This window comes from Poecilia reticulata, chromosome 13 (genome assembly GCF_904066995.2).
Source record: "Poecilia reticulata chromosome 13, P_reticulata-male-v2, whole genome shotgun sequence".
In the NCBI taxonomy this organism is placed as follows: Eukaryota; Metazoa; Chordata; class Actinopteri; order Cyprinodontiformes; family Poeciliidae; genus Poecilia; species Poecilia reticulata.
Genome location: NC_088842.1, coordinates 8,639,303 through 8,754,425, shown reverse-complemented (window position 1 = coordinate 8,754,425; position 115,123 = coordinate 8,639,303). Strand labels below are relative to the sequence as shown.

General features: G+C 38.4%; 1 protein-coding gene and 1 long non-coding RNA gene across 4 annotated transcripts; both read right to left on the bottom strand.

Annotated features, from left to right (window-relative positions):
- Positions 1 to 316: 316 nt before the first annotated feature.
- LOC103474221 (CD166 antigen homolog A) lies at positions 317 to 70,080 on the bottom strand. Of its 3 annotated transcripts, none has more exons than XM_008425043.3 (16): positions 69,775 to 70,080; positions 24,133 to 24,242; positions 23,662 to 23,875; positions 22,299 to 22,363; positions 20,732 to 20,819; positions 20,460 to 20,621; positions 16,276 to 16,400; positions 14,872 to 15,004; positions 14,392 to 14,504; positions 14,153 to 14,279; positions 12,109 to 12,230; positions 8,016 to 8,148; positions 5,478 to 5,507; positions 4,936 to 5,047; positions 2,852 to 2,998; positions 317 to 2,770 (listed from the first exon to the last, which is right to left on the bottom strand). In XM_008425043.3, exons 1-15 carry the CDS (start codon positions 69,815 to 69,817, stop codon positions 2,896 to 2,898), a joined length of 1,680 nt encoding a protein of 559 aa, XP_008423265.1. In that variant the 5' UTR covers positions 69,818 to 70,080; the 3' UTR covers positions 317 to 2,770; positions 2,852 to 2,895. The 3 variants fall into 3 exon arrangements, with proteins under 3 accessions (XP_008423265.1, XP_008423264.1, XP_008423266.1); XM_008425042.3 differs by having other exon boundaries at positions 2,864 to 2,998; XM_008425044.3 differs by lacking the exon at positions 5,478 to 5,507 and having other exon boundaries at positions 2,864 to 2,998; positions 69,775 to 70,079.
- Positions 70,081 to 89,982: 19,902 nt separating this feature from the next.
- LOC103474220 (uncharacterized) lies at positions 89,983 to 114,516 on the bottom strand. The gene is made up of 3 exons (XR_014090715.1): positions 114,127 to 114,516; positions 113,931 to 114,046; positions 89,983 to 90,547 (listed from the first exon to the last, which is right to left on the bottom strand). It is a non-coding gene; the product is annotated as an uncharacterized LOC103474220 (long non-coding RNA).
- Between the last annotated feature and the right edge of the window lie 607 nt (positions 114,517 to 115,123).

Here is a 115,123-nt window from a genome sequence, read left to right as displayed (position 1 = left end):
CAAAACGGTTTTTTTTTCACATTATGGAAGAAAACTGTTTTCAGTTGAACAAACACACATTTCTGCTTAATTTTCACTCGCATCATGGTCAAATAACTACTTTTAAGTTAGACAAATTTAAATTTCTGATTAAACTTGCATGAACAATATATCTGGTCATTTATCTTATTAAATGAAAAAAAGTTTTTTTAAATGCAACAGAAAACATTTTGATTTCAGACTTTTTGTCACTCCCAACTTGCAGTAGGCCATAAGTCAGCAATGCCTTTCTCTTGACACCCCAGATTGTGTGTGTATACAAGAAATAAATCTAAGCTCTGATGTGTGTTTTTCTTTATTTCAAAAAATGATCAGATGAGAGAGAGAAAAAAAAATAGAAAACAAAGCAAAGCAAAACACAAAACTGTGACAAATTCAGTGACCATAACTTTTCAAAATGTACATTTTATTTTAAACAAAAGTACAAAAAGAACAAACATCAGATATTTACAATACTTGCATGGCAATGTTCACTTTCTTTGGTCATTCTTCCAATTTGATAGTTGTTGTTGTTTTTTTTTTTCACAAGGTAGGCAACAAACAGCAGCTTGGAGATCTGAGATTTATAACATGCTTGATATATAATTCAACCAGACTCTACGCAAACTACTGATGAGTTAATCTCTTTTGTCTTTTGTTTTTTTTTTGTAAGGTCTGCAAGCAAGTTAGCGACAGTTTAAATCATAGATATGTGACGGTAATCAATATGCCTACCAGGATCCATAATTTTGAATGATATAAATAGCATAAAGAAAATAAAATTCACACACTTCACAATTACATCCCCAATGTTAAAACAAATGTTTTTTTTCCCTTTCAGTTTTTACTAATGCTTTTAAAATGGACCAAAAATCGTGACATGTACAGCTGCGCGTATCCCAATCTATTCTACACACACTTGAAACATGAAACATGAACCCCTAGTGCACATCACAAACTTAAGTAGTTACAGGTAGATTTTTTTTAATTTTTTTTTTTTAAAGAAGGCAAACTTATCATAAAGGCTACTTTGAGACGTGCATCCTATTCATCCCCCAGTTCCACAGAGTGACGCCATGGCTGCTTAAGAAACAATCATTCCTCAAACACCGATGGAGCGCAAAACTCGTGGCATCGGGCTCAAAGTTCCCACAAACTAACGCGTCCTCTCGTAACTGCAGGCTGACGGGATCGTTTTTGCGAGAAATGCGTGAAGCGGAAACCAAAGCCAGGCAAGTCGAGCGGGTGCTGTACATTCTCCCAGTAATCTACCTTCTTTGTGTTGTGCTGTGGTCACGCCGAACGCACAGTTCACGGACAGTAAGAAAACAAACAAAACGAGGAAAAAGAAACGCAAAAATAATCTCATCTCCTGGTAAGACAAAAAGAAAGCCAAAGACATGTTTCTTAACACCACACAGCTTTGTGACAAATTACCTAGCTCCTAATTTACATGGAAAATCATATTGCCATTTTTACCTAATGCTGCGTATAAGAACATACAGTGCCTTGTACAAGTATCCAGAGAACTCCATTTTGTCCTCACATCTGTCATATTACAGCCACAAGCTTGAATCTGTTTTATTGGGGGGATTTAATGTCATGGACTAATTAAAAAAAAAAAATGCTTGAAAATAAAGAAAATTTTGTCAAGTATCTTTGGTTTAGTTTTGAGTGCAAATATCTTGGTACAGTTGAAATAAGACAAAACTATCTTGCAAGTAACTTTTCAACAAGAAATATGAGCTTGTTTCAAGTCAATTCCTGAGAGTTGATGAACAAGGACTAGTTATAGCTGAAATAATCTGCCAGTCCAACAAGATTTTGTTTTATTATTATTATTTATTTTATTATTACTCAAGCCTTGGAATGAATTTTTGTTCAATATGTACAATTTAAATGTGCAGTTGAATCACAGTAGAATCTCTGTATGTCTAAAGACATTTTCCCATTCGAGTTAAAATGTCTTGTTTCAAGACTAAAAACTAGACCAAAAATCCTTGACGTTTTCAGACCCCTTTAATCTGACACCCTATAATTAAATCAAAGGGTATCGTATTGTTGAAATATCACAAAAGTCCCATAAAACACATTTAAGTTTGTGATTGCAACATGACGACAAAATATGGAAAGGTTCAAAGGGGAAACGAATGCTTTCTCGAGGCACTGTACCCCTAGCCCTGATCTCATCATCAGCTTTTCCATCCGATAAATTTACAAAGTGAAATAAATGCACAAACAGATTTTACTACTACTACCTACTGACACTGAAGGCAGAGGTGGCTGGCCTGAGATGGCATGAAACTAAGAAGCAATGGAAACGTCTCTTGGCTCCCGCAACGTCCTCGAGAGCCAAGAGTCAAACACAGACCAACACAGGCCTCTGCATCCTTACGGCGAAGGCAATGCGTCTAGGAGTAACTTCACTTCCATCAAACTAAAAGAAACCCAAAAGGAGAGGTCTGCATGTTCTCCCTTTGCAAAAATGTCATTCTAACAAACATGAATCCTAATGGTAGACGAGTTTTACACATGTATCAGTAGTGCAGACAACTTATGTATCACATACAGTATCCATTCTTTTTGTTTAATTAGTGAAGGGGGTGAGAGATGTCTGGATTATGCTTTTTTTCTTCTTTTTTTTTTGTAAAAGTGTCCCTGAAACCAAATCCAAGCTGTCGTCATCCCAAATGAACGGTAATGTTTCCCAGAACTGAGGTGAAGAGAAATGTGCAAAAGTTCTGCGCCATCACTGAAAAGAAATGTCAAATAAAGGTTTCCGTAAATTTGGCCAGTCGTCATATCAGGACGTTAGAAAGACAAATAAAAATACCTTGCTCTCTACCTTTCACTTCACTCTTTCAGAAATGGTTTTGTCTACACGTCTGCTTTCTGGCTGTTCTCCTCCATCTTCTCCTCCAACTTCTTCTCCTCCTCAGAAGACCCATTCTCCTTCTCACCAGTTTTCCAGCTTCCTTGCCTGTAATGATTCAAATTTCATTATGTAACATCAGGGTTTCTACATGTTTTATCTATTCAAAGCTAAAACCTTTTGAAGGCCATTATAAAACACTTAAAATCTGTATCACAACAGAAATGTACAAGGGAAAATTGCATATTTTAAACAGTAGTACTGCCGAATTGTTTTGCTCAGAATGCCAACTGGGTCATTTACTATATTATAAACGCAAAAAAGCTGGTTAGTTAGCTAGCAACCAAAGGCATACTAGCAGCTAGCTTACACTTACCCATAATAGATGCAAAAAAGCTAGTTAAGTAGCTAGCAAGAGTTTATCAGCAGTTAGTTAGCCAACTGGGGATAATTTACACCATGACAGACACAAAAACGCTGGTTTGCTAGCTAGCAACTAAAGATTTACTAGCAGCTTGTTAGCCAAATGGGGATAATTTACATTTACACATACGCATGACAGATGGAAAAAGCTCCCTGAGTAGTTAGCAAGGGGTTTATTTGCAGCTAGTTAGCGGTAGCCTCAACCCTCTCGAGTCACAGGACACAAGGAAAATGTTTGCATGCAACTCAAATTTTTGCCTGATAGGAAAGTCTCATGAGAAAAATAAAGAACATAAAATATGTGATTAAGTAGTCTTGGCACAACAAAATTTAAAACCTGTTATTTATATATTTAAGCCCAACTTATATTTTTTTAAAGACATTTAAAGGCCTTCGTTTTAGATACATGAATTTAAGGGTTTTTAAGGACACGCTGAATGTTTTAGTAATCCATCCTGTCAGAGCTAAAAGTTGACAAAAACCAAACAAACTCGTGGTAGTGCATAAAGTCGAGGAGCGGACTGAAGATGTGATTTGGCCAAGACAATTCAAGCGGGAGTAGGTGGTTGTTTTTGTTGCCTCGGGCAGGATCAGGAGGTCAAATCACAAACCGCAGGTCTCAGAGTAATGCTAGTTCAGCTTCTCAACTACTTATAGCCACAATAATGAAGAAGACACATGGGAATAAATGAAGAAGACACATGGGAATAAGACGATCGTTTGTAGATTGTTGGAATAAATAAGTGCCAATGGGAGCCAGTAAACCAGTACAATTCATTGCATTTATTTATTTACAAGTAAATCTTAAGTCAACAAACTTACGTTGCTCATAATTTTATATTGCCACTTTGAGAATAGTGATTGCAATTCCTTGGATCTGGAATCATTTAATGCATTTCCTTCAGAAATGTCCACAATGTTTGGTACATCAAGCTCAAACTTGACAGTCTTAATTATTTGTTGCTGTTTTTTAACTACGTTGATTTGAGTCAGAGGTGATTTTGCCCCATAACCTAAGAGGAACTCAGCCGAATATCAGATATCATCTTCCAGCTTAATCAGGACCAAAGTACTACCATGTTAATCCGCCATGTTTGGATGTTTTTATGTCAGATCAAATGAGACACACTTCCAAGTTCCAGTCTCATCAGTCCACTGCAAGTCTTTAATGGAAAAAAAGATTTTCTTACAGGTGAATTAGCAACACTTGCCACAGCCCTTGAGATTTCATACTGGTTGTAAAGTTATTCAAGTCTATTCAAAGTTTCAGAAATCCCTCTTGTGACTCAACTCTCAGGTCAGGACTGATTTCTGTTTCTATAAAGTTATTTAGAAAGATACCATGCAGGGTAAGGTAATGGAGAAGTTTTTCTGTCATGAATTTATTTTAAGCCTTTGGGAGTAATGCCATTTTACACAATTTGCCTTTGAAAGTAATTTTATCTGCATCATAAAGGGAAGTCAGTTTGACGTAAAGTCAGTTTGATGTGCTAATCATCGAAAGTGTGGGAGCAATTCAGGAAATTTGCTTCATTATTGTAATGGGCTTCTGGCAAAAGCAACTTTATAAATTAGGAAACTTTACAAGGGTTGGGACAAAAAGATTTAAGAGGTCTTCTTACTTGGATTTCTTCATGTACATCCAGTAGGCCACGCCTATAACCAACGCTGCGACCAGGAGCCCGATTACAACTCCGACAACCAGTTTGGTTTTGTCATCGTCATCTGAAGAATCTGGAAGACAAACCACAGCAATCGGTGACCAGACACCCGTTTTTGGTGGGGAAAATTAAATCCAGGGTGCGCATAAAGAATCAAAAACTAACAATGTGCTTTAAATGCATTGATGAATGGCCACGTCTGCGCTGAGCATGACTGTGATTTATCAACTGGACTGTTAATGGTTGCTTTCCAGTTTTATGTAATAATTCAATGGGATTATGATCAGCGTTGACATCTTGCCAGGATGCTGGTAGCTCTATTCCTCTTACGGTTTTTTTTTAAAAGAAAAAAAAACAACAACACACACACAGCCTAATACTTCTTCACTAGTTGCAAAACCCAAAGCGATGCAGGGATACACATTCGACCCGAGAGCCTTCTTTCGATCGGCACTACATAATTCCAACTCAGACGTTAGACGTAGAAGACTGCTACGACTTACCTCGTTTATCCACTTTCACATCCTCAAATACTGAAATCAGATATGAAATAATATTAACGTCCAACCAAAAAGGGGAGGGAAGTGGGTACAAAAACAAACCAAAGAAGAAAAAAAACAAAACAAAACATAAAACCAAGTTCGTCGTCCAGAGAACGTACTACTCTACTTCTACTCTAGTTCAGCATGCAAAGAGGGAACAGATTAAATCCAGCATCCCAACATGGTGGAAAGAGGATGTGAAAAGCCGTTCCGAACAGGGATGAATGATTAAGAAGGAGCACAACATGGTGTAAACACTGCACACTTTTTTTAAAAAAATCAGTGCAAAGTGCATGCATCATTTAGATTGTGTCAGAGAAGGTGTGACATAAAAAAAGACAACAGTGTACCAACAAACTGCAGGATATACAACCAAACTTTACATATCCTGCGATTAATATTATGCAGCTGATTAATTTTTTGTGAATGTTAGATCTTTAGCTAAGTAACTTCTCAGTTTCTGAACCACAGAAAATAGCATTTGCAGATTTTTCTCTACGCTACTTGCAGAAAATTGGTCATTTCATGTTTCGTTTTCTCTGCAGAGCACATCTAAAATATTCAAAACACAACGCAATTTTCGAAAGTGAAAACACTTGGGCGCAATGCTACTCGACACGTTACTGGTTAGCATGTGAGAATCAGCCAGTCCAGCAGCAGTTCATTTCCTTTCCGCTGATTGGCTGTCAGCCAAGAGCGGAGGTGAGACCGAAGATGTATCAGATTTGCACATTAGGTATATTTGGTGTTTTAATTTTTAAAATAAGATGTTAGGGGTGTTTTAGAAAAGCAATTGTGGTCCCTAATCCCTGCGAATATGTCTTCTGTAAAGGTTATGACTAATTATGAACCAAGACGTCGCTGGCTGACAGGGAACATTCCACGTGACCGACTCCGATCGTTGACAACTCCCAAACAATAATCACTTACTGAACATTAAAACTGGCCATTTTCAGTATCACCTTTAAAAAATGTCGAAGGAAGCATATAGATATCAGAAGTTGCTAACATTATATATGTGTAGTAAATGTAAAGGAATGTTAGTTAGAATGAGGGAGAGCAAGACTTGTAGCAGATTACAGGAAGGCTAGATGGTCTCCCATACTTCACCCAAAGCTGAACAGTTGACGCGTAATCACGTGTTTGTGGGACGTTCGTATTCGCACAAACTTTGACAATATTTTAGGGCCGCAACTAACGATTATTTTAGTAGTCGACTGTTCTGTCGACTATTTCAACAATTAAATACAAAAACTTAAAAATATACAAAACAGGGATCATTCACTTCCTTTTTTGAGCACGTTGTTCTTTCAGTAAATTGCCTTTTCTGAGTGTACACTCCAATTAATGATTAATCGGCAACTGAATTAGTTGACAATTACTTCAATAATCGATTAATCACAATTAACACAATTAATAATTTCAGCTGTGTAATATTCATGAGTATTTCTTGAAGAATGTTACAAATGTACATAATTTCTTACTGCGTCTGATAAACGTTCCTCAAAAGTACTTTGCCTGCAGATGAAAAGAAAAAGGATAGTGGAAGCGGACCAGTTGAAATGAACAACATTGCTGTCGGACCGCATGGTCACATGAAATACGGCAACAAACTTCTGACCAGTCACACAGAACTCTGTGCAAAATGGTTCAAATTCGGCCAGTCTTTCCATAATGGGAGGAGGACGCTTCCCTCTGAACTAGACGACGCAATTTTCGTCACGCGTTGACATCAGCGGGAGCTGATTTTGACGCTTCGGATGAGGCATGGGAGCGCCTTCAATGAGGTACAGAAAAAAAGTAGCTCAGCTTTATCCTTCTGAGCTTTCAGCCTCTGTTTAGCTGGATTTGGAAATGTTTGCAGTCTTTTGGAAATCTCAGGCTTAAGATCAAGATCTCCATTTTCAAGGGAATTACACTTGGAGAGTCTTAGTAGTTCTAGCTGCACTAATCATTATATTAAGAAGCAAAGACAGTTTTACATGTCGATGCTGTTGTCTCTGCTTCCTATTTAAACAATTGACAGCTGGTCCTGACAGAAAGACAAAAAGAAAAAAAAAATTCTGAATGCCAATCATATCTTTTATGTCATTAAATTGAAGATAAACAACAAAAAAAAAAAAGATATTTCGAATTTGAGATTAGTGCATCTCTAATTATGACAGTATATGGCACCATTTTTAGATTCAATTTGAAGTCTGAAATTGATTTCAATGTCACGTTCTGCGTTTCATGACCAAAAGCGGAGTTCAGCTTTGACTACAGTTGAAAATACCGAATATGTCAATATCCAATTTTAAGAATCAGCCAGTTAAAAGACAAATTTGATTATATCTTGATTAAATATTCCACGTGTATTTGTTATATGAGCATGCAGACACAAAGAGTTAGTGTATGAAATAAGAAAGAAAAAAACATTTAGAAAGACAGCACTCCCAGCAATTTGGAGTAGAGAGAGAGAGTTAAGAGAGGATCATGCAGTCACTCTTTTTTACTTACGAGAAGACACAGTTATGACTCTGGTGTCAATGCCAAACGGATTGGACACTGTACAAGCTACACTCAGGTTTGCAGAGGGCATCACTGAGATCTTATGTTTTATTGTGCCATTGTCGAAGGATTTCTCATCAATCTGAAAAAGTGAGAAAGAAAACAAACTCGTTAGTGCTCGTAATACCTGTCCGGGCCACTAGGTGGCAATGTTTTACAGTTAAGCAAAATGGGAGCCTTTTCATGACAAAAAGGAGCAGCCTCTGCCTGTGGGACACAGACTTCTAAGTCTCGGAGGAAAACCCCAGACACAAAGACAAACTGCCAACACCTCGTTCACAAAAAAAAGAAAAAAAAAGAGGATGCAACGTTTACAATGAATGCACTAACGAGCCAAACTGATTCCTACATTGGTTTAGGCGTGAAATGTTAAATCGAGGAAAAAAGAAGCTGCATTACTTTAACTGTAGGATAAGAGAACACCTTTACAGCTGATAAATTATTGCACACAGCTTCAGGATGTTTAGGATTTTTGTGGTGAGAGAGCCGAAAAGAATCCCGCACACAGCCTGAGGTTCATCTGTATTTCACAGTGCCTCTCTGAGAGGCTCGCCCATCAGCGCGCACGCAGGTGGACCACAGGAACAAAGGAAGGGGGGTGGGGTGGGGGCATGCAGGGTGGAGATATATTTATAGTGCTCTGCTGCAAAATACTGAGTTTAAGCCTCGGGGAAAGTAAAATGAAAAAAGAAAAAAAAAAAATCCACTCTTTCAAAACACCTGGAATAACTGCCTAAGAATGCTCAGACCAGATCAGTTCAGTCCAGACGTGTTGCAGCTCGGGAGAAACAATGTGATTTAACTTTAAAGAGGCGATCCTTCGCTCAGTCGAAAAGCAAAGCAGAATCACATGCGTAGGGAAAAAAAGAAAAAGCTTGATTTTGGTCGATTCTTTGAATCCTTCGAGGCATTTAATTATTGAAGGTTCTTTAGTGGAGCAGCTGTAGCCTCCATATTTACTGCAATATAGACATGTTGCCTTCTCGCATCAAAGACCAGTATCGGAATGAATTGCTATGACAACCGCTATTGATTCGCCAAGAAAATATCAGAGCTTTAAAGGCGAAAAGGGAAACGCGGAACGCTAAAAGGATTCTTCGAATTAAATGGCTTGAAAAGTTTGTCTGAAGCTGAAGGTCGAAGCATGGGAAAGTTGAAGAAGGCACGGGATGGTATTTTGTTAAAGGAGGAAGGGTGGTCAGAAACATTTAGACTTGGTCTGCCTAAACTAGGGAGTCTTTTCCAGATTAAATTGGATGTCAAAAGTGAAAAAACTATCACGTCAAGTTTATTTGTGTAGCACATTTCAGCAACAAGGCAGTTCAAGGTGCTTTGCTCCATAAAAGCAGCATAAAGTCATCAATTATGAAACAAGCCATAAACATCACATTTCATCAAAATCCTCGATGCACATCAAATATGTCAACCATTTCCGTTAAAAACGTGTGACAAATTTTGCTGATATTCTGCTAATGTAAAAAAAAAAAAAAAAAAAAGTAATTTCACAATTGCTGTGTTAAAAAATGAGCCTAAACAAGCTAAAAAGTAGAAATGTAATATGAATTTGAGATGGATTATGGTATCAAGATATACTGAGGTTTCAACAGAAGTTAAAGAAGCTGCACATATTTTCGGACACACTCCTCTACAGTTTTAAGCTATTTTTAATGAGAACCTAGAAAAAGTGCTGGAGCTACAGGAGATATTTCCAACTGTATGAAGAATAGAGTAGCAGCTCTCTCCATCTCTCCCCCGCTTCCCTTCCCTCACCACTCGCTGTACTACATTTCTCCTCACTAACAGGATGTATTCACAATTCATCTTCACTCTATATAAGTTCTCTGATATACAACAAATTAGTCGTGCCTATAAGTCGTGTGCAGGTGATAAGTGTGAACCTGTGTTGGATGTGGAGTTATTAGCCAGAGTTGTCAGCCATTTCTTTAATAATTAGTCTGTTTAAATGTGGCTAAGATGAAGAAAGCTTCTCTTTGGTTTCCCAAATGCGGCCTAACTCTGTGTCTAACGAATACCGTAAGGGATATCATGACATCGATTGAACTGAAGCCTCCTGCTTCAGTCTCGCTAGCCAACCATAAAGAAGAAATGATAGTTGGCAGTAAAAAAAAAAAAACAAAAAAAAAACACAACAAGCCTCTCTCTTTGTCTCCTGTGGACAACATAGGAGACATGAAAGAGCTCAATTCTCATTGTGTAGCACTGCACATCTGAAGGGTCAAATTAAATGCCATACACTGTCTGGCTAACAATTTGCTTAAAAAAAAAAATCTATTTTGTTATTAAAAAAAAAAAAAAAAAAAGCTGCTCATTGAGCTTCCAACAGCTTTGAATCCTGATCTGCTGTCACAGTAATCACATCTATAGTCTTTCATATTTCTGCGTTGCAACTACAGACTTTGCAGTGACAGTTCACACCAAGCACTCTAGCTGAAAAAAAAAAGAGGAAAACTTCCACTGGCACTTTGAATTCAGCTAAATTGAATAAATTGAATTTAGCTAATGGCATCTGTCCATTTAGAAAATCATAAAGTCGAGTGTTTTGGAGATACCATAAAGTGAAGCCAAGATGATAATACGACTCTGTAAGCTTTCTGCTTTATAGCAAAGATAAATCAGTAGAGGTTCAGCGCTCATGATGCACATTGGATTCTTAAAGGGGCAGTGTTATGTAAAATTAACTTTTTTGAGCTTTATATCATGTTATGATGTTATTCCTTCATCAAAAACATACCTGGAGTTCTGCGTTGATTCCTTCATGCATGTTTGAGAAATCCCTGAATCTCCCATGGCAACCACTCCAGGATGTCTGAATGCTTACGCTCACAAAAGCCAATGCCTATTTACCCAAACCTCCTCCTTCAAGCTGCTGCCTCCAGCCGAGCTGCCGCCTCACAGAGCATCCCACACTCGGCTCCTCTAAGACTAGCGACAGCAGCAACTAGCAAACACCTAATGGAGCTCATCTGCTGACCTCATCATTACAACTATTTCTCAGTGCAACACTCCTAAGAACGTTTGACTTCAATGCAGAGTTCTGGAAAGAGCAGGGGCTTCTTAAAGAGACAGAGGCCCACTTTCAAGGCACCAAACTGCTTTTAAGTCATTTTTGATATATTCAGCATTTTTATAACAATTTAAGGTAAGATAGTTTCTTAATTGTGCTATAAAATGGCACAATGTGTCTGGAAAATACATAACGCCGCCCCTTTAATGCAGTAAACCACACCTTCCACGCTATCTGGAGCCTCTGGTAAAGTTGTGTTGTCCTCTCGGTCCTCACTGTAACACTTAAAGTTTTAAAATAAAAAAAATCTTCTATCGCAGTAGCATAAACTAAGAGTGAAAAGATTAAAAAAATTCAGTCTGCTGCATTTATTCATTTGGGGAAAATATTACGTAAAGAAAGAATTGTTTTCTATAAAATCACTGGCGCCAAAATTGAGAAAATGATTGCATAAATTCCTTTATAGAACAATATATCCAGAGTCCTTCTTCATGCTCTTCTCTTACTGCAGTTCTATATCAGTAAGTGCTAATCACTACTTTAATCTCTCTAAAACATCCCTGCTGTGTGTGGTAAGCTCGTTTTTCACAGTTCCAGTTTTTTACCTCAGTGAAACAGAAGGTTTATAAAAGTTTAAATTGACTTATTTTAAAGTATTTTTAGGGGACTGATAATTTTGGCACCAGTGATTTTGTTAATTAATAATGTAACAACATTGTATTTATTGTTGGACTCTTGTAAAAATTTAATTTAAATAAAATTAAGCAACACATTTATTTCAAGGCGTCTAAACACCTTTATCAAGGGTGCCAACACCTGCTAGCAGCACAGAGGTCCAGGCTGCAAAAAATCTGAACCCACTATGAATAAATGTATGTGCACTTATATAAAATATTATACACTTGCCCTACAAAAATTGCAAAAATTATGCAGGAGTGAATTTCATTTAATCCCGGAGAGGGGGATGAGCTTTCCACGGGAGTGTGTGTTTCTGTGTGTGTGTGTGTGTGTGCATACCAAAGTGCCGTTGATGTTCCAGGAAACAGCTGGCTTTGGGGAACCTTCGGCCTCACAAATTAAGACTTTACGGTGGCCATCTTTGTCGTTCTGATCGTCCAGTTTTCTGATAACCGGAGCACCTGCAACGGCACGGAACGTTTCAGATACACCTGAGGCAGAAAGTGATTCATCATTTCATTCGTGGGCGAAATGTAAAATGATACGAGGACAATCTCAACTTGAAGGAATAGCATTTTTGGGAAGAACCCACGTTTGCTACCACACAAAGGGATTCTTTTTTTTAGGAATATAAACAAAGAACCTGGATGCAGGGAACAAAAACAAATATTGCTCTTTCTTCCTGTTTTATAGCGTTTTATCCCAGCAGCAAAGGCAAACACTACAACGGGTTAGGTTGCCTTACAGTGTCTGGTCAGATAAAACAGATAAAGTGGGAAAATCTTGCTTTTATATAATTCTCTTGATTTATTTAATAGCACAACAAACCATACTCCAGTCAATCAGCAGACTGGACAAGTCATAGGAGTCTACCAAGATGATAGATGCAAAAGACAACAAAAAAGTGTATATTAGCAGCTAGAAGCAGTAGGCGGCTAGCTCCTACCCAGCTAGCTAGCTGGCAAGCAAAGATTCATTATCAGCTAGCTAGCCAAATGCTGATAATTTACACTTACCCTTGATGGTCAGAAAAATCCTAGCTAGTTAACAAGGGTTTTCTAGCATCTAGTTAGCGGTAGCTTCAACCAGCTCAAAACAAAGAATATAATGCAGATGTATGTGCACCACTCAAACTTTTGGCTGACAGAAAAATCCCGCCAGAAAGATCCCTGCCACTGTAAAATGTAATACCTGCGGATTAACATACTTAAGGCCAACCTGCATTAAGGAAAATAAATAATAATTTAAGATATTTTAAGGCCTTAATTTTCCCCTTTCTTCTATAAATGTCAATTTGATTATTCATGACTAGGGTGGCACAATACATCACAGTATTGGAAAATATTGCGATGACGATATTAATCACAACACATATTTTCTTGTTTCCACTCTTTTCTATCTGTGCTTCCGTCACTCTGTGAACTTTGGACAGGACCATTCGTCTCTGCCGCCGTGAACATCTGCTGCCCCAAGACTAAATATTACATTAGCATGAAAAATGCATGTTTGTATGAATATTGAGCGATACTGCGATGACGAACATTTGCAATACGTTATGCAGCCTTACTCATGACTAACTGTACTCATGTCAGCAACACGTCTTGTCTGACTCGTGATTCTAGTTACTGTGCGTCTCTTAGCTGCTGGTCTGATTGCCCGGCTTGTCAGATTGGACAGACGTCCATGTCTTGGTAGTTGTTCTATGCTCTCTCTGAGATGTTCACCTTAGGATATTGTTTTATAACCTAACTCTGCTTTGACTTTTCTCCACATTTTCATTCCTGACTTGTCTTCTGTGTTCCATGGTGTTCATGCTTTGCTGTTTTAATATCAGTTTTACATTACAATATCAACTTGGACTATATTTAATTTGTGTATGATCTACTGAACTGGTTGCACTTGATTTTTCTTTATCATTTTCCTTCTACTTCCCCATTATGTCACACTCAGTTTTGTGTATATCACATAAAATCATCACAAAGTATGAAAAATCTCCAAAGAAATTAAAAATTGTAATTTTGAAGATGGTTTAAGGTTTGTTGCGTGCATCCATAGAAACATTGAGTGTTTCAAGTAAAAAATAGAAATCCTATTCATGCTTCTTTTGCAAATTAACATTATGTTAAGAATGTTTTACTTCTACAGAAAATAAGTTATGTTTGTAAAGGGCTCTCTTCACCGTTTAATTTGTATCATTTCAACCACGCTTTAATTAGTTGTCGAGCTTCAGAGATGTTTACCATTCTTTCGCTTCATGTCTTTGGCGCTGAACTGCTCAAACAGGCTGGAGATTTTATTTTATTTTTTTCCCCATCCGCACACAGGGGAATTAGAAATCTTCCCAGCAAACTTTGAGCAACAAAGCGTTTCCTTTAACCCGTACCTTCGACAGTCAGACGAAAAGAAGCCTTTCTGCTGAGGGGGCCCATCATCACCTCCAACTCATACAAACCGGCATCTGAGTAGGCAAGCTTGGTGAACTTGGGCTCTTTGTTCATCTTAACACCTCCCTGCGTCAAATGAATAGAAAAATCGGCACTTTCAATAACGAGCACAAACATGTCATAATCGATTCAAGAGCCGCTCTAAGGAAGATTGCTTTTTTTTAAATTTTTTTTTTACCTTTGTCCATGAGACCGTTGGTGTTGTGGAGGAATCAATGCTGACACTTAGATTCAAAGAGTTGCCTGCGCGTCTGATGACCGTCTTATCCAGGTTTAATTTGACGTCTAGGACTGAAGGGAGACAGGATGTGGAAAAGAAAGTTCAGAGGTCTGATAGGGGCGGAAGCGTTTTCCGTTGTCAAACCGCGCAGCTCCGCGCTCGGCTCACTGACGGAGCCTATTAGAAGTCGTGCAGCCGACGCACAACGGCCGCCTCTGCAAATCACAAGAGGACTGTCTGGCAAAAGAGAGATATTAAGACTTCCTTTTCTCTAACAAGACAAAAAAAAAAACCTTCCCATCTCATTGTAGCAAAGAGAGTCTGCAGGCAGAGAAGGAAATTACAGAGATAATGATGCAGGCGTGCAGACACATTACCAAAACTCCAGTTGCTTTTCTTTTTAAAAAAAAGGAAGTAAAACAACAAAACAGTACTTACACTGGACTACGATGTTCTTGGTTGCTTCTATCGAGGGGTGGTCAATTAGAGAACATTTGTATTCTCCGCTGTCGTTGCGTGAGATGTTTGTTATTGTGTAATTGTCTGAATTTTCCACTTTCGTCACATTTCCCTGCAAAAAGTTCAACAAAGCAGGAGCAGGTCGGCTCGGTTACACTGCGGCGTCGTTCTTTTTACAACATTTAAATGTCTCACATCATCAAAAGGACAAGAGTTTCCCAGATAAATATAAAATGCAGCTTTCAGCTGAAAATTTCATAAAAAAGAACATCATTTAATTAAAGGCCTAATTAAAGTCTGGACTTAAATTAAACTCACAGGCTATTCACACTTAAAAACCCCTTAAAGTGGTAGAATTAAAACCTAACATCTACATTTTTCATATCAGAAATCTTAATCCATTTTTTTCATGTTTTCTTTTCTGAAAGAGAAACTACAAATGAATGAAAATATTTTCAAAATGTGGCTTTTATTTCAATGGTGCTTCCTGTGCTTTGTACGATTGAGTTTTTGTTTAATTTCGAGAACGTAATATTAGCAGAACAAGGACTCAATTTTACCAGAAAAATTTCTTGAAATTACCAGAATAAAAACGTTTACTGGGAAAAAGCTTCAGTAGTTATCAGATTCTGACGTTATCGGTTAGTTTAATTTGCTCTTTCTTTGAAATAGTCACAGTTGTTTGCACCATCGTTTCAAAGTCCTGCTATTGATGATGTTTTGATGGTGTGTTAAAAGACTTTGTACTTTTGTTAAGTATTAAGTATCATCTGCAAAACTTAGAAAATATGCTCAAAATTTTCTCATTGTAATCTTTTGTTATTTTTTCATTTTAGAGTTAAAACTACTACTTTATTCTTCTATTAATATAGCTTTAGTCTGTTAATATTATTTATTCTCAACCCTGTTGCCATACAATTGCATTGCAATATTATGACTATTGTAATAATTGAAAAAGAACAATCTTAGCGTGTCTCTAATATTACATCACAGAGTTGACCTGAATCCAAAGTAAGAATAAACAGAAGCTGTAAAACACGTTTGTCAAACAAGATGGCTGCCTTGGATGTGATGACATCACTCTGAACTGTGGATTGGCGGAAAAAGGAATCCAGATTTTTTAAAAATTTAATCATCAAAAACCAATAATTTGATTAATCCCAGCTCCATTTTGTCATTACCAATTATCGCAAACATTTCAAAAAGAGAGCCAAAACAATTAATTATTTAGCTTAGGGACCAATTTCTTTTCCAAATATAAACAAGATAGCTTGAGTAGCGTCTGAAAACCATGTTTCAGTTAATTTCGGTCAGATATTTAAGCTTTCTTGATGCGAGCTACATAGGAGTTTTCTTCACAAGTTTGGATTTTACGTACGGTACCTTGATGTGAAAGTTAAAGCTGGTGGGACGAGGATTTCCGTCCGCCACACACTTCAGAGTCACGTCGTTTCCCTCCACGGGTGAAGAATTCGAGCTGACCTCCAGGACGAGCTTCTCCGTGGAGTCTGCGCAGAAAAAAACAAAATAATAATAATAATAATAAAAAAAGCGGACACGTGTCAGATTGGTCCCATCCTCGACTGAATGGAAGGCCAAGCTCAAACTCTGCACCTTGGTATTGGTTATGACCGAGAATAAAGCGGAGCGCAGAGGAAGATGGCTGAATTACTGTCATAATCGGAGGCACTCGAGCAAACAATCCTTTCAAAGCTTCGGCGTTTCCACTCCGTCTGAAGCGAACTCTTTCAAGAATTTCATTTCTTTTAAGAAATGAAATTCCACTTTGGACTGAAGTCGGCAGGTAACTTCAATACGTATTGCCTCAAACAAACAAACAAACAAAAAAATATCCCAAACAACCTTTCAGAACCCAGAGTGTGCGAGTTTTTTTTATTTTTATTTGCCTGTTTTGGCTTGAAGCAAAATAAAAAAAAATAAAAAAATGAAAAAAAGAAGAAAAAAACATGTTTTAACCAGCAACAGCTGCAACAGTGTTTGTTGATTCTCTGACGGGTCAGAGGCTGTTTTTTTCTGCAGCTCATTATCTACTGGATAGACGGATGAGTGTTTTACAAATGATGCAGCACATCAGCTAATAACTTAACCTGCCCAGGCAACAACCAGACAGCAGACATCTGTGCTCAGATACACACTATAAATAATAATAATTAAAAAAAAAATCAGTATTTTCATACCCTCTGTTGTTAACATGAATTAATTGTCTAGATTTCTGCAGGCCGGAGCCGATTGTCGGTTTTAAATTACACTGCACATGCGTTAGATTTAACCTTTCAGCCACAAGAGCTTAATTTTTCCACGCTCTTTTCTTTTTGAGAGACAATTTTGTTTTTAAAGTAATGGATGTTTTCATGACCTTGCTTATTCGTTTTCAGTTAATGTGAAAAGCTGCCAACAAGTTCTTTCAAAGATGTAGGAAATTAAAGACATAACTACATTCACAAGAGGCCAACTAGAACAAAACATTTTTTTCTCGGTTTGTTTTCCAGGCTATTTTATGTCCAGGTCCAGTCCTAGAGAGCCACTGTCCTGCGACTTGTTGATGCATCCTTCCTCCAACACACCGGAATCAGACGACTGATTTCAGGCTGATTACTCCTCAGTGCGTCATTCAGCTCTGCAGACGGCCTGGTAACAAGCTATTCAGTGGATTCAGGCTTGGGCACCCATGATCTGTTCTGTGTGAGTTCCTGAAAGACTGTTTTATTTTCCTCCAGCCAATCTGTTGAAACTCTTCCTGTGCGGTTTATCTAGGGAAGCTTTTCTTTTATTCACTCAAAAAGCACAGAAGCAACTTTACACACATGGCAGAAGAAACAGCTACCATCCTACGTGGGATCAGCCCACCTGGTCAAAAAATTTCACTCAATTCTCGTCTTTGTTCAATGGCTTTTCTCCCATTGAAGTGGATTTCTCCTGCAGAATTTCAACTGGGCCAATCAGCGAACAGAGGGAGAAGTTGTCAATTGATTCATATACAAAGAAATGTATCAAATAAGCATAATTTGATCCCAAGTCTTCAACATGAAATGATTAAAAAGTTTCGACATGAAATGATTCGAAGTTCTCAACATGAAATATTCATAACCATACAATATGTTTTAAATAAGATGAAGTTAGAAAACCAAAGCAGAATCTAAATGCTTACAGCCGATGTACATGTTTTGTTTATATAAATCAAACAGACTTTTTCTTCTAGTGTACGCTTTTCCATCGCCTACAAGAAGAACTGTTCTGAAATATTTCCTTGTCAAACAAACAAAACAAAACAAGAAAACAAAACAAAACAAAAAAACTGGTGAGAAAACTAAAGAAGCACCACATTTAATTTTTGCTAAAGTAACGGCATTTAAATCTACAGGTTAAATACCAGAGCAGACAGCCCAGCTAATTAACTCGTGGATGCCAACTTGGTATAATTTTGTAGAGCAGAATGACAATAAGATCTAATACTTTGCAAAATTAACATTTGAAAAGCACAACTTAAAGTGTTTATTCTACACTTTCCTAAGCTTATCCAACTCCAACTAAAATAGCAGTAAAGTTATTCATCGGAAAACTTGATTATAAATGTAAATATGAGTAATGCAGAATAGTTTATTAGGAGTTGCTCTTATATTTTAAAGAAAGAACAGTTAGACCATACAGCACTGGTTTTTATTTTTATATATGTACATAAATACTCAAATTTATCATGCTGGAGTGTGAACAAAAGTTTTACGGCAACTTTAAAACTGCAATTACAAAGAAAACGTCATCAACAAAATTAACATTCGTTTTCTGGTATTTGCTTACAGGGATTAATGATTTCCATGAACTTTATAATTAATATTCTGCCCAATCCAAATCAAACTTGACATTTTCAGCTGGCGCAACACGGAGGTGTTGATGTTTCCCCAAAGAGAAGCAGACTTTGGAAATGGTAACAAGCAGAAGGTGAAAGCGAGACGGGGGCTAGAAGCTTGAAGTGGTTGACATCTGGCGAGTCGGGATGACCCGGAGGGCAAGCTGCACTTAGAGGAGCTGCACAGCAGCAAATTAACCCTGCAAAGTCTCCTGGACTTTTTTTTCTTCTTTTTTCTTTTTTGACCAAAGCGACTTGCATGACCTTCGATCTTAGCCTGCTCTGTGTTTTTTCTGCTTTGTTTTACAAATTGAAAGCTTTCAGGCAGCATGTGGTTTCTTTCAAGTCTGTTCAGAACAAATCTAAACCTCAATACCGACAGAACGAGAGATTAGGTGCAAAATAAGTAACATTTTCACAAAGGATCAATCTTTTCATGCAGTGATATGGAAACATGAAAGTAACAAAAAAAAAGAAAAAAAAAGCAAACACTACTCGCAGTGATTTGCAAGCACGTTTGTTCCCACAGAATTTTTCAAGCAGAAACTTCTTTGAAAAGTTCTTAAACGATTGTGCAGAAGAAAGAGAAGCACGCAGTGGTGTCACATTCTTTTTAAAATAAAAATCTAGAGAACATCAGTGATCAAAGAGGATCACAAGAATCAAAAAACAGGTAGAGACACGTTGAGAAAAAAGTGGTGGAAAAGCTTAAGGCATAAAATTGCTGAAAAGATGAACGCAGCTAAACATACGAGAACCCTGAAGGAAACCTGTTAGAGGCTGCAGAACAGATGTTCGTCCTCTAACAAAGCAATGACCGTAAACATACAGCCAGAGTTAAGATATTTCTGTTAAAGTGGCCTAGTCAAAGCAGATTCAGAGATCTGCTGCAATCTGAAAGTCCAGAGTGACTCTCAAAAATCGAGCAAAACTCAGAAGAGTTTTCTAAATGTAAAGACATAAAAAATAGATCTGTCACAATAACTTTTACTGGACGATAAATTGTTCCAGTAATTATTGTGATAAACGATACTATCATTGTTTTGAGGCCGTTTTCAAGTAATACATTGATAATGGAATATTACTGCAAGTTTGCCCTCTTAATAAACTTTAATATTTGTAAATAATACTTTACACTGGAACTATAAATTTTAAATATCCCAGATAAAACAACCAGGAATAATGAAAAGAACCGAAATAAAAACCACACGCAACCGAAACCACAAGTAAAACAGATTTTTATGTTTCTCTAAACGAAATTGTTCATCAAAAATACTAATCACTGGAATGGAAATCATTAATAACTTACAAACTTGCTTAAAAAGTCTGGTTTAACAAACATTCAAGGTTTTCTTGCAAAATCTGCACAGATTTCTGCAGCAGAATGAGACGTATTGGAAAAGGAAAATTGAAATATAGCAGATATTTCCAAAAATGAAGCTATCTTCTAAAAACAGTTATGCATGTTTTCCTATTTAGACAAAGTTCACTTCTGAAGGAGCGAGTGCCAAAGCAGCCTTTTGGATTCCTAAAGCTTACAAACCTTTGACTCTGTCACCACTGCCCAGCTTCACACTGACTATGCAGTCTTTCTCAAGGTATCCTGCAGATAAATAAAATCTATCATCCTCTGTGTGGCTTATTGACTTCCTGTCTTTCCTTTTATGTCCAAGTGACATCGGCTGTGTTCACCGTTACTCACAGTTGATGACGAAGGTCTCAGGGGGGGAAACGAGGCCACTGGCCAGCGAGTGCTCCGCCCTGCAGCTGAACTGGGCGCCTGTGTCTTCTTTCCGCGCAGAATACAGCAGCGTGGATTCGGCGTCTAACGAACTAGGAGGATTTCCCACAATAATCACAGTCCCTAGAGAAAACAAAACAAAAAAAAGTAGAAAAACATCTGTGCATGAAGTATTGATAAAGATCATGTTTAGCTATCGTCTCATATTGTGAAGAAGGATGAAAGATGCATACGGTTTTCTTCAGTCATAAGTGCTTTGTTGTTCTTCAGCCATACGATCTTTGCAGGTGGATTAGCATTTTTTGCGACGCATTTTCCAAGCTGTGGAATAAATGAGAGAAAAAAGTATTCCTACCGTTTAAACATTTAACTCTTTGTGACATCACCAGCAGGGTTTCCCCCAGTGTATTATAAGCCTGGCGGGCCACGAGGCTTTACTTATGCCCCCACCAGGCTGAGCATTGCTTTTTCTTTTTTTTTTAAAGTATTTTTAAAATGTTTTTTAAGACTTTATAGTTGGTGTTCAGGTATTAATCTTCCAATCTTTTAATAACACGTAATTATCAAGTTTTCAAACTTCTTGTCAACTTTAAACATTTAACTCAAAAACACAACGGGTCACTGGATGAATGACTTCCCTAGCGCAAAACCATCGAGCTTAGCAAGTTTTCTGGGGGAAACCCTTGCACCAGACTACAAATTGTTTAACTGAGATTTAATGTGACTGAACAACGAAATAGTACACGATTGTGAAGTGAAATGAAAGACAAACAAAACTGAATGAGATATTTTCAGTCTCATTTGTGAACAAATCTGGGTGAACCTTCAGAGATACATAAAGACAATTACAAAGTTGGTCTTCTACCATCTGAAGAACATTACCCAGATAAAAGTATTAAGGTCTCAGAAAATCTTCATCTATAGTTGCATTGATTACTGTAACAATGTCTTCACGGGTCTCTCTAAAAATGTCAGACAACTCCTATTCTTTGTTCTACTCTCCGTAGAAGAGTAGAATTAAATGTTTCAGCTTCACATTTAATCTGAAAGAAAGTCCCAGAAAACTGCAAAAATGCTGAAACACTGAGCTCCTTTTAAATCAAGGCTGAAAACTAATATGCTTAGAGTTGGCTTAGATTAATAATAACTGGAATATCACCAGTTCTAGTCTGGTTTGCAACTTTTTATTACTTCTCTTTAATTGCCACTGCAATGTAATGCTTTTTTTTGTTCCATGTTTTTATGACGTAAAGCACTTTGAATCGACTTCCCACTAAAGTGCGCTATACAAATAAACTTGATGAAGCTCGCATCCTATCACGTTAGACTTCAATAAAATGCATTAAAGTTTACGGTTATGTGTCAAAATACGAGAGAAATTCAAGGGGTATGAATCCTTTGCAAGCCACTGTAGTCGTATGACTTCACTGAAAAGCCAGCATTTCATTTATGTTTTAAATTACCAAACATATTAGCTTTTTTTTTCGCCTCTTTTTTTAAAAACGCCTTCACAGCATTTGAGGAGTAAAAGACTTTTCCACGCAACAGACCATGAAATGCCCGAAGCGTTTCTAAAGCCCGTCCAATCCTCTGAGTATTCTAATTGCTGTAGGGAAGGAGGGGTTCTGCTCTTCACTAATTTATGAGAATCACTTCAAAGAACTCATTACTGTAGTAACATTCATGCTCTCTCCTATAGGTCCCGAGATAGCGCTGCGCGAATCGGGAGGGTTTCTCTTGATGAATAACTGCTTAAAATACTGTAGGTATAAGCAACAATTATCACAAAATAAACTCCACCTTTCTGAGTTTGCCAATCTCCAGTTCTGCTGCCTTCTCGGTTATAAAAGGAGCTTCGGGCGCCTCTGTAACAAACAAACAAACAAAAAATGGTGTCATTGTTATTGTCATTGGGAGACACAGCTGTTCCTGGTGTCAGTCATTATGTGTTCCTTCAGAGTGTTAAAGAGCTGTTTGTGCATGTAAAGTCTGCAGGGTTACAGAGCCTTAAATCCAAAACAAATTAACTTATCCCGTCCCAAAGGAGACGGCGCTTCTTAACCGTCGGCAATGCCTCGTTCCCGGCATGTTGTTTCCTCAAACGGCCGCACCATGTTGTAAGGTATTTGTGCTGCGACGACCTCACGGTCAATTAGACTAGATAATGAATACAGGTGCATCTCGACAAATTTGATTATCATCTACAAGAGCCTGGATGCTCACAAAGTACTGCATGCTAGTGGAAAATTCAGTGGAAGAAAAGGTGTGGTCGGAAAAAGTGTCCAATACAAACGTTTCATTGCATATACTATAAAGTACATGGACATTTAGCAAGCAATTCTGAATTTGAATTTTTGTTATTGGCTTTATGTAATAAGAATTTGAGCTCACTGTAAAGCCTAATATGTAATATTGGACATTATACACTGTAGTTATGATAAACTATACTCTAGTTTGAAATTTTGAACTGAATTAGTGAACTAAATTATTTTTCAATGGTGAGAAGATTTTAGTTGAAGGTAAAGGACAATAAACTATGCTTTTTTTCCTCAATATTCCAGCTGTTTTATTAATTTTTTTTGGTTGTAGTGTTCTGTAATTATTGTTCTTCCTTACATCTTAGTTTATATTGTGATATGTATGTTATATTGTAATATGTGGGTAGATATCATTTACATATTTGAAGTAAATTATACAAAAAATAGAAAAGAATCATAAAAAGTGCACTGCAAAAGCAACATTTTACCAAGTATTTCTAGAATCAAGTGCAAATGTTGTAGAGCAAGTGGCTTTTCAGCAAGACATACAAGCTTGTTTTAGGTCAATAATTATTTAATATTTATTTTTAAAATTACAAGTTCCACTGGCAGATTATTTCACTTATAACGTGAAAAAAATTACTTGTTATAAATGAAAAAAAGTCTGCGAGTGGAACTACTACTTTTTCACCAATATTAAGGAATTCATTATTAAAACAAGCTTCTATATATTGCAGAAAAATTGCTTTTAAGTTAGTTTAGTCTTATTTCAATTGTCCTAAGATATTTGCACTTAGGAAATATCTAAGTGCAAATGCAGACGCAGCTCAAACATAAGTGTTTTCGAACACTTTAAAAATTGCTTGAGAGGACCTTTAAAGTAGAAACACGACACCTGTACTCACTGTGGACAATTAGCGCATGTGAAAAGTCTTTAATATCTGGGCCAATGTTTGTGGTAATCAACGCCTGGCAGGTGAAGGTGTGCTGGTCGGTCAGCTTGGCTCCGGTAAGCAGGAGGCTGAGATTTGCCGCCAGGCTGATGCGATCCTTGTACTCATCGGTGGCTAAGATTACAGTTTCCTTGCCCTTAGATTTGACCAAAAGGTCTACATTTTCCTAAAAACAAGAGAAGAGTGCATTTGTTATTCGTCTGTCAAACATGTCTTCCAATTCAAATAAAAGCATGCACAATGTTTAGCTCCGCCCTCCCAGCCTCCCCCCAGCCTAGTTTATAATGCGCCGTCATATGGAGGTGACAGATGCATGCTCTAATGCACACCTCCTGCTCCCAGACGGGGCGTGGCTCAGACATGACAAATGGGTGTCAGACTAATGTCACTGTAGCGAATCCATTGACCTCCACTGTGACTTACATATTTCCATTTCGTCAACGTGACGTTTTCGATTTTGTTGGCTCCCACGGTGCAAGGAATCTCCACCGTTCCCCCATACAGGCCGATGACGCTTTTTTCCGCCGACGACGCTGGGGAAAGGATAACAAAAGAGTTTGTTAATCATCGTTTAAGGTGAAAACCAGTCTAAAATGCACTTTTGGTACATTATTTTTCAGAGATTCCTGCTCAGGAATTTGACGTCTGAAACTCAGATTCTAATTACTAAACACAATACATGTAAGTGGTTCACACCCTGCGTGAAGACCACTTGTGATGAACTGTTTTCAGTGTCAGCAGGATGTTAAAAAATTAAGTCAAAGGAAGAACAAAAGGTGTAGGAAGCTATTAATAATGAAACTAAAAGAAATGACCTTATAAATTGAATTTAAGGGCAGCCTCTCCAAACAGTTAGGTTTTCTCTACAGATAAGTGCTTTCACACCACTATCCACTGTTATTGGCAACCCTGAAAAATGTACATAACGGAGTCCCAGATGGAACAGTGCTTGGACCAATACCATTTAGTTCAAATTCACTATTATTTGGAGAAATGATTTTATGGCACAAGGTCGATCTTCACTGGTATTCACACAATGCTCCTGTATTACTCGCAACCTTAGTAATAATGTGTAGAAAAGCCTTAAAATAAACTTTTGCTATGGATTGCTATGCACTGTGTGCAGCTTCTGTGATATTTTTTCTTCCATATGGATCACAAAATGTAAGTTTCTAGATATACTTCATCTTGTAGGAATAGTCAAAGAGAGTCAATAACTTTGATTATTTTGTTAATATCATTTCAGAAGGTAGTGTTTTCTCAACTAAATGTAGTGAATGTTGGATTATATTTATCCAAATATTTCAGTGCAGATCATGTTTCTGAAATATTTTTTCTGCTTTTTACATAATTTCACCAGGAGTGAGAATATCTGTGGAGCATCCTATAGATTTAAAAAAAAATTTAAATTATTTTCTTTTGCAATTTGTACGCATTGCTGCAAATTATTCAGGCAGGTAGAGGGACTGCACAAAGATAGGCATAATTAAAATTTGCAAGTCTCATTTAGTATTTACAACTCTTTGCTGACGCACCTATTTAGAATCATTCCGATAGTAATATTACATTTAACTTTTAAAGAAAAACACAAAATTCCTAAGAAGGGCAAACCATCTTACAATTCCTTTTCCTGCTTTAACTTTGATCCAAATCATGGAGGCGACATGCCTGAGAAGAAGGGTGGAGGGTGGGCAGGATGTTGCCAGCAGTTTGTGAAGAGGGGTTAGAGTCAGAGGGCCGCGGGGAAGAGGAGGCTGCTGCGGCCCGACTGAAAATGAGGCGCCGCACACGTCCCTGGCGCTCAAGATTTGCATTTCAGACTCTTCAGAGTTCAGGCTTAGGTAAATGTGCAAGTGGGCGTGCGGGAGCACAAATCTGACAGCTAAAATCCCAAACAGCTCAACGGCAGTTCAGCACACGAGAACAAACCAGAGGCCGGCCGGCCCTTCTCCTCTATCTGCTGAATCTGCGACAAGTCATGCTTGTGTATTTTCAGGAAAGGAATGAAGCTAATTGAATATTTGGTTGTGCTTGTTCAGCTTTGAAATTGTCCGACTTATGTTTTTTCAGTAAAGAAAAAAAATAAATAAATAAAGCGGCACACTTTGAGAATTTTGCTCTCAGTTTCCCTTTAAACTCATTGGAGCTTTAAAGGTTTCCTCTCCTCTGGGGCAGAGTTGGAATGAATTCATTTGCCATGTGCAAAAGCCTCATTTGAATCCCGTTTGAAATACTTTAACTATGGTTACCACTGTCCATGTTAGGACAGAGTAACAACTGCGACCCTGAGGGACGGTTTGCACAGTTGATTTGACCTGAGGCCGAGGTGACACATTTAGAAATGTTTGATTTTTACGCCGCATCAAGTCCAAATTATCACACAAGTTCATAAAATAGCCAAGTGCTGAATTGATTTATTACTAAACAGAGAAAGAACCAAAAAAATAAAAATAAAAAATCAAACAGCCTGCCTGGAGTCAGCAAATTCTGCTCATGTTGCCATGTTCTTGGCATTCGGCCCAACAAGTTCCCGCGCCAACACTTGTCGCTCATTATTATGAGCTGCCAAACAACGATCAGTCTGGTTCCGGACCAAACAGGAAAACCTGTTTTTTTACGGCACAAAAACAAGGAGGATGTCAAAATGCAGATTTAATTACATCTGTTTGAAACAGAGTCACATGGACTCACATCCTTTTTAGGGTGTTACAGCCATCAAGACTCCACTGCCCTGTTGCATCATATTGGCTTTAAGCGATCAATGAGACATTTGGGAAACGAAGCTACTGCCTTTGTAGATAATGACAAAGTATAAGCGTTGCAGGGTGTTTTCACACATGATAGTCCGGTAGACTCAGTTTTATTTAGGACCAAATTTCAACATTTGCGATTTGGTTTCACACTGTGCCAAATGAACCAAACTAACTGGAAAACCTGTTCCTCTCCCACCAGTGGTGGCGCTGCACGAAGAACTGCTGAAGGAAACAACATGTAAACCTCAAATGAAGACAGGAGCACAACTTTCTTCTTCACAAAATGTAAACAAAAATGGAGTGGCATCAAATGTTAGCGGTTGTAGGATTTCTCTTTTGTCATTGGTAAAAGATCGATGCAAGAAGTATTTGTTTTGCTTGTATTTACCCAGAATACCCTGCGCTACAGTTCACTTCCTGCGTTTGGAGTGGTGTTCACATTGTGCATTCGAACCCCGCCAGAGTTCACTTCAACCAAACCAAGAAACAGGTGTGTAGGTGGAGCAGTTTGATTACGCATTCACCCCCCCCCCCAAATAAACTGGACTTTCAAGGCAAACGAACTGGAGTTCGATTAAAAAGGACCAAACCGGGCTGATGTGATTCACCCTAACTAAAGATCAGAAGAAAACATGGTAAAATATTAAATTGCAACAGTCGTTCTTTATTATCTTCTTCACATTTGCTTAGATAAACAAAAACTACCTTGTAAAGTTGAGAAAACTTTGAGGCCTGTGTGAAAGTAGACCTTGACAATATTTAGGAGTGGGTTGTATTGAGGCATCAAGATATATCACAGATTTGAAACATCATGCTTTAAGAGATGCTACTGTCATTGTTCTTAAGTTTTAATGTCCTTATAATGACATGCAAGAGAAAGTAATGGAACAACCCAAGTTATGTGAAGCAGACTACAGCCATGCTGCCCCTCCCCAACATGTTTCAGTTGTTCTTAAACTTCTCAGTTACTTACAAAAAGGACTAGTAACATTTGGGAAAGTCATGTTGTGGAAACTAATAAAGCGCCACCCAAGGTTACGTTGTGAAATTACTTTTCAATTAAACAGGCTAGTTCATCTGAAAAGCCTTCTTTCTTAGTTAAAGATAATGATCTGGGGCACGTTAGCAGCTTTATGACTCAGTCAGTCAAGGTTAGCTGGCATGTAAGATGTGATAACCCGTTCAAAAGCTTTTTAACAGCTTTTCACACCCTATTAAAAGTGCACTGAAACCTTTACGTCATTGGTCCAAATTTACAACTCTGTAAATGTGTCAAATGTTCCTTTTGATTTCATTTGAGTTAAGTCAATATCCAGAGCAAGTTTCTTTTTTAGAAACTTTCCATAGCCGTCTTTTAATTCAATTAAAATCAATGTTTTATCAGAGTTGATGTCTATTACTAATACCTGTTTATCTATTCTTGTCCCTTCTGTTACCTAAGCAATTTAAAGGCTTTGCAAACATTTTCTGTAACAAGTAGGAATACTGGAAATATTCATTTTAATTGTAAAATGAAACTTCAAAATTGAGAGTATGCTGAATAATAACTTAACTTTCTGCACCTTTATTGCGAGATACATCCTGCAATAATTTAAGCAGAAAATCAAGCTAATCTCTTAGGGAGATATATATATATATATATATATATATATATATATATATATATATATATAGGTTTTAAAAGCTACAACATCCTGAATGCATAACTGTCCAAAACCTGGTGATTTAACAGCAGTTTTCTATGTGATTGAAAGCCCCTCTATGTTAAAAAATAAACTTAAGTTGTAACTTTTTCTAATTCACTACTTGTTTCCTTTTTTCTAATTTAACTGTCAGATTTTTACAGTTCTATAAAACGTAAGAACGTGGGGACTTTAAAGACGTTTTATCCCACTCTACTATCTTTGCGTTGTATGTTGGTGTGTCAAACACTTTTTACGCGAGTTCAAATATAAAGAAAGGAAGCCAATCTCATGAAACATCAGCTCTGTTACATGTATTAACACAGTTAAAAGAACAAGTTAGTTTTTTTTTCCGTTCAGTGCACTATACACGGTTTATGAATGCCTCAAAGTGGTGAAATAATTATCAGCTTTGTTAAGAATTAAAGAGCTCAGGACTGTTTGCCTTTGCGTTATAAATTGTTTAGATTTGTGCTTAGTTGCAACACTTTACAATATCACATATTCAAAAGTGATAATAGATCATTTTTTAAAATAGTTCAGATCAAGTCATACAAGCTGTTAATGTTTATATTATTTTTCTCTGGTGCAGACAAAGAAATTCTTGAAGTTGAGTCCCACAAACTATGCACTTTATGTTATTTACCTCATTGATGTTTTTATTTTTGTTACAGCAGCTTTGAATAACAAATATGCCTTTTTCCTGTCCTCTTTTATTTGCATTCATATACATTTTGATGTTTAATGCTTAATTTCGTGTTTTTTTTATGCAATGCATAATTACCCCCGAAAGCAACTGTTTATCACAGTTCCTGCTTTTCCCAGCGGAAAAAACTGGGTAAGCATGACTGCTAAAAAAAAAAAACATAAGACATTATGAATACAAATGTTCAATAAAATATGCATTATATACATTCAGATAGATCTAAAATGTGTGGATAATGGTGTGAGGTGGAGTAAATCTGTGAAAGTGACGATAATCGGTGCCGACAGCTGTGTCCACGAAGCAGGAACAAGTTATGAGAGCATCAAAGCGGAATACTTCCACCCCGGTGGAAACTATGAGAGACACATAGCCCTACCTTAGGGCTTCACCCAAAGAGCTACAATCCCTGCATTCACAATGAGACTTGGCGACATTTACTCGTGACAGCATGGGACAGGACAAAACATCACCACAGTTCCACTGCTGACACCTTCACCGGGACTTTTTCCTAGCAAACACGGAGATAAGCCCAGTCGCCTGTCAGCCTGGTTGCATGAATTTCTTGCTCTGGATTCCTTTCATTGTTTATAACACCTTGAAATATCACCTACCCCCCCTAATACTGAGAAGTTTATTTAAAGGATTTAACTTTTTAAGGAAAATGTGTTAATTTAAGGAATTTTTTTTTTTTACACATTTATTTCCCTCTGCATCTAAGCTTGTTGCAGTAAACAATTAATTGCAGGATATATTAAAACAAGCTAAATAATTTCCATTTTGCATGATTTATTATTTTTCTCTTCTCTCTTTCTACCAAAAACTGGATGACAAAAATTTTCAGCTCGGTCCGTTGGTCTCAACTAGGCCCTTTTTATAGAAGGCAATTTTGTTTACAGAGAATTCATAATTTATTATATTTGTTGTTTCTGTTGGTTTGTTTATTTATTTTTGGATATTTAAAATGTCTTTTAGCTCCAGTGTTAAATGTTCATTAGAAGTTAAAACTTCATTGATCTTTGAGAATGTGTTCTTGCATTATTTTGCCATTACTGCATGATCTCAAAAACAACAATATTATTGTTTATCTCAATGTCTTGGACAATTTATCGTCCAGCAAAATTTGTTACCACGACAAGCCTATCTGCATCTATTAAAACCCTCTTTTTTAAAATACTGCATTGCATGTGCATATGTGTACTTTTCTGGACGTTACATATGCATCTGCACTGTGCTCGCCTCTAAGTCTTTTCAATGGGATCCACCTGAAACAGTACCGCAGATGGCTGGTTTGGACGCAGCATGCTGATGGAGCTATCCTGCACTCTGCTATTTTGCCTGTCTGATGGAAATCTAATGAAACGTGCAGGTTTCTGATCCAGGCAGAAATGATTGCACAAGCCGGGTGGAAGAGGAAGGGAGGGGGGGGGAAAGGCTAATGGAGACATTGTGAATATATTGAGAGGGGGCCGTTAATGAGCTCTCTTTGGAAGACACGGGGACATGTTTTGCATACGTGTCAAGTTTGATGACATCCTGCTACATTTCATTTTTGCAGGTATTTAGGGTGCCAGAACTAATCTGTCACTATCTTGATTGTGTGCTCCACCAGTGCATGTCCGTGCATTGGGTAATGTAAGAAAAAAAAAAATTATAATCTGAATGCCCTACACAACCTGCTGAAGGTGGTGATTCTTTTTTATTATTATTATTATTATTATTATTTGGGTATGTGTGGTGTGCACGTTTATGCAACCAGCAGTGGTGTATATCATATAGTGAGTGATGAGAGGCAAACCTCTCAGGACTAAAATGCAGCACAACCTGCAAGGATGAGTCGAACAACTGCTCGTAAAAACAAGAGAAAGTTAGAATGAGATTACACCATGAGCCCAGCAGAGATGGAAAAGGTTATCGCTCTTCCTGGTTAATAGAATCCTTTCCATTTAAAATTCAAATAGACTCTTTTTGTTTTGTTTTTTTTGGAATATTCTAATAAACCTGCATCTCTGAGAACTTTAAAAGAGTGTGCATTAAGTAAAGCCATTATCTGTGGAGATTACGCCATAATAGAATGAGAACTAATCGCACATGTTGAGGTGCAGACAGCAGAGCTCCTGCTGCTTGCTGAGATAAGGTAATCCTTCACAACAGAAGTAGGAGAACAGTGTCTTCAGTGTGAAACATTTGCACACACGTTTGTGCAAAAAGCAAAACAAAAAACAAGTCGCCACCTCCGACGGCTGTCTATGCAACAAGGGGATGATGGCGAATGTTGAGATAAGGCATAGAAAACAGTAATGTTTAAGCAAAACTCGAGAGGCACAAAGAAGTGTTCCTAGATCACCCAGTAGCTGACCGGTTGGAAACTCAAAAATCCTGTCTATTCCCGATCAGTGAATAGACAGCTCACAGCAGCAGCAACACTCTTCAGTGTGGACGCCTTCATAGAGCGAAGAAGACTCGTGAAAAATCTAATTTTTGGGCTTTATCAGTTTAGCTATGTTCTATGTCGTCCCAGAAGGGGGAAATTTAAGGTGTTTTCACACCTGGCAGTCTTGGTAGACTCGGTTAGATTGAGAACCAAAATTGGAACATTGGTTACATTTTCAGCTGGTGCAGTTCGTTTTCAGACTGCTCTGTGCCAAACAACTCAAAACCTTTGAAAAACCTTTTTTCCACCCTTGACTGAGGTGGCGCTGCACTAAGAACTACTCAAGGAATCGACACAAAAATCTCTGATGAACACAGGAACACAATTTCTTTTCTTTACGAAAAGTAAACAAAAATGGAGTCGTGTCAGATTTTAGAGGTTGTAGAATTTCTCTTTTGTCAGCAGCAAAAGACCGGGAGCCATTTCTCCTGCTAGCGCTATTTTCTCATGTTTGTTTTGCTTCTAATGACCCAGAATGCCTGCTTTTGGAGTGGTCTCCAGTCCGTTTGGTGTTCACATTATGCATTCAATCCACGTCACAGAGTTCACGTCAACCAAACAGAAATCTAGGTTTTTAGGGGAACCAGAGTTAGCTTCATTTGGTCCACATCAGAGTTTTCACACCTCCCTAAAGTGAACTGGACTTTCTAGAAGAATGAGTTTGATTAAAGCAGACTAAACAGGGCTGGTGTGAGTGCACCCTTAGTAAAGATGGTCAAGGCATAATCCACATATTAATAGATTCTACAATGTTCCAGAATGTGTCATGCTTCTTCACAATTGGCTGGCGTATTGGATAAAGGAATATTTGTACCAATTGAACCTCATGGACAGCAACAGGTGCCTTTGACCTGAAGGCAGGACTGCAATTTCCTCAAAAAGAGGATGGTCTCCACTGGGTAAGATGTTTTTGTCTCTGTCTGGTTCAGATTTCTCACAGAGGGCGCTGATGAGCATCCTCTCCTCTGCACTCTACCACATCAGTGCCGATAGAAAGACAAAGGACATTCCCCTAGACTAGAGGCAGCAACAATTTGCAAACACCTGGTGGAACTATGACACACTGGCCAATTTCAAGGCATTAGATATGGATATAATGTGAAGTCAAATTTCTTTTCAGCTACCTTTGATATGTACAGGATTTTCATAATAACTGAAGGGAACATAGTTGATTGATAAATATGGCTTTAAAATGGCACTATATGCCTAGAAAATTTATAATACCTGTTTTAACTAGTTTTAGATCTCAAAGCGTATTTGAGAACTCTTTGGGGGTTGAAAACCTCTATACAAGTCTGATGTCATTTCATGTCATTTTCACTCTCAGCGAGCTGTTAAAAATAAAGTCAGAGGAAGCACCAATGATATAAGAAGCCATTTAAGGCCAGCAGGCGAGAGCAAGACTTTCAGCAGATACAAGGTGGTTATAACAACAACCTGCCGTTTTGTCCCAGTGAGCTTTCAGGCTCTGTCCATCATAAAGCAAGATGAATGTAGAAATCTTATAGTTAAGATGAGTGTCTGTTTTATAGAATATACACAGAGAGACCGGCAGAGAGACTAGAAAAATATTCTGAATACTGAATAGATCTTATATCAGATATGAGAGTTGGTTAAAACCAGTAAAGTTTCACAAAAAAAAAAAACAGATCAGAAATCAAACATCAACTTCTGATCTGTGCATATTTAGAAAAAAAACAAACAGAAAATTACTAGGTTTGACTTAACTAAAACATACTAGTTTCAATTGAACAATCTGGCATTCAAAATATTAGTAAATGAATAATTGAATCTGTTCATCTGTATCTATTGTAGATTAAATTCAATTAGATGTTGGTAATTATATCTTGTATGAATGGTATCCCTTTAAATGCGCTGGGAAATTAAAACTAGCTGTTCTTGACCTCAAAAAATGACTTTGCAGATAAGCTGCATCTGTACAGTTTTGTTTGAATGATGAGGCTGAAGTGCTTCATGGCTCAAATTGCAACTCACCTCTGTTAGGAACAATGTGCAAGTAACCTCTGCATTCAGGCTTTGTCTACAACAGGCAAGGCTTCTTTTGTAAACCTTGCAACCTTCTACGACCATGGAAGTTAGAGACATAAAATACTCTTCTTTTAAACACAAAACTGTACCTACTAGTTAATTCTGATTTCTGTTTTGCTGTAAAATTAGAAAACATGCAAACTGATTTTTAGAAAACTTTGTGTAATTAAATGGGAAAAGCATCGTCAATAAAATTAACAAGAAATGTTGCCGTAGGTTTCTTGAAAGGAGTAGGAGTCGTGGAAAACGGGGTTACAAGATTGTCCTCATTTATGCAATGCTCTCCATGCTTTATTTGAGTTTTACTAAACTGAAAACAGTGCATCAAACAACATCATGTTAACTGAAAACGGAGGGAGTTTTCATTAAGGTTATTTAACAGAGAAAAGAAATTGCAGAGTTTATGACAGCTCAGAGCTGACCAAAGGAAAGTCGCCCAATTTTGATCACTGACCAGTTGATAGATGCATTTCAAGCCAAAATATAAAATATGTTAACATTATACTAATTGTTTTGTCAGGTGTAAAACCACCTGACAATTTGTCAAAAAGCAGGAGTTTCTTAGAGACGGATGCCCAATTTCAAGGTGTTACAAAGTCAAATTTCAGTTATTTGTTGGAAAATGCCTACATGATTTTAAAGTCTAGCAGTAATCAAAGTAATCGCTGTAATTTTGTAATTTAATGGATTACTTTTTCACATGAGGCCAGGCTAGTTTGGAAAGCCTTTTCCCCTTCATACCAAAAATGTCATTCCAATGTCTTTCTGCATTAAGTCATGTTGTCTTTATTAAAGTTTTGACAGATATTATTTTCATAAATTTGGATGAATATTCCTTTGCAGCTCACTAAAGGCACAAACTCAACGCTCAAAAGGATTTTCTCGAGACCGATCTAGGAAAAAAAAAAAAAATCTCTTGACAATCCACCTGCCTCTCAAGACAAAGGTACCAGTTCAATACATCTGCGAATTTACAAATCACAGAGGAGCGTTTTAGTCCTCTGAACCACAAATAATATGGCTCCTAGGGTTTTATCTGAAATCCTCTTCAGTCATAGAAAACGTGCTCTCATACTGGCCAAGAAAAGAAGAAGAAGAAGTTAGCTAATACTCCTGCAAAAAGTAAATCAACCAATAGACAGGTGAGTGATTGAGACAGAAGGCAGCACCACAGGAGATACTTTCATGTTCCTGATTAAGGCGCCTCTATCCGTGAGAGGAGACAGCTGACGACAGCTCGGATAGAAGCTCGCCTGGGAAATCAGCTTCCACCCTGCAAAAGTCTCCATATCCTTGTTGTGCTACCTTACACCCATACCTCCCATTTACACCGGAGTTTGTGTGAGTGCGCGTGAGCGCTGACGTGTCCGTGCCTTTCACCTACAACATCCCAAAGAAAGCCGAGGCCCAAACTTATTAAGTGCCGAAAATGAGGCTTGCTCAGTGAATGGGGGATCCCATGGCGCATGTCCACAAAGACTTGATGGCAAATAGCCTCGCTTCAGAGGCGGCTCAGTGTAGAGGGGGCAAACAGACCCACTCCGGCTAGATCAATACGACTCGAAGAAAGGCCAGATTCTTCAAGTGAACTGCACTTGCCTAAGGAGAGAGAAATCAAAGAAAGCCTAACCTTCCGTGACATTCCGCTTCTCGTCCTTGTCTTTCCTTTAATAATTCAACAAGTGCTGAATTTTGATTAGCCGCACCAAGTACCTCGAATGAGAGAGATCAGTGATTTAATAAGCTCAATCTCTAAGTGCTTGCTGTCAGGAAAAATTGCTGTCACACTGGGAAGTGAAAGGGGTTTCTTTTTTTTTTTTTTTTCTTTTTAAGGAAACCAGAACAGTCCATCACCAGAGTCCCCAAAGCATCCTTGTAGCTATCTTTTACCATCTGAGCTCGGCTTCTTTGTCACACCTTTCACCCTTCACACACTCAGCCGGCTCATCCGTTACCGACTATGACAGACACATGACTATATTGTAATTCTGCTCCAGTATCACGCTCAGGAAGTGTATAACATCAGCACGCTGAAGAGAGACATTAAAAAACACACACACACACACAGCTACATTTTCACTGTTTCTCTCTCTCTTTCCCTCTCTGTCTCTCGGGAAGAGGTGTAATCATGTTGCTGATGGATAACTGACAGCAGGGCTCGCACAACATCCCTCTCACACAGCTCCTCTCTTCCTTTTTTTTTCTAGCGAGCTGAACTGACGAGGCACCATTCCAACCGTCAACACTGTATGCTCTGTAATTTAGCTCTTTCCTTCCCACTGTAATTGCCTGTCACTGTCTTTGGAGCATAAAACTAAAGCCATCAGCTTGTATTTTTTAACTGTCAAGAGCTGGTGGGCACAGAAAAAAAAAAGAAGAAAAAAAAAGTATCTCGGTCTTTACAGCTGACTGATTTTTAAACATGTAATGAGAAAGAACGCACAACTTTTACGGGTAGGATAAAAACTTTCTAACCGTGCAGGGTGGAAATCAAGCGTGTCTGTGAGTCTGCAATGGGAGTTGACCTGAGGAATCGGCTGGTGGCCAGATTTTACCACCATCTGGCACTTAACCATGAAACTAAGAAAAAAGAACACTAAAAAGTAGAATTTTTCATTTTTTTGCAGTCTATATCTCTAAAACAGAAATTGGTAAGAGCACTTCACGCTGCGCTCCAGTTGGAACTGGAAAATCAACTGAAAGACCATAGGAAGCCACTTTCCACTGGGAAACTGGGAGCTCCTTTGTGTTTCAAGATGGCTGCTAGTTGCATCAACAGTAGTAAAATGTGGTGGAAACTTATGTTTACAAGACATCGATGCAAAAGAGCGTCTAAAATCAAGAGCATCTAACTATAAACTGAAAAAATTAAAAGTGTTTGCTTAGAGGAAGTAAAGCTTAAAAAAATGTTTGTAAGATATTGCAAATGTTGAAATTCCAACTTTTTAGCTAAAACGGCGTTAAACTGGGTCTGATGTCAAACTCAGTCCCAACTTCCCACTTTCACAGCTTCACATAATTGGTCATTAGAAATTTGCCTTCAAAATCTCTAATCTACACATCTCCACTATCAATAAGATTAAGTTGCTCCTTCAGCTTCAAATGGATCAATTTTCAAAATAAATACCAACACAAACAATTTAATCTAAAAAAAAACAACAACTCATGATTAAGATTTTAAAATGTTTGTTGAAAAGCATAAATGCTTGTGTTTTGCTGTCAAAACTATTTCTAAACGTATCCATTTCACAATTTTACCAGCAGATTTTGATTTTTGTCTTGTACTTCACGGTTGACAAAAGCCCCAATTATGGAACATAAGCATCACTGTGTTTGTGTCATAATGCATTCGCAACAATTTCCCTACTTTACGCCACGCCACCTGCTTCTGGGCACAGAATGAAACAAAAAACAAAAAACATGATTTTAAACATGACTTCATGGCTTCCTGACCTTCCATCTGGAAAGAAGGTCAACTTATGGACAGAAAGAGTTGAGACAAAGCTTTCATTTTCTGACAAAGTCCTCCCCCCCCCCAAACACACACACATGCACACATACACGCACGCACGCACACACACACACACACACACACACACACACACACACACACACACACACACACACACACACACACACACACACGCACGCACACGCACACACACACGCACACACACACACAGCCGAGGGCTCCATCTGCAGCTTGACTGGCTCATCTAGGCTTGTCTGCTCTTTCTTTGGTTTTTTAATAAGTGATCCGCTCTCAGAGGATTCTTATCTACAACTTCCTCAAGAAACACAGTCTGAAGCCTCACATATTTATTAGTTTTATGAGGGAAAGAGAGTGTGTGATACTGTCTGACACTAATATTACACTGCATTCATGCATGGCCATGCAATGAAACTACAATGAAATGTGAAATTGGTCTCCAGAAAAGCGGAGCAATTTACTTTCACACATTAAATGCTACAGTATGTGAGCAATTTCACACCGAGATAACACCGGAGGAATAAATCTACTTCCAAGATTCGTATAACTGTAGCCATAAGCCCGGCTTTTAACAATTGGCCGGTTATCGATTCGAAACAAATTCAGCAAAAATAAATCAGCGTTTCAAAGTCAAAGCAGTGACATTGGAAATAAGACTCATTTGTTGAAACAGTTCCGGTCCAGAACTTCAGAAATGACCTGAGGTAATTGATCAGTTCATGTTACCGGCTTGTTGCCAGATTGGAGGGAAAGGGCTTTTAAAAAACTAACCTCACTAAAAAGTTAAAGATGGTATTTTAATTCTGAAATCCAGGATGGAAACAACTTAATCCCACACTTGAGAATCTACTGAGCCCCCCACGAAGTGATGGATGATGTCACATTTGGGTTAATATTTTATATGCAGTCTACAGACACAATTTAACACTTTCAAGCAGTTTTGCTGACATTTTATGCAGTTTTATGCAGCGATCAGCATAAAACTGAATATGTTAAGCTACCAATTGCTTAAAAAATTATTGCATTTACCACCATGGAAAACTTTTAGCATTTTTCTTTGCCTATATGAGGCATAGCTAAGATTCTGGCATTGAAGTAGGCTGAGGTTTTGAAAGGTTGCCATTTCGAAGCGGCAAAAAGCTTCCTGTTAAACCAGTGCTGCCATTTAAAACTTATGAAAAACCAGAGAAACTGCTAAGAGAAAATGGTTTTCTGTAGTAAAGCTTGTAGCAGCACTGTCCCTTATTTCACATTATTTCAGCCAGCTGGAGAAATGCTGCTCTACTTCACCTATATTAGCGTGTGAATAACCTCAAGTAATAGAAGCTGGTATTTGCTAGGTCACTGGAGGGTGGGACACAGTTGGTCCAAAGTATAAGCAAACAATGCAGATTTAATTATTTCTGCTGCTTGTGACTGAGCTGGGGTCATATTTCATGCACGTCGAGACTATTTGCCAGTAGATCAACAGGGAATAGCCTTTCTTCCACTAGTTCGTTGTGACCAAAACATTTAGCTTAGCTGCAATTATCCCGACTCTCCAGGGTTTTGATAACTGCGATGGCATCAGATGAAAGTAGATCTAAAAAACATTGTGTCGGTAAGTTTAAGGCCTTCTTTAGATCCTTGTAATTTCAATTTAAGGCCGACTTAAATTATAAAAACTAACTTAACTTAATAAATGGTGAATTGCATAAGAGTACATTAATTCTTATAAACTAACTTTCTGTCAAAAAATAGACAGTTGGTAGCCTAGAGTCGCTTTCATTTAGTAGATTTCACTGTCAAAATGTTTCACACAAAGAGACAAGGATGCAAACCAGACTTTTATTGCATAATCTTTGATGAGAAAATTAGACAGCAATAGATAGCAGCCATAAATCAAAAGAATTAGTAATCGTCAGTGTGTTTGCGGATTGGAGCGAACACTTTTTACAGGGAACAAAGATTAACTTTCATAAGTAAGTTTAAGTAGAAGTAATCAAATACTGCATTATGACAACGTTTATGCTTCTAAGTTTGCTCCAGTGCAAGAGGAAGACGATCTCCCATTCTTCTTTTCTGACGTCCGTCATGGCGCCTCAACGTGATTGGGTGACTTAGTTGCAAAGGGTCAATTGTAAACTTCAAAGCACTTCATTTTCAACAGAATCATCGCTTTGCTTCCAGTTGTGTCTCAGCACATTAACATATGAGCATGTTTAAGACTTTCCAACGCCTAAAATTTGATTTATTGCATTTAAGGCTTCTTCAGACTTTGGGGAAATCCTGAAAAATTATTTTCAGCTTAGGACATCATACAACCTTGAGCCTTGGAATCACGAGTTGTTTGCTGAAAACCCCAAATGCGAGCATACAGCTGAGATGAAGGTTAGAAACTCAAGGCGAATTTACTTAAGAAAACATCTGACAAAGACAACAGAAAACCCCGGCTTAAACACACTGAGGCAAGTTAAGACAATAAGCCGCAGGTGGGTTGACTGCAAACAGAAACCTGCTCTGACACACGAAGCAAACTGAACTGAAATTACAAATGGAGAACTACTGTTAAAGTAAAACAGGGAACAATGTCCAACCGTGTCCAGCCATCGCTTTAGAAAGACAAAGTTACTGTATTCAATGCAAAAAGCAAATTTACTTCAAAAGGTCCAAACAGAACAGCAGAACATTTTCTATTGATTCCCTACTGTCTTGGATCTTCAGCAGAGTTTTAAAAATGGATCTTATGATCCAGACTACTAGAAAAATAAGTAGAATCTCTTCACATTTTTTTCCCCACTCTATTAGGCACACAGTGTTTGGACTAAACAATTTTGTTCCTTTTGAAAGATGTGTGGACACAGCAAACACAGAACCTGTTTGGAGCATGCAACACACGGCGTTATTAGTCTGAGCCTATTAAACTTAATAGCTTCCCTCTTTCAACCCAGCAGCACGGCCACATTTTCAGTCCGCTGTTCTCCGAAAGATGACAAAACCAGTCATGCCTGGGAAGCATGTCACCCAATTTATGATGATTCAGAATATATTACAGGAGCATTCGACTCAAACGTGCATGCGAGAGAGTTCGCCGAGCACGTCGGCGCAAACGGCACGCAGACTAACGATCAAGAGATTCTTAAAGCAATTTAAGTCCTGAGCAATGAAGATCTCTCTAGACAGATACAAAGTTCAACCCCTGCGGTGGAGAAAAAACATTTTTCAAAAGCGAAACATCGATAGACCCATCTCTCCCCCTCGGGCAAAGAAAACAATGTTCATTAGCCGCTTCATGTGTGGTCAACAGACACGTACAGACCGCAGCAGGCGGGAATGGGGCTAATGCACTGCCTGCAGTCTCACCTGTCGAGATCCCATTGTTGCCCTGTGACTAAAAACGATGCCTCCGTGTTCTCTGGTTTCAACTTTGTACTAAGGAGGCCCTAAAACCTGCACAGACCTGCTGAAGAGGGATCGGATTCTGCCTTTTTTTCTCATCAGGGAATGAGAAGAGAGGACAAAGACAAGAGAGGCGGGCTTGGAAAGGAGGAGGAGATTTATTCTGCCTCCAGGCTTATAGGTCACTTGTGTAATTATTGGCCATGGCTGCTGAGAAACATGTCGTTTGAAGAAACCCTTTCATATTATTAATCACCAACTCTTTCAAGGCCACCAAAAAGTGCATTTTCTAATCATACCTCTACAAGGAATAGCAGACTTATAATTCTTTTCAAATCTCTTCACTTTGTTAAAGTTTCCATCAGTCATAGATTGTGAAAACATTAATCACACAGGAATATTAGATGTTATTCACCTTTTGTCACAAACTGTCTTGTTTTGCTGCTGCGTAGACTGGGACGCTCTTGTAAATGAGATTTCTAATCTAAACGAGTTTCCCTCCCTAGTTGAATAAAGGTTACAAACTAACATTACAACCATTAACTTTAGTGTATTTTATTCGGATATGATGAAGACAAAACTGACAATGTGAAGAGAAGCTTCCAAAACCTTTATCAATCAATTAATAAAAATACCAATCTTTTTCACTCTTATAACCTTAAGAAAAACTCAATACAACCAACTCCCATAAAGATACAAACTACCAAGAGGTTCATGACTAGGGCAAAGGTTAACTTTGTAGCAGGACAATAACCCTGCTGCAAGGTGACTCTGCTGTCCGCAGACGGTTGAGATTTCATAGTCAAGCGTGCCAACTTCCTACGTTTCTTGTGACAAACTACTTCATTTTGCACAATCCAAATGGATACTAGCAAGTTGGGAACCTAGCCCTGTTTCTTCTCCACCAGGACAGCCACCAAGCACACAGTGGTAGTCTGGCTGATGCCCATCCTGACTGGTTCCGCCGGCTCTCAGCCTCATCAGCTCAGCATCGCATACAAAACATTTTGTTGTGTGGCAGAGTGCGTGTCTGGCGGATGTCCACTTTGAGCTCACATTGAGTATGCGAGGACCTCTGCGGAGTGACGTATGCCCGAGTATGTTGTGGGCCTTTAGACTGATCCAGTCAAAGGTCAATTTTAAACAGGGTTGAAATTTTAATCGGGGTTAAAATTTGAAAATGCATCATATGGTCTTCATCAAGTCTGACCAAGTGTGAGTTACTTTGCTCAAACATATTGGTAACGGATTCACAGAGTTGGTAGAAACATACACCAAAAGAGTAGCAGCAGTAACTGTAATTTCAGTAACGTGGATTAAATGTTGAATCAGGTTGGTAGAATACAAGCTTTTAATAAGTTGTACAAAAAATGACCATTTACCCTACCCCTACCAAATCAAATAACATCCCAATAAAATAATTTTACAGTTGTAGTCCTCAGGCAACAAAATGTGGAAAAGTACAACGGGCATCTGAACCTTTGCAAAGCATTGTAGCAAAAGTACAGAAAATGCCCTTTGGTCTGCTTATTCAAGCAGTAATGGAGAAAGAAAAGTTCTTGAATTCAAATTGTAATCTTATTGGTACAGACTCAGCTCACAGCCTCTGAAACTGAAATATATTTCCCCTTATTTATTTATTTATTTATTTATTTTTTTTCCGATATCTGAGGGAACATTTCAATCTTCTCAGTATGAGAATATGAGTGACATATTCTGCAGAAGATGACTCACTTCATGGGTTGTTTGCTTCTGCATCCTTTGATTGCCTACAATTCCCAGAATACCTGTTGACAAGCCCTCAAGAACAGGTAGAAACTGTTTGCACCTGCTGAGTGTTATCTGAGTGGGTGGAGAGAACAACAGTGCGAGCTCGGGAAGAATAAGCCCAGAGGAAGATGAAGAGCCACGTTTCAGCTGCAAACACAATACGCCTCCTGGTTCTCCTGCATCCTGGTGCAGTAAGGAAAATCACATTCGCTCTGTTTAAGTCATAAAAGTTTATGCCGAAGGACTTACGCTGCCGTTTCCGACTGATGTTGTAGCAACATTTTCCATTTGATTTGAGGTTTTTGGAGACTGTTCTGGTACGTTGGCAAGTCTTGGGTTGATTTACCCTCTTTCCAAACTGATATATGACAGGCATTTTTTTCTCTTCTTGAGATCTTTTGGCCTACTTCGTGTTGACAGGGATGTTCTTTTCAACTTGATCCTCAATTCTACAGACCTTGGGATGGCTAACAAAAATTAAACTTAGCTTATGAGTTACGTAGTTAATCAGAGCTGATTCATAGATAAACAACAGTGGCAATTAGCTTTCCATATATGACCAGGTTAGCTTAAAATGATCAATTTTAAATTTGTTGATGTGAAACCATTTAATGGTGATAATTGATAATGGAAGATATAGGTACTTTTCCAAGCCACTGTAAGATTAACATAACTAAAGCCTTGAAGACAATATAAAGCATATAAATTACATAACATATAGAGAAAACTCCTATTCAACTGTCTCTTGCATTTCTTTTCTTTGATTAGTGAGACAGTTCAATATGAAATCTTAAAGAGAGCCATTAATAAGAACATTAATGAATGACAATCAAGACTCTTTAAAATAACACTCTGTTACTATAGATGCTGACAGCACAATCAAGCCAGCGAGTTCACCCCTGATTTGCTTCAAATTGCTCATTTGAGCCTCAGAAACTATATCTAACTATCTAAAGAAACTATAAACAACTTGGACAATCAAGTTTTATTCTATTTATTATTGGTTGAAGTTTGTCTAAAGCTAAGGTTTTAGACAAACTTCAGTTGTCTAAAAAGACATAGGTGGAAAAAGTACCAGCAGCTTCACATTTGGCTCATACTACACCTAATGTCAGTCATTTTTCCACAGTTGAAGAGGAGACAGGAAAGACAAGAGTGCTTTAGAAGACGGGTGATCATCCTGCTAAATGACTTGCCACGCGGTTCCCTAGAAATTGATCTTGTTGCATGATCGTTAGTCTTTAAAACTGTTCTTATCCGCACACTCGACCACACGCGTGTCAGTGAAAACCTCTTAAAAAATGTAATAAATTACACCAGCAGATGAGCTGTAGCTGGTCGCATGGACTGCTCTTAGGATCACAGCTGGCTGGAGCGATCGGGCGGTAAGTGCACTCAGAAATCAAGACCATTATGTCGTGAATTATGTATTCGAGGGGCGAATACTACAGGACCCCAGAGTGGTGTGTGTGTGTGTGTAGGGAGACTTTTTTGAGGGGGGGTAGGTAGCCCTGAAATGCCTGTGGGCAGACTCGGAGGCCGATCAAAGTTGAGCTCGCTGTCCTGACACAAAAACCTCCAACAACCCCCCCCCCCTCTACCCACCCATTAACGACGTACCATTAAAGGCAACGTTATGGCCATTAACAAAGCTTGGCCCCACCGCTTCCTATTTATCCATTAACCCTTCCTAATGCATCTCGGTGGCTAACGTTTCAGCTTGGAGACTTGGGGTTTTTGTTTCTGGAAGTGCATGCATTAGCTCACCTAAGCGTCTGGGCTATAAATGAGCAAGACAGTGGCAGGGCCGATCAGAGGCTAATGGATCCCCATGTTTTAATTCCTGTCAAGATGATGGCCCATCTGTTAAAGGCCACAACTTCAATATTCAAAGCCAAGGTAAGACACGAGACAGAGCAAAAAACAGGCAAAAGGGATCAAAACTTTCAATTGAGTAAAATGGAAAATAGGGGTAGGCAATATGGATTTAGAGTTTTATTATAATATTTTGTGTTGTTATTGTGAAAACAATAAAAGACAAGAGTTATTACTTCTTGTTTAGGGAATAATAATTTGCCAGGCGGTAAAGCTATGGCTACATCACACCACAAACACACATTTTGTCCTTGAAAAACATTCTTATCCGAGATAAGACTCCTTCATAGTGCCTTTATAGACACTTCTTTAAGTTGCTATAAGTGACGTTAAAGATGTGTAACTTATATCACTACACACAGAAACTGCAGTTTTTAATTTACTGATATTTACCGACTCTCTGCAGGGAACAAAAAGTAGATAAAATCACAAAAATAACATTTCCAGTCATACTGTCAATATTCTTTTTTTTTTTTAATTTAACATCAATAACTGAAATGTATCATTCAAGATTCTTATAAGAAATTTTTCACAATAAGCGATACAATAAATGCTCACAGGAAAAACAACGGAAATGCTGATCGCTGCGCAGAAGAGCAGAGTTATAGTCTAAAAGAAGGGGTTTGTAAACTCATCTTACAACACTTAATAGTTTAACCTAAGAACAGTGGAGCTCAGTTAAACACTTTTTAACCTCTGAAATACAAACTTTTAAAAGCAGAAACTGCAAACAAAAAAAACTGGTGACCTCCAGTCTTCTCAGAGCTCTGTATTCACTGTAATAAACTTAACTCTGAGCGCTCATCCATAAAGTGAAGCACCATTCAACACTCTTACTCAATGTTTTCACTTCAGCAAATTAAAAAGCGTCAAATAAAATCCACTCCTTCAATTGGCTTATTCTTCCAAATGTTTGCTGTGCTGAAGAATAGCAAGGTCTGGGCCTATTGACTCTACATTCAAGTCGATCTTTCTTAATTATTTTTGAGTAATTTAAGCACAATAACGTCCTCATCTGCAGAGGAGGCTTCAGACGTTAATAAACTGCATCCTACAAGCATCACTGGGTTAGCTCTGACAGCTTGCGTCTGAGCTAACCCTGGTGATGAACCCACATCGACATGCAACATCAGCATTTTTAATTGCAGAGACCTTGGCTGTAAAGTTAGGTAACCCTGCAGTTGCTATATACAAGAGTGTTTTGCTAGAGTGAAAGCTGGAGAAAATATGAGAAATTTTTATGCGAGAGTCAGAAGACTGTTGCATGGTTTTTTAATGGACAAAAAAATCTCGGAGGGTAATTTTTGCTTAATCTGTGATTCTTCCTACTTTCTTCACACCGACATAACTTTTACTGAAATAACTGTCTTTTTCTTCTGGCTTTTTTTTTTTTTGTTAAAATAGAAATGATGGAAACCAGTAATGGTGCTACTGCAGCTATTAACTTTGTCTGCTCTTTCATTTTCTTTGCAGTGGAAACTTTTTCTGGCCAAGTGATTCTGTAAATGGTAAAAGTAAATGGTCTTCACTTTTATAGCGCTTTATCAAGTCCAGAGGACACCCAAAGCGCTTCACACTACATGCAGTCATACATACACTAACAGTGGCAAGCCACTGGATTGTAGCCAAGCTACCGTTCGCTCTGACCACCACCAGCAGGCAAGATGGCTGAAGTGTCTTGCTAAAAGGACGCAATGATGGAGACAAACAGAGCTGGGCTCAAACCAGCAACCCGCCAGTTATTGGATGATATTCCAACCACCATCGCCACGTGGTGTTATGCCGAGTATCTTGTTTAACCCTCTCGCAGACTCGAGATGGGGTCATTTAAAACCCACAAGTTTTTTTATTGTGTGCGCAGACCGACAGGATCGCAAAGACCCAGTGTGCGCTTGAAAGGTTTTTTGTGTGCTTTCAGAAACCGATGGTCTGATGGGACAACACGGCCGTTGTCCGAACTCGACATTTGATGCACTTCTCCTGAGCGTTGCACTAAGAGTCAAGGGAGACATCGACAGAGTTACTGTCGTCGTTACCTATGTGTTCTGTCTTCATTTTAATTTTTCTTAGAAAGTAATCCTGGCTCAGTGGGTCTTTACTTGACTAAGTCATTGCTGGCTTTGTCAAGATTAGTTTTTGTTTCATCCCTCTAAAAATTACTCCTAGGTCATGGCCACAATCTTTAGCCACGCCTGACTCCAAAAAAGACACCTTGACAAGTTACTATAGCTGTTTTTGTTTCATTGCTTCAGTGTTTCGCTATGGATCCTCCTTGCGTCAAGGTGCTTTTGTCATCAACTTTTGTTTGTCCTTTCCTACATAAAACATGTTTAGCTCAGTGCTTCTGAATTTACCTGTGTCTCCTATGTGGAGACAAAAACAGAGCTAATTGCTGCCTTGAACTCTGCAAACCCTTTTTAGACCCAATGAGAAATCTATTTTTGCCATTAACTTGATGAACCCTTAATTTTTTTCCCTACAGAAAGTGTGTCTCTGATAGTGCATTTGTGTCATTTGCTGGACTTCCTTAGCCAGATAGCTTTCAATTAAACCAGCATTAGATAAGCAACCAAATTAGACAGCATGACACTATAATTTGGAGTACATTTGACTACGACGCTTGATTGGAATCTGAATACATAATTCGAATGCATTGGATTTATTTTCTTGACTTGTAAAGTGCAATTTTTTGCAGTTTTAATTCTCTCCCTCGCTGTATATGTTTGGACTTCAGCCCATCCCTGAAGAATAACAACCGTTCAGGTAATCCAAGGTTGGCGGTTGAGCTTTGATAACAGGTATCAGGTCACGTGGTTGTTGGGGTCCTCTGGTGTTTCTCTGCATTTGTGATGAGGCTTAGATAAGTGCGCAGAGTTTCGCAGAGGGCAGCACTTGCTGTCTGAAAACTCTATATTTAGCTGGTGTAATTAAAATTACAGAGCCCCCTTTCCTCTAGCAATCACTGCGAAGAATTAGCCCAATTAAGGCTTTAAAAGTGCCGCCACAGTAATGATAAAATAAATGTTTACAGTCTTAAGAAAAAAAATGATAAGGCAGAGTCTTGGATAGCGTGATATAGTAGTTGAAGCAGGCAGAAGGTAATGCTTTGCAATGATGCATATAGGGCCATTTGAATTCCTGAGAAAATCTGAAGTGATATCAGTAAATCTTAGAGCGGGAAATGAATCCATGCGTTCTTAAAAGACTCTCGCTTTTCTCAGTTAACAGGAAGCAGTAAAATATTCCTGACACATTCAAAACAAGCTTCTTGACATCAAAGTACTTGTCATTTCACTAGGTTTCTTCACAAGGTGTCACATCAGGCAGCAGATATTCCGTTTTTTTTTTTTTTTTTTTTTTTGCATACAGACCGTAAACCTGCCAGCATTGCTCGCCTGAAGCAGCAGAGCCAACGAGAGCGGGACTGACTTTTAGATTAAGTATCTGCACTCAGGATTACAAACTGAACATAATTTGTAATAATTATTAGCCAAAAAGCTCCTGAAGCACATCAACTAGAAAAAAGTTAGTTGAATAATTTGCTTTTGAATTAAAAACTTAAAAATCTTTGATGACTGAATTGCACTAGATGTGAAATGTAGCTCTGTTTACCACACATGCAGATGTGAATGTTTGCTGTCGCTGTCACGAAGAACAGGAAAATCTCCAGACTTTGATATAAATAAAAGACACAAAAATACAAACAAGCAATCTTAAGATGTCACCTTGAGTTGAAGATTGAGATACAGCTCGCAGCGTTTTTGATACGCTAAAGACAAAGGCATTTATAAAAAATGAACGACAGGCAGACACGTTTTTACGGATCACAACACAGTAAAAGATTGAAGTAATTTGGAAAATGCCATCGTCTCATTTGTCCAGCAGAGCAGCTCTGATTTCTTTGTTTACAGTCAATAAATGTGGCAGATTTCATATCACGGCTGAGAGAATGAAAATAAAAAGTGAAGGTTTTACAGTAAGTGCTAACTAGTTTTTTTCCAGTAAGAGCTTTAGACACAAGAATCAGAATCCACTAAAGTCTCATGTGAGATTTAAGAGATGTTTTTCTTTATAGCCTTTAAACTGATTTATGATTAATTTGGCTGCACATGGATAATGAAGATCCATTTGTACCCAAGTCTTAATGCATTTGCTGATGTCTTGAGATGTTGCACATAATGTATTTCTAGACAATGCCATCTTTTTTGTGAAGCACGCCTGTCCCTCGAAAATATACATTTTGAATGTAAGTATATTTTTGTAAATGTGTTCTCCGCAAAACTCCTCAAGTAGCATAGTTTAAGCTTCACCCAGTTCAAATTATGTAAAAACAAGTTCTATTAAGCACCTTCCAATTTAATTGGTAAACAGAAAAAAAAGTCAACAGATTAACTCTACACTTTTCTCATGTTGACGTTAGAAGTATTTTTTTTTAAATAGTAAAAGAAAAGAAAACAATACAATTTCCTAAATTACGGGGATTTTTTTTAAAATTTCATTTTGGTTTTAGTACGTATTGACAGATTCTCAACAGCAAAAACAGGACATGGCTAAATTGGCTAAATGGATTGGTCTGTACTTGAGTAAAATTGACTGGATGCTTGTGATCCTGTTGCTGTGAATGGAAAGTGAAAGCATAGAAAAATGTTCATCACAGTTTCCATTTTAAGATTTTACAGTCTGCATCTTTTTCAAATATCTGTAAATATTGTCCTAAAAAGTGTCAATATTATGTGCAGACTAAATTATATACATTCTTTAAAGGGCCACAGGTCTAACTTTGGTCACCAAATAAAAATGCACAAATTTCTAACTTCAAATTATGAGGCTGATTGGCATTTGTACCTAAAAATGACTTCAGTGACCAAAGTATTAATGAACTATTTAGTTTGGTGATTTGACCAGAAATCCCAAACATGATCTGAGACAAAATTTGTCTTTGGTTTACTTAAACAATATATATAAAAGAGGTTTCGATATGATGATCAGATGAAACCATGACAACCCGGGCTGCTGTTACTTTCTAACTAAATTGATGCGTCGATAATGACAGTAAGGTACATCTCTCAGCGGCTGCATGTGCAAACAAACAGGGGGAAAAAAGTAAGGTTGAGAGGGAAGCCAAAGAAAATGCAGTCCCCTCTTACTGATGTTAAAATCGGGGATTTTCTTTTCTTTTTTTTTTCTTTTTACTGTACTCTGAGATATTAGCACAGCCGGGAGTTACAGATTCAAACTGTTTACACAACTGCTACGAGCTTTTGTTGAAGCACCCGTCTGCCGGTGTGTGCTGCCTCCACAGCCCCACCCAGGCAGAGCCAGCCCCCAACCCCGTGCACCACCCGACGGCAGACAATCCTTTGAACATGTGAAGCCCCCCACTGGTCACAAGGGAGCAGTTGTGCTCACGATTAGGCTATCTGTATGACCATATTACCCTGTCAGGTGTCGCCTGAGGATACCAATCAAACCTTGCTGCCGCAACACAATCCTGTTGCGAGCAAATAGATCCTGGCACAGACAGAAAGAAAGAAATGCCGGGCAGAGAAAATTGGACAGGTGGGGGTGGAACGAGAACCCTTCTAATGGTCGTCCCTTTAGCGCTTCATTAGACGTCACATATTACGTGGATTACATTGTCTTAGTATGAACAGAATGATTTATTGAAATATCTATATAAAAAAAAAAAAGTCTGATTAGTGTTTGAATTTCGCACCTGCTTTGTTGCATTAATAACCTCTAAGTTGTTTTGCTGTAAACAACAGGAACTACCAGGCAGAAATTTGCTCAGCAGATGATTCATGTCGCTCTCACCTTTTGTTAATAGAGCAAGAGCTGTACTCTCGCATTAGTTGGGTAAAATGTCGTATGTGTGCACTCGTAACGACAGAGCTGACCTTCTAACCCTTCACTGTGAAACGGTGTGGTTCATCCCAATAAGGCTGGTGGGTATTAGAGAGAAAGAAAAAAAAAAGATGGTTCTAAATCGTGTCCTGCTTCAGTTTTTTAGGCACTGGGGGGGTCTTAAAGCCTCTGCTGGCTAAACAGCGCGGAGAACGGTGAGAGAAATACATGGAATGCAGATAATACATACAAAGGATTATGTACCTGCTTGCACATCAAATCTGTGTGGTTTTGCATTTAATACCCACGGCCGAGCATCTGCTTTGATGGAGCGCTGTGAAAGGCTGGAGATTAACGTGCGCCGCTACGCCGCCGAGGTTTCCTTCAACTTCAGGACTGTTGGATTATTCGGTGGGATGACTGCTAACACAAACTGGGTGGAAGGTTGCACAAGTGGGGAAACTTAGAACGATACAAAGTGGGTTTTTGTGCACAATGAACTTGTTTAAAAGATGACACTAAAAGTGTTTGCTGCTTTTGTCAAATACTGTAGCACGTACAACTGCCATAATAAACTAGGATGCAACAATTAGGCTTTTTCTGACCAATTTGATTCCTAATTTTCCTGAAAGTCTAAATTGTGGCTTAAATTTTTTATTTTAACCCTTCCGCAGTCTTAAGAGATGGGGTCAATTGAATCCCATCAAGTTTTTTACTTTGTGTGCGGTCCAGCAAAGTCACACTGATCCTCCATGTGTAAATACCAATTGCTTTGGTTGTATTTTCTGGGTAAATACAACCAAAGCAAAAGTGTAAGTCAAGCACAAGAAGGAAGAATGGTTTCTGGTCTTTAACCAAAGATAAATAGATTAGTAAGTTGCACTTGGTATCTTCTTTTAGAGGTTTTTGTGTCATTTCCTTCATCGGTTGTTGGTGCAGCACCAGAGGCATAGGCTTGGGCAGGTTTTTAAAAGGGTTTGGTTTGTTAGACACGGTGCAGTGTGAGAGCGAACTGCACCAGATAAAAATGTACCAAACATTGCCATTCTGATCCCAATTGTACACAGTCTACTGTGAAAACACCCCTGGAGATTATTAAGCTGCTTTGAATGAAAGAGTGAGGAAGGTCTTGTGTTAATTTTTGGACAGGAGAAGTTTTACCCAGAATGACCAAAAGGTAAAAATCGAAGAAATCTGTAAAGAAGAGAAATACGTTTCTCAGTGCTAATCTTGCTTGTAACCTTAGTCTGATTTTTCTGAAAGATAAATTTACAGACCAAATCACGTGGGAGTTGAGAGTTTTTTGCTACATCACACCCGACGATCGCCGATAAGAGTCATTCTAGCAGAATCTGGGAGATTCTGATCTCTGGCTGACTCACTGGTGCATCACTGCAAGAAACCCAATCATCCTTTTTAGTCTCTGCTGTCCTTTTATGTCTGCAAAATTAAATAACCAACCATTTCAGTCCATGTCACAGTCATTTTGAGAACACAAAACCTTTAAAAATTTTATTAGCTGTGCCTATTACATTTTCCTCTTCCACAGCAACATGAGGAGAAGCCATACATCAAGGTAAGTGCTTTTAACCATCAACCTTGTTGTTTCACTATTTCACCACCCCCTCCTATTCTGTGCAGTACACCCTGAATACAAGCAGAAATGGGCAAAAAAAAAGCCCTGCAGATCTGTCTGATTGTGAAATGTATGAGCAGCAGTGAAACATACCACTTCTCTAAAAAAAAAAAAAAAAAAGAAATTGCCCCTACCCTTAAAAAAACTGTCAATAGGCAGCCAACGTCTCTTCGACCAATGAAAGATGTTCAAGATATCAGAAATGTGGCCTCGAGTGCTAAGAAGTAAAAACCCCAGTAGAACTGTTCCGTTCAGGTTTTCCACCTCCAAGCAAGAAAGAGTTAAAAACCCGGTTCAGAAAAGTCCTCTGAAGCAGACAGTCAGACAAAAGCAGGGTAAGCCCAGAGAAAAGCTCCTAACAGAAAACAACAAGTTTCACACAGTACATTTAGTGTTCATAATATTATTCAGGCTTATTTTTTAACCTAAAACTAATTCAAGATGGCTTCATAATTAAAAAGAACTACAATACTTTGCAAAAGTACTAACACAATTAAACCTTTTTCATTGTGAAGTAGCAATCACAAGTAGTGCATGTTTAACCAAACTGCGATCCTAGCGCGACGCACAGGAAGAATGCAGCAGACATAACGGTCAGACAAGGGGAGAAGTAAAGGGCGTGTCCCGTCAGATCATCAGTTCCCAAAACGACACAGTCACACACAAAAAACAACCTTGAACAAAACTCACGCAGGGTCCACTGGACCCCCTTTTAGGACTGCAGGAGGTTTAAATACACAAACATTACAGATAAATAACCCTTAATGAAATCCAATGCAACCAATTACCTTCAGAAGTCAAGCAGCAAGTATAAAATTTCACTTTTCCGTAACTTAAAGTCGGTATTGAGGTCACTGTTCTGTGAAAGCTTCAGATGTTTGTTAGACAATATTACAGATCAATCAGCAAGACAGATCTGAAAGAAAGCTGAGGAGAAGTTTAAAGCGGGGCTAGATTATAAAGGAGCATAAAGCTTTCAACATCTCACAACCTAAACTTTGAAATTTCAAATATCATGGCATAGCTGCAAACCTACCCAGCAGAGTTTGTCCACCTAACTTCCACGCCAGATCAGGAGAGCATTAATCAGAAACGAAGCCAAGGGGTGATGGGGGAGTTGTAGAGATCTCAGTTATTATGGTAGAGTCTGTTGACAGGACAACTATTTATCCATGGACTACAAAAGCCTAGCCTTGATGAAAAGGTGAAAAGATTGGTGAATTGTTTGGAAATAAATAAATTAATTAATAGAATTCCCTTCTGCAGTTTGTCACAAGTCTCATAGTGGAAGGTGCTTTGGCTACATGACACCAAAACTAAACTTTTTAGCCTTCATGCATAAAACGGTGTATAGTGGAAAAATAACACCCTTAGATGTTATTTAAGATCCTAAGATCAACCAACATACCACGCTCATTGAGGTGGCAGCATCAGAAAAGTAGTCTAGTAAAAACCAGCCAAAGGTCATAGGTTATAGGCTTTATACAGAGAGTCTGGGCTCTTGGATATTAAGAAATGATTGCTTCCTAGAGGCGTGGACTGTGTTGAAGTTTAACATTTCACCCAATCGATCACGTTTATCTGTGACGTATGTTTGACGCTATGACCAAAATTGCTTGCCCTGTAAACAGCCATCCCCCTCTGTGAAGATGGCTGTTAATGTTAATTTAATATTTGGGGGCGTGGCCAACAGACTCGATGGTTTTGTTCACTTCCTGCCCTGCCACTGCTAAAACTGCAATTCATAAACAGAGCAGAAGATCAACATCATCGTTCACAACATCTCCTTCTAATCGCTGATTAATTCTACCAGACAAATCCAAGTCAAAGGGAGAAATCCCAGACTGTTCTGTAAGCGAGATTAGAATCAAGTGAAATAGTGTAGGAAGGCAATGGTCAGGTCATCAGGAAACAGAAAAAGACAGAGCTTGAGCTCTATTGATAAGAAAAATAGGCTAAAATCTCAGTCTCCAGATGTGCAAAAAACACTGTCAAAACAAGAGCACATTTTCCCAAAATGCTTAGCTATCCTTAGCTTAAAATTCCTAGGTGGAGTCAAACTGAACAGCTGCACATGCTGTTGTATAAGATAATCTTTTTTTAAAGCGTAGGAACCCAGAACTGACTTCTGTTTGCCATAGACAAGTCTGCTTTAAGAAATTGATGACCATTTGACCAGAGAATACAGAGCATAATGGTGAGGTGTTTACAGCCTGTTGTAAACCTCACAAACGGCATCAAACAAGCGAGGAGAGCTAACAGAGACGTTCATGTAAACAATGACACCAAAGTCAATAAGAGGTAAAAAGGTCACAGCAACAAGCTGTTTCTGGCATTAAATGAAAAAACATGATTTATTTCTGAAGAGAAAAGAATAAGCCAGCCAAAGATTCGGTTTCTTTCAAATATATTCAACAGGGGAGTTTAAAGAAAGACTTGCGTCAATAAAAATGCCGAGGTATTTACGAGAACCCACAAACTCAATAGGGGTGCCTTGTGTGAATTTTATGGAGGAGAACTGCTGGCATTTTCTTTTTATTTGAAAACAGCATTGTTTCATTGGCGTTTTCGAAAAGTCATTTAAAATGCAACAAATGCGACTGATTAATATAAAAGGGCAATACAGCAAATCGGCGAAGTAGGTTATTTGGGACTGCAATTTAATTAAGAGACAATTTCAGAAAGTACAAGTAAAGAAAAGGCCTCTTGTAAAGTTTAAAAGTTTCAAAAATTTTTAGTCGCATGAAAATAACGACAGGGCATGAACTTGCTCTGTAAAATGTAAAAATACGCTGCAAGTTGGCTGTTTTTCCCACCAGGTGGAGACAACAAGCAATACTATAGAGCTTCTTATAAGGAGAACTCCGTGTTTCCTGTCAGCCCTATGGTAAAGCCACAGTTCACACTCACACTCTGGTGACCTTTTGGAGCTCTTGGACTGTGTCGATACAGATGATAAACCTCCCACTCAGCAGGTGGCGCCAAATATTCAACATATGAACAGGAGAAGAAATTGATTTGGAGGAACAGTGCAAAGAGCTTTACTGTTGAACCTGTCTGACTGAACAAGTACACAAAATTCCATTGAATTCATAAAATCGTTCATTTATTAACTGATATTTTCGGTTTGATGCTAACAAATTGGCAGACAAACCTGCCCAAGCAGTGGTGAAAACAGTGTATTGCTGATTGGAACCTTAACGGTCCAACAAATTATAAAACAAGCAATTAACCTGGCTACACTAATGGTGTCAGGCATTTTAGTTTTGAGAAACTTCTTTATGCTAATTCTATATTAGGTCTGACAGGCAGTTATTGATGCAGAAACCAATACTCCTATAGACTAATGTATTTTGCCTCACATTTTATTCAGAATATAGAGTAAATACCATTGCAGCATTACCTTTTATGCATGTCAACTTTTTTAAATGTCATAATATGCCATGCAAACTCACAATCTACACTGATGAAGTTTAACTCATCTCAGCAGGCTGAAGGCTAAGAATGGCTAACATGACAAATAAACATGAGTTAATTTGTAATTATTACAGCTAATGATTACTTTACTAATTTGAAACCGTGTACCAACCATTTAACTTTTAGTCCAAGACTATAAAGAAAATATTAAATGTGCAAAAGAAAACATGGAAGTGTTACAACAAAAATAGATTACCATTTCATGACAGAGTAGCTATATGTTTCACAGTCTTTCCCAATACACATGCACTAAAAGAATAAATGGAAATTGAGGTTTCAGAATATGCACCTAATTTCTCCATATTTACTTCCACTTAAAACAAGTTTCTAGAAAGTTTCATCCATTATAAGATGAGAATGGCTTAAATTTGCTATTAATCACCAGGACTAAAATGTGATGCATCAACAATGAAATCCCGAGGCGTTTCTACAACACTAACTCCAGCGGGTTGCTAAAGTTTCCTCAGTTCCTCTAACCACACACCTCTGAAAACAGACATTTTTTTCTTTGCTTTTCTCTTTTTAGCCATAGTTAGCTTATGACGACTTTTTGGTTTGCTTGTTTTTCATCGCTTCCTATTTACCTTCTTTGACTGCGTTGCCCTCTTCGTGTTTGAATAGTGCTCTACGGATAAAGATTGATATTAAATTAATATTACTGAACTATTTTCTGAGTCAATTCAATGTTGGCTGGGAAAGTAATTTTGTACAGAGCCAGTATGACTCAGTTTATTCTGAATACCTAGACTTTTGCTATTATCAAAAAGGATTCGATTTTTGCTTCGAAAGAGTTTGTCAATCTAGTTATTGGGCAGCAAATTCCAAAACTCATTACTTGCTGATAAATGTATACATAAGTCAACTATCTGTCCTTCAGATTCCTTATATTTAGTCAACATTTTCTTTATAATTCCGCGTTAGACTTAAAGTACTGTCTCAGATGGTAAACAGATCTTTCTGAGAAACCATCAGTATCAGTTTCGGCCTCCAGAAACAGTTAGGAATTGGGTCACTACCTGTGGTTAACACAGAGACTCTTTTTATAAGTACATGAAAGACATGCTTTTTTTGTTTCCCCCTCTGTGTTCAAACCACTGTACTGCACCACACAGTCAAAGTTGGGATATTAGCTTGCATCAAATCTTCCATTTCTCTGTATGGGGCTGGTGTTTAATGCTTTAGGTTCAAAAGGAAATGAGAATATTAAACAGGGACATACTGTTTGGATTAAGACATGATACAAGAAATCATTTTCTTAGATCCCTGGGCCACAGACCTTTTGTGGGCACTCTTTTACTTTTTATAGTTCCGTTTTCATCAGATTGCCGAACAGATTTACAACTAAAAACTAGAGGTGTGCCGATCGATCGGCCGCCGATCATAATCGGCCGATTTCCGTGAAAAAGTGTATGATCGGTGATCGCCGATCACGGTCTCTTGTTGCCGATCACACAAACCGATCACCTGCATCTCATTTCGCAGCCTGCCTGTTCAGCTGGTCTCCTCTTTCCTTCACTCTGCGCAAATGCGTAGCAACAAATCCTAAGCGATGTCGTGTGGAACTATATCGCACTGAGTAAATCGGGAAGTTTGCGTGTTACGGTGGAAAATTGAAGCAGTGGGGTGAAGCAGGTCAAAATGCATCAGCACGACGAATCTAATATGGCAAAAAAACAATGTCATACTTGACGAAGTTTGGCTACATCGAGGCTCACTGCAGTAAAAAAGACATATGGAGGATCAGATAGCAGGTAAAGCAGCACACAGCTACAAACACTCACCCGGATTAGCATGACGGTCAGAAAGCTAAACAAATAACCCGCAAAATTATTTAAGTCTTAGAGCTGCGATGTAAGACGCTGGTTCTGTTCTCGCTGTTGAACCGCTGCTACGCGCTACAGGTAGTAATATTTCACAGACGGAGCGCCGCTTCTGCTCCACCTGGTAGTGACTCACACACCGAACCTCTGCTTAAAGCTGCAGCATCTAACTTAAAAAATACATTTTACATACGTATTAAAACTTTCGCTGTCCTAACATGAGACGGATAATCTCTGAAAAAATAATCGATCTCCTCCCTGTTCTGCATAATTAGTCCGCTCAGGCAGAAACAGCCACTCAGAACTAGCAGTAATCAGCCAGCCGCCATGCTATCAAGACGTTTTCATTCAGTAACTCAGGATTGTTTATTGTAATGGATCTTGTATTTGCCTTTGAATGTTAAGTTTTATACTTGAATTTTTTGGCAATGTTGAGAGGTTTTATTTTGACTATTATTATTATTATTTAGCCTCTTCAGAGCCTTCATATGTTTTCAGTCTGTTAAAGACAGTATTACCGATAGCAGTACAATTTACACAATGCCTGTTTTGTTCTGTTCTTGGTAAAAGTTATTAAAAACACTAAAATAAGGCGAATTTATGGTTCCTTTTTCCACATAATGTAACCAGTAGTGCTTATGATTAAAAAAATAATAATTATGTGATCGGTATCGGTGATCAGAATCAGCAGGAAAAAACCTGATCAGCACATCTCTACTAAAAACTAAAGAAGTATTGTGCATACTCAAATATGCACGAGGGAAAGCAGAGTCATTCCAAGTACCCTATAGGGAGGATAAAAGATTTAAAAAAATTATACATACATATATATATATACATATATATATAAACAAACTCTTACAAGCGAACATTGCTACCAGCAGATGTAATGGCCTGAGATATGAAAATGCATTAACTACAAGACATTTCAATAAGAAACGGATTCATTCAAGCATGATATGTGGAAAAAAAAGAATAAAGGATGCAGCCTTGAGCAGAGAACAAACTCATCTATTTATTTGAAACCCACAATATAATATTATCTGGGTAAACATGCTCATAAAAACATACCGTGGCTCTGATGCCGTCTCGGTTCGGAGTAGTCATTCGTGTTGGCTTTGTTTATGTGAGCGTGCTACAGCAAGTCCTCCACAATGAGACAGGTAATCCTAAGATTTCCTCTCCAAAGAAAATAGAAAAAAAAATGCAGAAAATCCCAGCTGCTGCACCCTGGGGGTCTGTTCTTCTGAACAGATTTTCGGTCTGTTTTCAGCGGATCACAACACGACGTCTCAGTTTTTCTGCATCTTTTACTTGATCCTATGGCGTCTTTCATATTCTGATTTTCTTTTCCTCCTCAAACCACAGATTTAGCAGACTTAAAAACAATCTTGTTAAATTGTATTAAATCACTAAACTGGAATCGTACAACACCTGTTTCTTGTTTTGTACCGAGAGGGAAAAAAGGCACCATAACCTGAATATAAATGGGGCCTGAGGGGGGTTATGCGTTGCTTTGAAATTCACTCCAGGTGCGCACAGGCTGCTGACCTCCTAATACGTCCCATTAGAAAAATTAAGTTTTGCATCCAATTACAAGACAAGCATCTCTTCACCTCCCCTCGTAGGGTCTGGCAGAGGAGGCAGCTGAATACTTAGCAGCGATGAAGAATACTTTATCAGAAAACATCTAACACGTCCACAAGGAGGGCGCGAGCCAAGATACATGGCCTGCGAATCTGAACCGGGGAGGAGACTCTGCCGCTGCCTGTAAGTGACGAGACAGTTTCAAGTCACAGTAAGCTGTTGTGAGGATTACATTTCCTCACACAAAATTGTGTTTTTTTTTTTTTTTTTTGGCAGTTTCTCATTAGAAAAGACATGCCCTTAAGCCAAAAAGGAAGTCTTAGCTGTTCACTGACTAGAATGCAAGAAAAAGAAAGATGCTTTTAAATGGGATGGGGAGAAGGGATTATAATTTATGAAGCTGGCTGTTTTAGTACTTTGTTAAAACTTTTTTTTTTACTTCCCCAAGCTACACATCTCATTTTTTTCCTTACTTTATGACCAATCACCCCAAGTGTTTATCCTTTGCTTGTATTTTTGGCATATTTATAAATGTTAGGTAATTGTTTTAAATGTGCAAACCCCCTGGATAAGCGTTACTAATGTTCAGTGGAACATGTCGCTTATTTTGAGACGTGGCCAAAAGGTGTTCCAACTTGAGGATGAAAGTAGATTTCTTATAATCTGCTTTGTTCTGGTAGTTTAGCAGAAATTGTTTGAGTGGAGCACCAATCAGCCAGCCAAGCTTTGAAGTCAAAATAGTTTCCCTCAGACCAATATACAAGTGTTATGGTAGTACATTAGTGCCAAAAAACACCCCATCATTCTCAATTGTTTTTATGTCAAGTGGTTTTCATGTTTTAAATTGTGATGGACCCATCAGTTAGTCAGTGATGAAAATCAGCCACTTTTCTCTCAATTAGCTTCAATTGCTAATTGGTCAAATAAGGACAAATTTGATTCTTTAAGGGCTACAGCCCTTAAATTATTATTTTAGTAATCGATTAATCAGGCAATTTAACCCTTTTTTTTTATACAATATTAAAAACACATTAAAAGATGCAAAGAAAACAATTCAAATCTTTTTTTAAATAAGATTTTTTTTTGCTAAAATGCAATAACATAAGAAGTCCTTTAATGAACACTTGATCATTTGTAGGAAAAGATGAATCTGCAGCTAAAAAAACAACACGAGAACAGCTCAGCTCTTTCTGCTTAATTTAACAGCAATACAGTGTAGAGATAAACATTTGATTATTTTTTGAATTAAGTGATTAATAATTGGACAGTAAAAAGTGCTTACGAGGATTTTATTTGAGTTTTTTACAGAACTTTAACCAGGTGGATCCCACTTGAATTCTGGGTAAAACATGTTTACAGTTTTTATTTTTTTCCACCTTTTTTCCACCAAAATATATGTACTTTTTGGACATTTTTGGCTAAACTGCTGCTCTAAATATTTGTTGTTTTAGAAAACTGCCTTTTTTTTTAAAAAGAGTCTCTATATTTTGGTTAACGATTAATCAGTTACTGAATTAGTTAACTTTAAATTCAATAATCACTGTTCAATTAATCATTGATCTTATTTGTGTTTAATCTGAATCAAAACTGAAAAACAATTTTTTTTTTTATAAACACATAAAACAGCAGCTTTTTTTGGAGTTCATTAAAAATTGTACAAAGGCTGGGAAGATGTGCTGAGATTAATAAATGGGAATAATCTAATAATTCCTACAACATTCATTAGACTATTACTATTAAAGATGCTGCAGGCCGTTTCATTCTGAATGCTTTTTATACACGTAAAGGTTAAATTAAAATAAAACTGAGTTTGTGCTATAGTCGATTCAAAGATAATTACAACAGGAAGGAAAGAGATTAAAGGAAAATGGAGATTATCTTTGGCTGGTAATACCTTGATCACTACTAGTTCATGTCTATTACCAGAAAATTTTTGTTAAATGTGTGATTCACCGTTGTTGGGAAGCTACACCATTTCAATCTCTTTTTCCCCAAGGCACACTATTGACTTCTTGAAAAGATTCAATAGAGCCAAAAGTGTATTGACAAGACTAAGTGAGATAGACTAACCATTTAGTCCTTCATTACATCTGCTGCTTAGATACTGCCAAAATAAGATGCTTTTAATTTCCAAGCAGAGATCTTCTCTACAAGCCCTTCCCCTGTGACAGAGAGCCTCCCTGAATGAGAACCCCTGTCTCCAAGAACTTCAACTGCACCACTATAATCAGCAATAGCTCCAGGCGCTGCCATAGCCTGTGAAGAAAGGGATGGTGGACATCAGCGGCGCAACAAAGAAGCCGCTTTTAAAACGGCAAGAATGCGAATACTTGGGGGTCAAATGCCGACACAAAACCGTTGTTTCCAAGTTCCCAGGGGTTGGGACGTGATGGAAGCGGCGTGATGTTTCATGAATCAAAAAAAAAAAAAATGGCTTGACAGCAACAGAGTGAATAGAGAGACTTCTTGCAAAAGAGAGTGATTCATGCATGAATCGCAAGACAAAACTCCTCGTCATTTTATTAGCTGCCTCGAGGCATGAAATGAATGTTTCACCTTTTTTTTTTGCACCAAAGCTGTATCAACTTTCTTGACTCTCTTTAACCTCTAAAAAAGTACAAAGTAAAAAAAAGGGTCTTATATAAACGAAATGAAAACTCCTCGCATGCCAGGAGACTCATTAATAGTTAGAAAGGATAACTAAGGCATAAATATTAAAGGTTCACTACTATGACCCACTTTTATATGGAGATGCAATGATCTGGATGCGCTGGACTGAAGAGATATCAAATACATTTGTATTTCAGTACATTTTTCTCTTTTTAAAAAAAAAAGAGAAAAAAGAAACATTTTAAGTCAATTCAGTGCTGATTTTCTATATCAACTTGATATTGGACAATGCTAAACGTCAGATATGTGCGTCGGTATCGGAAGTGAAAAAAGTGGATCGGTGCATCTTTACTTTTTATGCCAGGAGGAGAGCAGCAACGGGAACCACTTTATCTCTAATTTCATCCAGAAACCATGACCGCAGAAGTCCATTAAACGCTATTCATAAAAGCAAAAAGTGGCATTAGCAAATATCCTGTAGCTTCCCGTATACATGCGATTTGCCAATTTGTGGTATTCCTCATTTGTCCTCGTGATTCATTACCATCACATTTAATGGGGGGTGGGCGGGGGGTTAGGGAGTCAGTCGAAGAATTCATTAAAATGGAGCAACGACTAATGGAAAATTTGAACAAAGATCTAGGCCCTGTTAGGGATGGGTGTGGCACCAGGCTTTTCATACGGAGCAGAGAGACTCCCTCCTCCCGCTTCTCCAGGTTGCACATGTGAGTTGCCGGGACCGGCGGCAGCTACTCCGCGCCGCCTCCCTCCTCCTCCCCCTCCGAGGGGGTATGTGCTGTTCCATATTAATGACAAAGAGAGAAGCGGGAGCAAGAAGTCACTATCATATACTCATTTGTTTAAAAAGAGCCACCCTTACAATACAGTCGGCAGGAGTCCGCAGGAATCCACTGAAAGCCGGAGGGGGATGCGTCAATGACAAAAGACAGAAACAACCTCACTTCTTTTCTTTTTTTTTTGTTACCCCCTCCACGAAACAAGGGTTAGAGTTTCAGAGCACCGTTCGTCTTTTACCAAAATCCAAGACTGGCTTCGTGCATTTCAATGGTGGCGCGTTCCCACACAGAGAAAGAGGCACAACTGTGCAGAGCAGTCACCTTTCTGCTGTTAAGTCTTTAAAGCAGAGACAATAGATTTTTTTTTTTACTCCTTCCTCTTGGATAACAAATAAACCATTTGCAAGGCAAACCTGTGAGTGGTGAGAAAAGTCAGGAAATGTTGAGGGGGGGGAATTATTTTTTGTTTATCTCTATTTTTACTTTACTCGATTTGTGAAGACTAAATAATGAGCTAAACTCCCAACAAACTTTTTTTTTTTTGGACCTGACCGGCTAATTACATCAGAAACGAGCAGCTGAAAAGGCAGTTTTGGCAGAGATGATTAAAATTGAATATATCTCTCACGCTCTGCCTTCAAAGTGGGGCAAGCCAATCACCAAAGCGTAATTAAGATTCACTCGCCGCTGTTTTCACTGATAATCCTGTGTGTAAAACTGTTGCGGGCGAACAAAGGACCCTTCCTTTATTGAGTCGTCGCCTGAGAGTGATTACTTTTGCCACACAAGTCTTTTGTTTTTCTCAAGGCAAGGACAGTCATAAGTCTCCCAGCTCTGTGAACCTAGCAGAAAGGGAATTGCTCTGTGTGACATGTTAAGAAAATTCAGCATGTTCACATGTTGGCTCGTATTTTCACAGTGGCGTCTCATCTGAAAGGTGATGAGATTTTCAAGCTAGGAGTGTAACTGTTTTCTGGTACGAGATCTGGCAACAAAAAAACGCCACAATACTTTTAATCAGAGTGAAATCTGCCTTGTGATTCGCTTTAAATAATTACTTTGATCCATGTCTGATATGGGAATCTAATGCTTTAAGACTCCATCCTACGAATTGGATTATCTTATTGGCATGCAAACTGTGAACTCATTACACTTGGAATTTATTAACAATCGCAACATTTTCAAATAATATGTTGAGGTTTTGATATTGCAAACACTGATACAATGATGCTTTACACTTTGTTACACCTTGATAGTCGAGATTCTTGATAGTCCGGTAGCATCAGTTTGATTGGGGACCAAAACATTTGTTACATTATCCTCTGGTGCGGTTTGCTTTCACATTGCACTGTGTCTAACAAAAAAATTTTTAAAAACCTGTTCACTCACTTGCCTGTGGTGCACCAAGAATCACAGAAGGAAATGACATAAAAAACTCACTGAAGAAGACAGAGCGCAACTTTCTTCCTTATGAAATGTAAAGCAGATTTAAGCGGTTGCAGGATTTCTTTTTTGTCTTTAGCAAAAGGACCAAGAGACATTTCTTCCGCTAGCGTCAGACTCACCCAATTGTTGGATTCACCCAGAAAGCCCAGTTTTATTGTTCGCTTTCTACTTTTAGAGTGGTCGCCGGTCTATTCGACGTTCACATACGCATTTGAACCGCAGCAGAGTTCACTTAAACTAAACCAAGAGTTAGGTTTTTAGGTGGACCAGAGTTTATTTTTGCTCCTCCTCAGAGTTCAATTGATTCACATTTCCCCAAACAAACCAAACTTTCTAGACAAATGTGAACTGGAGTTCGATTAAAGCGGACTAAACAGGGTTGGTGTGAACACACCTTGACTTGGAAGCAAGAGGAAGAAGTGGAGCATCTGAATTGTCCAGGGGCTTGGATCAAAGTCTGAATGCCAGTAGGATAATTTGGTGCCAACTACTAGAGACAATGCTAGTCAATAACAGTGTATTTGTATCTATATTAGGTGGTCTAACTAAAGGAACATACAGAAGTTATACAGCTGCAGGTGTGTATGCTGAGCTGTTGATTAATTTTGGGCTTTGGGTTCAGTTTCCCAGTTGTAATTCTGACTTAAAGGATGTTTGCATTTCTGGATGAAAAGAGGACACACCACAGTTCTCCTCCCCAGATGGATTGAGAGAGTCGGCTAACAGAAGTAGCAACTGGGCCAACAACACACATCTAAATATTATTTTTAAACCATTTCATCTTGGCTGCATAGTAGAAAAAATAAATATTTAATGTATGATGTTCACAATGCAAACAACTTATGAACAATGAGAGAAAATCATGGTTGACTTACTGCAAGTGCTTTGTAGTTTCTCACTGTTGCTAAGCTAAAATGCTTGTCAAGTTTTTTCTACATATAAAATACTTCAACTAATCAAACCTGAATTCTATAACTACACTGGACAGATTGTGAAAAAATTATATAAAAAGGAGAAATTTCAATCATTTTTAGGCATCAACACAAGACAAAAATAGGCAGACGTATCAAACTAAACTGAGTGATGGGTTTTTCCAACATTTATTATTGATTAATTAAAACAAAAAAGGAATTTTGAAATTCCCAAAAACATTGCCAAACTTTGGGTTTCATCCTCATGAATCCAGTATTGTGCTCCTAATCTCAATCTCAAGAGCTGAATGCTTTGCTACACTACTAGTCAAAATGATCTAAAAAAAAAAAAAAGAAAGAAAAAAGACACAATCTATTTAAGAGTCCCGAACAAATGAGACTTGGAGTTATCTTTCCGCTCAAGGTGAGTGATGAGAACAAGCTGTTCTTCCAACAACTGTACTCACAAGCATTGGATCATAAAGAGATACCCTCCCCCCTTCCTCAGGCACAAAAAAAAAAAAACCAACACTCTTCCACCTGTTCGGTGTCCTGCTGTGGGGTAGATACAAGCCTGAGCACACCCACTCACTGCTCACTGTGTAAGGGGGTACAGACAAAGAACCAAAAAAAGAAAAGAAAATCAATGTGCCGAGTACATTCTAAACATGAAAAATTACAGTTTAAAAAAAAACTGTCCTCATCTGCACTATATATATTATTAGTCTACCTCTAATTTGAGGTGTGCAGTATTAATGAGCAGACCCAAAGCAGAGCACCATATGGTAAGGATGCACACGATATAAGCATCGATTCTCCAGGGAGGAGAAGACGCACCGGCCTGATTTCTTAGAAACGCCGGTATCTGAAGCGTCTTTTCCGTCTCGGAGAAGTAGAGCAGGGTAACGAGCCGCTCTAATGTGTGCTTACCCACTTTTAGATGTGTAATAAAACCGGCTCTTTTGGGAGTTTTAATCAAAAATGACGCAACATCTGTGTCTCTCCTTTCGTCGGTACTCTGAGTTGTTTTTTGCGTTACTTTTAGTTTGTCGTAATCTTAATAGTGAAGCTAGCGGATCGGGGGGAAAATAATTTAGGCTTGGCTGTTATGGTCTGGTCATGGAGCGCTGCTACCAGGGGCGATGCTAGGAATCCTGGACCCCTGGTGAGAAATGACATAGGGCTCCCAGCCTCAAATGCTGCTTTAATTTACAGTATGACCTCACCAGCCTGAATAGGCCTCAGGTTTTCTTTTGTTTTCCTTTTTTTAAAAGGAGCCTCGCTGTTTTTTTTTTTCCCCTCTTCTCTCCACCAGCAACAGCTCTGCCTTCTGCTCAGACTTTCCGCTCATTTCTTATTCTGATCAAGGCCAGTGGAGCGCAAGGTGCACACAAATAAGCACACACAAACCTTATTCTCAGCAGCGAACATCTGTCTCCTTCTTATATCTCACTTTCTTTGTGCTTCTTGTATAAGAAATAGCGTCTGCCTCCCTTTATCCGTGGTCTTTTTCATCCAAAACACAAGTGTGCTAACTGTGTGAAATGAGAAAAAAAAAAGGGGGGTCCACTTCACATTCTCACTCGCAACTAAGCACTAAGAGGTCTTTAGAGCCTTTTGAGAGACATCATGAGCAGCTAAATTTGGGTTAAGTAGCCAGCAGGACAATAACGTGCATAGATATCACTTTTGGGAGCATTTCAAGCATTCTTATTATAAGAAGTGAGGGGAACTGTGGATTAATAGGGCTGATGTTCCCTTTGTTCCTTTAAGATGCTGTTAGTCAGACTACATGGATTTTGCAGCCCATTTATTCCCTTTAAAGGGACATTTTAGAATGTCTGAAGCAAGGTTATGCAAACTTAATACTGCAGCTCCTTTGGCTTATTTATTTAGAATGAATCCAGATTAGTTGAGACTCACAGCTACACCAAAAGGAGCTAAAAGAATGACTTAAAATGGCTTCAGTCTCGAATGCAATGGTTGTTTCTTTTTTTATATACACAAATGATATTGAACAAGCCTTGAAACTGCTTTCATTTTTGCATTAGGTAGTTATTTGCATAATTTGTCCTGGAGGTTGGAGCTAATGGCTAGTCCAGGAGGGACCAACGAAAGGAGAACATTTGCTGTCTTAAAATGACTCTAATCTAAAAAATCCCATAGCTTTTGTAGTCTCTCAATTTAAAGAAATGTTAGACCACAGTCAAATTTGTACTGAACAGGATTTTGCACGGAAGCCGATGATTATTTAGGTAAGTTGGTCCCAGGAGCTGAAGCTAGCAGCTAGCTTGAGAGTGACATGACTATAATGGACTTCTACCATCTTAAAACAATTCTGATAAAAATAATCCTATTATTTCAAACAGTTGTTATTCTTTTGACCTTTAAACCACTGCCTTGTTTGCATCTGGTGTAATCCTACGATTACTTAGCATATAGCTTGTGCCAGATTCTGAAGTTAACAGATAATAAAAACAAAAGACCAATACAGACTTCCCTTTAAGATAAATCCCAAAACGTTCACACTGTTCAACTACAGTACAAATATTTAGGTCATTAATGTGACTTCACATCTGCAGTCATGTGCAGTTATTTGCACATGAAGTCTGAATATTTAGAGTAGCTGAACAGAACCTGAAGCTAACGGCTAGTCCAAGACGTCCCAAAACTAAAGCAGATTTCTACCATCTTAAAATTACTGTAGTCTACTAAAAAAACAAAAACTTCATAATGGTTTAGTCACAAGTCATGTTATAAGTTGCTATAACCTTTATATGTGTTGTTATTCATAGAGAACCCAATGAATTTTTACACAGAGGTGGAGGTAGGAGGTGGTGCACCATCGATAATCTTCCTGTGTGAAACAATTTCTACCTGTCACAGAAATATTCTTCCTGTAGAACAGTATGAACCTTTAGAGGTTCAAGTTGTATGAAACAGAAGTCTGTAGGAACAAATTGCTACATTTTGGCATTTTTGTTTTTCTTTGTTTTTTATCGGAATTGCAGTCTGCCTGTAATTTTCCAAATGCTTAATTATTCCCGTTCAACTCGCACTTATCTCTTCGCAGTGGGGAATGGTTGCTAACAGCGCGCGCAACTTCTGGTAAAACTCAACCCTGTTCGGACAAGGAGCAGATTTTTATCGGACTAAGTGAATGCTGTTTTATTGATTTTTACACTGCCTTACTTATTGCAAAGTTAGGTACACCTCATGAGATGCTACACAGTGGTTTCACATATACAAGACAAGAAGGGAAGCATTTAGGTGTTTTTAAATATCAACATCATGTTATACCTCAACCATTAGGAAGCTCTCTGTATGCTCTGTATGCGCTCAGAATATGTTTCACGCAGGACGATCACTGGTGGAACACTGCCCCCTCCAACCTCAATTTCCTGTGGAAATAATTATCAGCTCTTCTTCTGCAAATGACCACCTAATTGTAAACACAGCAGAGGTTCAAACGTCCGTATAACAAGTGTTCACAGAGACCCCAATGACATTTATTAAGGCGGGAATTGTTGGAAGACTGTGGATGTCCACACTGACATTAGCTTCTGTTGAACTACCATCCAGCTTTAGCCTCCAGATCCAACTAATCTGGAGTGAAACTAATTAAAGTCACCAGGAGAGCTATCAACCCAATATGTTAACTGAGCCTCAAGTCAAAGCTTGCCACCAAAATAAAAGTGCAGCTATTCATTTTTGTGTTTCTGTTTTTTTGTCTTAATCAGGTCGATTTTAATTTCTAGTCGCATCACGCCACTTGGGCAGCTTTCCACTTTCATATTCCAGTCCACAGAAAAGTGTTTTAGGAGGTGAAGAGTTAAACAGCATATCGAAATGGGAAGTAAAGCTCCGGGATTTCTGTTCAGTCATGATTCGGATGGCTCCCCATACCTCTCATGACTGCGTCTGAATTTTGCATGAAGGGGGCACAATACTTGCGAGTTGCACAAAGGAATCGCTTTTCAAAAGGAAGAAACCCGACTGCAAGCGGTCTTCAAAAGAGACGGGGCACAAATGAACAGTTGTGGGAAATTAAGCGCAGAACCCAAACATGCAATTAAAGCCCTTCAATCCCTTTTTCCTGAGATTCAAACATCAGGCAAGCCTTGACATAACCTAGTTAGGAGATGAAAGAGTGGCGAGTGAATGACTCTCAGGTGGAATTGGGTGACCCCCTCCCAGCGCGAGATTAGCCCATTAGCAAGAGAAGAGCCCCCACTTGCCCGACAAGTAAGACCAGCTGTGACACCGAGGCACTGTCTGTCTGTCTGTTTGGGACTGGCAGTGCAAGAGGGAGTGGTGGTTAGGGTGGGTGGGGGAGCGACGGTGGGGGAAGGGTGGAGCTGAGGCAGTGAACAAAAAAACAGATGCATCTTTCTGGAGTATTTGTCCCAGGACTGACTCCTGCTGTATCTGGTTGCAAGCAGTTGCTCGGAGTTTGAAGCTCAAGCACTCACAGCTGTTATAAATGTGATCTCTTCAAATCAAATAAACCCCAACAGTTCATGAAACAAGCTCTGCAGCAGCCTTATTACTGCCATTCCCAAATGTTTAGCGAGAGCTTTTCAGTAGTTTTCTCACACCGTGTTAATCACTGTGACTGCTTTTCTCGCGATCTTGCGAGCAAAGACAAAATGTTTCAACTATTTAATTGCTCGCATCATGACCAAACTCTGGAGGACATCTGAAAGCCCACGCCGCACCGCAGCAACACAATGACGTAAAGCCATTAAGAGACCTCTTTCTTTTTCCTTTCTTTTTTTTAAAAATTTCCATTCAAATGAAGCACCTGGATTGGGCTGAAAGGTGCTTCGCGGTGTTCTTTTACAACAACAGGCACCACTGCTGAGCAGGGAGGCGAAGGGGAGCAGAGTGGGATCAACCTCCCCGCCCCTCTCTTATCCCAGGAAATGCTCTGAGCTTATGGCTTTCTGCTTGCAGCCAGGCTGTGATGAGAACACATGGTGCTGCTACCTGTTGACCCAACAAGAGCAGACAAAATGGAAAACTACAAAGAGCCGCAGACATGTCCACAAATGCAAAACATGTGCAAAACACAGAGGCGCACATCCTTTGTCCACATTTAAATGTATTCCCTCCTCATAAAAGAAGACAATCACTTTCACTACATACTTTCTGGCTTAAAAACAAAAGATTCCACTTGATTTGCTAAAACTAAAGGATCCATTCACTCACACAAGCCTACACTCCTGCCAACATCCCTATGTGTAATTACTAGACAGAGCATGTAAGGAATGCTTCCCTCGCATGGACAGCCCATAATTATCATAAATCATACAGGAGCCCGGCATCATTCGGTCTCAACAGCCTGCTTGTTAACAAGGACAGAAAACACACACGGAAAAATGACTCATGTTAATGAGATCATCATAATCATTGAGCACATATCAGGAGTGAGTGATGACCACCTCACAGATCCACAATGGGCACATAATGACTTTATAGACAGTAATAACTCACCTATCGACATAAGCCGGAAATCTTTTTTGAAATACGATAGAGTTGATATTGATTTTTTTAAAAAGGCAAGTGAGGGAATTATAGTCAAATGTAGATGTTTGAAGGACCTATCCTAAAGCAAACAGTCTATCAGCGAGAGCTCAAACTTAAGAATGTGATTTAAAACCTCGTCGTTTCTGTTTATTTCTTGTTGTTGAAGTTGTGACTGCACCTGCGAGGAAGACAAAAGCACTTTTCACGCATTTACCTGAGTCCGCCTCTCCTACCACCATGCAGTTACCCCAGACTAAAAAAGAAATTAGCTTACCTTGGCACAGGAGCGCGAAGAGGAGGGACAACAAGTGCATCATCCTGGCGATTCTCACAGATCCTTAGTCAGCTTTTGTTTCTGATTCGAAGGTTTGTTAAAACCCACTTCACAATTTTATTTCTTTTTTTTTTTCTTTTACTGTTGTTATTTAAGCAGGCGGATTAAATCAAAGAGTCCTCGCGCGCCGGGCTCGCTTCGCTCCCTCGCGCTGGTTAGTGTTGGCTCCTCTCCCAACGTGGCATGTGCTCGCCAACTCGCGCTCACATCAGCTCTGCTCAAACAGGTAATTGCAAGGGGCTCGCAGACGAACGCGAGGGCGGAGGATCCTGTGCGCGGCTCCGCCTCCGATACTCACCCCCTGCCCGCCTCCCCGCTCTCTCCCTCCCTGCTCCTCCCCCCCACCCCCCTCCAGCAGCACTCCCCTCCTTCCTCCCACACACGTATATAAGTGCACCCCCCATCACACCGGCCTCCTTAAGCCCCCCCCCCCACCCCACCACCGCCTCTCTGTACTCTCTCATCTCCAACTCCTCGTTTCTCTCCCTTACCCTCCTCTCATTCATTCACTCTCATCCTCAGTCTGCACACACATTTAGAACTCAAAGGGGCACTTGGAGGAAAGCAGCACTTCTTAAAAAAAAATACATAAATAAAAATAAACACAACTCCCACCTGCTTTTAAAAGTTAATCACAGGGAGGGTAAAGCTAACAGCTAACAGAAGTAAAAATATTATAATAATTGAGGTGATGAAAAAGTTTGCTTAGGAAATTTTTTTTTGGGATAGATTATTAAATTATTTTAAGAAGTATGATTTATTCAGTAACTTACAAACATAATGTAAACACAGCAACAGTAAAAAGAAAGGCAACAATAACAAAACTGCTACTAATAATAACCATAATGGTAATAATTGTGACTTTGCTATAGCATGTTTTAAAATGTTCCATAGTTCTACATTACTGTGATTATGTTTTTCTATTAACATTTACAATTAGTCAAAACAAGTAATGTTTATCATTTGTGAATTTTCTTTTAAACATACATACTGGTATAGCAATAAATGTAATGATAATACAGAAAGGTTGCTAGTCTGTAAGGGGCAACACAAGCAACCATGCACACACGCACGCGCACGCCCACTCCGTTACCTAAAGGCATCGTTATTATACTGGTCTTCAGCTGCACAGCCCCATAAAACAAACTGCGATGCACCATCTACAGTGGGGCCCTGCTACTCACAAGAGATTAAGGACCACAACAGTCTGTGACTAGCTAAATTTCACAAACACTTTGGATCCTCTCTAAAATCACACATTTGCATTTCCAGACACAGAAATGTTAAAATTATGTATTATTAGCAGCTCTTTGAACTAAACAAGAATATACATGTTTAAAAAATGGTTGAAATTTATATTAAAAAGTGTTTAATGACCGGTGGATGAGCTAAAAGTGGTTTTCACCAGATAATAAAGATCATAATATGTCAACATAGTTTCTTTATTTGAACATAAATTGCCACAGGATTACTTTACAGCAACATCTGAACTGTTAAGTACATATTCAATACTTTCTAGTAACAATACTTCTAGCCAAGGCAAATTACAGGAACGTATAAAGAACTCATCTCTTGAGCAAAGTGCTTCACTGCTCACTCACAACTATACTGAACTTCAGTCAGTCATGCTGCCATTAGAGTAACATAGAAAATAAAGATAGCATCTATAGTAGAGTGCTTCATTTATACTAATAAAATAATTAACATTTATCGCTCAGTTATCCAGCAAGACTCATTGAACTTCGTCCATGGGTCTTCAACTCCTTTCTGCGTTGTTCTGCAACTTTTACATGTCTCTCTGCTTCAACATGCCTGAATCAAATCTTGACATCATTAGCAGGAGTCTGCAGAAACTTGACTGCATACTGGGGAAGTAATTCAAATGTTTCATTCATTTGTGTTGGACCAGAGACACATCTGGTCGTCCACTTCAGGCAGAGACTCCCACAGTATGAAGCAGGTTTACACACACATACACTAGCAATATTTAATGTACTGAGGAAGGAATTTCAAACGAACAAAACAAAGGTCAACGGCCGAGGGTGCATTCACATGAGCCTCGTTTAGCCAGCTTTAATTAAACTTTAGTCCGTTTGTCTCCAAAGTCCAACTTGTTTGGGGAGGTTTGAGTGCGCAATCAAACTCTGATGCGGTCAAAAAACACGAACTCTGGTCCGCCTAAAAACAGAGGCCTCGGTTCGACTAAAGTGAACTCTGGTGAGGTTTGAAAGCATATGTGGATGGCAGCGGACTGGAGACAACTCCAAAAGCAGGAAGCTTACAACAGTGTAGAGCATTCTGGGTAAATTGAACCATAACAGAAGGAGGAGTCTAATGCTAGTGGAGGAAATGGTTTGTGGTCTTTTACCACAGACAAAAGAGAAATCCTACAACCATTGAAATCTGATGCCATTCCATTTGGAATGACATTTTGTGAGGAAGGAAGTTGTGCACGTCTTCTGAAGTTTTCCTGTTGCTTCCCTCAGTGGTTCTTGGTGCAGTGCCGCCACAGGCGAGGAGGTGAACAGGTTCCTCAATTAGTTTGGATCGTTTTGACACTGGGAAAGAACTGCACCAGCTGAAAATGGTATTAAAAAAAAAAAAAAACTTGCAATTTTGGTTCCCAATTGAACTGAATCTACTAGACAATCAGGTGTGAAAACACCCTGAATCGATAAACTTCACCAAGAAAATGTTTGTCTTTTTGGACTAGTTTGAGTTGTCAGAAAAATGTCAACAGTTTCTGAAAGCCAATGATTTGTGCTTTATAACCAACATAGACTTATTACGCTAATCTTTCTTCAGCTATTGCAGAAAGCCCGTGAAACAACCACTCTCTTTATTCCTCCTCCTACAGAGACACAGAACGAACATCTTTTAGAGTAGCTTCTGGTTGATCAGTATTACGTTATGTAGGTTCTATAGTTTTGACTCAACACTGAGTCAGTCTACGTTGCGTCAATCTCAGGGCCTCCAAGTGACCATGGGATCCTAAGCGTCCGCTTAATGGCAGGTCCAGATCTGCTTGTCATCTATCCATCACAAGTTGGACCTTGTCAAACTCGCACAAAACCTTTCACTTGCCAACTTTCAGACAGTTGGTGTGCTTGCTTAAACTTTAATAGTTTTAATGCCCTCCAGAATACCCATTTCTGGTGTATTATTTAATAGAATTAAAAGTTTTCTCCTGGAATCTGGCCATTTTTAAGTGATTATCCCACCAGACTGCTATATTGAAAGAGAAAAGATAGCAAGGTGACATTTTCACATTTTTCTTCCCAGCAGTCTGATTCCAGAAATTACATAGTTTAGTCATTCGAGAGAATGAAAGAAAGAAATGTTTCTGCTTTTAAACATCTGACATACTCTCAGAGCAACTGCGGAGAATTTTTCTGCCTGTTACGATAAGTGATGTGTTTTTGTCAAAAGAAAAAAAAAATGTTCTGAATGTAACAGTGCTTGGAAAACGAGTCATGAAAATTTCCCTTTTTTAAATTTTAGATAACTTTTGGTTTTGAAACAATATTTCACTATTTCTCAGCTTAGTAGGAACACTATTCCAAAGACACTCCAGATTTAAAAGAAGATCAGGTTGGAGTTGAACAGTTTACCGCCCAAAGCATTTTTAGGGAGTGCTGCGGAAGTGTGGGGCACCTAGAATGCTTTTAACGGCTGTCCAGTCCTTGTAAAACCAAAGCAAAAGTGCTGTCAGCACCCTCAGTGCAAAGTCTGAACTTGTTCCCAGTCCAGGTTGGACTCTGACAAGGGTGTATCTTGTCACTGATCCGCTTTGCAGTGTTGACAGACAGGTTTTCTGTGTGTTGTTGTGGAGAAGAGGGGTTCTGGTTTGGAAGCCTCGGGGTCTGATGTATGTTTTTTGCAGACGATGTTTTGTTGTTGTCTTCACGTAATCATCTTATAAGTGCACTTCCGTGGTTCATGGCTGAGTGGGGGAAGCGGTCTGAGGCGACAGTCTCAAACAGAAAAGGTAAAATACTCCCTCCGGGTCTGGTGGGAGTCTCCCTCTGAAGTGGATGACGCAAAGCATCTTCGTGTCTCACTTGAATGATGGAAGAACGTAGCAGAAGATAGACGAATCCGAGTCTCACTTGCAGTGATGAATAGATAGCTCAGGGCTGTCATGGTAAAATAAAGATCTGAGCCAAAAAGCAAAGCTCTTGATTAACTGACACTCAGTTACAGTGATGAGATTGGGATTGTGACTGAAACAACAAGATCCCACAGATCAATGGCTGAAATGAGCATCCTTTGCAGGGTGGGAGGATTCACCCTTAAAGACAGATTGAGGAGCCAAGAGTAGAGCACCACTGCTTTTCCACACCCAGGGGAATCACTTGAGATGCTTCTAGCACCTGATCAGGTACTAGAAGGTTTTCTGAGTATGCCTCCCAGAACAGAAAGTCTGAAGCAAACCCAGTGATCACTGTAGAGACCATGTAACTTATGGGATGGCATCCTGAGAATTAACCAGACAGAGTTTATTATTGTTACAACCCTGACCATACTCTTCATGAGACAGTCATAGAAAAACAGAGCGTCTTCAGTCGGAGGCTTCTTCAAATTCGTTGTAACACAGACCGCTACTGGAGATCTTTCCTGCCCACAACCATCACCATCTATAATAACATTTTAATTAACATTTTATTTCATTTTGGGATCAATAAAGCATCTCTGAATTTCAGCTGATGCATTGATGTATGAATGAGTAAGAAGTGCAAAGTAACAAAGCTTTTGTTCAACAGATAGAAACTTTATATTACTGCGCTGTAATATAACTAAACTGGAAAGTGTGTAATTGGTTTAGGGTCTGGCTGAATGATAAAACTTGAGAGGAATGGCTCGGATTGATACGAATCAAAACTCCAATCAAACTGGATTCGGTGATATTGGACATCAATTTGACCTATTTGTCTTGTGAAGCGCCTAGAGATGACATTAGTTGTGAATTCGTAGCATATGAATAAACTATATCTGAAACTAAATCTAACTTTAATAACCTTCTTGTTTCCAAAAACTGTTAAATTTCGGATCACGCACAGGAAAAAGTTAAAGAACAAGGTTTCCAAAATGCAAGGGGGAAAGAAAACAAACTTAAATCTGACACCAAGGTAATTGCTCAGAGATCCCATCAGAGAAATTAGATATTTTTAACCTGCAAAAGAATGTTAGTAGAATCTCTGAAGCAGCTTCAAAGTGCTTCTGACGTACTTAAAAAAAAATCACTGATGAAATCCACAGAAATTTGACTTAAAGAAGATGTTTCCTATGATGGAAAGTGTCAGAACCACATTTTTTGTACCTTTCCCCTCTTTTTTACTGAATCCGACACGCGCTCTCACACGCTACTGCATGAACACGCATGTATTTTCAGGGTTGTTTCATGCGGGCGGGCATCACTCTGCTGCTGTGCCTTCAGGCAAAAGAACATAAAGACGATGGTAAAGCAGCATGTTAATTATAATGAAGAGGAAATGTCCGCATAAATAAAGAATTCATTATTAATTAAACTCTCGCTCATATCTCCCTACTTTTCAATTATTTCACAAGACAGTCGAGAGCAATACCACTATAATAGATAATGACTGTCCATTAAACGGAAATAATGGCACAAAGACAGCTTTTGCTTTCATGAACATCCCCCCCCCTCTTTTGGCTGTGAGGTCTGCTGGCAGATCTCTGAATTAACTCCTATACTATTTTAATTCAGCTAAAAACTGTTTATTTAGATAGTGCCAATTGAGGACAAATGTGATTTTATGGCATTGAACCAAAGTAAGCAAGTAGGAAGGGGCAGGGGGAAAAATGGCCTAATTCAATTCCAGAGACCTGCAGTCTACTTCAACCCAACTTTATTCACAATGTGATTAGCATGCACTCACACAGAGAGCAAAGAGAATAAGATAACTGAAGGCTCTGCCTCAGATGCTCCGACAACCGCAGCTGGACCTGAAAGTCTGAGAGCAACGACTGTTGGGAAAGCATGGAAATTTTTTAGTCTCTGGAGCAGAATGGAGTGTGGTGATTAAGAGCTTTTGGTATATTAGAAGAATAAATCTTTTTGTAGGTTTATTCTGGATTTTTACAGGGAGAAGAGAAGGCTCTCATCTTGAAAAGTTAAACAACAAGACTGTTTCACTCTGAAGACATCGGCGTCCTTCTCATTTAATCTTAGAAACAGAATATGAAACTCAGCCAGGCTTCTTATGAATTTTATAGGACAAGCCTCCAACATATTTTACTTGATGAAATTTGTCAGTGGCCTCTTCAACATTTGTCACGACTAATAAAGATATATAAACAAACCTTGAAATCAATTTTAAAGAAGGGTCTCAACAAAGTGCTGTAAATTTGTTAACCTTTTAACTGCTATGATGACACACCATTGTCCTGATGGACCCAATGACTTACATGTGTGCATTTGAGGATGCCAGCTAAAGGGTTGAGGAAAAATAAGAAATTATTACTGACAAAATCGTTATTGCTACACGTATTGGTACATTTAGCAATATCTCCTTAACAAGTGCAACTGAAGTACCTTTCCAAATTCTTTACTTTTTAAGTTCATGTCTGTGAACTTTTAGTGAACAAAAACTTTCCCTCTTTTAATGACCAAAAAGCCCACAACTGTCACTGAAATCACATGAAAATGACAAAAAAAAAACCTGACTGAAAATTATCCAATGGAAATCATACATCGTTTTTCAAATGTAGTTCAACAGAATAATGAAAAAACCAATGAATCAGGCCTTTAAAAGAAGATTGAAAATAATTTGACACTTTGCAGAAATGTGTCCTCCAATTATCTTTGCAGGTGTCTTCAAGCTTGTAATCAGTCAGTCTACCCATTTAAAGGGTGACAAGTAGTCCTTGTGCTTATTTGGTGACACGGTGTGCACCACACTGAATACAGAAGTTGTCCCAGGAGACGTGAAGGAAAATTATAGACAAACATGTTAAAGGTGAATGCTATAAGACCACCACTAATTAGCTTGATGCTCCTGTGACTACAGTTGCACATAATATTCAGAAGATTAAGGTCCATGGGACTGGATCCAAACGCCCTGGCCGTGATCTCAGAAGGAAAACCGATGACAAATTGAGAAGGATAATACAAACGGCAACCAAAGAGGCCAGGACAACCTTAAAAAAAACTATTAAAAGTGAACATCTGTTGAAGAAGCAGAAACGTGGCGTCTGGAGGAGGAAACCTTCAAACCTGAGGCAGCTGGACTTGTGGACAGAAGCCTTATTGATGGCTACACAAATCATTTGATTGCAGTGATTGCCTAAAAGTTGCGCAACAAAATGTATGTGTACCATCATTTTTGTCCAGACCCGTTTCATTAGTTTCTTAAAATTATTCTCTTGAACAACACCAAAGCAAACTCTGATTTTTATTGGTTCATTTTCAGTACATTTTTATACATTATGACTTTTGCCTGTTTCAACTTATTTTCGTGACAATTGTGGGCTTTTCAGTCATTAATAGAGGGTTGCCTGCAATTTTGTACATGTGTATCTTTAAGCTTTTGCACGTGTTTATAACTATGGAGAGTGCTATAAAACAGAGCATTATCTGTGTAACAACTTACATTTGTTGCTGGCCAACAATTCAACTCAATAATACTTTATTAATCCGAAAGGGACATTAAATGTTGTTGTAACTCATTAATTTAGATTCTTCAAAGAGTTAATGAAGATGGTGATGACTGTTGGCAAAAAAGATGAAAAATAAAAAATGGTACTAATGCAAAAATATTGAAAAGGTCCAAGCACTCAACCCTGCTGAACTCCTTGATAAACTATGATGAATGAGGAAAATTCAACACTATTTCTATGGAGTAAACAGAAATTATTTAATTAAATGTCATCATCTTGAGCCCTGCGACAGACTGGCGACCTGTCCAGGGTGAACCCGCCTCTCGCCAGGAACGTTAGCTGGAGATGGGCACCGACCCCACTGAGGGACAAGGGTGAAAGAAAATGGATGGATGGATGGATGGGTTATCATCTTGACTCAGCAGAAGTGATAACGTTTGGCAAAAAATGAGTTGGGACATTACTTCAGGAAGGCGACAATATGACTTAAACCAAATTTTTGCAGTTCATTTCATTAAAATGATCTCAAGCATCTGCATAATTTTATGATTTGATCGTCGTGAATGCAGCGTGTACGATGCCGTACGAGTTATGACTTGAAAGAACCTGTGCGCTGTAAAACATACCACCCTGCTACGACAGTGACGGCCTCTTCAGGTCCACTTCAGAAGTTGGTTAAAAAATAACAGTAGACCATGTAAAATGTCATTAAAACCTCACTTACTGCAAATAAAATGATCCACCACTGGGCTGTAACTGCATGATCATGCTTGTCTGATCACAAATTGTGCGCATGCGAGCATGTGAGAGTGTGTGTGTTTGTATGCGGGTGTGGGAGGCGTGTGTGTGAGATGCACACTCATGTGTGTGGTGGGCTAGAGCAGAAATCTATTGGGGGTGAAGAAGTAAGTATTCCTCACCCTGGGTGTGAAATTCATGTAAGGTCTGTGATGGTTTGTGCAAATGGAGTGAGGGCGCAGGCTGTGAAAACCTAATGCAATTTGATTAGAAGTTAACCGCAAAGCAATATTTTCCCTGCCTCAGTGCGCAGAGAGAGAGAGAGAGAGAGTGTATGAATGTGTGTGTGTGAGAAAGAAAAATAACTATTTACTTTTTCATGTGTGAGTGTGGGTGAAAGTGAATGAGAGTGACTGATGACCAAGCCTGGAGCATTGTGTTCAATTACCAAACAATAACATCCCTGTCATAATTGGGATTTCAGGTGAGGGATGCTCAAGGACTAAATATTGAAAAGACCAAGAGTCTGTGAGAAGTCTGTGCTAAAACTTCACATCAGGCTTTCTTTTTCTTTTTTTTTAACCCCACCCCGCAGCTGTACGCAGCTGTAGTTCAGGTTGATTTTGTATTCGCAGGAGAGCATTTTCAGTCAGTCCCCATGACTCTGGAGAGAGATTACACACAGAATAATGAATTACAATATATCATGTCGTAGAGGAGAAAACTGCACCAGCTCCTGCTGTCTTTTATTTGATGAAAGAATGAGGGCTCCTATTTTGACATTTCGTGAGGCATCTTGTGGCACGGCTCCTGCTATGAGCGCGGAAACAAACAAAACAGTGTGTTGCTAAGGACTCGGGCAAGGAAAGTACGCGTTCCTGAAATTCAGGGACTCTGCAGACAGCAAATCTTCCACTTCCTCACCTCAGCAGGTTCGCGTTATAGATTCGTGCTAATTTGCCAGAGGTGTGTTGCTAACATAAAAATAATTAAACCCTACCTTTTCAGGGTGATTGCAACAACAACAAAGAGAAAAATCTGTAATCTGAACCGACGGCGCAGCTCTGGGTTACGGGATGGCACTTATTTCCCGTCTGGCAATATGTCGGTTTTCTTTTGTGTACCTTAATTAGTTCTGTGTTGATGCAGCAAATAAGGCATGCTAATTTGGCTCCTTTCCGAGCATTGTGACAATCGGGTTTCGCCTCCGTCCCACGGAGGCGTTAGCCTCTTCAGAGCCCCTCGTGGGAGGCAAGCCAGTGATTAGACAGGAGCGTTGGTAAACTGTGTCAAGAGGCAAAACACAGTGACCCTGACATTTTTCTGCGTGACCAAAGGAAGAGGACGATCCACTTAATGGCTCGTCCTGTGGCCGGCCACCGTCTCAGCGCTGGATCAATAATTGCTTCATTAGTTAATCTGATTGAGTGTGTGAGCAGCTTGTAGTCAATGCACAGTTACCTCTCTTTCTGAGTGGAGTCCGTGTTTCATTGATTTAATTCTTTACCGCAGAGCCAAACTTACCCCCGCCCCGCCCGAACTAATCTCCACATTTACACGAAGAAGAGGAGAATGGGTCTTTTTGTTTGAGCGTCTCATGCCATCCCCGTCTTCATTGTATGAAAACAGATCAATACAGCCGGCTTCTTGTTAGCGACAGAAAAACTAATTATGAGAATCCATCGCGTCTGTGATGATGCACACAGTTATTCCTTAAAAAGTGAAACGATAACCAACAAAACATCAACAAATGAATCTCAGTATCAAAGGTAGGAGTAACAAACAATCCGTGTTAACCTGTACAATACCTTGAACTTCGTCTTTTCATGCTATAACCAAAAACCTTTAATGTATGTCGGGGACACAGCAGTATGGCATAGAGGACACAGGTGCCTAATTCAAACAGCGAGTTTAAATTTACCCCAAAAAGCATGAAAAATAGTTAAAACAAACACTTAAACAGGCATGCCAATAAAAGAGGTCAACTCGATACACTTAACTCAAAATCATAACCAACAAAACCATCAAACAGATATAAGACAAACAACATGGTTGCCACATAAACACAAACCAATGAAATAAACCCCAAAACACCCTGCTGGTCTGGAGCATGCAGTTCAGTCCAATGAGGCGAGTTGAGATGCTAAGAAACGAAATGTTGTGTTTATTTATGTTGTGAAAGAAAAAAATGTAATTCTTGAAAAGGTAGTGTGGATTTTTATTTAGCCCCCAAATATAATGAAAATGTACAAGTTAGCAGTTAGCATACATATCATTCTTGTTTTCTAGCATGTTGCTGGAACATAGATTGGACTTGAAGTTATTCCCAGATAAACATTTTCACTTCAGCTATTAAAAAAAGAAAAAAAAGTGTAATTGTTCTTGATTCACTATTGTCTGCTACACTTTCCAGTTTAGGTCTCTTTAAGAGCTGGGACATAAGCACATTCATTTTGACCAATTAATTAGATAGATTTTTAGTCACATTAAATTTTTTTTATGCAATTATTGTTTTTTTTTTTTATTCAAAAGTTCCAAACCGGAACTTTCGTATCGTGTTTCTGGTACACCCAGTATTGTGATGCACAAGCTACAATCACAAACAACAACGATGGACGAAAAAGCCGCTTCTCTCGACTTACTTGGGGATTCATTTTCACTTAAAAAAAACGATCTGATTGCACACTACAAAAGACTATTATTGTGTGCAAAAGGAGGTAGCCAGTCCAAAGCTATTCAAGCTTGAAATAGCATCTTAATACAAAAAATGTTGCAGCAAACAGAGATGTCCTCAACACCAACGTCAACAGTCCACATTTCTAAAGAAGTATAAGGGATTCCTGAAACACTTGGAAGCTAAATGGGTAAATAGCACTTTGAACCAATCTGATGGTTGAATAACCTAAACAATAGATTAAAAACATTCAGTGCATTTGTTGTTTAGCTCCTATGTCTATAATATATAAAACAGCTTATTTTGTTGGTATGGTTTTCGATTTAAATATGAACACACAAGTAAAAGGTGCCTGCTCTGCAAATACTTGCACATTTTTATTGGTTGCATAAAAAAAAAAAAAGTGTATTATTTTACTCCCACTTTGCCGTTTTGCTAATTTGAGTTCGTGGAAATGTAGCTAAATGTGAACAAGGTTTGGCGAACACCTTTGCAAGTCACTCCACTGATGTCCACTCTAGAAACCCGTTTCTTATCTACACATACAAACACTTACAGTGCAGCATGGACATTTCTCAAGGGATCCATTTGTCCACTCAACAAATTGAAGTCCAATACTGACATTCATCGTGGCTTTGTTTGGGGCTGCAGCTACTCTAGTGGGAAAGGTCTGACAAGCTAGCTGCTAAATGCTGTACATCACGCTGCCGGCTGTCAGAGGCGATGCTAATGAGAGCGGTGAAAGCAAACCAAAACAGCAAAGCTGCAGGGCTTAAGATGAAAAGATGCTGGAACGCTGAGGGGAGATGCAAATTCAAGTGAGAACAGTCCCATATGTTTGTCTCTCTCTGTCTGTTCTATTCGTCAGGATTATCACACACACACAAAAACAAAAAATCTGCTGAGCTGAAATTCATGACAACTGGTGGAAAAGTTGGAGAGGATAAACTCGCAAAATATTGGTACGGGTGAGGCTTGGTTCAGATAAATCTGCGAAATGCGTCCCTACGTGATGAAGAGTGAGCTCCTTGGTTCGTGGACTTCATGTTTTATGTTTAATGTGGTCATTTGGTTTATTGCTGATAGAAAATTACTCACGCAGTCATTACTTTTTATGGCGCCGGACATTTTCCCTTTTAGGGAAATTAAAACTATCTATTATGATCGCCTGGACATTTTGGAAACTGCGTTAAAATGCATTTCTTAAAGGCAAAAACATTTTTAATATGAAAAAAAAAACCAGACAAGTTACAATCAGCCTTTTCCACCGTTTTTAAAGGAAATCAGTCATATTAAAACTATGCAGGTAGTCACGGCATAAGAACGAGAATAAACAGCATCTTTTGACATTGAATCAAACTGTCGCGAGCTGCAAACGAAACCCCATTGAGCAGCTGTAAAGCCAAAGATGTGTGCCCCAGTAAATCAAGCATCAGTCAAACAACTCAGTGCAGACATGATTTTTCTTCTCGTCAACTCCAGCCTGTGTTTTTATTTCATTTGTTTTATGACAGCAGAAATGCCAGCAGGCTAATTTGACTGACAAATATGCATCTCATGAACAAGATTGACACAGGTGATAGATTTCAGTTATTGCACATTTATGCGTGCGTGCTGAAATACCTTTTGAATACCTCTCGTTATTCGTTTATTTTCTGCACAGTCATTTTACCTGATCATGACAAAACATTATGTGTTGAGCACCTGGGGGGAAAAAGTTATTTTACTCCAAAACCCCTCATCAGTTAGTTGATAAACAGTATATGAAAGTATTGTATATGAAACAGAAAAACAGAACCAGGGAGACGTATAATCCTTCGTCCCCATGCATGACAAATTTTCAGCTAAAAGTGCTTTTTCTTTTCTTTTTTAGGAAAAAGCACTGTTTTGTATATCAAACTGTGCTACATTTGATATTTTTCACAGGTCTAGCAAAATAAGAGACAACCAATTGCGTCTTCGTGACAGGCTTTGAGAAACAAAACCAGGGGTGGCTCATCTTCTCGCTACTTTGTCATGTTGGTTTTTTTGCAGCGCCGGCCTTTTTCTGGTTTTTAATTAAGCTGTCCCTAACTGCTTTAAAAAAAAAAAGGGTTTTGAAACCCAACAACTGAGGATTTGAAGTAATTTTCTAGAATACACACAAAATCTGCCAATAGAAAATATGCTAATGTGATAAATATCCGTTGAAAAAAGCTTTTTAGATCAGATGCCAGACAAAATCTTGGCGTGACTGCAGTGTTTTGATTCTGCTAAGAGCAACAAGAGCAACACCTCTCCCTCAGCTGTAACTGCAAGCTGCTGGTCAGCTGGCTGAATGAATAAAACACAGACATTCATGGTGTGAACCTCATCCATCATTGTTATTCAGATAAATCTGAATAACCTCAACCACTGAGCCACAAGTGACATGTTTGATAAGGAGATGACTGGAGGTTAGCGTTTCAATTTGCGATGCTAACCTAGCTAAATTAGCCAGCTAAAGTCACTTTGTGCTACACTTCAATTATGCTTGTGTTGCTCTATAAAGGGAAAATGGCCAAAAAAAAAGTATTAGTAAATATTACATTATTTTTTTAAGGGCTGTGTTTTGGTAAAACCTATGTTTTGAAATCAAAATAAGGAACAACTAAAATCTTAGTGGCATTAAAAATAATCAATTTTTTCTTAATTTAAAGCAATCATCTTATGTGTTTAGTGAAATATCTGCTATTTTTAAACAATAACCCATCTTATTTCTGCTCTGTTGCCTCATATGCCTCGTGCCTAATTTAGGAAGCACTTTGAACACTTATTTAATGGCCTATGCAGATTATCATAAGTGACCTGAAAGAGATTGAAAATATGATTCCAAGGTTAAGTTTGAGGGTGGAAAATGGTTTGTATTTGAACAGATAATGACACAAAACAAACCAGTTATTTCTCCTAAAACACAAAAGTTAGGCAAGCACTAAAATGCCAAAGTTTTTTTTTAGAACTGTAAAATATGATTGGTTGCAGCTGAAGGCACAGGAATGTAGCAAGAAAAACAGTCAAGGTCAGTTCTTTAAAAAGAAAACAAAGAAACAGAGTTAAGTTCCTTGGAAGAAGATTGCGGGATGACTCAAGGTTTTGCCATGTATGTTGGAGTGCTACAAAATGTCTCTTAGACAGGTTCGAACATGAGCAAAGAGGGAAATTTTGCAAAGTCTTCTTACGTTTTATATGGGGATCCCCAAAATGTACCAAGAGAGAGTGGAAATTCATAGGGTTCTGCTGTGTTATAATATCTGGCAATTCATCTTGTTTTCTATTTTTTCCACCAACTTATGAAATGTCAATGCTCTACTGGCAGCCTACGGTAGGGCAATCCTTCAGTTTCGCCTTAAGTTTTAAGCATCCGGCATCCTGAGGCGAGAGAATTTTTTGTCATTACTTTCCATTAGATTAAGTGATGTCAATGTTAATGTATTACTGTAATAGTTTAGCAGTAATGTGTTGATTCTGTAATAGGTTCCAGCTCAGATTCCTAATTTATGGTGAAATATTAAAAAGAAAGAACCAACAGATTCCGTCATGGTGGTTACTTTCATCTTTGGTGTTAACAGTCTTTAAATTTCAGCTTTTCTGACATTCAAATACAAAAACACAAAAATATAAACTTAAACAGGCAAACTGCGTAAAACCCAAAAGTTGCCAAAAGAAATACCATAAATACCAATAAGTACCAAATTTTGATTATTTTTCATGGTAAACTTTTTCCCTCCCTCTCTTTTTTGTAAAGATGCTGCATTATTCTGAATGCCAGGAATGACAGAAAGGTGCATATTTTGTTTTTTATTTGGCGTTTTTCCAGCTGTGGAAACCTTGTACTGTGGAACTGCCTAACAAGTCAGCACAAATTCTTGGAGACAGCATTCCCTCTGAAGGCACTCAGCTTTGTAAGAAACAAACATTTCTGCAGTCCTACACCCTCACTGCACGATTTTACAGAGAAACTAATGCAGTTTTAATCAGTATTCACAGGAGAGCAAATTCTTCACATACCGAGTACAATTTCTGTTGTATATGGCTATGGCTAATGGTCTTGTGGAGAGAGAAAAAAAAAAGAAAAAAAAGAAAAATCACGTAAATCTCCTATTTGCTTTAGTTTGACAATTACAGCAAGGCACGCAAGCTATTACAGCCTTCAAAGACAGCAGAACCCTTTTCAAAAGAAATTAGCTTGAAGGAAATACTACATTAGCATTGCAATTATTGCTAAAAGACGACAAAATATTAGCTGAGAACAATGATTTGAGGAATAATTAGCAAGAAGAGGAAAGGGAAGATAATTTTTGGACAAAAAGAAAGTCACTCGAGGAGGCATGCATTGCACAAAGAAAGGGAAATAACTTTCAGATGTTTTACAAGAGCCTTCCTCCCATTCTGTGTCAGCGGCAGACGTAGCTGCTGTTGTATGATATATTTGACCCAGTCTGGCAGGCCTGGGCTGCCAGGTTGTGTCTGTTTTCCCAAATTAGGTGGCTGTGAATGCTCACAAGTAATTCACTGGCAGCATGAAAAGCCAGAGAAATTATTCATGAGGAATGTAGACCAGCCAGCTACAACTCAGGCATCTATCTGTCAGCTGTCTGTACTGTTTATTTCTCACCTGAGCCTCAAACCGCTGTTGGTTTGTTATTTAATGGTGGGCGGCTGGTTGATTTTATTTTATTCTTTAGTTTTTTGGGAGGGGTTTTGCCAGCGGGAGGAAGCAGCGGCGGTACTTAAATGCCGCCCCGCTGCCGGTGGACGCTTTGAACAACAAGCCGGAACAAACACAAATGGCATTTTCTCGTTATCCCTTTTTAATACGGCCGCCGACGTTTTCGCGGGGGGAATACATCTCCCGCCACTTTCTCGCACGACTCTCAAATGTTCCATGAAATTAACTCTTAAACAAAAGATAAGTCATGTCGCGGCGCCCCTCCGCCGTTCGCATTTTGAGAAGTTCCAACTCATCGGCGTGTCTTGACGACGTTTGGCGCCGGTAATTTGTCTGTGCTCCGTCGGTCCCCGTTGGCTTTTCAACTTCTCTTTTTCGGCAACGAAGTAGTGAATCAGGCTGACATTCTGTCCGCCGGTTAATCTTTAAAGCAGAAAGCAGAGATACCCGCCAAAAGGAGATACAATCGCCTAAAATATTCGAGTGAAAAGGGCACGCCAGAAATATCAAACAGAAGGCAAAGTAATCAAATATGAAGGATGAGCGTTTCCGGAATCAGCTGAGCGTAGGTACTGGTCGGACTGCTGGAAAGCTGGAATTTCAGGGGAATACGGCACAATGTGGAGGAACGAGTCCTCGCTTTCAGCCGCCCAGGCCCGCGTTTTTCTGCTTTGGAGCTTTACATACATTACTATAATCCTGCTCCTTTTCGACAGTTTCAAAATGTGCTACCACCCTAGGTTTAGAGAGTCTGCGAGGTTATTTGTTCAACTGTGCGGAAAAAAAAACTAAAAAAAAAAAAAAAACTAGAGAAATTGATTGCTGTCGCTGCAAATTACATTCAATAATTTAATTCATAAGAACGCTGACAAATGTGACAAGTAGTTCTATTTAAATCCTCACAAAATAGACAGGAAAAAAAAGAGACAAGGTAGAAAGAGAGGGAAAAAAAATACAGCGAAGCACTTGATCAGCTGTGACTGCCGATCTGATCATGACAAATTGGTTCCACTTAAGGTCTCCAGCGTTCGCGAGGCAGTGAGAAGTTTCAGATTCTAAAAAAAAAAAAAATGAAGAAAAAAATGTTTTATATCGAAGCATCTCGCAGCTTTCCCACAGAAGTTTCTGCCCTGAGAGGTTTTCCCACCCCTGGGGTTTTTCTGTCACTGAGCGCCCGAGGAGGAGTCTGGTTATTTTTACTGATGTTAAAAGTGAAATGATGATGTGATGTGAGATTCTTTGGTTCCCTGTTCAGACTTTGAAACCAATTTAAATTTAATCTACAAAAAGGCCTCACGAACCAAAGCTTTCATTAACTGGTTTTGGGCTGCATGAGAAGCAAGATAAAAAAAAAAACCAAAAAAAAAAACCATTTGAATTTGGCAAACAAATAGCTGCCAGTATCGACATTGAGTTAATTCAGGATTTTTGAAGGGAGGAACATATGGAACATATGTGAAAGAACATATGGATTCAACCGGGTTCCTACACACAAAACGTCTTAAAAAAAACAAGAATCTTTCAAATTTCACAGCTCTGGAAAAGCTGTGAAATTTGGAACTGTGTTTTAACAGAAGGTGTTAAATCACGTTTCCATACTTAATTCCCTCTGAAGTTCTCTAGAGGTTGCTCCAACTACAGCTCTTCTTACCCTGGTTGTGTAGTTTACACTTTATGATCCTCAGCCATGTTTTCTGCTTATATTGGTGGATCATTCACAAAAAGGCAAACATACTTGCACAGAAAATTGAAGTTTAACTTGTGTGCCTCCAACTATTTTCTTGTTGGGAAACGGTATCATCATCAGCTCATTAACACCAAGTTAGCTAAAGTCATCGTAGGGAAAGCAAAGCACCGCTTACCGTTCTCAATACCGCTTCAAATGTTGGACAAAGTCGGAAGTTGTTCCATCTCCCCGGAGATTCTCTCTCGTTTTTGATGTTGCATTTAGGTTTTTTTTTGTTGAATACTTTGTAAGTTATTTACCCAAAAGAAACTATTCATAGGAGCTTTTGATTAATGTGATTGGCTGAGTTGCAGGTTGCACATATACGTAAAGAGCAATGGATTGAATGAAATTAATTAATGGGGCATACTTTTAAAATATCCGTTTTAAACTTTAAACTCCGGGTAAAATACCAAATGTTTTCAGGTAAACAGGTCCAAGTCCAATTCAAGTACAAAGTCATTGGTGTAAAAGTCCACGTCAAGGACAGTTCTCTGAAAATTGACTTTTTCAGAGAAATTGACTTTTTCCATCTCCCGTGGAAAACTTCCAAGCTTCTGCCTCAGAGAGCAGCCCTTCCCCACTCAGCTCCTTCAGACTAGCCAGCAGCAATTAGCAAACACCTGGTGGAACTGCTCAGCTGCAGAGCTCATCTTATGAGCTACTTCTCAGTGCAACTCTGGTTAAAGGGTTAATAGAGGAGCCATGTTGTGATGACTTCCTGAACACGGAGTGTTGGAAAGAACAAGTTTCTTAAAGAGACAGAGGCCCAATTTCAAAGTGAAATGTCTTTCAAGTCACACTGGATATATGCATCATATTTAAATCAATTGAACGCAACAGTTACTTCGTTGTGCTAGAAAATGACACTATATGCCTGGAAAACACACAATACTTATCCTTTAATGACTAGAGTTCATATCATGTGACTGGAGTCCCCACCTTTTTATTCTCCTTATGTCGTCATTAACATTTTTTAATTCCATAAACGAGAAATGCTCAATTTGAATCTTTTTGTCTCTTTTTCATCTCCTACGGTTGCCATTGTGTTGCCTACCTTCCACTGTCGAGGGCTCACGCTTCACTCATCTCCAACTTGAATCGAGTTAACTTGTCGATATCGTCTATTCTGAAAACGAAGAAATCCTCAGTGTCATGGAGCCGAGAAGGTGTACACAGACTATCTGCCTTCCATTCTGATTTTATGTCGCCTGCTTTCTGAAGAAGGTCCCTGCTGTGCATGAAGTGAGACTTTAGTAAACATTGAGGGAGACACCCACGTTAGTGTTTTGGGTCATGCTTTTTAAAAAAAATTTTTTTTTTTTAGCACCAGCAGGTTTAGACCTGCATGCCCTTTGTGACGCTTTCCGTCGTGCTTGAACTCTATTGCTGTTGCCGTTCCAAAGGATTATGGCTGCGTTTTATTTATTTCCCCGATCTGAACACTATCTACCTGCCGAATGCATGAGTGGACATTTTCAGACTTGCTGCTCTAAACACACACTGATTTCCAAATCTGGGCTTACAGGCTCATCTGGATGGAGATGATATTTTTCCAAATGAAACGGCGCCAGCGGTGATGCAGCCCTGGCTGTTAAATGCTGCAACATGCTCTCCGGTGTGGTGCCTACTCTGTCTGCTGTTTTTAATAGTAGGTAGGTAGTAAACAAAGGGGTTTTTTTTTTCCCGCTGGAATTGTTTTTTGCTGGCAACTGACTTGCAGTCCTCTATATTTATGGCAACAATGAACCAGCGAGATGCATTCGTGGGTTATCAAACCACAAAACAAGCTGAAAGTTTAATTTTCCGCATTAAAAAAACTAAAACATTTGAACCACTGGCGGAGTAAAAAAATAAATAAATAAAAAAGTGACTGTAGCAGCTTTGAATATGAATTTAAACAAGTAATGCACAACATTTTATGAAACCTAAATGAAACAATATTCATTTTTACAAAGTCGGTCCAAGGTTTTCTTTAGAGGCAACAGCTTGAAAACCTAATAAAATAGCGGCGACGAAACCGGACACGGAATATGGTATTCCATTTTTCATTTCTGCTCCAGAATAATAAGTCATTTATCTGCCAGAAATTAGAGACGATGATTTTTTAAATTTTTTTAATGAAATGAATACGAATATCCAAATTAAAATGCCCCCCAGATCCAATGAGAATACTTTGCAGCAATGGAGTTAAAAATATGTGGCTCTGAAACCAAAAGCCCCTCTGAATATTTTTTCTTGTTGCGTCTCTCAGAAAATGGGACTTGTTTCTTATTCTGCGGCGGTGTCAGATTCCTGAATGCACTGCTGCTCACAGTTCCCGCTCAGGCCTCGAATTTGGCGACAGTCACTCTCGTATGCAAACACGCAGCATGCATTAATGATACCCTGCCATTTATTTGATTGAATTAATTGCATTTATTTTAGCAAAGCTTTCACTACTTGCAGAAAAACGACTTGCTTGCAATCTCGTTACATTTCAAGTAAATTTGTAGTTTTATGTTTTGCTTTGTTTTTTTTTTTGACTAATGGAGATTTCTTTGATGTTTCCAAGAGAAAAAAAAAATTTGGGAAATAAAGCATGATCCATTTTCTGCAATAAGCCTCAAATCAATCTAAAATTCCTGTAATCAAAAATAAAAGCGTATGTTAGCAGCGCCACAAGAGTTTGTGATCGACAGCGCCAAGACCCGCCTCCTGGCTCTGATTGGTTGTTTCTGTTTAGCATTGGGAAAAGACAGGAGAACAAAACTTTTCTACAGATCATCTGTCTCATACCATACTTTCGCAAAAATAGTGAAAACATTTTCTAGAAAAGTTACCCCAGCTTCAATGATTAATCGCCGCCTACATTAGTCGTCAATAATTTCAGTAAATCGATTAATCCGATTAATTGCTCCAGCACTGTAATGTGACAGAGTGCTTAGAGGACAATGTGCCATTTTGGAAGACAAATCTGATCTGCTGCTGTTCTGAAAATGACTCTCGGATGAACCTTGCTCACTTCGCAGCTCCTCGCTTGCAGGGTGTGGAAGCAGCACCTTGCACCTCACTCTGCTCCCGTGAAGGCAGCCATTGTTTCAGAAAACAATGTGACTCCAGCCCTGCCCTCGACAGGCCCAGCACGTAGATCTGATTAGAGCTCTTCAAACAGTCGGCTGACCTGTGGAGGAGGAACGAGTAAAGCTTTCCCGACTGTGGAATGTGGAGGAGCTGGAGCGCCGTCGCCCTGAAGGGTCCGCCGCCGGCTCAGGACATGAGCACCAGCCTGAAAAAAAAAAAAACACAAAAAAAACACATGTAATGACTTTATCTTTCCGGTGTCTGCGGGCTTTATCTGGAGCATTAATGTGCTACTGGTGGTCAAACACTATAACAGTGCAATTAACCCCACCTACAGTCACATCCCATCTCCAAACAAACAGATGTTACCATAACAATCGGCTCAGTTTCTGACCGCCTCATGCCGTGTCCATGACAATGCAGCTGCTTCGGCTGCACAGAGGAAGAGCTGTGACAGAACGGATCATGATGTCTGTCATTGTTTTGTTTTTTTGGACTGAAAGGAGGCAAACTGCTCTGAAACCAGCCTGAGGCCATAAAGGCAACGGCGAGGTCGGAGCCGGGTTTCTGCCTGTGCATACCGAAACCTTGTGTTTTGAATTTAACTACACCAGATAGGCACAGACAGGAGGATTTAAAGCGAATGTGACAAGAAAAATGGGAATTATTAAACATTTCCATCTACTGTGTTTCTGTAAAAATAAAAAAAATCCTCCTATTCAGAGTTAGAGGGTGGAAAAAAGAGGCCACATTAGTAAAATTAGTATCTGTCCAAGTTCACACAATAAAAGAGGGGAAAATTATTACATGGAAAGCAATGAAGGCTCCTGAGACAGAGCCTCCAGGGGAATGGAAATTAGGACTGATTATGGCCATCGGCTCATGAAAGACTTCTGGAAACAGCTTAATGTGGAGCTCAAGCCCATGTCATAGTCCCTCTTTAAGGCAAAACACAATTTACTTTGTTTTTTTAATATATGTCATAACATTGTAACTGAATTCATCTCAAGTGACTTTACAGATCGATTTGACTCGTGGAGTTATATACAGCTGAAACTAAACATTCACATAATTCAAAACATCCGATTTTGAAATGCGTGCAAATCTATTTTCAGGCAACACCTGAAACACAATGCTTTTTTGCGACATCTTAATGAAATGAAGAATGAAAAGTGAAGACCTCCACAAGCTTGGTTTGTAGTAAGGGATAATCTACAGATGCCTAAATGTGCCACGTAAATTTTTTTTTCACTTAAAGCAAAGTATTAAAACTACGGGGATAACCCTTATACTTTAAGAAAAAACCCCGAAGATGGACGTGTCTTGATGTAAAGGAGCAGCCCTGGAGTGAAAGTGAAATAAGGCTGGCTGAAACTAGTAAAAAAAAAAACTGCTAATAAATTTCAGTAAAACATGTTCTGTACCGACATGAACTGAAATGCTGCTCCTATAGGAAGAAGCCATTATTTCAAAAGCAACACAAGATGACAGATCAGAGCTTGGAAATTAAGATGGGGAAGCATTATGTTTCAGGAAGGACCTGAAACATAATGCTTCACTTTGTGAAATCTTTAAAAATATCTGAATAAATTAGCCAAGCAAAGGAAATTTCATTTCAACAAAAAGTAAGCTCCATCAGAACCAGAATCAGCACGGGGAGAAGACTGTGTATTTCCACAAGTTTCGTTAATCACTGGGCATAACCTGCAGATTTCTAAAGATGCCATGTTCATCTTTTCAAATGCTGATTCTAATAATTATTAAAAACATGAGAATAACCGGCCATCGTACTGTCTTACGAGAGAAATTAGTTCTGTGTCCAAAAGACGAATGTGACTTGATGTGAAAGTGAAGGTAGGCTGGCAGAAAATGCATCATCCATCATATAACACGTCCTGTCCTGAAATGGGCTGAAATGCTGCTTCTACAGGAAGAAGCCATTACCTCAAAAAGTTAGAATGCAAAACAATACGATATCATCAATGGAGGAACTGACTGCAAGAACGGATGACAAGGAGTCAGCTAAGTAAGGTATGATTAAGGCAACAAGAACCATCTACAGGCCTGATTACCAGTTGAAGTGAATGATTCACGTGGCGTCATCCTCAGAACCCAACACTGCAACACTGGTTCTGTTGGGGGGGGGGAAATGGGAAAAACTTCTATCAAACAAACGCGAGAAGCTTCTGGAAGGACACCAAGTCATGCAATCATTCAGTTTAAAAGGCAATTCTATGAAATATTGTGGTAACGTATACAAGCAGAATTATGTTTTTCACTATTCTCTTACTTTACAAATCAAAATAATGTATTTTTAATACAGACTGGCCCTAAGCAGGAAAGACTTGGATTGATTTAATGACAGAGGGGAGAAGTTATTTCTAGGCAGTGTACATCAATACCTTATATCAGCATTAATCCCAGTTCAGATCAGAGTCGGATGAAATCGATTCTTTTAATTCCAAGCCAATCATTTCGTCATCAGATCCACCGGTGTAAACGAAACGCAATTTAAGTACGAGTGGAATCAGTTAATAATGTGATTGAAACTGTTTTTATTCGAGGATGTTAAGCCAATTGTATTGAGTCGACCCCTCGTCCAGAGCCATCGCGTGGCAACAATGGAGGAAATATTTGATTTTAACAGGAAGTGACCTCCATCGAAACCAGGGTCAGGATGGGTAGGCATCAGCCGAGACTGACTGGGGGATGAAAGTACAGAGGAGACAATAAAAACAAAGAAAACATAAAACCACTGGTCCAGTAGTACTTTTTATGTTAAAGAAAAATGGAGTACATGATCTATTAGGTGTGAAGGATGGAACGACAGGTCGTCTGAGGTCAGGAAAGAAAGCTGAAGTTGCAGAGCCTGCTGTATAAAAACACCGCATTGACCCTTCCCTTGGTGAAAGGCCATTTGGAGTTACTCAGTTTTTGTTTTTCAATCTTTCTAGAATTTTCATCACTTCGTTTTTATTCATTTGCAACTTGCAAATGAGCATAAAACTTGGGATTTACGCCTGATTCTGGGTTCCCCCTCTCCCCTCTACTGTTGTCTTGTTTCTGGTCGTACCACACACAAATCGTTACGAATATAACCAACTAATTCCCAAACAATATTTCTTAATAAATGCTGTGCACATGAATGAGCTTTTTGATCAAAAACTGTCAGTTTGATTGAACTCCTCGGTCGGATCCTGTTTGGGAAATAAACATGAAATTAAATCAGTAGCTGATTATGGATTTTTTTTCTTGTTTATTCTTGGTATATAAAAAACAGCCTTCAAGTAAGAACTCCCATGATGCCCACAGAGGAGTCTGACATGTTCTTGCTCTGCCGCCTGTGCTTTCTTGTGCTCACTTTCTCTGTACTTCCCTTCTATACAATCCTGCTTTCCAGTTAATTTTCCTCTTTTGTTGTGCGTATTTCATATGGAGATTAGCAAACTGCTTCATTCAGTGTGTGAATGCAATCTGGTGGAACTGGTGTGGATTTTTTTTCCCCCTTTTATTGAGGATCATCAGAATAAAATATCAAAAGCGGAGTCGCAGCAATGTCTTTTCTGGACGTATTTTGTGGAGATTAATCTATTTGCGCCAAGGGCAAATGTATGTTTATAAAATGTGATGTTTTTATATGTCACTCTATTTCTACATATATCTAATGTTTAATACTACACGAAACATTCCACCCACTGATGGCTTGTTTTTTGGGTTTTTATTTTTTTTTATATACCCACATCCATTTTAAAACATAAAAAAGTGTTTTCTGGAAATATCCTGTGTTGCATGATTTATTGCAGAAGAATGTAGTACATTATTGTGTGCTGGTGCAGATAAAAAAATAAAAAAAAAAGTTTGCATTTCTACAATTATATTGAAAGTTCCTGCGACTTGGTGCGCCCAGTATGTTGCTAACCAAGATAACAGACTCTTAAAATAGTATTCTTTTGTGAGAAAGTAGCAAATATGCAGTTGTTTTTTTTTTTTTTTTTACAAATTTTCTGGTTTGTACTGCTTTTCTTAGATGGTGAAACCACACAATAAAAAAAAAAGAAAGCTCAACTCTTGCTAAATATTTTTTTGGTTTCTGTCATGTTATCTTACCTTTAAAGGTTTCTTCGCAGGATTAAAACCTGCGTACAGTAACCTCCGTTTTTTATAGGCTCCCCTGGTAAAGACATAGAAAAAGACCCAAAGGGTTTCACACTGAAAGAACCGTGACCTCTCTTCTCTTTTATCACCCCCAAACATTTTAATTACTGCTCTGACTGGAGATGTGGGAATTTTATGTGAGATGTTATTTTCCCGTTGCCAATTACTGACTTATAAATCCAATTTTTAAATAGCATGTTTTCTTGTCTTTGCCATTTTGAAGAGGAGCTAAAGGTAAAAGAAAGAGAGAGAGAAAAAAAGTCACCAGTGTTGGAGCCCAAAGGATTATTGGACTGTAGACAGGACTTCAAGATAAATTTGCTATGATCCAAATTTCGAAACAAAGGAGAAGTTCCTCAACTTCTGAAAAATTCAAAATTAAAGAAATTTAAAAAAGTTTTTGTTAAATTCTGAAAGTTTGGGCAACTACAACTTTTAGCAGGAACGGTCGTAACATGAGAAGGGGGTGTGAATACTATCTGGGCAGTGATTTAAGAGGCTATTGTCAGCGTCTGAGTCGGTGTGACAGGTGGCTTACTGATACCGACTGCAAGGTCGAGTGCTGGAGCCAGACCTGATAAAACTGGCAAGAAAAAAAAAACCCAACATGCACAATCACACACAGACGAGCACACATTTAGAAACACACACACACACACACACAAGCGTGCGCACGCACACACGCAGAGTCACGCTTTCTCAAAAAAAGTGACCCCTTATATGTCAGTAACGATATTAATTGATAATATAATGCGATTGAAAGGGGCAGAGATGATTAATCTGTCATAATTTAGTTTACACCTCATTGTATAGAATAATGTCACAAATAGCTGCGTTATTCTCTGCCTGAAGCTGTGTACAGAAGAAGAAGAAGGAGGTGGCTTTTGTGCTACCAATTAATCTTGTTCTTAATGTTTGAATAAATTGGTGTGGAGAGGAAACTGTTGTCATGTTTCTTGCATTAAACAAATGCACGTTTTTTTTTTATATAATGCAACACTACTGATTGTGGCACTGGCAATTGTATCAGAAATAATGATTTCTTTTGAACTTTTTGTGTAAATGTCCTAAAATTAACTTTTTCTACATTTTTTTCATCATGACATTTTCCTACTGCATCTAAATATGTACTTCTGCAACTTGTGTGAAGAATGTTGTGGTTAAAGTTACAAACAGAAATCTACATAGTTTCATTTTGTGTGTCTACAAAGTTTACTTTCCTTCAGAGTTCATTAAAAAGAGCAGTTTCCCCGAGTCTTTTTTTCTTTTCTCTCAATCTCCCAGGTTGGTTAGAGATGGATAAACAGTTTGGAGCTATGATGATGATTTATGGATGAATTTGTTTAATTTTACTATGGGGAAGAAAAAAAAATTGTACGTAGCTATTTGAGTTTGCTCTTTTTACAAGGAACACGTCCTCCACAGGGCATTTGATTACATAATATCAACAATAGGAAAAAAAAGACAAAAAACAGATCCCACACATGCTGTCAATAATAAATTAGCTTTGTGGTTTGTGCCAGAAATACTTTTAAACTATTTTGACAAATATGAGTAACTTGTGTGGAAGACATCTTATTTGAATGACAAGAAGGATGTGGAAGTGTGGATTTTTGGCAACAATGACTAATATATTAGAGCAATACAATATATGAAACATCAATAAACTGCAGTATTTCTTTCCATTTCTTTAAAAATGTATTTTGTTTTTAAAGATTTTGCAGCATCTTTTAAACCAGGAATGAAGTCGTGTTGTCTGTATCTGAAGGTCAGATGTTTTACAGGGAACACTGACCTTCTTCTTGATAAAGACCTTTTTTTAGTGGGAATGTGTCAAATAGATGTCAGACTGATGAGATACTTAAACTACAATGAAGTGCAGCGGTAGGAAATGTGGGTGAGTTCTGTGGACGTAAACAGGTGAAAAGAAAACATATCTACTGACCTACCAGAAACTTTGCTGGAAGAACTTTTTGCCCCCAGTATTTACACTTTCCTGTGTAGATCAGAGACACATGGCATTATAATGATCAAACTAACTGAACTGACAAGTCAAGAAATAATACTGAGATTAAAAAAACTGGACGAATGAGATAAATCAACCAACAAAAGGGAATGAGAAACTGTACAAGCCCAGTCATGTTCATTAGTAAGGAAATACTGGATAAATCTATATTTTTAGGAAGATAAAAGCTAAGTAACATAAATAAGTGCAATGTTTTTTGTTTTTTTTTAAAAGTTATACAAAACAGTAAAATAATAATAATTTTAAAAAAGGATTAAGGGTTGAAACGTCATGCACCCTCACTCAGGCGACCCAGATGAAACGGATCAGGGCTCAGCTAAAATAACAATACGATCAAAAACATAGATAGTACTTGCTTATTAATGACTAAAGCAATTTTAAAAAAGCATAGTGCAGTTTAACCTTCAGAAGTGAAACACTGGCGATTATGTGGATAAATGTGAGGCTTCCACAAACACTGTTTGGCTCACTAACAAAGCTGGCTATTCTGGAGACACGGAGGTTAGCAGGACAAACCTCTGTGCGCGTCAGAGGAACAACTGCGGCAGAAATTACTGCATCCATCCATCCATCTGCTGCCAAAATGCAAGAGTCTTGTAGGACAGTTTGTGTCCAAAGCGGTCCGTCAGCACTCTGGAGAATCATCTGGAGAGCTTTTAATTTCCTCAGAGTGCTGGTTATTTAGGTCTCCAAGCTCCTGCTCTCAACTTCCTTCTAAACTTCTTCACCTCAATGCATAAACAGTCAAAGTCATCACTTTATGATCTCAAAACTGAGCCGTCTTGTTTTTGTTGTGGACCAAGTCTAGCATCAGTTTTCCACAGTTGGACTGACTTTCAACTGCCTTATCCTCTCCATTTCATTTCATGCTTTTTCACACATAGTCCAATTTTTTGTCCAATTTTTTTGGATGAGCGTAATTATCTCAACCCAAACACAGTTAAAAAGGAAGAAAAGATGCATAACGATGTCATTTGTCCTTTAGAGGAACTAGCTTTTGCTCTAAGGAGCTAGGTGACATGCATTCATTTTTGGAGCTTCCCCTGCCCTATTCTTAGACGCATGCATCTAAATTCAGAATAACATGTTTTGCTCACTGGTTAGAAGGTGATGAGGCACATCTGAGGTTGTGCAAGCTGCAGAAGCCTCTGATTTTTTGTGCACGGGTCTTTGAAAGTAAAAGCTTTCAGATTAAATACAATGCTCTGTTCAAGTCTTAATATAAAAACACTCTGCAGAGCAGCTAGACGGTTTTTTGTGTGTGTCCTTGTTGTTGTGTTGCTGTGGCTTTCATAGCTCCAAAAAAAATAAATTAATTATATGACAAACATTTCCACAGACAAACTCATTTTATCTTACCATTAAGGAACAAGCTTCATATTACTGAAATGGAAAACATTTAAAAGGCTGTAAGTGTCTCTGCGAACCATTATTAGCTTGTCCAACTGCTGTCAGGCTGAATCAGGAGGTGCGGCTTATCACGCATTGCAGAGAAAGTTTCTGCAGTGTCTGAGTCAACCATGCAAATGTCAGAGTGGCTTCAAAAAAAGAAAGAAAAAAGAAAAAGAAAATAGAGGAAAAGGAACACGCAGCCCCTATAAAAAGACTGTCCTATTTTAAGCCTTTAATTATGACAGAAAATATTTTTTTGATATCCATCAAAAGCTCATTGCCACTTTACGCTGGTAAATCGAAACCATCATCTTGTTATGTACCAATTTTTTTGTTTTTTTTTGTTTATTGTGTTAGTCGGTAATTCAGCCTGATTAACCTTAATACTCATACAGGGTCAAAGCAGCTCTAACAATCAACTAAATGTGCATCTTTATCCACTCTGGCTGCCTGCTGCTGCTGCAATTAGATGCAAGTGAATGCATTTGCAAAGCAAAATAGGATTAGGCGCTGGAGGCAGGGCTGGGCTCGTCTAATGGTTGATGAGTTTCTTATACCCCCCTTTTAAACTTCCACACCTCTTAGCATGCACAAAATATTTAACGTCGAGTGATAATCCCGCACCTGCTCAATAACTTTCATCTGCTCAAATCGTACGATCGGAGAGTCTCTTAAAGAATCATAATGGTAGTTCTGCATCTTCCAGCCCATTAGCTACAAATCAGGCACACTTTGCATCACTGGCTATTCTCCAGAGCAAACCACCAGATTGTAGATTGATTTCCCATCGTCTTGGCAGCCATTATTTTCCATTCATTTTCAGTGTGCTACGAAAATAAGCTTAAAGAGATTTGAAACTTACTGGAGACGAGTAATCCATCACAGCGAGCGGCATGTTGCCTCTGATTTTTGTCAATGATGCATCTGCATCGCAAGCTGCTAAAGACTGGGTGCTTTAAAGAAGCGGACCGTTTAGTCTGTGCGTTCAAGGACGAGCGCCGTCCCACAGTCGATGTGGCGTGCTATCAAAGCAAAGGCCGTGTCGACGGGACCGCATAGTGAAGCTGAAACTGGTAATCATTCACATATACCCGATCTAGAATTTTGTTCAATATCGGGACCGATACAGGTATTAAAATCGGATCAGTGCGTACCCCATATCGTCTGGTTTCGGTTTTCTCCAGAGCCTTTATGCACGTCAGCCTCGACTCACTAGATATAAAAGAAATGAAACTACTGGGTCTCAAAATAACAGGCTGCAGTGGAGACTGGCAGCGCTTCGAATCGGGGGAGTAAACTGATGATGTAACAAAAACAGAGCGACTTTATTACTGAATGCAGGCAGCTGGTTTGAGCATTATCAGGCAGGCTTCCTGGTCCCGGACAGTCATATCAGGAGGGAGTCGGTGGCTTTGACCTCTTTATTTTCTCCCCACCAGGCAAAACACTTCCCACCGTTTTTCTGCTCCGTAACGTTTTCAGAGCGAAATGACATTTAAACCCATCTCACAGTTAATAAAACCAAATATTTTAAGCATTCACGGTGCCAAAGAGCAGAATCACATGGACCTGTGTTTCCAGAGAGCTCATGAACTGCATAAAAAAAGTATTTTTAAAATACTAAAAAATTTATATATGTATATTTTGTGCATTCCTTTTTAATAGAAAATGCCCTTCAGGGTTTCTGAAGGTCTTTCCAAATGCTTTCTGGAGCTTTGGCCGCCGTTTCATGTCTGGTAGCTGATTAATTTCAGAGGAATGATTTTTCCCCTTCAAAACACATAAGTTTGAGCAATGAATCAGTTAGGTGTAAAAAAGCTCTTAAACTGAAGTGATGTGTAGTTGCATAACAGATGTCCATGCAAAAAATTTACTTTTTTTTATCTTTACAGCTCTGCAAACAAAAAGTCACTTAAAAAAATATGCTAGTTTAAAAACAATGCATATCTTTCCAGACGTGTTTGTGAAGATAAAAATTTTTTCCAATTTTAAATTACAGTCATTCAATAAATTATAATATAAGTTCCAACAAAGCTCTTCTGTGAGCTTAAAACCTTTTGTAAAAAAAAAATTTAAGCAGATATTAAACATATTTTTATTATCAACCCTACATTTCTGTATTTAAAAGCAAAATTATTGGTTGAATGTCTTATAAATAAACAGAAAATCATGAAGAACAAGAGAAAAAAAGCTTCAAAAGAGTGTGTGTAATTTAAAAAATTTGTTTCACTTTGTGAATGAAGTTACTGAAATAAATTGACTTTTCAATTATATTTTAATCTAATGAATGGGTCTGTACTGTAGATTATTTTTCAGAGCTGACATTTCTTCTTTTGCTTTCCGCTTGCTCATTTTTAAACAAATCTCATTTGCAGAGAAAAATCTGACTGCTTGGAAGAAAAAAAAAAAAAGTAGAGAAATGAGAAGTGAAACATTTTGGACTCAATGCTGCAGTTATGGTTCTGCTTTTGACCGAGGCCGCTACATCTGTCTGTAGTTGTTTTGCCTAACTGAATTTGTTGAAAATGCTGATTATGTAAGTGGATTTTGTACCACTCTCTGCCATTCCCTGGACGTTCTTTGAAGAGAAATGTTTGTTCTCAAAGAGTTTTTCTTGGTTAAATAAAGGTTAAGTTAAAAATTAGATTGGGGTCCCAATCACTGTTTAATACAGGAGGTAGACCCTGCCGAAACTCAAATACATGTTGTTGCAGTGTCACTGAAATGCTAGCTGGTTTATAATTTGAAAGTTCAAAACATTGAATTTATAAAATAGTGGAACTGGTTCTGTGAGATGTTTCCAGACATGACTTAGATGAAACCAAATTGAAATGTGTTACCAACCAAATGATGACATTAAAACAGAGAGTAACTATGCCAACATTAGCCTAGCATTTCTGGTTTTGAAAATGACTCGGAAGGAGCAAAGTGCAAGTTCTTTATGTCCGTTTTAGTTTCAGAAACATTTTCAGAAATCAGGACAAAACTTTATGCGACACATTGTCAGGACGTTGCAGTAGCTTCTTTGACCCCTTAACTGTCACCCTCAAAACACCTAAATTTACGTCACTGGCAGGGGCGCAACTACACATTATTCAGGTGGATGCGAAAACATAAATCGGCGCCCACCCAGACCACGATACGTGAAGGGTAAAACTCGCTACCTTTACCTCGTTATGTGCGCGAGGTGAAGGAGCGTAAGGCTGAAGTGTATGGGAAAACATCATCAGCGCGCCGCCCCTTCCAGACAGGGTTTTGGCGCCCCCTCTGGTGTTGCGCCCCTATGCGTTGCATGCGCTGCATACCCACTTTTTGCGCCACTGGTCACTGGGGTCAATTAAGAGGCTTTAATCTCTTAGTCGACCCCTTTAATCTTTAACCCTATGTTGTAACTTACGGAGCCCCAAAGGGGACATGGAGAAAAAAAGAAAAGAAAAAAAGAAATCCCGACTTATTTTCTTGAGATCCTGCTGACCATCTGTGCTGCCCATCAATCCGTCCTCCCTGGTGCAGATGTTTTGTTGCCTGTTGGATACTCAGCAGCTTCCTTATCGTTACATCCTACCTGTGGATTTTTCATCCGTTTTATTTTGTCGAAGATTGTGGCAAGCTCTATTTAAGTTATTTATAATTAGATTTCCTCAAGCTGCTCCGTTTCTACATGTTTTAAGTTTACATGACAGGCAGTTGAAAACGCAGCAGTTTAGTCTGTAGTTATCATACTGTAAACAAGAAAGTCCCATTGCTTGGCGTCAACCAAGTGAACGTTGTTTTTGTTGGACATTTTGCCTCTTAAATATTTTTGGTTTAACAATACATTCAGAGCATGTTGTTATTACGAGTGATTAAAGCTGTGTATGTGTAGTCGCTTCTGATTTATATTAATAAGCTTTACCCTGTCATTTCAGGTGCAGTGACCTGTGTAGTTCGGTGGACACGTTTTGACCGGTGAGCTACATTTGAAGACTGCCAGGCAACGTATTAATGTGCAAAAAAAAAAAAAAAAAAAGTTTTCCGGGATCAGACGTCAGAGTTTAATTTAGTTTCAATAAAAATGTTTTCCATGACTGATACCGTTTCATTCTTGCAAACAATAATAGTTAGAAATTCAGATATTGTAGCGTTTTGACATCATGCACCGATATGAAAACCTTCTGTCAAGCACTGATCTGATATATTTATACGCAAGCCCAATCTGGAAATAAAAACCTATAAATCTCCCCCTTGTGTCTTCCGTCGCTGTGATCATTTCATCACGTCTCTGACCTTTTGGATCTCAAGAAAGTAAGTCGGGATCTCGAGAAAAATAAGTCGGGATTTTTTATTTATTTTTTTTCCCTCCATGTTCTCTTAGAGGATCCATAGTAGCTGCACAAATTCCAGTTGAGACAAAATATCAGATGTGTTCAAGAAAAACAGAAACTCTAGCATCCAGAAGGTTGAATTAGTATAATATTGATGAAATCATCAAATTGTGGCTTGAATTGAGAAACGTCATCGATAATCTTGAATGACTTGGACCAAAAATTTTGATAGACTTCCTACTTCATCATATAAAATATAACTTGTTAATTTTCTGTAACTTATACAATATTTACTCATCTTATAGCTTTAAAGAGTTTTTAAATTGATAAAATAGAGTCAAATAGTTGTACGATGACTCCATTCCAGCCAAACTAAGAGCATTCAATGTGAAGTGATGCACAACAAAAAAAGTTGTATAACTTGCCAGTATCACATTGGTACACACGGAAATTAAAAATTAAGAAAAAACAAAGCAAGAAACCAATTTATATAGTACAATTAAAAGCCAACATTAATCAGCAGTTTCATATTTTGCTTTATAAATGAAGCATTTCGCCTCGTTTCTGGCTCATTTTGGGAATCAGTACTCCCGTTGCATACTGTTGCAGCCGTGCTTGTGGGACACACAGGGGTAAAGCAATTACTCAACCTTGTCAACCCTGTTTTCTCGTTGGATGTCTGTATGGACTGATAATGAGAAGGATTGCCTATCTCTACCTCTAATTAGACAGTCTCTTTAAATCTTCGTATATCCTGTCGTCCGTTACTCGCAGGAATAAATCACGTTTCCTTCATTCATCTTCCGGACACCTTGGCAACTGCTCCGAGGACAACAAATCAGTAAACTGAGCGGCATAAGTAGCCTGTTCACACTTGAATAACCTGCGTGTCCCACTAACTTATGACGCGCCATTTCAACCAACATACCAGAGATAGCCCCTGATATAAAGCTATTTGTCCTTTCATTTGTGGGTATTCAGTTAAAATGATGTGTTAGGACATCATTAAGATGCACTTGAAATGTCATTCACATTTAAAAGCATATTTACAAAAAAGAGAAAAAAAAATGCTTTGAAAATCTCCATCAATTTTTTAAAGAAATCATAAAATTTTCATCACTTTTAAATGATGTTTTCGGAAAATATGACTTTAATTTAACTTAATCAGAGCTGTCATTTCTGTAAAAGTAAAAAACAAAACTTCAATGTCTTCATTTGTGGGGGCAAAAAGCGAAATGTGGCATTTACCAAAATGTCTCACTCTTAACGAACTGCATCCTGGTTTCCTTTCATGTTCAGAAGGAAACATTTCACTCTCCAGCTTCACAGCTAATCTGAGGGGTTTGAAGCACAATCCCTTTCCCATGAGTACATTTTTAATTCTACAACATCTAAAAAAGGTGCTTTCTCCCCCTAGTTAAAGCTTTTGGTAAGTATAAAGCTTCCAGGCACATCCAGTTTCTTTTTCCACTTGATTTGACTGAGAAATCCTCACCAAATTTTTTTTTAATCCATCCATCTGGTATCTTGTGCTCGTCTGAGATGGTCTTATAGATCTACATCAACACCCTGAATCTGCTGCAATTCAGAGAGTGATGCAAGAGTAATTTCTGGTCAAAGATGTGTGCATGTTTTTCACCCGGTTAACACCTGGTTGAACACCGTTTTGCCTTCAGAACTGCCTTAATTTGTGACAGAGATTTCAGCCTATCGTAGCATGCTAGCATAAAAAAGGTAATACAAATTTGTTAACTTGTACATTGAAGATGAAAACTCTTATTTATTGACATTATGTAACCTCATCATGTTCAAGAAACCAATCTGAGATGATTTAATCTTTGAGACATTGTGCTTTATCCGGCTGAAAGTACTCAGACGAAGTTGATGTGCCTCCAGCCATAAAGGACTGAACTACAGGAAGTTGGCATAATAACTACTAATCCCACAATGTACTCCATCAAAGAGGTTCCAAGAGGAGGTAGAGGAAGAGTTTCAGGAAAGAAACTGATGTCATGGGAAGGAGGTCCGCTTCTTGTAAATTACCTTAGCATAAACAATTTAAGAGGTGCTTTTATTTTAATCCTTCAAGCTGATTGGGTACAAACAGGCCAGTGAATGTAGTGCTTTATGTTTATTCTCAAGTTTACTGAAGTTTTCCTTCCCTTTCTTGCCGCTAAGCACTATAAAATAGTCCTAAAATGTTTTCTTCAAAGCTAAACGCTAGCCAAACTAAGGTAATAGCAAAATGCTATTGAGGCGCTGTGCTTTAGCCTTCCAAAACACAGCTTTTCACTGCTAGCATTCATAATCAATAAACGTTATTTATGGCATTTAGGATTAAAAAAAGTTTCTAAAAAACAGCAAAACTCTAGTTTCTTTCCAGCTGTTCAAGCCGCCATCTTGTGAAAGGAAACATGCTCTGGACTGACCTGCAAATCACCAGCCTTTTCATCTTGTGCTCTCGGCTTTGATCGCTCATGAACAACAAATCAATACACTTGATCTCCTCTTCTTGAGCCAAAGAATGACCTCAAATTTTCAGTGAAGAGACACAGATTTTACATTTTCAAATGAGAATTAGGGATTTCCACAGCACAGTGGGAGCATCCTCAGTTGCATTTGGTGTTCAGCTCTCTGGAGAGCATGAAACATTTATTCCATCAATCAGTGTTAAAGAAATGGACTCAATTAAGTTTCATTTTCAAATGATGAGTGATTAGGCTCCCTGTTTGAAAAACACAAAAAGCTGCCAAATTGAATCCAGTCAGATGTCATTTAAGCATAGTCCACAAATATTCTCATTTGAAGGCGAGCGTTTGTTAAATACGGTTGGGAAAAAGTTTTAAAAATCCAACTTAAATTACATGGGATTGCAATAAAAGAGGCATTGAATGCAGAACTCCAGCAAAAGCCTCCACAGGAAGTTTTCCTTCAGTGCTGAATGAAAAAAAAAAAAAAATAGAATTTACACAACGAAGTTCATTCTGTTCTCTACCAATGTGATTTTCTTAGCTTGCAATTTTTATTTTTGTGAGAGAAAGGGCTTGGCTTGATACATATTTTTTTCAACAAATGAATCACAACAAGCCCAACAGCAGCAGAATCAGATTCAGACTTTGCCCACTGCCTGTGAAAAAGTCAGCAGGGGATTTACCACAAGACAAGTCCTCACAGTGGTGAATTTTTTTCATTCGGCTCCAGAAAGACATGCGAGAACATGATGCAAAACCTCCACATGAAAGTAGAAAGTTTTCTATCAAAGACAATAGAAAACAACTGCTAGTACATGGATTTAAAAAAAAATTAAATGGGTTGGATAGTAAGATAGACTAAGAATGAACAGCTTACTGATTGACAAGGTAAGGGGCGGAGCAATTTAGTTTTCAGTTTCTTTTTACTTTTAAGTTGGTAGAATACTGAAACATAAAAAAGCTGCAAAGAAAGGATTACTTGTTTGGTAAAAAAGTACAACAATATTTCCTTGGCTATGAGAAATTTCTGTTTGGTAAGTTTCTCCAAAACATCTGGTTATATTTGGTCATTGATGCTTTATGCACTCTTCCGTCACAAAGCAATTTAATTTTTCACCTTCGCTCACCCAGTGATGTAAATCCATCAACCAAACAACAAATACAGTCTGCTGATTGTTCACACTGAATAGATTCCAAAAAAACGTCTAATAGTGAGTCAATTTTCTGAAACATCAAATTTTGGGTTTTTACTTGTAAGACAATCATTTAGACAGAAAAAAATAAAAATAAAACCTTGAAATATTTTCCTCTGCGTGTCATGAATCTCTATAAAATGACTTTTTTCATCTCATGAACAACAAATCAATGCACTCAATTTATTTTACCTAAACTATTGCACTTTTAGGCAATGTTCTAAGTTTGACTGCATTAAAGCCAGAGGACTAAGATGGGATGTCGCTCATATTCATGTGTTAGATTCAGCAAATGCTGAATGAGAATTTGCTCAATAAAATTCAGATTTCCTACACTTTTAACCTGTCCCCCGTACAGGAGGTGGTCTTGGCTTTCTGTTCTTTCCTTGCCAGGCGCTGCATTTTACTCTGCTGGAAATCTCCTACACCTCCATCTACTTCACAGTGGCTTAATACTGTAAGATCATTCTTGAAGATAGAAAAACTTTTATTAACAGTGAAAGGTAATTCAGCAAAATTTACTCGCAAGTGGGCACCTTTTGTGACGTACATAAAATTTTTGCCTTTATAATGCGTAGACTGATGTGATTGACTCATCATGTCATCATGTGACTTAAGATTTACAGAATAAATAGGTAAAATATTGTTACCTTTTAGCTTCTCAGTGCCATCCTTCCCCTCTATCCCCCCCTCCCCCTTTTTTTTTTTTGAATGTTTTGTTCTATTACTGTTTTATTATTATTGTTTTTTTTTTGTTTTTCTTTATCTATACTTAATTTGTCTAATTGTTATGTCATTACGGTGATTTATGTTTGCTACGGGGAAATAAGGGAAAAAAAATAAAAAATTTTGGAGAAGTTATGTAAATTGTGCAAAATGTATGTAATTTCAATGAATGTATGATCTCCTGAATAAAAAAAAAAAAATAAAAAAAAAACATATGTAATTATGATGAGCAATTGGAGATTTTGCAAGATTAAACGAACTTGATAAATATATATCCTACCAGAAAAAAAAAAAAGATTTCCTACACTTTTAAGCCAGCTGAATTAAACATAAATCAAACAAGACCAGCGCATTGCCACACGCAGATTATTTCAAATCTTTCTGTGCACATGAAACAGGCGTGTTTCACAAACCCGAGTAACCTGGAGTAACAAAAGCACACAGAAGCTCTCCATCTTGGTTCATAAAGACAGCAACACAGCAACATGCCCGGAGGCACAAAAAGAAAATGTAAAGTCCTCAACTTCACCATCAGAGTCCAATACCCAATATGTCCTTCAGCCATCGCTGTATTGCTTCTGTATCATAAAAGCATGCTCCTCCTCTTTAACTGGACTAAATGTGGCATGTGAACGTGATCCAGAAGCATTAAATGTAATATTTTTCAATAGTGCAGAATTACAAAGCGATCCGTCTGTAGGCTCAGCGAGGAAGAAAAACATAACTTCACTTGTTGTTCCTTCACTGGGAGCGCTGACCTTCACTGTGATGAGTTTGAAACTAGAAGGCTGTTTGCACAATTACACGCCGTTGAGTCTTTGTGTTCGCCGTCTGCGCGGAGTTAAAACCGTCTACAAACAAAGAAACCAATTCCGGTGCGTCACGAGTGGTGTGAAGTGGAGAAATGAAAATGCTACGGGTTTTGCAGTGCGTCAGAAAACTTTGTGGGCTTCATTTAAAAAAAATCATTGATTTTCGTCTTTTCTTCTGGGATAATGGGAACAAAAAGGGGGCACCTTACATTTGTGTCTGTATGCTTTCTAAAATACGTCTGGGGAGGGAAAGCTTTAAAAGAAGACTTCTCCAACTTGGTTGTTAAATCTCGGTTTCTTTAAACCTGCCTCCTTTGACAGATGTAGAAGGACTCTCCAAGTTTTCTTTTCTTCCTGATTTACACTTCTAAGGAATTTTTTTTCTCCCAAAGATTAATTGTGAGAATTGGGGCTTTGTTTGCAGTCTTGGCTGTTTACATGCAGCCTGCTCCGTTTGTTATATGAACAGAAATGTTGTGACCCTGGCTAAAGCTGGTCCAATTCCAAGAGAAATAAGACGTGTCATAACCCAACAATTTTTACTTTTTTTTTTTTTTGTATGAAAGTCATGTTGCATTAACTCTGCTAAATCTCCTTTCCCGGAGGTGCAATGTCTGCTCCGTGACATGTTTTAACCACCGAGGCCCTCACATTACCTCCGGGCACCGTTTCTCTATCCAGACATGCGACTTGTCGAGACAAGCCGCACGCCTCTTGTAAAGGGTGAGAGGTCAGTTCGTTCGCGCTTTCTGAACCCTGACAGATGATATCCTCTCCATTTCAGGTCGGGGAGACCTCCATTTTCCCCTTGCCATAAGGGCAAAAAAATAAAATAAAATCCATTCAGCAAATTTTCCTGAGTCACAAATCCCTGGTTTTATGAGTCGACCACAAACAAATCCTAAACAAAAAAAAATAAATAAAAAAATCAAGGGCCTGCAGAATTATTTGAAAATTCTGTAAAACCTTTCTAGAAGGTCTTACATGAATTCACTATAACCTTGGGCCCCAAAAAGCAGTAAATACTGACAGATTTTCCATGACAAATTATTTGCTTCCCAACAGATTTCTTCCGCTCCCCCCCAAACGTCAAGTCTTCAAATCATCAAACAAATGTTAATATAGACATAACCTGAGTAATTACAAAAAAAGCTGTTTTGAAGTGAAAATTTTCATTTCAAGAACGATTTAAGTCGAAATGGCCACATCTAAAAATATAATCTCCCCTTTCCCAAGGCATAAATTAACTTTAATTAACCAGATTTTCTGTTTTAGTTTCACTCACTACACCCGATTACTGCCTGACCTGTAGAAGCAACATGCTACAAAAACAGAAACTGGGAACATGAGGTAGATAAAAAGATTTCAAAAAACAACATGATGCTCTGATCCGAGTCTGAACTGAATCTAATTTGCCAAAAAATATCTATAAGATTAATATAACTTTTGGGAAAACCATAGCAGTCAGAAGCTGACTAATGGAAACGTAAGCACAAAATCCTAAACCAGAATATCTTGAATTCAGTGTCTGAACTTGCCTTCAAACACTCTGATTTTGGTCAAATTTTTCCAATATGGGTTAATTAAAATTAAATTAAATTAATTTAATAGACACATATTCCTAATACATAGCTTTGTGTTTCACTTAATTGAATCATCTTTTGAAATTGTATTTTCTTACACATCAACTTATAATTGTCTTATATTTAAATTTGAATAAATTACATCAGATTTATATTTGAGCTTTTTGTGCGTGAACAAATTAATGGGACAACATTCATCTTTAAATCATTAATAATCACTCAAACAAACTACAAGAACTCCATTTATTGATGGAGATCATACGGTTCGAGATCCTTGCACAAGTTCGTGGAAATCCCACAAAACATTTGCAAGATCGTGCAAAAGTTTTATCCTGCAGGCTTCAGTTAACCCTTTAGTCCACAGCATCCTCGCTGCGGCGATTACAGGGCATTTGAAATATTAAGAGGAAAAAGCTTCTAACGTCAGAAAAAGAAATATCTGCAATGACTCATTCAACCCCCAACCTCACTCATTTACATCTCCACGAGTTCATGAAAAATGAAACTTCTTAAAGATATCTCTTTTTTTTTCTGGCTCCTTCAAACCAGTGGAGAATTAAAGAGCTGAGAGCAGTCTCTGCATTCTGATTCCATGACACGGAGACCAATTAAAAGTCACCGGTGTTGTTTCGAGGCTGCAGGGCACAGACAGACTGACACCCTCGGTGCAAAACAGCATACTCAAGTGAAAACCAACCAGCAGTCTTTAAAGCGAAATTACACTTCTCGTACATCATTAAGTCTGTGATGTTTAGCTCTCTCTGTTAGGTGTTTTGTGATCAAAGCAACAATTTACATTTGATATTTTGCACTCGCCTCCATCTCATCTTAACCTCGCTTTGCGCATTCCCCACTTTTCAAGTCGTGCTTCCTGCATTCTTGGCTGAATTTGTCAAGACTTGCTGCATGCTTCGCTTAAATATTTGGAGCAACGCAACCGAGAACACGTATTGTAGCCTACAGTTATAAAAAGAAAGGAAAGAAAATCAACACGCAATAACGCCTGTATGTTCTGATACGATAAACTCAAGTTAACCTCCAAACATCTTCCAGGTTTCCGTGACACATTGCGGTTTTTGGTCGCTGCACAGCTAGTAAATGCAAATTAGCTCGCAAATTACAGTAATTATTTTGTGAATGCTGGGTACCTTCGGGACAAATGCGAGAGGAAGAGGGAAAATGGCAAAAGGTTAGCAAATTGCTAGGTAAAGACAGCTTCTCTGTGTATTGGCTCTGCAAAACAAATCATTCTGTAAAAATAATTTGATTTAGGACCATCAGAAGAAGATAAATAGAAGAGGGAAATAAAATAAAGAGCAAACTTAGTTCGGTTACTCATATCGTTTTGCTTGCATGTTTTTTTCCAACCTATGCCTGGGCGATAAAACCAAAATTAACTGACAGAGGTAGTTAATTAAGGTGTATATATTTTGTCTTGATTTTTTCCCACAGATTATCTGTTTCCTACTGTACTGTCTCAACATTGCAACAGTTTTAACGAATGTGAAAAACAGCACTTTTAGTAAAAGTTGCATACTTGCAGCTTTAATGTTGCCAGACTGCAGCTGCAATGGTGCAACATCTGAAAGCACCAATTACTCTCCCATGAGTTGGTTCTCAGCAGTTCATCAGGGGTTGGGTCACAGTACCATCCAGATGTCCTCCTGGGGTCCGGGAGCAAAACGACTAACCCCATTTATCCTCTTTTTGCTTACTTATTCACTCAAGGTAACAATGATATATGAAGGCTTCGACGTAGATCGATGGCTGGACGGAATGTTTTTCCTCCTGGCTCAACATGATCTCATACCATATTCACATCACTGCTGCATCCCGTCCACTTGTGAATCACCTGCTTTATTCTGGCGCTTGTGAGCAAGACTCTAAAGGACATGTTCTCTGCTTGAGGCTGCAACTCACTTCCAACCCACTGAGAGGCATACACTATTTTGGCCTCAGGAGAAGCCGTTTCTCATCCAGGGACCTTCCGCAACTACCAACTGCCCCGGCGCCTGCTGAAGGTCGTATCTGGGAAAAGAAACCACCAGCTGTGCGAGTCTGGATTTTTTCCCTCCAGCACTGGCAGCCTAAAGACCTGCCAGAAGCCCAGTGTCATTAATATTTGAACCATATTTTGTCATATTTTATTCAGCTGTCACCAAGCTGATCTATCTGGAATAAAGCAGACTGAACAAACACCCAGTACACATGTCTTACAGGGAAATAAAGTCCTGAATTTATATTTATATATATATATATATATACACACATTTTTTAAACCTATTTTTACTAGGCCTAGAAAGAAATAAAAGTGAATGAAACAAGATGTTGAGATTTTACATTAAACAGCATACATCGATTTTGACCAACATATATTGAAAGAGCTTCCAAGAAAAGAACCAAGTCCAAAAATGTAGACAAAAGACCAAACAACCGAATGTAGTGCACACTTTGTTCCAGTAGATGTCAGTAATGCACATCTAAACATTGATTACCAACTGCCATAAGAAAAGAAGAAGAAAAACAGGAAGGAAGCATAGATAATACATTGATATCTTAAATTAAGTTATTTAATAGAATTTAATAATTGGGTGATATTCTGGTCCACACTCCATACCAGTTGGTGGCGGTAATGCATTTTTGTTGCTTGCCAACCGCCAATAAACATCAAAGAAGAAGAAGGATTAGCCTCACCAGGTGAGACTAATTAACTGAGTAGAAGCAGCTGGCTAGAAGCAACAGAAGGAGGCTGATGACACAACAGGGAAACAACAAAAATGTTGGAAGAAATAAATAAAAAACTCCAAACTAAGATGGGTATAGGAGGTAATATGTTTAATTGGATATGGGATTTTTAATGTGATAGATTTATTCAAGTCAAAATAGGATCTCATGTTTCACAATCATGTAAAATAGAAAATGGAACTCCTCAAGGAAGTGTGGCAAGTCCAACATTATTCTCAGTTATGATCAACTATATTTTTAAAGAATTATCTATTAGGTTTGGCAAGTCACTTTTTGCTGATGATGGAGCATTATGGAAAAGGAGAAGGAATGTAGAACATCTTATTTTAAAACTTCAGGAAGGTATAAATGAAGTGGGTAAGTGGGGGTAGAGTGGGGCTTTACATTTTCAATTGAAAAGACAAAGGTAATGTTTTGTACAAATGAAAAAATGGGGGTTGATAAAAAGTTGTATTTATATGGGAAAGAGTTAGAAAGGGTTAACTGTTTTCGTTTTTTGGGAGTAGTTTTTGATAAGAAACTAACTTGGGAAAATCACATAGAACTTATGGAGAAAAGTAAAAAGGTTCTTAACATTATGAGGTGTTTAGCAGGGTTGACATGGGGTGCAAGCTTTGAATCACTTAAGAATATTTATGTGTCACTAATTCGATCAAGAATAGATTATGGGAGTGTGGCGTATGGTTCAGCAGCTAAAACAAGGTTAAAAAAGTTAGATGTTATCCAAACCAGAGCATTGAGAATTTGTTTAGGGGCAGTTAAATCAACGCCAGTATGTGCTTTACAATACTTGGGTATTGTAAAGCACATATAATCAGGAGAAATGCAATTATGCATCAGAAGACAGTAGCTAATGGTTAATTATTGGATACATTTAAAAAGGACATAATGAAGATCACCCAGTTAAGAAAATATTTGATAAAGAGGAAAGAAACAAATTAATAGTTTTGGGTGGGTTGGGGATGACGGAGCAAAAATATTTAATATATACTATAAAGAATTTAGTCCAACAGTATTGTGGCCATTGAGACCTACATGGAACTATATCAATGTAGACGGATCACTATCCAATATTAAGAAAAGAAATACAATAGATATTTGCCAAGGATTTTATAATCAAATACAGAATAAATATAATGACTATTTGCAAATTTATACTGATGGTTCAAAAGACCCCAAAAAATGAAGCAACCATCATAGCAGTAGTGATTTCTGAATTAAAGATTAATATTTCAAAAAGAACATCTAATTATTTGAGTATATATGCAGTAGAATTGTGTGCCATTTTATTAGCTTTAGAATGGGTGGAGGATACCAATATAAATAAAATAATAGTTTGAAGTGATTCATTATCTGCATTGTTGAGTATTGAAAAGGGACGTACAAATAATCATCAAAATATATTATACGAGATTATGGCTGTTCATCATAGGGTATGTGAACAAAATAAAAATATTCTGGATTCCTGCTCATGTAGATATTATGTGCAATGAAAAAGCAGATAGGTTGGCTAAGGAGGCAATTAAAAAAAGAAGATATTGGTATGCCAATAAAGTTATCTAAATCTGAAGCCAAAAGTATAGTTTGGAGAGAAAGCAAGAAGATATGTAAAATTAGGTGGTATAATGAAATAAATGGACGACATTTATATAGGATACAAAATACAGTTGATGTAGTAGGAATCAGAGGAATAAACAGGAGGGAGGAGATAATTATAAATAGAATAAGAACCGGGCAGTTTTTTAAATGGAACTCTTTTTAAGATGGGGAAACATCTTACTGGTTTATGTAGTTGGTGTGATACTGTAGAAACGATGGAACATGTTTTGATTAGTTGTAGAAAATATGCAAATCAAAGAAGATTATTAAAAACGGAATTAGGTGTTAGTGGGGAATTGAAATTTGAGAATGTGATCGATCAGTTAAATAGTATGGAGGGGAAAAAGAAGATTTTTTGTTTTTAAAAAAAATACTGGGATCTTTAAGAGAATTTGAGGTATAGATATTAGGACCCAATAGATGGCAGTAGTGCAACATTAATGGATGCAAGCTGCCGTTAAAACCTAAAGAAGAAGAAGAACTCCAAACTAAGGTAAGAACAGTAAACCAATATCCAAAAGATCAATACATGTATTTAAAATACTAGTCTTTGTCATGTTTTGGAGCGATTGTGTTGCTTACCTTCTGCTTCCTCAGGAAAAGGATTGGAGCAATGGCGCTGAAATGGTTGCTCTCACACCTGTGAGCAAGCTACCCATCGTCTGGTTGGCTTCATATTGTGACGACCCCCTCAACACCTGACGGTCGACCACAAGACTCAGAAGTGAGTCTTGTGTTTTTCTGTATCTTCCTAGAGTAGTGCAGAGTAAAATCTTACCTGAGTACCTGCTGGATTCTTGAGTTTTAAAACACAGCTCAAGGTTCTCATTCTCCCCAAATTCAAGCGCTTGGACGCTCCTTGTCCATTGTCAAAGTCTCACTCCATCTGGTTAATGTCTGGTTCGGTTCTAGCCAAGTTGACTGCGTTTGCATTGTGGGTGGACATGAGGAGACGCTCTTCTTACGTTTTATTGGCGATTAGCAAGAAAAGATTGGTGGATTACCGCCACCTACTGGTACGGAGTGTAGCTCAATGTTTATTTTACACGGTTAATGTTTTGTTAATCGACTTTGTTCTCTTGAATTCTTTTACTTTGTGAATTTCCCTGTAGTATAATAAATTAAAAATGTTTCTTTATTTTTTCTAAATTCCCCCAACATTAACCTCCTTTCTGTCTCATATCTCCTACATACTAAAATTATATTTTCAGATTCTTCACAATAGTGACATTTTCCCGTATTGCTTACTTATTGTAAATGGTGTATAATTGAGTCCAGTGTCAACAAATAGGTGGAATGTGAAGTTTGATATATCGTCAACTTCCCAAAATAATGGCCTATGTAAATTTGTTTTTTTTTTGCCCAATTATTTTTTTCAATAGAAAGGGACCATGTTTTTGTGCAAAAAAATCACTTTGCCACCACAAGCCATGCTGGATCCATACTTTCATGTTCTATGAATTTACCACATGAATGTTGGAGTTGAAATGGTTCTTGGGAATGGTTATTTGAGCAACTGTTGCCACCCTATTATTTTAAACCATCATTAACCCAAACCCACTGACTTGCATGCAAGCGTTTTGAGGGTGATAGTTAAATCTTGAATCCGGATCTCTGTTTTTCCGACCTGTCCTTGTGGAGACGTCTACATAGGGCCACTTAAGCATAATCAACCCAGCATTTTGTAATCTAGCTGACAGCTTCATGCTCTGGTGGTAACTCACTGTACTAATCCTATTACTTATTACTCACATAAGCTGAAGTTGATCCTGCTG

Excerpts from the sequence above, each read along its gene's own strand:
- LOC103474221 (XM_008425043.3), bottom strand. The coding sequence starts at position 69,817 with ATGATGCACTTGTTGTCCCTCCTCTTCGCGCTCCTGTGCCAAG. Across the intron at positions 5,508-8,015 it reads AGTCATAACTGTGTCTTCTC|TATTTGAGGATGTGAAAGTG; the intron begins GTAAGTAAAAAA and ends ATCTGATTTCAG. Across the intron at positions 2,999-4,935 it reads ATGTACATGAAGAAATCCAA|GCAAGGAAGCTGGAAAACTG; the intron begins GTAAGAAGACCT and ends GAATCATTACAG.